The 121,896-nt window shown below is 39.5% G+C and overlaps 2 protein-coding genes across 3 annotated transcripts; one reads left to right on the top strand and one right to left on the bottom strand.

The window, feature by feature from the left end:
- Nucleotides 1-416: 416 nt before the first annotated feature.
- Nucleotides 417-24,793, bottom strand: DNAJC15 (DnaJ heat shock protein family (Hsp40) member C15). 2 transcript variants are annotated; one of them, XM_083854555.1, is made up of 7 exons: nt 24,681-24,793; nt 18,270-18,321; nt 16,827-16,900; nt 10,104-10,180; nt 8,178-8,248; nt 7,469-7,584; nt 417-5,102 (listed from the first exon to the last, which is right to left on the bottom strand). In XM_083854555.1, the coding sequence occupies exons 1-6, from the start codon at nt 24,780-24,782 to the stop codon at nt 7,517-7,519; spliced, it is 444 nt and encodes a 147-aa protein (XP_083710681.1). In that variant the 5' UTR covers nt 24,783-24,793; the 3' UTR covers nt 417-5,102; nt 7,469-7,516. The 2 variants fall into 2 exon arrangements, with proteins under 2 accessions (XP_083710681.1, XP_083710680.1); XM_083854554.1 differs by lacking the exon at nt 7,469-7,584.
- A 7,513-nt stretch (nt 24,794-32,306) lies between these two features.
- Nucleotides 32,307-82,309, top strand: EPSTI1 (epithelial stromal interaction 1). Its single transcript, XM_083855000.1, has 12 exons — nt 32,307-32,598; nt 42,940-42,998; nt 44,974-45,057; nt 48,819-48,892; nt 49,522-49,605; nt 55,181-55,254; nt 66,323-66,416; nt 69,582-69,665; nt 72,389-72,462; nt 74,381-74,478; nt 80,187-80,219; nt 81,717-82,309. Exons 1-9 carry the CDS (start codon nt 32,414-32,416, stop codon nt 72,452-72,454), a joined length of 804 nt encoding a protein of 267 aa, XP_083711126.1. The 5' UTR covers nt 32,307-32,413; the 3' UTR covers nt 72,455-72,462; nt 74,381-74,478; nt 80,187-80,219; nt 81,717-82,309.
- Nucleotides 82,310-121,896: the final 39,587 nt, after the last annotated feature.

Here is a 121,896-nt window from a genome sequence, read left to right as displayed (position 1 = left end):
ACTATTTAAAACCAGAGTACAGTAGATGCAATATTTGCTATATTTAAAAAATCCAGCTAATTAACCTCTTCTTGTATAAGCTAGTACATAAATAAGGAAATTGCAATAGCACAGTAGAGCTCTTTTAATGTCACATGAAGCTGTAGAGCAATTACTCTGCGTTCCATAACTACCTCTTGAAAAATCTTAAGAATGTTAATCTGATGATGTTACCATTGTCAAAATTGTAGCATTTCCCATTGTAAGTATAGTTTTGTGATTTCCTAATAATAAAAGAAGTAGGTGTATTGCTAACTAGGCTGACAATTCAAGCATTCACAAGTATCCATGGTTCATTGACCATTAACAATCAGTTATCAATGACAGAATTTCTCTCCCTCCTACTCCATGCCCCCAGAGTAAAATACAAAAGCACATTTTAAATGTAGCTTAAATTTTAATCATTTGCCAACAGAAAACTTTATATGGGCAACATCCCAAAAAGTTGTCAATTTTTATTTTTGCCTCATTTAAAAAAAGTTGGGTACAAGGATTTTGTGTTGATGATGTAATACAGTATGATGACAGAAGAAGACTATTTATTTAAAAGACTTCTAACTCCACTGTATGTATCCATACCAGAGCAACACTGAGAATAAACTCAATAAAACTTAAAAATTGGAGACATTTGGGTGGTGTGTGTTGATTTTTAAATTTGCTTCCTATTTATGTACATAATTAAATTAAGACCTCTAATTTACTTTGACATTATCTTTGCTGTCTTGATTTGATTTGGAAAATTTAGTAAATGAAAAAAAACCCAAAAAACAACAAAAACAAAACAAAACAAAAAATCCCACCAAAAAAATCAAGAAAAGTATTCTTTTTTAAAAGTGTGTCCCAGTACAGATGTAAAATTCTACAGGGATTCAGAAAAGCTCTGTGTATGTGTATAAACATGTGTATGCTTATTCATACATGTACATACAACCTGTTGCTTGAGAACAATTGCTGAAATTACAAAGTTCAAAAGTCCCAAGATTGTGCTGGTGATGACTCAAATTCATTAATATGGCTTTGCAATCTACACACAAAAACCTGCTGCTCATGACCCAAGGAAAACATTCATTTTGTCATAATTTAACTAAAAATTCTGGAAGGTTTAGCTGGCCATTTAGTGCCAGTTTATCATGCTGCTTGCCAAAGTCAGACTAGCATATAACAGCTCATAGAAGAGTCTGAATTAAAAGGAAAACCCTAAAGACAAACCTACAGGAAGTGAGTCTCCTAAGAAGCCAGTAATACCTCAGCTAGTGAATTACCTTAAGTTGTTCAGATGTTGTTACACACTTTGAAGCTGACCTGAGCTCAGTACTCAGGCTCAGCAATCTCACAGGCTTTATGAGCCTTACATTTTGCAGCACAGCACAGCTGCAGCAGGAAGCAGAGCAAGTGCTGTCACCTCCTCAGCCCAGCTTCATCACCAGTCTCACATAAGTAGCAGGTCAGATATTGTGATTTTCACACCCAGACTGATGAGGCACCCTACAACCACAGAGAGCAGACCAGGCTTTTTAGGGAACTGAAGATACCCAATCTGTTGGTTTAAGAATGAGGAAAGTGTTGAACTGACCAAAGACCTTGCAAGAGGGAAGTAATTTTACATCTATGCAGAAGCCAAAATCCAAGCACACAGGATAATAAATTTTTACCTTTAAAACTACCTAGAAGATCAGGCAAAGGTTTTGTAAACTGTATCTCCATTTTATCCCAGTCCCATCCTAAGCCAGAAGTTTTTCAAGTGGCACTCATGCATAGGCAGATAACCAGATTTCACTGGGTGTCTTTGTAGACCTATTCCTAACTCTGCTGTATGAAGGATAAAGAACGAAATATTGGGTAAAATTCCCACGGACTAAGAGCAAAAACCAGGCAGATGAGCAGGCTCCACTTCATTAAATAAACTGGGAATCACTCACAGCAATGTCATATAAATGCATTCAGTCCTGCCTGACTTCTGAAGCTGTAGAGGATATGTGGGACTGGTTATCATCCAAGTAGAAAAACACCTGGGAATTCCCAAGCTAAGAAGTTACAGATGAACATTTTCTGAACATTAAAGCAACACATGAAAAATGAATCTGCTCGTACTACAGATGGACAGAAATTGCACCAGAATAAATCAACCTCTATGCTCTTTTCTTACACAAAAAACACCTACCCATCTGACAAGTAAAGAAAATAGTCTCAAGAGGCTGAATATTTTTAAGATTAAATTACCAGGCTATGTTTTTAAAAATAGTAGCATCCTGTTATTCCTAGCCCAGTGGAGCATCAATCCAGGTGCTGTTTTACAAGGCAGTCTCCAAAGACATTCCTCAGCCTGCCATGTTGACTATCAGCAACAACAAATCGAGCAGCACTTTCATGATTTGCCTTTCCCTGTCCTGTATTTATCCTTCTAAACATCACTTAGTAGGTAAAGCAAGCTGTGCAAGTAAACAGACAAGAAAAAATATGCCATTGTATGTGTGAAGCTTTCACAACTGCTCCTCATTAGCTTATTTTCCAGCATTTTCCAGAGATAGGATGAACCAGTTAATCTGCTGAATTTTTTAATTTCTTAATTTACCAGATTTGTTAACTAGTCAATAGTCTGCTCTGAAAAAAATGGAGAAAGCAGAACTAGAACTCAGTTTTATTTCCTTCTGTTAAAGACAATCTCCCTCATAACTCAGAAAGGCAGAAAAAAGTGTCCAAAATAACCAGACATAAGTAATTTTATCAGGAAAGAAATTATCAACAAGAGAATCCCACAGATAAAAAAGCCCTCTACTTCTTAAAAAGACATGGGAAGTTCATTTTTAAGAACAGAGCAAGAAGCCACCTTTAATGCATTTGTTTTAACTGATACTTTAGAACAGCTCTCTGCAACTCATTTTACTGAGGGAAAAAAAGGCAGCTATGTGAAAACAACAGCTAGTCAGTTCAAAATCATTGAGCAGAATGTTTTTACCACCTATCATTCATATCATTTTTGATTTTGCACAATGATTCATATCACTTACAGATTCCACTTCAGAAAATTAGGAACATCACCATTTCACTTGTCTCCTCCCAAAACGAAAACTCATGGTTCTATTTTTTTTTTTGCCAATACAGACTGATATACCAGCGAAAAGAATTACTAACCCTAAATATGCATTAATTGATGGCTACTCCTTTAACAAGAACCAATTAAATTTACTGCATAGGAATAAACTGTTTTCATTCAAGTTTCTTGTATTAGAGCACTAGTTATATGATGCAACTCTAGTACTTGTACAGCATATGCTATTCCCAGGCAGGTTTCTCCTGGAGGCCTTTTTTGCTTTATCCAGTGAAATTGTGCCATATGTCTTGCCACTCAAATTGCAAAAAAGTCTCTAAAGTACTTAGAATTAGTATTTTCTTTTAGGGTCAACTTAAAATTTTTCATTTCTCTTCAATGAAAGTAAGTGAATTGTGACAAAGTGTGAGGAACCTGATAAAACAAAAGAAAGTATTTTTTCTTCCTTTCAAGGAAAAATCCACATAAACTGAACATCCACCACCGGATGAACTACAAATGCATGTTTTGGTGAATAAATAATTAAAGCATCCAACCTCATATTAACTGCTCTTAGCCACTTACCTCTGGCTAAATAACCTAGAAAATGGAGTATTTTGTATAAATTTTGTATTTGTAGCACTTCAGCAAGCTGTTTGTTGTACCTCTCATGACAGAGTTTGAATTGACACTACAAGTTTTTCAGTCTTGCACTGAATGCACTAGACTGTTTATGCTTAGAGTTTTAATTCAACTGCAGACAACCTACTGGTAGTAATATGCATCAGTCAAGTGCCCCAAACAGCACCTACCCTGAGCTGTCAATCAAAACTTGTTCTCCCTAAAGTCTGAGATCCCTGACTTCAGGATTCCCCCAAGCCAGCACTAGATTGCTAGGATGCTACATAAGGAGGGAGGTACGTATGCTCTAGGATATGAAGCATAATGCAGAAATGTGAGCATTACTGGAGAACTAACCCAGAACTGCTCCTGGAGCCATGTGCAAAGCAGGTACTCTCCTGTTTGTTCCCTGCTGTATCAGTCCTACACCAGGCTCACAGGACAGGGCTAGCCTAGACAAGCAGCAGCCTGGAAAATCCATCTAAACCATGCCACATGGACCTACCTTCTTCAATCCCACTGCCATGAAAACCCTTCCAGAAAACCCCATGTTTACCGCAACTGCTAGAGATTAAACACACTCTGTGACTTGAAGTAAAAGCATGTCTAAATAATTACTTGACGATTTCAGAGATCCTTTAATATGTAAAAGAAGCAACCAAACCCAAGAATCCTTCTTCATCGCTCCAAGCCCCATAAACACACTTAGTGGAAGCTGCAATCTGTAGTCCCATCAGGTATTTTGTCCTGAGTTGTAGCTCTCAAACTGCACCCATGAACAAACCCTACTACTTCACAAATGAACAGATTCAAGCATAAGATAACGCTGAAAACTTGATAATGGGGTCTGTCATATTTCCTGTGACTCAATGCACTGTCACAGATTTTATGGTGACCCTAAAGATAGGGTTGTTTCTTTACTAATGAAGAAACAACTCTATACTAAAGACTGTTTTTAAATTTTTACTTTAAAAGATTCAAAATTTAACAAAAGGAAAAACAATACTTCTGGAAAAACCACACTTGAAAGAACTTTTTCAAAGCTTGCAAGTGATTATAATTCAGTAAGAATACACTAAAATTGGGACAGAATCGTAGAACATCTTGAGTTGGAAGGAACCCGAACGCATCTTCATTCCGACATCCTGGTCCTTGACAGGGCATAACTGTACAGTACATTACATAACTGTAAAAGATTTCAGTTTGCTTTTAAATAATCTTAACATTTTAATTATGACAATAAAGATGAACAATCAATCTTAAGAAACTGTGCAGAGCAAGCAGACATGAAAGTTATTGCACAATGTATCTGCTGAATCTCCTGTGACCCAAGGCTTCGGGTTTCAGTTTTTGGCACTGGATTCCAGCAAGTCTTTTGCTTCATTTATTTTTGTTGCTAAGTAAGGTGATCCACCTGAGAAGAGAAAGGGGAAAGGAATACTGTTTACACATTAGTATTAAGTACCAAACTACCTCACTTGCAGTATCTCTTTATTACTCACTTTTATTAGCTTTTTCCTACAAACATCCTTTTGATATAAACGACATTGATAGGAACTAATTGATAGGGAAACATGAGAAATGTAAACAAAACTGAAATCACTGTAGAATAACACAGAGCAACTCATGTCAGAGAGAAGACTGAAATCTGAAATCACTTTACATTCTGTCATTTATATCTGCAGTGGGATGCTACTGCAAATATATGCAAGGTCAGCTGTCCTGAACAGTCACTTAAACCTAACTACTATTACTTCCACTCATCCTAAAAACTGAGAGGTACAATTTTAAAATAACTTTGACAGAGAAATACTGTGCAAGTATTTCCTGTGTGAGATGCCCAGTTACCAGCCAGAAACCATTAACATTAAACTTCTAGTACACTTCTAACTCCTAGTGCTGAACACTTCATTGCTCTACACTCCATGTAACAATCTAATTACAGTTCAGCAGTCTTTTTGTGTTTGGGTTTTTTTCACTCTCCCCTTGAGTGCCAACCATCTGCCCACAGTAACCAAAAACAACACTGCAAGGTGTTATCAGTCACTTACCACTTACTATAACACACCTATATTTTTATGTGAAAATGTGATTCCAGCAGTACTGTGCACTGCATAGCCTTTTCCAAGGCATTTGTTCAACTTTATTTTTTTTGTTCACCATATCATTCATTCTAATAATCAGAAAAGACAATGATAAAATAAATATGCAGAGCTAGTTGTAGACACATACAAATGAAAAGGTGAGACTTGCTTAAAGACTTCTTTAGGACATTGCTGCAGGAATCCAAATCAGTATAAAGTAATTTCATGGGGTAGTAAAACAACAGGAAAAAAATGAAGTTCTATTCCATGGTTTGGTCTTGTTTGAGTGTTTTAGTTCTAATAGATAAGCTACACTGGAGGAAACTGAGGCAGGGCAAGGGATGCATAATGAATTGGCTACTGAAAAAATAATTTATTTATTTATTTTTTTAAATCAAGTAGCTTTGTAGCAAGGAATAGGATTGACTACTGCTTATTTCACAGAGGAGATAAGAGGATCAAACAAATAGTAAAGACTAAAACCTGCAATAAACAATGTATTTCAAGTAATTTTTAAATGTGCATTGATTTCCCACATGTCTAAAATACAGGACCTTAAAGTAAACTCAAATCTGTTGGAAGTGTTTTCACTACATTTACATCCCTAAGTGCCATATTAATTTTGTAGCCCTCCAATGAGAGGAAATTCAATCTCATGATTGCCTAAGTGTTTGTTTATAATTAAGGCAAGTCCAAAGATTTCTCTCTTCCTTTTTTTTTCTGCAAGGAAATGTTCTTTCATAAAATTTGTAACTGATAACATATAATGTATCAATATAAAAACACTTTAAAACTGAACTGTAAAGATTAATAAGCAAACATTTCAGTAGTACTCTCTGGGGATGTTATCATGCAGATTTCTACATATTTCTTATTTATCTCTAATACTTCTCTCTCCAACAGTTTGGATCTCAAAACACATCTAACTTAAAATCTGCAATTACTGATCTCTTTTCTATCAACCCCAGGTGGTAAAATATTATTTTAAAATTACATTATACCACTGAATATTATTTTTAAATGAACATCTGTGCTACCCACAGCCAGAAGTGATCTATACACAAGCAAACAAGCCTCCCTGTCATGCCACATGTTCAAAATTACTCCAGGCCCTCGCTCTGCAGCTGAAGATATTACACAAGTTTTTTTTTCTACAGCCATACCAGAAGAGCTTCAGGGGCATCATGAGGCACAAATCCCTTCAACTGATGTTCCCACTGAGAAAATGCTCCGTGTCTCACTATCACACAGGAGGGCTCACTACATCCATCCAAACCTACACTGTGCCCAGCTGCAGGGGCATTAAAACTATGTGAGTGCAGCATTAAAATCTTTGTTAGGGTCATTAGGATTTTCCTGATAGGAACCATCTCTTCAGATCTTCTCAATATCCACATGGAGATTCTCAATTCTCTCTGGCTCACGTGTCCACATATTGCTACAAACTTAGAAGTTCATTATTAATAAAACTTCACCTAATAGGGATTCTAGTGGTTAAGAGACTTTTGACAACTGTAATATATTAGAAATGAAGAAGAGAATTTACTTTCTAGGTCTATGCAGCTTATAAATTATAAAAAGAGTAAAAAAATGAAAGTTTGAAATCAAACAAGCAGGACAGCTTTAAAACTACACCGAGGGGTGAAGAGAGAAAATCATCAACTAAACGCTTCCCATGGCCAGTGGACAGACTTACTTTTTCATTTTCTTAAAATGGGGTGCTGGTAGGGAGCCTGTAATTCTGTCAAAAAGATATAAAACCCCTCTGATTTCCCCTTTTGACTTCTGAAATACAGTGCAACTCTTCACCATCTGTTATTTTAAAGTAGAAACAGCAATGAACATATGGGCTTTCTTTCTCAACCAGCTGCAGTGTAGTTAAAGTTATAATAATAGCCTTTCTCTAAGATAAATTTACATTAAAAATCCGGCCAGTAAAGTAACAGTGCCCAGCTTTACATTCTTTCCAAGTGAATTTCATAAAGTCAGAAATTCATCAATGATGTACTTAGTAACTGCAAAACATTTCCCCACAGAAAGTTACTTGCATGCATGCAACTGGTCCATAACAGTTCAAAACAAGAATTCTAGTTTAATGTAAAATTTTTATAGCTTATTTTTCCTTATTTTTCAAGAAGTTTTTGAGAAGTGTGGAAAACTGGTCCCCCGAGCTCATAGTTTTAACTGAAGCAGCACAAATACAGAAAACAACTTCAAAGAAAAATGAGTAAAACCGGTTCATAAAGCTCAGTTTATCTGAGAGAAGACACACACAGAAGCTCGAGTCAATAAACAAACAACAAACGTTTGCACTTGATGTGGTTATTTACACAGTTAGAAAACTTAAAGCATCTCTTAAGTCTCTTCCTTTCCAGCCCTATTTAAGAAAAGTAGTAATTATTTACCTTTATCAGGATGATTCAAAATCATGATTTTCCTATGCGCTGTTCTGATTTTGTCCTTGCCAGCAGATGGACTGCAAAAACAAATTGAAGTGCTTACAAGAACTGCCAGAGCACTCAGGCTAAAAATTAACAGTTTATACTGCCTTCAAAAATAATTAAAACTTGAGATTTTCACCATCTTGTGGTCAAAACATAAAACTACATCTCTGAGGAAGCAACAACAACAAAGGCATGTAAGGCAAAGAGAATGACATTTTTCAAAAGCCTGTGTATTTGACACATAAAAATATCTTTTGTAAAATGCAATACATCCACTCATTTAAAATAAAAAATTTGAAGGGGGAAAAATAGGATAGCCCCAGCAGTTCTAGGGTATATCTGTTTGGTTATTCTAGCATTAAATGCAGAAAAAACAAATTTCCTCGAAGAAAATAAATATTTTTATGACAAGTGACAAAACAACAAATATTTAATATTACTACATTTTGTTCTACTGTAAATATTTTTATAGCAGCTATAAATATTTTTTTCTTTCTGTTGGGGCCTGAAAAAAATGCCTGCATGTGTTGTTTTTGCAAAGCTGTTTTAACATGTTACATTCAGGGACACATTGATTTACAGGTGCTGCCTACATAATGTTGTTTACTTCAATGACATACATAAAATATGTATTTGGCCTAAATTAAATACAGAATATGTACCTTGCTAAACAAATAACCACTTATGGATGCAGTATGCCAACACAGTAAGGCTCTTGTATGCAAAAGGGCAGTTTGAATGGTTCAGGTTTTTATGATTTGTTAGTATGCAGAAATGAATCAGTGTTTTCCACTTCAGGTGACTTCTTAATCAGTGATGATTCAATTAATTAATCTTTCTGTAGATACAGCCTGAATGCAAGGTATGAGCCCAACTAAATTCCCGAGGTAAACAACCTCTCTAATTATTATTCTGTCACAGTGAAATTAGGGTATGTTGCAAAAATAGTTCACAGAAAGGCATAAGAAAAGAACACTTCAATTGAACAGAAAGTAACCTAGAAAGTAAGAAACAAACAGAGGGTGAAAGGTCTCGGATTATACAAATACAAAACTTAAATGATTTATCACACAACTATAGAAAACAATCATCTAAATTTTGATTTGTAAAGATGTTTTTAATACTAAAAAGGAAAGCCGTTATACCACATTTAGAGCCTCAGATAGCCAATTCCACTTTTCCCCATAACTGAGTAGCACTTGCATATTACAGAAGATCATGCAGGTCTGCTCAAAAAAGCAACTGTGAAAAGAAGGTTTTACTTCAAATTTGCCTCGTTTATGAAATATTGCTTATCTTACAACGGGCTCTAAAGATTCTTTATCATTGGGAAAAAAATATATAATGTCAAAATCACATTTTCCTTGACTCACAATCTGAGTCACACCAACATCATGCTGCTTCTGACATCACCAACTGGCCAAGAAGTTTACCACTGTGGTGAGGACAGCTGATATGCTGCAGGGCAGGGCTGACATTCAGAGGCACCTCAAGAGGCTGCAAGAAGGGGCTGACTGGAACCCTTCACAAAATTCCACAAGGATGGATATAGAGCCTGCTACTTGGGATGAATCCTCCCTTGCCATGCTAGAGGCTGGGAAATGCCTGGCTGGGGAGTGGCTCTCCTGAAAGGGACCCAGGGGCACAGCATGAACAATTCTCCACTGCAGTTACCATGCCTTCAATCCAAACAAAAGTCACAAGTTATATGAGCAATTTTTTGTTTTCTGTTTAGTTTAGGCAGAGTATTAGAATAATTTATAAGCCATTAGAAGTCTTTTACAAAAAATGTTATGGTTTTGGCAAGAGTATTCCACAGTTTTGCAACATGCATCTGCTTCATTCAATACTTGCTAAAGTAAAAACATATTGATGCAACATACCTACCTTACACCTAAAATAAGACTTGCTTCTCGCCTACTCATTTTCTGTTCAAATCCTCCTTTATAGTAGGATGAAAGACTCTAAAAAGAAGAAAGTCAAAAAAAGCAATAATTAGTTCATGCACAAGGTGCCAGGAACTAAACTGTAGTTATATGACCTCATTCAGAGCATTACATTAATCTATAATTTATTTCGAAGGCATAGAATGACTGGAAAGCAGATAATATGAAAAGACTTTTCCCAAGTGATAACACATACAAAAACCAACTTAAAAATAACTACCTGTGTTTTCACAATCTTCTACTGTTAATAAGAGATATTAGTAGCTACAACCATTAAAATCCTGCCTCCAGGCAAAAATCCAGTCCAGAATCAAAGTACATACTAGCATAGGATGGTACAGTGCATGTGATGGGGAGCGCATGGGAGGGGAAGTAGGATAATTGTTGAGAACAGCACTGGTACCATCAGAGTGGAAAATGCCAAAAGTAACAATAGTTTGGCATCCATGGGTGTTATGGACAATCACTCCAGATATTTCTACAAAGAAAGTAGGTAAAAAACCCAGTGGAGATAGGAATAGATTTCCATGTGAAGGAAATTACTTAAAAAGTGTATCATGAGTTCTTTGAAGGAACCCTGAAACTAAACAAAACAAAACAAAAAAAAAAAAAAAAAAAAAAAAAAAAAAAAAAAAAAAAAAAGAAGGCGGCTTAGCATAAAGCCACAACCTCTCTTTCAAGAAAATACTGAGCTGGAGAACAGTGGTAAATAGTGAAGTATATGGGGAAATCCTAAGCCTTTACATCCTTCCTTCAGAACCAGTGACTGACAACTATTAGATACAGGATCTGGGGTTAATTTTAATTCATTGTCATATGAAACTTTATCCACTGTTTTTAGAAGAGAAGAAAAAACAGTAGGAAAAGAACACCAAAAAGGAGATGGAGATGAGAGCAAATCATTACAGCAATTATCATAGAGAATAGGTTGAAAGTGTATTTGTCCATATATTTATTTTAAATTATAAAAAAACCCCTACAGAACCACCACTGATGGTTAGCAGTGATCACAAAGTGAACGTTTCTGTAAGTCCCAGAGGCTGCAGATGTAGCTCCAAGCCTTGGGGAACTGGCACACAGAAATCACTTAACAAGACCGATTTTTTTTTCCTCGATGCAAAACCTATTAGCTGGGGGAAAATAAGCTTCTTTTGTTGCTATCAAAGGGAAGTCTGGCCCGAGAGCTGAGACTATTTTTAAGTATTCCCATTACCCCCAAGTAAAATGTGCCTGGCCCTTGAAAAAACACTCACTAAATATAGCCATTCATATTCAGTGAGAATTTTGCCTTATGTCTACACAAACTCTCTTATATAATTTCAAAACCATTATATAGCAGTTAAAGGTCTCTGTCTATGATATCTAAGCAAAGTGTTTAAGCTTAGGAGAGGTATCACCCAACAGTATGGTTCAGAAATACTTCACCTATTGCTACCATAAAGTTACATGCAACCACAGAAGAGATTTTTTTAGTGTGTTGTTGTGATCCAAGACTAATTTTATCTTCCTTTTTCCCACCTCAAATCATGAATAAAGTAACCACTACTGTAACACTACAGGTATCAAAGCTGAAGGAACTGTGGAGGTGCCATGCCAACAAGGAGAATATGTGGAGCTGCCACTTCTGTAACTACAGGGTAACACAAACCAGGTCTGCAATAGTGCACATGGACATGACAGGTTAGAGGGGGCAACACTAAGGGAACACACAGCTCTTCTCTGGTTCTCAGAAGGGAAGAGATGTCAATAATTTAATGGCCAACAGGCAACACCCTTGAAGAGCAGAACAGCACAGAAATTTGCAACAATGCCCATACTACAAGCAAAAGAGAAAAGCACACTTCAGTGTTCTCTGAGTTTTTCCAGACGCATTTGCTCCCAAAGCAGTCTAGCTGGACATTGCTTCCTGAATTCTTCTCTGCCCTTCAACTCTGCCATACAACTCTAATGCAGGAGAACACTACTTTGTTATAATGTAGAGAAGACCAACATTTGAATTTCCTTTAACACAGTTTGTCTCTGTTCTTGGTAGATTTCATCTAAAACACTATTGAAATTGAGAGACTAGGGAGGGATGGCTGCAGGCTTACATTCAGAAATATTTTTTCATATTTATAAAGCTTACTTCCTTGACACTGTTCTAACCTTAGGAAGCCTCAGTTCACCTCCAAGAGGAATGAAAGAAGAAATTCTGTTGCCTGTGTCCTTTCAAAAACAAACAAAAAGAGTTTGTTGAATTGGTCTCCAAGAAAAAATATTTTCTTCTTGTAAGTGAAGGATGTAGCAACAATAATCTATTCTTAAATTAATATCTCCATCCTAAGCAGGATTTAAAGCAAAAGGAAATTACACATAAAAGCATTTTTTCCTGTTGGTTAGAAAAAAGAGGAAGAAACATCGAGACTTCATTTTAGGCACCACTTTGGCAAATTTCAAGTTCCCTAATGAAAGTATTTTTGCATGCTACTCAAACTAAACCATTTTTTTCCTAGTTGTATATTCTAAGTAATGGCTGGAAAGATATTTTTCTGTTACAAGAACTCCTTGATGAGCAGGCAGTTCTAGACACTTGATTATTTATTAGCTCCAGCAATTGCAAAGAAAATTTTGTACTGGAAAAATCATTGAAATGAGCTCTTCATTCCTTTGTACTATTTGGGGGAAGGGAAGAAGGTATCAGTTAATTTACCTAATTTCCTTGCACATTATTACTGTTTAGCAATTTATGTAAGTCCTCCTTTCTGAACAAATGCTATTAATAGGTTTGGGGCACAGGGCAGAAAATGGCTGCACTTGCTTTGCAAACATCTATTCAGTCTTGCAAATCTTCACAAAAGCAACCAGATAAGAAAATCTAACGCACAGGGACCATGACATCTTCAAGATACTTTTTCTTACACAGCACAGGGAAAACATAATCACTGTCTCCATGCTAGTTAAGAGACTGAAAATACCAAAACTGAGACCATACATTACATTATATTACATGGATTAGTGAATTTTTCTGGAAACTGTATGTTGCTGTTCCAGGACCAATACAGTCCTCCACCAAAAAGGTAACAAACACCGGAGGAAAAAAAACAAACCAAACACTAAAAACAAACTACAGCCACAAACTATTTAGAAGCTGTGATATAATATAGACTTTTGCTAGTATCAACTTTAACTTCCTTAACTTTAGTTAGAAAAGAAATCTTATAAAATGGACTGCATTGTTCTTTGGAAACTTTATTTTCAATTAAGGACAGGAGAGATGGTTTCTACCCTTACCTCTCAACTCAGAACTATATGAGTCTGAGCAGAGTAAGATCCAATAAGGGAAATACAGTGAGAAAACATAATGATGTGCTACAGAAGACACCATTTTCTTATGGAACACAGAGTTTCATGACTGTGGGATTTGAGTATTTTGACAATTTATGGCTTAGAATTGCTGTTTCTGTCTTCAGTATCTTCTATCTGTCTTTCAATCCTCAATATCATTGATTCTACAAAGAAAGGTAATGAATGCTACTGAAATGCTTGCTTCTTTATTTCACACTTTAAAGAAATATTAGTAGTATAATTAATAGCATTAATTCTGAGGAAGAAAATCCAGATGACTACTCAGAGCTATGCACCTTCTAGTGGCAACAGATTCTTATCACTACACACAGAAACAGAACAGTATCACTAGCATTTGTGACACCAGTGACAAAACTACTCTCAAACTAAAAAAACACATTTCTGTGAGAGCAAGCACTATGACTTTTCGTAGAGTGGAAATGACAATGTTTCCTCTAGGGTCTTTCTCCATTGAAAGAAAGATGTTAGAAAACTTCAAGACTAAATTACAGAAGCATTTACAAATATATATTCTTAAATACGAAGTAACTATCTTAAATGAGAGGTAAAAATTCAGAATAAAGGTTTTGTTTGTATCTGCTTACTATTTCTGACTAAACAATGAGTGCAGTTGTTGACTGTACACGTTACTTATTTACGTAGGTAAATAGGAAGCGTAAAATCCTCAAGATACAGCAAGCAGTATGATGCTTAATAATTGGTAATAAAATGATCACTTAATAATTGCTCAGCTTGACCATTCCCAAGTCATTTATTAGTGAGCAGACAGAAAGAATAAACAGAATTACCTTGTGTGATTGGGAGGGACCAACATCACCTGTGACTTCGACCACAAACAGAGCAGGGGATGCATTGTAAATGTAGGAGGAAGAGTGGGGGCTTACAGAGGGAGGCAGATAGCTTTTAAATAGCAGCTGTTCACACCCTCAAGAAGAAGGAGGCCATGAGGGGCAAGGTTTCAGAATAAGTGCTGAAAATTATAGTGACCAAGTTAGGTGCCTTCAAACACCATAGAAACCCGGCTAAGTAACACTGAGGCAAGACACTAAAGGTCATGAGATACTTTTTCCATTAAACACAGGTAGAAGTACCAACTGCTTGATAATCTTTGTCAGTACAGTGTAAAGGGCAATAAGCTGTTAAGAAACATGATAAAATTGCTAATTCACAAGTTATACTCAGCAACTTTAAATTCCACAAAGTCATATAAAACTACTAAAATAAGCAGTTTGGAGAATAAGCACTTACATAGGATCTCTGCATTTAATCTTTTATCTATTGTTTCAAAGAAAGTAACTCATTGTTAAGGGAAGAAGAAAAAAATATTAAAAAATACAAACCAAGAAAGTAGTAGCTGTAGCATAGTAAAAATCTTGGCTAAGAATTATACAAGGATCTTTAATTTGGACCATGGTTGTAGAAGAAAGATATTATCACTATCCTTTCAGAAATATAAAGCCAGCAAATACACACAGTAAATGGCAAACAGGAGGAGTTTTTACTGTTTCCAGTAGATCTCATCTTACATTGAAAACCTGTATTTTCAAGTTCAGAAATAGAATAGCAGAAGAGATACCCTACTGGAAATCAACACACAATTCTGGGCAGAAAGGCAGGATGTGAAGGCAGACAGAGGACACTGCTCCAGGGACTAGGAACATTTAGAATGCAGAAGCTCTTCGTTTGCTCTTTATGGTTGTTCATGAATTCTGCAGGACTCAAAGTCACTGTGGTAAAAATGAGATAGGTTTGTAATGAGCTTGGCTCAGTCAGTATTGAGGGGTGCAGTTTCCTAGGAACAGACACCTCTCCATGCATAGCATGTCACATTTCAATGTGTTAAAAAGAGTCACTGCCTGCTTTCTTATGTGAATGTGTCTGAATTTAGATTCTCTAGCCCGTATCTACAAATGGATAGAAAAAGAATTGCTGGAGTAAAACTGCTAGGGAGGGAGGGAGGGAGGAAAGGAGGGTGAAGACTAAAGTACTCCATACTCTGAAGCCACATGTACTGTTAGCTACATCTAGTAAGCCTGCAAGTCAGCCTGTATCTGTATCATGTGAAAGCAATTTAATTCACAGTACCTAAAGTTGCATCTGAAGTTTTGGCAGACAACATGGGAATATCTCAAAATGTTTTTTTGAAATTGGAAAAAAAAATTGACATTGGTCTCACAACAGCAATGCAGTAAGAAGGAGAGAGAGAAAAAAAAAAGTTTTCCAGGAGCACTGTTTCTGGCTGAAACACATGGCAAGCAAACACAAATGTGGACCAGCCCCAAGAGGACAGCTGAATCTCCTCCCCAGGGAGCTTGCCTTGATCAAGCTTGCACCTTCAGCACAGGAACACCAAGCACAGATGGCAAATGAATTTGGACCACAGTGTCTGTTTAGACAGGTTCTGTGCTGCAACTGGCCTAACATTAGTAGGTACAATGTTAATATCATGTTTTTTAAAAACCTATCTTTAGTATATTTTTTAGGAAATAAAAATCTGCACAACTACTCCCTGAACATGCTCACCCATCAGCATTATGAAGGGAATAGCAGGGTTAAGTGTACACAGACTACAAACTCTGAAGGAACACACTATCTCTATCTCATTGGGAATTACTTCAATCAAACAGGAACGGAAGACATGTACTTATTTACCAGAGGAAAACACAGCCACTGAAGCAGTAAGTAAATGCTCTCAAATATTCCCTGCATACGTATCACACACAACACTCTACTTCTTCATTCTTTCCCTCATTATTGTATTTTTTTAACAAGCAAGGCAAAACCAAAGAACAGAAACCTGGTTAAAAGTTCAAATTAGCTGGAGAAGAAAAAAAAGACAACTCATGTGTTAACCAGCCCACAAGTTCTCCCATCTCCATGGCAACTCATCCTAGAAGTTCACCAATTTGTCTTCTTGATTTTTAACACTGTATCTAAAAGACTAAATTCTTTCACTTTTAGCTGCTGGAAATGAAACTGCATGTCATCACTTTGCAATATTTAGGAATTAGTGACTTTCTCACTGCGTACTTGAACAATTTATCTTTACACTTACTAGTAAACGGTTCCAAAACAAGGAACATCAGCAGAAAAAACTGCAACTGTTTCTCAAACTCATAAACACCTTTTGATACAGCTTCATCCATAGGGATTTAAAATATAGCAGACAACATGCCAGAACTTACACAGCAGGGAGCAGCCCTACCCTGAGAAAAAATTACTTATCTGGTACTTAACTGTATTTAACAGAAAATGTCTCCTTTCTGAATACTTGAAATACAAAATCATAAATTTAGCATAAAGTAGTATCTAAACTTACGGAAGTTGAAATCCTCTTTGCCGCCTCTGTAATTGTCTGTTCCAATGGTTTCCAAACGCGGAAAGCGTAACGGCCTGAAAAAGATGGAGCTTAAATGAAATATTCACTAAAATGCAAAAAGAACCCCCACAAGCAACCTCCAACTTACGTTCATCAGCTTACAGCAGAAAAAATTTTGGTTTAAAAAAAACCCCAAACTATTGGGAGAGGGAGAAGAATTTTAGTATACAGCATCTAAAATTCTAGTCATGTACTGCAAAGATCCATTGTGTTTACTCACTATTTAACTCACTAAATAAACAGATTTAAATACATTTCAATATGATAAATGAAGATATCTGCCTTGTGAACTTTAAGAAAAAGGGCAGTTTCAAACATTAGGTTTGGGTATACATTATTTATTAAATACTGTTCAAAGGTTATGTCTTCAAAGAAAGAAATCCATGTACTACACATTTCTTGTTGTGACGCTGTATGCTTAATTACACACCTTGTAAACACTGCATTTTTAATTTCGTTACAAAAAGATGATCTTCTGGGATTCAGAGCCATTCAACTCCCCACTAGCACTGAATGTCTATAGCTAGGAAAGACTAGAGGGATTCCTGTAAGGCTGTGTTCCCAGAAGTACAAAGCAGGTTTATCAACAACAAAATCAAGATTTATACCACGTCACTGGAGGATTTTCCATGTAAATCCTCTCTCTCCAGTTATTGTTTTAAGTATTCTTCAGCAATGTAGCTTACTATTACACGCAATGGAAAAACTATTTATAAAATGTGCCTCTGCTTAATTCAAATACCATCTTGCATTTATTCTTAAAACACATATCGTGTCCATAAGTTTTAGTGATCTAAGTGCGTACCTATGTTAACAGAGAAGTTAAAACCACATTAGAGTATCTCTGTTGAAATACTATGATGTACCATTACCTCACTCTCTTCTTAATGCTTTGTGTTAACCAATATTTCGTGCTAAACTCATGCCCTGTGTTCAAACTACAACCTACTTTTCAGAGTAACAAACAGTCCAGATGCAAAGAGCTCAGGTAATAAACAATGTAGTATGGAAACAGTTAGTATAATACATCATCATAGTCACTAAACCCTTTTATTTTTCTCTGTTTCAATTTGTTGAGCACCATCTTCACATCACAGCATCTTGTTGCACTCTTCTGTACTAAAGGGCCTCATACATTGCAATATGATAATAAGTAAATAAAATTTTCACCTTTCATTTTGCAGATGAAAAGCAGATGGAGCATTTTTCAAAAAGAATTTTGGAATTTATGACTTTGAAGGGACAGGAACTATAGGTGGACCCAAATTTCCATAGTACTCTCAAGCAACCTTTCCACTTTCCATTATTTATATTCACAAAAACTTCATTAACTCTTTTGGAAAACACAATTCACAACAGAGTTCTGCTAGTAATTCACCTTACCTGCAAATGAAACAGTTGCAATGCCAAGTCCAAGTGCTATCATAGTCTTGGCCTAAAGCAGAGAAACAGCAAATCAGAATAACATGCGAATTCTAATTTGATATATACACACCTTTTACTTTAATGAGCATTTCTGACGTCTGATGTGGACATTTCACTTACAACTTACTAAAGCAACGAAAGGAGGTTCTGTATTCCACAGATTACATTAGATTTTATAGTTCAGTCCCATTAACATACACCAATCAGGTTTAACCTGAACTACCCACTAGTGCACACACACTGAAATCAGCTCATAGTATGCATTGATAAAAACACAAGGCACACAACTATACAGGATTACTTGAAATTACTTGCAGACTAATTCAACACAGTACATAACAAAGTATCCATTTATTACAAAACCATGAAGAACTAACTCAAAACTCCCATATCAGGTCTATGTATTTTTCTACACAGTGCTTGAAAAAGTCGGGCATTTCAAGAAGGATAAGAAGTATCCCTGTGTTGATCAAGAAGCCGATGAAAGGTATGAAGTAAACCTTAAAAAAAGGACTGACTTCTCACACGTTCGCACAATTCAGGAAGAGTAACAAGCTCTCCACTTCTGAAAAGCCTCCATGTAATCTTTGAAACAAAGGAAACAGTCATCTGCAGTATCACCTGTCTTATCATATGACAGTTCAATAATGCCTTGAATTTTCCCCCAGGAAACCTGAAAAATCAGATTAGGTTTATCTTGAATTCAAAACATAATGACAGTGAAATGCTTTTATCACCAGACTGTCTCTTCTATGTATGACTTACTTTCACAATTATCCCATAACTGGCTTATAGGTTTTATACAAGCAATTCTGACAGAAAGACTTAAAGCTCCAACTTCAATGTGAATGTCCTAACAACTGCATCTGGAGCCAAGATGCCTTTGCCACTAAGATTTCTGGGGCCGAAATACTCTGTTTTTGATTGCACCCAACCTCATTTCTAGACTGTGGGAGCAGTGGAAGAGTTTGGAAATACTGTTTTCAAAGCCTTTCTAGAGCTGGCTTAGTAGGGCTGAGATAAGGGGTTGGCAACTTGCCCAGCAAACAGGCAGCTCTACAAGATGTAGGGGCTGCCCTCATGCCCAGTGGCTCCTACAGGTGAGCTCTGAGGGTGAGTGGCTGTGGCTGCTGCCTGGAGCACTGAGCTCAGGACAGAAGAAGTTGCAGCCTCCTCTGAGGTCCCTGAGAAGCAGCTGTATTCCTCTGGATCTAGCATTTGGATGCTGCAGATTTTAACTAAGTACCTACCTCCCACCTACCAGAGGGGGAATTTTTGCCTTAGAAATTTGCCTGTATATTACATTTTAGTAATCTAACTCTTCCATTTCAGTGCAGTCTTCAGTCTCAATATTAACATTCATTTCTGAATATAAAAAGAATGTAGTGGCTTTATGTCTGTTATTTTTTTCAGTTTCACAAAATTTCCTTTCATCTTTTTCCCATGAAAAAGCTTAAGCATGTTATCTTAAATGGTAGATGATGTAAAATTGTGACGCATACAGTTAATCTCTTCACTAAACTAAAACTCTTTCCATTTCTTCTCACGAATCAGTTTTCTCAGGCTCTCAACATTCAAACATCAAAAAAAATTCCCCCACTTACACACAAACCACAACCATCCACCTTTCTGGAAATATCATAACCCTATAGGAATTCTATATTATTCTGTCCTGTGGTTTGTGACCATGAATTAATATTCAAGAGTTTCCTTGACTTATTCAGACTGACAGCAAGAGTTTTTTACTAAGTGGTTACAGTCAATTAAGAGCTCAACAATGTGTGAAATAGATCATGTTGGCAAAAGAAAAAAAAATTAGCCTGTGATTATCCAAATTAAGTTATACTTGCTTTGCCACCAAAAAGGTGGTTTAAGTCAGCAGTTTACAAGACATGCAGGTTGCAACAAGGCATTAGCAACAGGCACCTCATCACAGGCAAGACCAAGCACAGAGACCAGACTAATAAATAATACCAGGATTCTGTCAGTTCAGTGCAGAAGTAGCTTAAGTGTTTTTGCACAGTAATCTGGGAGCACAGTGCTGAGACCCCTGGGGACCTCTGGCATAGTTGGCCATGTCCACTGGAATGCATTAGTCCAATCTCAGTGGAAAGCACCAGCAGTTAGTGGAAAGCAACTGCTGCTGGGAATTCAGCAGGTGAAAACAAACCACGGCAGCAGCCCTTGAACAGGAGCAGGATGCAGGATCAAGGGGAAAATGAAGACAAGACAGAGAACTTGGTAAAAGTGGTAAAAAGCTCAAGCCAGAAAGGAACAAAAGACTGTCCATACATTAAGTACAGGCAACAGAAAATCTGAGAAATACTGGTTTATGGTAACTCACCTTATTTGCATTACGAGCACATTAGAGAAGAGTCACTTGCCACATATTAGCAAAGAAGTGGTAACTTGACACATCAAAGCATCTTGAATGCTTGTTATGGTGTGAATGTATCCTAACTATACACATGATAAAAACTAAATTTCGATCAGTGTGAGATTGCAGGTTTGGCTTTTCCTAGACACAGACTCTCATAAAAGCAGTGGCAATTTCAAGTACTAACCAGCAAGTTTTTTAAGTCCAACTTGACTCAGTTTCCTTTCCCATGCTCACTCAATTCAGGTGAATATTTAGAAGAATCAGTCAAGGTTAGCCTGGTGCTTTGAAATGTAAAGTCCAAAGCTTGAATTAAATGCACTCCTTTCATGTCAATATTAAATGAAAGCAACCTGCTCTCCCTGTGGAAGGCAGCAGTTCATTTACAGCATGCTAATACAACTACCACCATGATCATTTTTTTCTCCTATTGCTTGAAATTGCATTTCATAAGGGATAAATAAATAAATACATATGAACTGACTTTCAATTATGACAGAATTGACCTTCCCCCACCCCCTCCAATAATGCTGTTAAGAAACTTCTAAGATGTGGATTTTAAATGAAATCATTATGTTAAGATCCAAGAGGGAAAAATAAAGAAATAAAGTATTAAAAACTAACATCTGTCCCTTTCTTTATTCAATGAATCAGCTCCCAAAGGTTAGTCATCAACCCTATGCTATTCTGCTGATCTCAGTATTCTAATTTTACTATGTAATTCAGTCTTCAGTAACAAACCCTGCTAAAGGAAACAAATGAAAAAGTTATGCTAAATCCGTAAAACCCGAGTTTTCTTAATCCTTTTCAGAAATGAGTATAAGAAACTACAAGCATTAGAAAGCCAATTGCAAGACCTGATTTACCTATGCATTTGGCAAAAGAGCATAAAGCATATTAATTAACACACAGTATGTTAGAAAACAGATATTTTCTGCCTTTTCCTTTAATATTTAATTCTCCAGTAGCCTCAATTTTTTAGCAGAAGAAACACAGGAAGACATTATTTTTGCAAATCTCCAATCCATGGCGCCCTTCTAACTTAAACATATTCAAAAACTAAAATTACATATATGGTTCTTAGCATTAGAGCTCCTCCTATGAAATAGAAAAAAAGGTTAAATTTTTAAACAAAAGGAGAATTTCAAATGCATCATTTTAAAACTTCAGCACAAGACTCTTACATCTGACAACGGACTGCAAATGCTAATGCTCTCCAAATGTTAAAACTTGTCTGTCTGCATAGGATTTGGATTTTATACTGGTTCTTCTACCATAACCGGAAGAACACCCTTTTCAGTAATTTGAAAAATATTTTGCTCTCCTCATACTAAGGTTCACACACACAGCAGGAGCCCTACAGTCTTTTGCCTTGGAAACCTACAGTGAGCAGAACAGAATAAAAAGCACAGAGAAAACAGTAATTTGTTTTCATGGGTTGAATGGCATTTTGCAATTAATCCATGCTTAATCATGGACCAGTAAAACAGGAAGTATGTACCCATATTCAAGTAAATACACAAGTATAAATTAACTAAATTTTTTTAGGGTTTGGTTTGGTTTGTTTGTTGTGGATGTTTTTATTTCTGTACACTTCTAAGAAGTAGGATACACAAGTATATTAACTAACTGTACAAAAATATTTCTGAAAATAGATATTCCCTTAAATAAAAATTCTTGACTTGAAATATAAATGATTGTTTGGTATGGAAGATAGAATAAGGCTTCCACTCCTCAGAAGAATAACTACAGTTTATTGGAATACTGCTCTAGAGCAAACCACCTTACCAACACTACATGGAGGCAGAACAATTTTTAAGTGGGATTATACTATAAACTCTGTGCAACTGATTTGATTTCATAATCTAGTGTTTTCCCTCTAGAATTAATCTTCCTATGAAATGTAATTTGTTTTCCAACAGTAAATTAAAAGTAATTTCAGAAAGATGCTGTTCTCCACACTGACACAATTCTCACATCATTTTGTGTGCTTTAATTTATAGCAACCTTTTTGGTTTTTATATTTTATGACTACAGTTCCAGATGGCTTTTCATAGGACATTGAACCAGAGCAAGGTTCAGTAATAGAACAATCACCATAAGGTATTCAAATCAATCTTTTTGAGTATGTATTCATTAACAAAGGCTCCTGTGGGTGATCTTTGAGCACACACTCCTCATGCTTCCACTGCTGCTCTTCCATTGCTCCATATGCTTTTGTAAAACAACCACAAGAGTAAATATGATCATGAGCAAGTGACTTTCAACTAATACCCTGGGCTAAAGAATAAATTCCAGTAGAAAACTGTAGACATCCAGATTTCAGTCCTCTAAAGAACCCCCTCAGTCTCCAGACCTTCCAGAAGAATGTGACAATACCCACAACAACAAAGCAAACGATGCTAACTCCAAATGCAGCTTTTATCCCAGATAGGTAAGAAGACCCAAAGACTCAATAAAATTCTAGGAATTCCCTGCTAGCATTCTGCAGGGAGAATGGCCATGACAATAATGAGTTTCAGAGCCAGCTTCTTAAGATTACACACTTGCTGTTAAATACACAGGAAGACTCTTCTGTGGGGAAAAAAAAAAAAAAAAGTCCTAGACTGTAGTAACAATGAATAAATAACTTAGAGAACTGTGATTTGTAAAACTGTGTTTGAAAAAAAGTAGAAATATTGTAGAGACAACTTCACACACACAATTAGGTTAGGCAAGTAAGACTTCAAAAGCCATTTAAAAAATGTGAAAACTTCACCATCTGGGGCTTTATGCCATGTGTTTTTCCCAATTCTCTCTTCCAATGGGAACTCACTGTTCCCTAACTATTTGAAGTGACAGGAATGAAGAAATGGGATAAAGTCCCAGCATCCTTTCCTCTAGAGCACGACACAGCATAGGAAACTGGAGACACTCTGCTTCCCCTCAGCCTTTCCACATTACAAAGTACCAGATGAGAATTACCCTTCTGAAACAAAACCTTCAACACTCAGACCTGCCTGTGGCAATAACACTTGCACAGTGCATGAAAACGTGTCGGGTATCACCTTTTCACGGCAGGGAATGAAATTTTCGGCCTTGTTTGCGAATGCCGGGGCTGAAGTGTTCCATGCACCCCGCTGTGGAGCCCCACAAGATAAGGGGCTAATGTGTGTGTTCCAAACGCCCACGGGCTGTGGAGCCAACCAAGGGCTCTGGGTAGTGACAGACAAGAATTGCTGGCAATAACCAATCGTTGGTATCAACACGCCGTGGGAAAGAACAACCTGTGGCTGGAGAAGGGGGGATGCAGAGGCAAGGCAGCGCTTTTCCCTGTCCTCCTTCCTGGAGGTAAATGCAGTCCAGCACAGGGCAGGGATGAGGCCAAGAAGTGGGCACACAATGCAGGGGGGTGATCAAGATCACCAAAGACCCCCCCAGGCCCTCCAGCCTGTTTCCAGAATTGCGCAAAAAAGTGAGAAATCTGTCTCCTTTGGCAGGAAAAACCTATCCATAAAAAAGTGTCCCCACGCACGCCCAGGACATTTCATCAGCTAGACTGAGGCTGGACCCAGCACTGGTGATCCCGTTTACTTTCTCTCTCACTTTTCCTCTCTTTCTTTTTCTATTCTCCTTTATTTCATATCTTCTTTTCTCTCTTCCCTCTCACCCTACTCCTTTATCCAATATGCTTACACAGTAGATCAGAGCCAACATTTCTCCGCCAACCGTGTAAAGCACTAATACACCTAATTGGGACCAGGAGCACTTAAGAACAGTGGGTTTGTCCTTCCCCTGACAGGTGGGACGCCACGCCCGCGGCACCGGGCCAAGGACCCTGTGCCCCCCAGCCTCCCTGCCCAGCCCGGAGGGGAGCGGAGAAGGCCTGTCCCCGCAGCCCGGCCCCCGCCCCGCTCACACACGTCACCCTTCACCCGTGTGAAGGCCCGGGGTGAGAACGGGGCGGTAGCGGCCTCACGGCTCCGGGGGCGGGGGTCCCGCCATGCGCTCACCAGCCCCCGGTCCAGCTCGGCTTGGCCCTTGCCGGCGCCCGTAGGGGTCCGGCTGTACTCGGCGTAGCGCAGGCCCTCGGAGGAGGCCGCAGTGCCCTCCATGACTGCGCGGGGAGGAGCGAACACTACGGGTCGGCCAGAGGGACAAACAGCGCGGCAGGAGGGAGCGCGAAGCGCCTCCCCCCGTGCGGCCGAGGCAAGCGCGTCGTGACGCGGGAGAAGCGGGAAACGGAGCGATAAGGGATAATCAATGTAGACATTAGGGATAGTCAGTGCGTTAGCAAATAGGAGCAGGAGGGGGAAAGACATTCAGGTCACACGGAAATTATTTGTGCTCATCTTCAGGATACAGGATTTTAGAAAGGTGGGGGGGGTACGTATGTCAAAGAAAGGATAAAGCGTAATTAAAATGCATTTTAAAATTTACATGCTTGCACCTCACTTGACGTCTGTACATGTTTCAATGTGTTTATACCTTGATTCCCTGCAGGAGCTGCCACTTTGGATCGCAGTTGTCCCCACTGAAGGGCCCATCTGATGCCGCCTGTGCAGGAGTTGTCCATCGCCTTTCAGTCAGTACCACAACCAGTAAAATGCTCAGCCCCGTGTCCGTACAGCAGTGAAGCAGCTCTTCCCTTGGGCTGCTTTTCCTTCCCTCCTGCCTGGCAGGGCTGGCGGTGGAGTTGGATCAGCTGCGGGTTGCTCAGCGGTGTGACGGGACAAAAAGGATTACTCCTCTTACCTCCTATTTCAAACGACGATTGCTCTTCTGAGCATCTCTTAAGTATCTTTTTAAAGTACCATTGAGGTGAGCTGACCACATAGAGCATTTCATTAACCTTAGGAAGAGGTGTAAATTTAACTTTCTACTGAACAGAAGTCATTGGAAATTTCATGATGATCCATTCGTCAAGAAATGCATTCATTTTTACTTCTTCATTGGACATATAAATACAATCATGTATGATTAATCTTTTAAACCTTCCGTGGAAGTGAATTTCTTAGAAACTTAAAACTTACCTTAGAATCACTGAAAGTTTCCTCAATAACTCTTTTTTTTTCTTTTTTAATTCATTATTTGCATAGAACTGATGCAGAATTGTATGTCACTTACTACTTTCTTAATTGGCAAACCTAGCTTGAAAAGCAATACATTTAAAGTTTTGGAATTTAGGGTCTCCTTCTTAGTTTTCCAAGCTGATCTCTGAGACTCCTTAACAGGTCAGATTCTGTTCTCATTAATCCAAAGCTGTGATTGGGCTATTTTACCCAAATGCTACTATCTCCTGGTCAAAGCAGCCAAGTTCTTCCCTCTTTATAAGTATCAAATCCAGAAAAGCATCTGCCTTTGTCAGGTGCTTGATCACCTTTGGAAGGAAATTATAATCTATGAACTCAGGAAATATTTTATGTTATTGTAAGGGGGTAGCAAAATTGGACTCTTAAAGACACTGGGTCATAATATGGTCCATACAAATACATCCAGACACACTCTGAGATGGAGAACAGTACTCAAAACATCTTTTTTATATCACCAGCCATGCTACTGCTGCTGCTTTCTGGACAGAAGCCACAGGAAGCATATCGATTACTCCCAGCAAACCAGATAATCAACAGGAGGAAAATGTATCTGCTGCCAGGAATGAAACAGTGTAGTTTGTGTTCCTTGGAAGCAAGGAGGGGAGGAATGAAAGCAGCTGGGTCTTTGGTTATGGTTCTCTCCCGAAGCTCCTCTCAGCGTGGCACAGCTGTGCTACGTTATGCACAGGATGGTGCTGGTAGAGACAATCTGTCCATTACTATTTAATTCAATCCTAAACGCTGGTGTGTTACAGCATATTGTCACTATTAATGTGACAATGTTGTCCAGATTTGTTATGCCATTGAAGTTAATTGTCTGCATGCTTTTCCTATAAATTTTTTTCCTAAACAGTCTGTGCTACAGTATTCCATGTTGCAGTAAGGATCCATGCTGGCAAGATTCTGTCAGGAATGAAGGAGAACCTAGAAATGGATACTAGGTTAAATCTTGTGAAATCGATGACAAGGAGCATGTGTGTGTTTTGGAATTTCCAAAGAACCTGTAAATGTAGGCCCCCACCAGTGAAACTAGAATGGCAGAGACCAAAGTTTCATCCTAAAGATTAAAGTTTCTGAGGTCAGGCAGAGAAGAGAGTATAATTGAAAGTTATCAAGGAAATCATGAGGCATATCATATAAAACTGGAAAAGTCAGTACTTGAGCCTTGCTGAATTGTCATGTGCATACAGATGAATGAAGAATAAATCTTACCAGCCAGGAACAGAAGTTGGAAGAGTTAATTCTCATACAAGCAGTTGTATATTTAATTACCACAATATACTATAAAAGTAAAAAGAGGCATGAGCTGTGGACTTCTACTAATTTCTTTAGGTAATGTATTTGGAAACATAACACAATAAAGAATGTAATGTTCTTTCTAGACACTATAATTGTCTGTATGACACCTTTGGTTGACTAGGTACCACAAGGTATCATATAATATTATATAAAATCCTAAGCTGGAACTAATCATGGCCTTTAGGAATTCAAAGAGTATAATTGTTCCTTGGAGAAGATAGTATATATGCCAAAAAGGTCACATTTTTTTGTGAATAAGTAAATCTATGCTTTAAAAGCTGTTAAGAAAAAGATCTATTCAGGAATATTGCAAATACTACTTTAATACTCCCAGACTTCTCAAGGACTTTTTCCTTCTAGACACACAGCTGGAGCAATAGCTCTTAGAGATCTTTGTTTCTGATACCATTTCTGCAGTTTACCAGTTAATTTTGCCTTTTCCAATAGATTTTTTGCAGGCATTTTTAATGGTATAAAACATTCATTTGTAGTCCTGATTGTTTTTATAACATCAGACCTTTAAAACAGCCCTGCTTTATTATTTAGTGTTATTTATATAGCAATATAGCTATGCATAGCACTCTCCAGGCTAAAGAGGTGCTCCTAAAATGTAGCAATAAACTTCAGGCACTGGACTTCAATACAGCAAATTCTGGACATCAGGTTAATTATATTTTCAATCCCCACTTCAGTTTGCTGAAGCAGTATTAGCTAAAGGAGAGGTGGACCTGCTGTAATGCTGAAGGATACTGTAGAGAAAGCAAGGGTCAATTTTCTCTAAGAGGGTGGAAGATGATAGTTTTTGACAGGTACCGTCAATTTCAGCTTTTTGCAATCATATGGGGAGTGTGTGCAGCATTTTACATCTCCTAAATAGATTACCCAACACATCCACAGACACACACTTGTCAAAGCTAATGGCGTTCTTTCTGCTGAACCTGACAAATTCAAGTCCTCAATCTAAACAAGAATAAATCTTAACCAAATGTTGACATTTTACCCTCTTCCTGGGGCTCCTCTCCAGGGAGCAGAGAAATTTCTCTTCTCCAGCACCTTCAGCTGTAACAATTAGTGCTATCAACCCTGCAGAAGGCGATCAACATAATTGTACAGCAAGGCAGAGTACTCAGCCAGGAAAACATTGGTAAAGTAAAATGCACCTCTAAAAATTCAATTCTTATTTTGCCATCGTGGTATAACAACTCTATAAGGATTGCTAATTACCAATATTCCTCTAGGGATATTTGCCATCATTTGCCATTGCTCTAAAATAGAGCAATATGTTCCCAATGAGCAATTACTCAATATGCTCTGTAGTATATTCAGCTGTGTGTCTTACCTACTTAACCAAAATATCCAGGGAAAAAAGCTTTGTATGTGAACCCTTGAGCATCATATTCAGCTGTTGGACTAAGTGTTTTAGTGCTGATGACAAAGGAAAAAGCATTTCTCCAGCAATCAAGGCCTTCTGATACCATTTCCTGGCTTCTGAGAAAAATAAAGAGTGGGTTGTACAAAAGCTTGCCTGTCCTGGCTGTCCTTTCAAAAGGTCTCCTTTGGTTTGATGCTTTTCTTCAGGCTTTAGGCTTCTAGTATTGTTGGAGTAAATAAAAAACTTTTAATGAAATATGTCTGTGGTTGTGGAAAAAACCCTTAGAAATGCAAAACTTTAAAATGCCATAAACCAACAGTGAAATAATGAAGAACAAATAGTTGTCTTCAGGGAAGGAAAGATAGAGAACATTATATTGGTTTAATTTTATGGGGTTTTTAATACTATTTATTTCATAGAAGAGCGTTTTATCCTATCTAACGTTCCCAAAGAAATTATGTCATGGCTGACCCAGATCCTTTATAGTGATACCTTTCATTTTTGGTATAGTTCACAGTGCTGCAGAGTTGGAAATAAAACTTCAGTACAAAATGTTCCTCCACAGAAGTTATTTTAGTTTATTATTGCAATTTCATGAGAAACACAGGTGAGGGAGGGAATATGAGGATTCTTAATATTTCACATGTCCACTGAGGAATTTTCTCAGAGAAAAATAAAGATCATTTTCTATCTTTCTGTCTCCCACAAAATAATAATAATAAAAAAAGGTTGTTAATAGCTGGAGGCAGCAGAGCTTTACAGTCAAAAAAAGCTTTATTTTGATAAATGAATTTTCTCACTCCTTTTCCTGTTTTCTCCCCTGTCCTACTGGTGGGGAGGGATCCACCAGATGTGTGAGTGCTCACTTGATAGCAATGGCCACTGCATCACAGCCTCAGATGCAGTTAGAGTTGTGCAACAACTATAAATATAGCCCCTCAGATAGAATTGACAGTCAGTACTTGGTTGGTCTAGAAAAGTACTGAATTAAAATCCTTATGGAGGATTTGGGAAGGGTTGAGATTTGGTGATGTTTGCATGTTTCAGGAGACTGAATTCATTGGCATTGACACTTTAACATTTTAACATCTGTTTAACATCTACCACAGTAAATAAACGGGGCTGGAGGCTGATCCTTTTTCCTAAATGCAGCTAGTACAGACATACATATGCTGCCCAAGACTAGCCTCCACTAGGGTGGAAGTAGCTAAGTGGCTGGCTTGACCATAGTGGAGGAAATATGAATGTCCTTACTAAACTCCAAGAGTCCTGAGAGCATTAGGTGGTACTGCCATGATGCTAGAACTTGATTATTGCTTTGGGGATATTTCAGCTCAATGCATCTGAAGCAATGTAAAAGCTGGGTTGCAACCTGTGAAATGTTGTGTTTAAGTAGCATGAAACTGAAGGGCTGAATTATATTGTGGGGCGAGTTTGAGATTGCTGGGATAGTGATGAAGAGATGTTTAGGGTGGACAAAATAAATCTGCTATACTTGTTAATATTGACTTTCTGGGGGTCATGTCTGGCATGAACCATCCTTAGAGCCAGGCCTGGATGTTGTCCTGGGTAGAGTTAGTTTGGATTGTCCACAAGAGAGCTATGAAATAAATGAGCAATGAAGCAACAAAAGTGATCAAGCTTCTAGTGGTTGGGTTCATTTCACATCTCTCTTTTTTGGGCAATATAGATATAAATATTTAGATTTTACAGTTACTGTTTTCAGCCAAAAGTTTCTAAATTTCAACAGGAAAATGACACTGGATCTGAATTTTATATAACATCATAGGATTGAAGACGCAGCAGCAGTGGCCACATTAATTATAATCAATTTTCATAATTAAATATGGGTTATTAAGACATCAATCTGCGCAGATAAGAACACTCCAGATGTCAAAGCTGGATTTTTACCAGATAGAGTGTCTGTAGGCACAGCTGCTATCCCACAAATCTTTGCAGTTCCTCAGACATGACTTTGCTATATTTCTGTGCTACTTCTAGTGCTTCTGCATCTCCTTTATTGACCCTCCACTTCTATGGAAGGGAGTAAGCTTCATGTTTGCTTTCATTTGCCAGCACCTTGTACATTAAACAGATATATATTTCTGAAGAGAAGTGATCCAAGGGACTGTGCACTAGTTCATCCCTTTACACCACACTGCCCTTGCACTCCAAAGTCTGCAGAATGATTGGTGTACAAATGAAGATCATCTCTGCTGCAGAGCATGTTAGGAGGAGTGGGGGGAGGAAGAGACCATTGGTGCTGCCTTCTTGGGGCAACCCTAAGAGATGTGTTCTTGTGGATATGGAAACTCTAGAAGGTGAGCTGCTGGTGGCAGGGTCCTAAGGAGCATTACAACCACCAGGAAGCCTGTGGCTTTCCATATGGCATTTTACTTTACGCCTTCCCCTGCATGTGTGGAGAGTGCTGTAAGACCTAGGCAGTCTGGGCAGTCAGGAAGCCTGGCCAGTGGTGTGTTATTAGTGTAGCTTGATCAGCTGAGGACAGAGTGATGAGATCTGCGTGTGTGGAGCTGGATCTCCTTAGTTCTGCTGCATTAACCTGGAGTAGCATTGTTAGTTCTTTTTCGCTTGGGTTAGAAGTTGCCAAACATTTTTATTTACTGATGATATTAAGAAGGTTGCTGGTTATCCCCAGCCCTGCAGATCCCATAGATACACTACCACTGGTTAGCTGTGATCACTCAAAGGATCTCCATTTTCAATAAGTGGATCATGTATTTGTCCTCTATTCAGGTAGAATTAGGAAAGTCAAAGTTCTCTGTGCAGAATTGAAAGGCTGAATTGGAACTTCTCAGGACCATTGCCTTAAGACTTATCTAAAAGTTAGTTTTTAGTTTCTCTTTCATCTTTCTTTGTACACTCATGCATAATAGAAACCAGAAAAATCCCTTGTGAGAGACTGGACTATGACTCAAAACAGTTGGTCATTTGTGAAGGCACCAGGGTGCTTTGCTGAGACCTGGTTTGCAACTCCCCAAGAAAGAGATGAGTTTTTGGGTGTAAAATGGCAAACCTCTGGTCTGCATAAGATAGAGGGGGTAAGTTTATAACTGCCAGAGTTTACAAGCTGGGCTTTGAGGCCAATAAGAGGCAGATCTTGTGGAGACAGGATGGTGCATTTTACCACACCAAGTTGCCCTCTCTTATGCACACCCCCTGCTGATGGATCAAGACCTTCAATCACCACTTCCACCAACAGCAACCCTCAAGTCTCATTGTAAATCCAGGGGTGGTAGTTATGTATCTTTCTACTCTCACCCTTTCTTTCTCTTTCTTCCTTTTTTCCTCTTGCACATTTTAAGTGATATGTTTATGCTTTCATATTGCCACATTACTATTGATAATAATACCCAAAATGGCCATACAGCTGCTTTCCATTGCAACCAAATTGTTCATATATATATACATATATATATGCAAACACTGATCATTCAGTGTTTTTTCACTCTAATCTGCCCCAAGAGGTCTATTAACAAGAACCAGGGTTACCTTCACCTTCAGGGGTGGGTCATAACACCCCCAAGGGTTATTCCCTCTGTCACAGGGAAATGCTGGGTTAAAAAAAAAAAAAGCCAGAAATATATCACAAAGACATCAGAAATATATGTCAGAAATATATCAGAAATATATGTCAGAAATATGTCAGAAATATATCAGAAAAATGTCAGACCTCCCCATGCTTCTGCACAAGCTGATGTCACCTGGTTTATTAGTGCAGATCAGCTTTTCCATCACCCTGTGACTCCTGTCTGCCTGATTGAGTTGATGAAACTTGAGCTTCAGCTGCAGGATGCCTCAGAAACCAGTACATGTATTGGAATGCCTGCCAGTCCAAAGTTCAGGAAGGGGAGGAGCTTACCAGGAATCGAAACTGATTTGTGGTAACTCCAAAATTTTGTGTTTCTCTAGCTATAGCAGCAATACTGGTTTCTCTCAAGGCAAGGTACTTGCAAAAACCATGTCTGGGGATGGAGGATGGAGACAAGGCAGTGGGTACAGGACAGCTACTCCATCTTCCTCTCAGGGTAACCCCTGGCATGGCAGCAATGAAACAGAGAAGGGTGAAAAGACCCAGAAGCTGACAGCATCTGAACAGAAACGAGGAGGCCAAGCATCAGCCCACCAACAACAGCAGGAGCAGCAGTAAGTAACCAGGAGCGTTACTAAGATGATTTATCTGTATTGGATGCCTGTTCTCCAGCTTACTTGAGGTGTACACCTGTAAGAGTGCAAATACTTTATAGAGAGCCTAAATGTGGCTGAGCACACAAGCAGCATATTGTCATCTTCTTGAAGCTTCCTGTGTGAGACCCGAGTTGTTCTGGCAGGCTTCTTGATAGCATGGCTTACACACTGTGCCATAGCAGTGGCCAGTCCTGTACCTTGGATATTGGCGTATGTGGTGTCTGTTTCTTGGCATCTTTTTTGCAAAGTGAAATTTCAAATCTGGTTCTAGGTCCCTGTTTTCTGTGTATCCTAATATTTCATCCTGGGAAGTCTAAAAATACTTACTTTGGCATAAGTGATGGATATAGGGTGCATTCTAGTACTGCTCTGAATGCAGTCAAGGACACAGAACAGCTTCCAGAAACTTGATGCTGACAAAACTAAAACCAAAGCTTCAGCTCTTGATTTTATTTTGTATTTTATTGGAATCTATGCTTAGCCCATCTCCAGCATTCCAGTGCAATCCTGCAATAGATAGCTTGCATAAGCTGTGTCTTGCAGATATAATACAGAATAGAAACTGAAAGCTCTCTGTCTGTATTTTATGCACATATGTTTAATATAAATATGCTTAGATGGCCATAGCTAAGTGTTTAGTCCTTTTTGCCTAACGTGCTTTTTCTGAGTTCTCAGTAACAGTGCATGTAACGCTAAGATTGTTATTATTGTCATGTGCTGATTTTGTTTAGCTTGCTTCTTTTTCATCCAGTTTTCAAAGCGCAGCTGGCAAAACTGCTAACTGTTTCAAGTTTACTTCCCCTTCTTTCTGGATGAAGAAGGTGGAGCCACCAGTGGAGGAGGTGGCGGGCAGCTGATGGCAAGCAGAGATCAGCAGCTTTCCACTGAAACCCATGAATGCTTATTATTAGGTAGTAATGGTACAGGGATTATTAAGAGCTGAGTCCCTTTAAAATGCATCAGCACTTTAATGACTGACTTTCAGGAGAGCAAACAACAATTCCTTAGTTACAGTCTGTTTATTTTCTGCCACTTCCAAATATGAAAAATTCTCTGTCTTGCCTGCTCTCACCGTGCCAGGTATCCACAACAGAGCAAGGAGAGCCCCAGTTTGTTTATGTAGTTGTGATGCGTGCATTTTGTTGCTTTCTTGTTTATTGGGTTGTTTTGGTTTTTTTTCAGGGGAAGGAGGGGGCAGCAGGGCTAGTGGGAGTTTTCCCATTGGCATGACTGCCTTTACCCAGTTTTTGTCTGGCATTCAAACCCCCTGGTAGAGGTTAGGTGAATAATTAATCAGTTGGTTTGCCAGAGCTCCCTGCAGAATTTAAGGCCGGGGCACGTATAATCACACAAATCCCTGTTCCCTCTTTCATCTTACATGATTCTTGCAGACATAAAACTGGTGTGCATCCACTGCAAAGACTGAGTAGTATTTTTTGCCTGTGATAATATTCTCTCAGTGTCTTCATAAAGTTCTAACAAAGAATTAATTCCTGAATCTTGGATGTACAAATTAAAGTCTGCATTTGTATTCAGTTAATGAGAAGAGGGATGAGGAAAAGGCAGGTTGAAACAGGAACCATGTTATATGAGTGGCAAACTAATACTCAAAAAATGAAGTGAACAAGAGTGGGGTTTGCATCCTTCCCTTGAGAAGGGGGATGTTACCAGGCAGTTTGAATGGGATGAAGCCACTTAAACTGCAATTTCCTTAACTAACACAGATTAAAGAAGAAGATAGCATCTGAAATACTGGAACAGAACAGTGGAGATATTTATTCTTTAAAAAAAAAAGTTTCATTCATTATTACTTTGTTCATTTTCTCAAGTTACATTTCGAGAAAGATTTCAAATTAAAATATCATTTTAGCAGTAATAAAGCTGACTCAGCCTTTTAGCCACCAACCTATTTTAATATGACCTTTAAAACTAAAATACTGGGACACCTTCAGAATAGTCCAGGTTTTCAGGCTCTGGTATAACAGAAGCAGCTGTTATACCAGAAGAAGCTATCTGAAGTAGGTGAAAAAAAACACAGACTACCATTACTAAAGGCTTTCTGGAATATGCTTAGCAGAGGGAACATGAGGTGCCCAAGTGGGATACCTCTGTGCCAAGCAGTGTCTCTATTCCAGCTTCTGCTTGCTGGGATATGATTCTGCTGCCAGCAGAGCAGGAGTTGGAGTCTCTTTGTGTGAATTGTTTCCATGCAAACTCTCTGTCTCAGGCTGTGAGAGAAATTGGGAGTGAGAAAAATCTCAGGACCATCTTAGGATCGGATCAGGGGACCTTTTGTTTAGATTGGACACATGAAATATGTGTGAGATGTAGCATGTTGCAGTTCTGTTCAGTAATCAATATTCAGACTGGACTATTAAAAACACAAGGTGAGCAGCTGGTATTAGAGAATAGTTTTGCTTTGGAAAAGCACTTATGTGATATGTCAAGGCTGAGAAGTGACAATAAAATGGTCCTAATTAAGAAAAATACTTGTTCAAATGCAAAATTGAAGTCATGTTTTGCACATCCCCATCCAGTTATATGTAGAATGTGGTTTCAGGCCATGGAGAAAAAAGTCTCCAAGCTGACAAGGGCTTGAAACTGCTTATAATAATAAGCTTGTGTTTAAGTGGCTTCACTTTGTCTGGTAAGTGCCATGAAATTAACTTGAAGAAAGCCAATTCCCAAATCACCCCTGTTCATACCTATTCAGAAACAAAAGTCTGTACAGAAGAAAGGTGGAGGAAAGTGGGGAAATTAGAGGGTGAACTATAGCTAGTGCCTGAAAAAGAAACTGCTGCCCCCATTCAGCAGTCTGCCTTTAATGCCTTTAAAGCTGCCAAGAATAATATTGGTTCTGGTAAAATCCATTAAAAACTGAAATTCAAAATAATAAAGCCTGAAGATATATTGCCACACAGCTGGTAACAGTCCCTCATCATTTTGTTTGAAGGGAGAGAGAACTTGCTAGAATGCTTCACTCAGGAGAAATTATATTCTTTGACTGTTGGAGCCAAATCTATCAGAGCTTTCTTTCTTTCCTTTTCCAGTCTTAATCCCAAATTTAAAAACAAACAAACAAACAACAAACCAAAATATCTATGGTGTTATAATACCCCTCATCCTATTGCTCACAGACTATACTTAGCAGTTCTGATCTTTTTTCTTTCATGAACTGATTTTTAAAATAATAATAATAAAAAAAGTTAGTCTACAAAACTGTAGGTCAATTTTTAGCAAAACACTTGTTTTGCTCATCGCCAAGCCACTGGTGGGAGTGCAAGACAGGTAATTTGAATAATGGAAAATCTGTTCAGAGTTTAGTTCTCCACTTGCTGCACAGGAGAAGTCTCCCAGCTCTCTGCCTTTCAGGCTGATGTACTAAATTTTACAACCCAGTGGAGCACTTCAGATATGCCTGGCTTCACAGTGGTCAGTAGCCAGCCTTTTCTCCAGCCACAGGATTTGTGGCAGGGTCTATGTAAGACAATAACAATATTAGTCTGGATTGTGGGGGTTGCTGTTCTATATAATACTTGGGAGGCGGGGAAGGAAATCCTTCCAAAATCTGTATTAGAAGGCTTTTTGGGAAGAGCTTGTTTTGCACAAGCCCTGACATGTTTTCTTGATGCACAGCTTGATGAGGAGCTATGGCAAGGTGATGAACAAGGAATGTACGGGAGGATGCTGCATTCGTTCAGGCAGGGGCCATGAAAGGACAAATTCTCTGGTGCAGAGACAGCGGAGGAGGAAATAAAGAAAAGAAAGGGGGAAGCAGAGATGAGCGTGCCACTAGCTCAAATCTCAATGTTCATGTGATACAGCATCTGACCTGCTGAGCTCTCCAGGCATGCTGGCAGGCCTGACATGCAACACATGCACGCCCCTGCAGGGGACAGCTCCGCTCAGCACTCACTGCTGCCAAGCCCAGCGCCTGGCCTGCCCACGTATGATGCTCCCTGCTCCTCAGGGCTAGTGATTACCAGGTGCTCCAGCTGGCTCTGGCATGCTCCCTACATCCCTGACACTGTGCTGCACTGAGGGAAATGAGCTGCTCTAGGACGTGGGTACAGAATGAGCATGGCCGTGTCTGACTTTTCTAGACTTTGCTGAGTCTGATGCTGATCTACAGCACTGCCACAGTGAACTCTGCCCCTATGGTATAGTCTCACTGCAAGCACAGGCTGACTAATGGCACGTTAGTGTTTTCAGAGGAGAGAAAGCTGTGCTGGAAGCCAAGTGTGGGCTGAGGGCTACCTCTTGGCTCCCTGATTTGATCCTTCAGGATGGCAATTTCCTTGGATCTTTAGAGATACAAGATGAGATTTTCCAAAACAGTACTGGCTGAAGCACCTGCCCTTCTTTCTGATGTGCTAAGACCACAACAAGCTGCTGAGTCTGAGCCTCATCTAAACTGGAAATTCAGTTCCAAGTTTCAATTTTAGTCTTCGGACCAAATTTTAACTTCAGGAATTTCTCCAAAAGCATGTGGGTAACAGAAGAACCTCAGGTCTGATTCTTTCCAGCAGATTTCTGACTCTTACTTTCTCCTGGGCTGCTTCTGCTGCTCTTTCCCTTCTCACTCTTCCCCCTTGCGAGTTCACTTCTTCAGAATTTAACTCTTTGCTTTAACTGAAAGCCTCACAATGGCAAAAATGTTGTCTGTTCTTAATGAAAGGGACCAGATACAGAAGTGAGTTACCCTGGTTTAATAATCTTTTAGGCATCATTTGAACTGTGGTAATTAAGTTCAATACTGGCCCGTGACAAACACAGGACAAAATCCATGGAGGTAGGTTTTTGGTGATAAACATTTTCTGCTAATGTAGTTCATTTTCTGCCTCTCGTGTTAAGAGCACACATACAGTGAGGATGAATCAGACAGTGTGTAATGCTAAGCCCCAGTAAATCACGTTCATCTCTGAGCTGCAAACTGGTAAGATGATGCCATTGATAAAGAGGGAAAGCCAGAGCCCCAGGGCTGCATGCAAGGTTTGTACACTCTCCTCCAGCTCTGTTTATGGCACTGCTGGGACACAGAGCATATTGCTCAGCTGAGGTCTAGAACTATGGTTGTCAATTATCATTAGCGTCTGGCTGTGTGTGCATTGCAAAATAGGGATACCTACAGGACAGTTGTCTGCTTGCTGGGATTTGGCATCTTGTAGCCCTTTAATTTGGCAGCTTCTGTGCTGCTCAGCAGCATATGGCTGCTCCATCAGGCATGGGAGCCTTGGTGAAAACAATACTTTATGGTGGTGTGGAGTTGACAGCTCCTAAAACAATTCTTGATAAAGGAACACGAAGTTCAAGTTAGTGTATCATGGAACGGAATTCAAGAGTTGACTTTGGCAGTTTGGTCTCTTTTCTCATTTAAATTCAGTCTCTTTTCTCTTTTGAATTCAGTCTTTTTATACTATCTAATGCAGTGTCTCACTCATGTCTTTCCCTAGGTCCCTCCTCAGATTGAATCTGTCCATGTCTCCTTCCCAAGTTTTAGTCCTTTGTGTTGCTCTCAACTTCATTCCCCTTAGTTTCTGTCTGTTATGCAGAGCACTCTGCCCAGCAGAGCAAGATATTTGGCTTTCAGCTCTGTGACATTCATGTACCAATGCACCCACGGTATAAAACCCAGTGGAACTGGAAATAGTTTATAACACCCATTCCTTTTGTAACTCTTTAAACTATTTCACGCTCCATTTGAAAATTTCTCCTGTGGTAGATGTCTGGAGTGGACTTGAGGAAAAACCAAAGAGCACAGCTCTGCAAAAACTATTACCAGTGAACAGCAGTCCTCATGTGTTTTTTCAGTTTTAGAAATGAACTATTTTATACAAACCTGAAAGAAAGTAGAACAAAAGTTGCTATGGTCAATGCCTTGAAAGCTCTGAAAAGTTGTCCTTGAGCTAGTTAGAAGAGTAGACTTACACATGTGATTCAGAATTTAAGTTTTCAGACATGCTGTTCCTAATGCTACTGATCACTCAAAATATAATCATTATATTATAATGTAATCATTACAGATTATCTATGATTGTATTGCATGTTCCTCCTGACCAAAATGTTTTACATCTCTCTGTATGTGCTGGTTTTGACTGGCGTAGAGCTTGTTTTCTTCATAGTAGCTGCTATGGGGCTACAGTTTGGATTTGTGACCAAAAGTGTTGATAACATAGATATGTTTTTGTTATTGCTGAGCAGGGCTGACACTGAGTCAGAGCCTTTCCTGACTCCCACCCCACTAATGACTGAGCTTGGGGTGCACAGGAAGTTGTGATAGTTGTAGGACAGCTGACCCCAGCTGGCAGAGGTCTGTCCCATAACACGTGGAATCAGGCTCAGCATACAAATCTGGGGGAAGAAGGAAGGCTGAGATGCACAAAGTGATGGAGTTTGTCTTCCCAAGTCATCATTACACATGGTGGAACCCTGCTTTCCTGGGGATGGTTGAACACCTGCCTGCCCATGGGAAGTGGTGATTCTATTCCCTGTGCTGCTTTGTTTGCGTGTGCAGCTTTTGCTTTGCCTGTTAAACTGTCTTCATCTCAATCCATGAGTTTTCTCACTTTAAACCTTCTAATTCTCCCTCCCATCCCATGAGGGGCAGAGTGAGTGAGCAGCCATGTGGTGCCTAGTTACTGACTGGGGTTAAACCACAATAATATATTGTTACATAGGTATTTATAATCCCACAACTGGGGTGTATTATGTGTATCTGCTTGAAAAATCATAAGAGGTTCCTTTTTTTAAATTTCAATATAGATACATTCTCCTATTGGGTTATAACTTTCTTACTCTCATTAATATCTGTTCAGTCTGTGTAATGAGTCAATACATTCCCATTTTCTGCAGAGAAAATAAAACAAAAAACAGTCATCAAGATTAATACTATCCATAAAGGCAGAAGATGATTTTTCTTTTTTAAATAGCTATAACTGGGGTAAGATGTTCTTTCTCCCCTTTCCAGTGACTTCTGTATTTGTATTTATGAAACAACCCTACCTCAAAGTTAGGATTAAGTCTTGTAACAATTAGAATCATTATTAGGGAAACTGTAAAGTTAAATTCTTTATCAGCTTTTCTGTCTGTGGATTTTGAAGCACTTCCTATATTGGTATAAAGCACAAAATTCTGCAAACCACTGATAGCCTCAAATCTTCACATTTCCTTAATTGTTCCTCAGGTAAGTAGGATAATTTGCTCCAGACTTATGGCTACTGTGGCAACCCAGAAACTGACTAGAATATTAAATTGACAGGCTGTAGTGGGTTTTATAGGCTTAACTGGATCAGAGGTTTTTCCTGAACAAAGAAATGACATACAATATCCTGCAAACTGGATGAAAACACGAGGTGAAAGCTGGTGGTGGGTTTTTGCATTAACTTTCTTTCCTTCAGAAAAAGAATCTCAAGAAAATAAGGGATACTAGGTGTGGATTTTAGAACTGGCAGGGCAGGTGGAGCTTCTCAGGCAACAGCTCATCTGGCTCCTCTCCTGTACTTTCACTTAAAGTACCCTGACTTTCACCCCTCCCACAAGAAGTTTACCATGTACTTACTCTTCCTTCGCCCCAGTCAGAGAATCCTGGAATGATGCTTTAATACACCTTAAAAGTCATCTAGTTCCAAGCCCCCTGCCAAGGGCAGGAATCCTTTCACTACACCAGGCTATTCAAAGCTGCATCCAGCCTGGTCTTTAACACCTCCAGAGATGAGGTATTCACAATATCTCTGGCAACATGTGCCAGTGCCTCACCACCCTCACACAAAAGACTTTCTTCCTAAACTTGCCCTGCTTCAGCTTAAGGCCAGTCCTGATACCAGTACCCAAACCCACACTCTTGATATATCTTTACAGAGACCAAGGTGAAATACTATAAAGTTAAATAAACTCAGTAATGCGCCCTCTGCCTTTTTTTTCCCCTTGCAATTTCTAATAATAACTAAAACAAAGCATTAGACCAAAGACAAAGAAAAGTTGGTCTCCTGTTCTCTCCTTCCCTCCCCCACTGGAGACTTGGCATCCTTACTTTCTTTGCCCCTATTTCAATAAAATGGGAACCAATTTGGCTTTTAAATAAGCAGTGTTTTAAACACAATGACTCTTAATCTGCTCTCTGGAAAACAGATGGTAAATGTACTGTCACCTCTACCTCTTTTGTAAACTGATTGATCTTTGCTCTATTTCATGTGCAGTCCTTCTCAGATGCTGCTGATGAGGCCATGGTCAGGTACCAGAAGAGTGGGCACCACCTGGCCTCCTGGGATCTGAGCCTTCCAGCCAAAAAGCAGACACAGATAAAGGAAATGATTCATGGTGAAAGGGCTAGATTTGATACCATTTTTTCTCATACATGTTCAGACAAGCAGAGGTATTTTTTAAAAAAATTGATTATAGCTTAAAACAAATCAACCAGACAAATGCTGTTTGAAGTCATCGAACTACATGGTATAAAAACTCTTCTGCCCTCTAGTGCTGTGAAGCAGTGCAATATCTTAGATGCACTGATCGATTTTTGGGAGGGGAAGATATGTAGCATTACAACCCACAATTTCAGCCACTTTTATCACTGCCAAAGAGAAGGGAGGGGAGTTTAAGAGGTATTTAATAATTTTGTGTATGAACTTGAGAGAAATATGATCTTAATATCTGAAACAAAACCAAAAGCTACTAAAAAAGTCTTGAAACAGATAAATTGTGAAGCAGCTTGTTAAAGGCACTTTGGGATAAATTGGAAATGCTACTACTCGATCAAATAGAGAAAAATCTGAAACAACATCACTGTTGGGGAATGTTATGCCATAAGTGAGATGTGTTGTCAAAGCTTCTTTTAAGTAATGTTTGCAGTTGTGTGGTGAATGCCAGTGGGGCATTGCTGCTCCCTTCACTCCTGCCTTTGAGGGTCTGGGATTCAGTGGAGACGTGCAGAACAGTCTCACCGTCTCGGGGGCACCAGAGTATGCTGGCAGAAAGGGAAAAGATCATATTAAATGGCACCATTAAAGCTCACGGCTCTATCTTTACTAGTTTAATCTCATAAATTAATCCACATCCTCCTAGAATAAGTCTTCAAAGAGAAAGAGGTAATTGGATATAAATACTCTCTTACCAACCCCTGAATTACAGTGATACAGCAGCAGGCAGCTTTGGGCACTTTGATCTCTTTGCATGATTTTCATTCCTCTTTTAAGTCTTAGTCTTGGGCCTTATTGTTTCATTACTTTTCCACTTTTCCATGTCAACCTCTCTCTCTGCTTTACGAGTTTGTCCGCTAGCCACTTCCTGTGGCCCTTCCTGAAGAGGCTTGGCCTTCACCCCTAATTATTTTTTGCTAGCTGTTCTTCTCCTCGTGCTTTCCCTGCAATGAAGCCATATGAAATATTTGTGACCACATGTGCATACAAAACCCTGACAAGACTCTGATGTGTGGGGCCAACTGCTGCTTAGTGCATTTCTGGTAAACCTGCACCCCCATGGCACAGCTTTTGCTGAGTGGGAGCCATGTAAACTTCTACTCACACAATACACTATGGAGATAAAACCCTTTGTCTTCTCCAAGTGGAACTGACATGTTTTCATCACTCTTTTGATCACTTCGAGTCTCTTAATACACTCTGAACCCTGTCTTGCCTCTTTGCTGTCACATTAGATTGATAGCTTCTTGAGACAGCAACTGCATTTTGAAATAAGTCTGGCAAAACAGGGCCCTTGCCCTGATTCAGTGAGTCACACCTTGGGCATGACAACAAGATGAATATGCCCAAGGAATTCCTGGTTCCTGAAAATGAAAGGCTGGCAAAGAAACTGAGGTTCAGGCTGAGAGTAAGTCATCACAAACAGTGTGACTTTGCACACTCCTTGGACAACTTTTGGGCAGACTGCTTAAGTCCACATGGTGCTTGGTGCCCACAAAGGAAGGGGTGGGACTGCCAGCACCAGGGCTCTTCCCAGTAGACAGTGGTCTTCCACATGGAACATTTTGATTCATGGAAGCAATTTGATTTGAAATGTATGAGATTTGAGGTTAGCAGTCCAGAGTAAGACTTGAATACGAATATAAAGGCTATGCTAAAAGTTCCTGAAAATATTTTCCTTGGTATCTGCTTCCAATTCCCAATATAACAAGTATTTCTAGAGTACTTACCAAAAATTCCTAAAGTGCTGAATCAGAATAAATACTAGTTTTTATATGAAGTTGTTTGCTACAACAGCAGAAAACTGACTTTGCTGATGAAGGAAATCTTTTTAGTCCTGATTTTGTGTAAACAGGAAAAATAAGAGTGTATTCTTTCATTTTAGTGTTGGCCCATATGTCTTGGTAACTCCAAATGAAACCAGAAGAAAAAAGTTGCAGCAAAGTAAGTTGAGTTGTCTAATATCATAATGCGTTATTTCTACTTGAATAACTTTAGGGTTTTAGCATTTTATTGCTCTTGCAATTTTTATCCTCATTTTTACAATGCTTTTTTATGTACAGCTATGACAGTAATGCTAGTGCTATGAACATTCTCCATGATAATGTAGCTTTTCTTAAGATTGACTCATTATCTGGTTTCACTTCATGAAGAATAAATCTTGTTCAGAAGGATTTGGTAATTTCAGTGCAGGAGCTATTCAAGGCAGCTTCTACAAGACTATGCTGGAACTAGCTTTATCCAGCTTCTACAGGATTGAATTCATATTGGGGAACTTTGAATAGTCTCAGGGTTAGGAGGAGGAAGAACAAAAAATATAAATAAGAAATATTTTTGAAAATACTCCCATGTGGAAACAAAGGCAACTGCAAATGCTGTTGGTTCTTGAACATGCATTTAAGGATTGTAGGTGGGTCTTTTACTGAAAGAAAGTCATTTTACATTAAAGTATTTGGGGCTATATAGTCACTTTTTCTTGGCTTTGAGTCTTGCTTGTGAAAGTAGCTAAGCAGGGACACCCTGAATCTCTACCAGAAAGATCAGGAATACATTGAAATCTTTTATTGGCAAAGTTACAGCAAGAGTCAGTTGTGAAGTAAATTCTGTATACAGAGGGGACTGATTGAGCACAGCAGTCCTATGCACCTGGGCATTGATTTATGCAAGCCATGAAAGCTGAAGGAGTGTGAGTCAGCATTTGTCATGTCTTGAGTCCTTGAGGAAACAGTGCAATTAAATCCTTTCTTCTCAAACATTGTGAATTTTGCTGAAATGCTTTACCAGCAGGCTGGTATGGGTTGGGTTTCCTTTGGTTGCAAGAAAGAAAATGGACTTTTCATGAATCAAACGATGATCTTTTTGAAGAAAGAATAGCAGCAGATCATCTTAGACCTGACTATGATGTTAACAGCACAGGTGCTGCTGCTCTAATAGAGATCTGTTTTCATTTTGTGGTGCCAACATAAAAGGTCTGAAGCGTGTCAAGTATTTCTGTCTTGGATGCTGGTCGAAATAGGACCTTACTGAATGCAGTCTCTACTTAAATGCTTGTTTTAAAGGTGAAATAAAAAGCTGTTCTCTGTCTTTTGGGTCTCTTTAGAAGCTTACCCAAATACTGGCTTTATCCTCTTAGAGGAGGGCTGGTGTTAGCCTCCTATAGCCATAGCCAGCCATTAGGATATATGGTTAGTAAGAGTGAAATAATCTCCTAGAGCAACTGAAGTGCTAGTGTAAAACACAGCTCCTCTTTCCATAGGCTTTGTTGGCCTTGCTATTGAAAGGAATTGTTGTGTTTTCTCCTCTGTCAGTCGACAAAGAGAGAAGTTAAATCAGCCATCCTAGAGCATATGGCTGCACCGTGGCCGTATTGACTTCCACTGACTACACTGGGAGCTTGCTGCCCATCTCACATGTGGGTGCCTGTGTTGAAGTGTCTTAATTCCAAGCTGATTCATTCATTCCTCCTGTTTTTATTTAGGGAGCATGTGGTTGGTAGGAAAAATTACTTTTCATTTCCCTGCTGGGGAGCATTACACCGCAAGGATTTCCCTCTATGCAGCAATAACATCTTCATCGTAACAACTTCTTCTTTACCTGCAGGAGTAAATTCTGTGGCACTTACCAATAGGTTCCCAGGGGTTAAAAAGCAGTCTATTAGCAGTCTCCTAGCTGGTTTTGGCTTTACTTTTGGGGTTGAGTCCTAGGGTTGCTTACCATTACAGCCTCAAGTTAAGGAAAATGTTTGCCTTATTATCTGATCATTCCAGCGACTGTGTAACCTCTTGTGGAGGTGTCTGCATCCCTTAAGAACAAGTTTGTTCCTGGATGGTCTTCAGGATTACATGCAATTAGCAATAATGGCTGCTTTTTAGTATTCCTCTAACTTCTGTATATTTTTTTTCTTTTTATACCTGCTCAGTTGCTAAGAAAGAGCTCAATGACCTGGAGCAATGGAAGAAAGAACACAAGCCAGGGCCGATTACGTTGGTGCCACAGAGACTGGGTAAGACATGTAAATCAGCAATTGAGGATAGCAAAATTTAATTTTCCAAGACATGAGACATTTTTCGCTTTTTCTCAATAATTATTAAAGAGATTCAGTGTCAATAAGGGCTGACATGAGCGTATTGTATATGCGCTGTGCTTTTTGATGATTATGGCAAGGAAGATGTTTCTGAAACAAAACAGCACATACTGTCACTCAAGAAATCTGTCAAGATCAGAGTACTAAATCTGTGCTAATATTTGGGGGAAACAGGTGGATTAACCCTCCTGCTGTTTACACTGTCTGTGGTCAATGTCTCTGGGGGGCGCACAGTTGTCATTAGTGTGCAGATAGACAGCATGTTGGAGACCCTCCAGTTACCCATAAGAAAACTCCTCTGTGTTACTATGTATGCTTTCCTGGCTGCTGGCTCTTGAAGAGGAGAGAAGTGATCCCTACAGATTCAGCATTTGCAGGCTAAATGTGTGTGAAGCCCTGTATTACCAATTATTTTAAGATAACAGCAGACAAGTAAATGAAACACAGGGTAAAAAGCTGCAAGAACTTAAGACACCCTGAACATAACTGATGTGTTTGCCAAGATAACCAAGATGTTTTCTAGACAAGTGAGGCAAAGTGTAGGAGATATCTTGAATTGCAACCACTATAAAGTATTGAATTTAGTGACATTTCAGACTAAGTTTAAAGAGGTTTTAGAAAAGAAGTGCTGCCCTTCCTTACCTTGGCTATTGTAGGAGAATTTGGGGTGCACAGTGCAGGATGTGGTCTGCTTTGGCCTGTAAATTAAGTTCTTTCTCTGCCAGGCTACACAGGATAAGTTTGCATACAGTACAGTGCATAAAAATAGACAGCAGGTGGGAGACAGAGAAATTTGAACTGACTCCAACCCAGAGCTGATTTTTGGCTCAAGGTGATCCTGGTCCCACATGTTCTGCCCTGCAGCTAAGTCACAGTTGTTTGCAGTGGTGACAATGTCCTGTACTCTCACCATCACGTGCAGTTGTGTGGCCAGACAAAGTCTTTGTGAGTTCACATGTAACATCTGCTTCATGCTTGGGAAGACATACTAGAAGACATACTTCTGCCACAAGAAGACATACTTCTGCCACAAGAAGACCATACTTCTGCTTTTTGCTGAAGAAAGTGAAATCTGGATAAAGAAATTTGGTGTGTGCGTGCTGGCTGCGTGACTGAGGGTGTCCCTTAAAGCTGCATGACTGAGTGTAAGGGTCTTAAATTCTGGCCCCACTGCATTTAAAATCTTTCTTGGCAAAGAAGCAACTTAAGAGGAAAAAAAAAATAAAGAAAATATGATGTTGCTAGCCACTCTCTAGCTGCCACATAGACTAGTGAGACACAGGCACTGTATTCAGTGCCTCTGAAAAGAACTGAGGTGCAAAGATTATTAGAACATACCATTCCCACAGGAACAAATTTGGAGCTGAAATGGCATCTCTAATTTCAACACTGTAGGTACCTGTTAAGGGAAAAAAGTATTATGTGTTATTTTCTTGAAGTGATTTTAAAGGACTACACATTCTGGATTCTGCACTACACTATTCTGGATTTCAGCTCTGTAATATTTGACTTACAAACTTTCAGGCATCATGGAAAGATGAGAGCAATGAAGGATGCAATTTCTACTTTCTTCTGTAAGCAGCAAGTGGAGCAACAAATCGTGCCTGATAAATGCAACAGTCTCTTTTCTGGTATTATAAATGATCACAACACCCCCTGACTTCAGTGAAGCATTTGACATGTTACAGCCAAGCCAATTTGAATGAATTAAACCTGGCTGAAAGGCTATAGGCAATTTCTAATAATGATCAGAAAAATGTTTCTTCCAAGTTGATGTCTACTAGTACCGGAAAAAAAACGCACAGTGCACAAAAGAAATTTTGCCAATAAAAGGCTAAAAAAAAAAGAGAAAGATTAGGCATCCAAGAGGTTTTGAAACTGTTTAGCAGCAGTTTTATTGTCTAGACCTGAGGAAGAGACACTCTACAAGGCCAGCTGTACGCTTATTGCTACTCTAAGCTAATTGGTCTTATACTGTATGGCCACTCTCTCTTGAGAACTTAGGGATTTATTTGTGTCCATAGAAATGTTGCCACACTTAGGGAATTGATCTCCCATTCACTGAATGTCACAAAAGTTCTAAAGATTAGTTACCTTCCATTAGCAAATGGAGAGAGCTACGTTTAGTCAAGGTCTTCTCCTGAAAGGTCTACTATCGTTGTCTACATTTCATAAAATGGTGTGGGTCTGAAGGGAACTTAAATATAATTTAGTTTTAACCATCTGCCAGGGGTAGGGATGCCTTCCACTAGACCCAGTTGCTCAAAGTTCAATCCAGCCTGGCCTTGAACACTTTCAGAGATGGGACATCCACAGCTTCTCTGGGCAATCTGTGCCAGTGTTTCAGCACCTCATAGTGAAACAGTTCTTTATTATACTCAATCTGAATCTCTCTTCTTTCAGTTTAAAGCCATTCCTCCTTGTCCTACTACTATATGCTCTTGCAAAAATTCCCTCTCCATCTCTCTTGTAGGCCCCTTCAGGTACTGAAAGGCTGCTAGGAGGCCTCCCTGGAACCTTCTCCTCTCCTGGGGGAACAATGCTGGCTCTCTCAGCCTGTCTGCTCAGGAGAGGTGCTCCAGCCCTCTGATCATCTTTGGGGCCATCCTATGGACTCAATCCAGCAGGTCGATGTCCTTTTTATATTAGGGACTCCAGACCTGGATACATCACAGCAGGTGGGGTCTCATCAGGGCAGAACAGAAGGGCAGAATCACATTCCCTCGACTGCCCATGCTGCTTTTGATACAGGCGAGGATATCAGGCACCTAAGGTAGAACGGATTAGTCCAGCTGCTTCTATAGAATTAGGAGTAACATAGAGGGGAATTTCTCATGAAAACAATAAATTGGGAAAATACGACCCCATCCTTAGAATGGAGTGAGGGCTGATGTTATTTTTTACAACTAAAGGGAATAAATTATTTTGTTTCCTGCAGCAAGAAAATACTTTGGAAAATAGAGCAGAGTAATAGAATCAAAGTCACTCCCTCCATCCCTTAAGACCTTATATCACTTTCTTTGTATGGCTGGGTTTATTTTTTGTGGAGGTTTTGCTTCTTTTTATTGAATGCTGAACATTATGGCCAGAGCTTTAGATGTTCACAAAAGAGAGTCCATGGCTTTGGGAAAGGACATGTGAGGTCTGTGGGAAAAGGCTTTTGCTTCCACTTCAGAAAGGGGATTCTTCATTCAGTCCTAAGATATTACTTAGAAATTATTAAAATAGCATCCCATTAGATCTGGCGGAGTCCAAGATCCTGAATTTGATAAAAAAGAAACTTTTTAGCAATAGAATTTCTGACTGTATGTGCATGACAAGCTGAGCAAAGGTGGGGATAGCTGGATGTGAAAATGAAAACTCACCTGCAAAGCATGACTGGTTTTCTGAAAATGGAATAGTTCCTCAGTAAACTGATCATATATTGTAGGGACATATTTGCTGGTAGAGTGGATGATACAGTGGGTGCTCTGTAAATAATAGACAAGTGCTTTTGATGGATGAAAAAAATGATCAAAAAGGTCTCCTATCTGTTCTCTTTAATGTCAGACAGCTACTGTAATTATGAAAAATTTCCTGTATCTGCATACCTCCAATCTCTTATATTGCTGTATATAACTGGCATTTGCAGTTAGAATGCTCATACAAAGTGCTATTTATATTTTTGGGGTTTTTTTAAGGTGGAAACGAATCCGAGGCTCAAGTAAGACAAAACCAGCAAATGATTCTCATGCAGTCTAAATACCAGAAAAAGGTCAGTAAGAAAAATTGTGTTTGTTTATTTTTAGAGCTCAAGAGAAAGCTTTTCCTGTAGTGCTTCATGTGACTATAAAATGAACTCACAGCTGTTAACAGGAGAAAGTCATGAAACCTGAAGGAAGCAGCAGAAAATCTGAATCTAATGTTCTGCACCAAAGAAAATGAGAAATCTTTCCATAAATATATAGCAATCTGTATCACAGATGATAACTCAAATAACAACCAGAACAGTTGTAAAGCCACTTAAATGCCATGCTATATCTTCTGGCATGTTGCTTATGCTTGGACTAATTGATCAATGTGCCACCCTGTCCTGTGCTTATGTGGAAATGTTCCTGTTACAAGAGGTATAAATGCTTGTAAGTTATCAATCAGTTGTGTGAGTCCTTGCATGGATGCCCATTTATCAGTCCCAGAATTCTCAGCCTTCTTAAAGCCAATATTGGAGTAGCTGCTGCACAGCCTGCATTATTCAGTGTCTTATTTTAAGGGAAAAAATAATCCAAGAACTTTCCCCTAACACACTTTATGCTTGAAAGATGTGCACTATAGGAGTCAAGTTACCTTATGTGTTCCGTGTATACATAAATATGTAAAATAACTTCCTATACTTATGTCACACAGCACAAGAGAGAAGAGTATGTAAAAGCAAAAAAGGCAGCTGAAGAAGCAGAAATCCTGAAAAAAAAAGCAATTCAAAGAGAAAAGGTAAATTTGGTTACTGCAGACTTGAAGCCATATAACAGTTCATATCTTGATGCTTGATTTTGCTGAACGACTTGGAGCTGGCTAATTAAATTAAGTGGTAGCCCTGGATGGTATCGAGGAATTAGGAAATGTAGTCCTCCTCCTCTTTGTAGCTGACTGAAGGATGTCTGCCTGGGGTTTTTGTGGGCTTGAGTGTTCCTTTGGCTCATCAGAAACTCCAGCCTTCCAATTGCATCCATCTGGCAGAGTTAGCAGAAAGGGAGAACACAAAGGTCAGGAGTAATGTTGTGTGCAGGTTATATGGTTCACTTTGACATGAGCTCCTCCTCTAAGATTGGATTGTAGCAGTTGGCACAGAGATCTTATAGAAATCCATAATTGCCTGTGTACATGGGAAGAATACTACAAAATCCAGCCTGTCAGGATGGAAAAGATATCCAAATCATGGAAAGGTCAGTGTAGTCTACCTGCATTATGCTTACAACACCCTGAAATTCAACTGCCCCTCCAGCCCTTCTACAGCCTGCACATACAAGTGTCTTGCTAATACATCAGATCACTCTTCCTTCTAGTATTCTCCATATATTGATACCAAGTGATAGTTCACTTTCAGAGTTTCTTTTATTATTTTGAATTTACTTGCTTTCTCACAAAAATCTCCTTGTCCTTTGTGCTGCACAACCCTTTGTAAACGTTCATTTGTGTCTCCTTGGTGGCAACCAAGTAGTACTTGCTTGAGAATGCAGTGTGGAATTTAAATGAAAAATGAAAGGAGAGGGAGCATGATACTGATGTGCTCATTAAAAAAGAGAGAAAGGGAGATTTCAGGTTTGCAAGTTTTGTCTTCATGACAGTAAAAATTATTTTCTGTGTGGAAGCTGAATGCTGAGAGTTAATTAAAAAGTCGTCGATAGTGGTTGGTGTACAAGGGCATGCATAAACAAAAATAACTGTAAATGCCTCTACATAAGGGTTAGTCTGTTCCTGGTCTCTCAGTGGTTTGTATTATACTTTGGGCACAAGCCCATACACAATATCTCACAGGGACAGTAAGTATTTTCACCTGAAAATGTTGTTGTTACTATCTCATATATAGCTCCAGATGCAGTGATGATAGCAATGCAAGAGAGTAGATTAATTATTTAATATATGTAGTTTGCCCATGGGCATTGGACAAGAAAAATGTTACAAGACTTCTATAATTTCTAGTTACATCTAAAATATATTGATACATCAGGGTTGTTTTCATGCTCTTTAATTTCCTTACCTTCACTCCCACAGATTATAAAATCTTTATACATGTTGTAGATAGTAAAACTGCAAGTATCTGTTTTTTCTGAAGGAGGATGAAACATCACAGCAAACATCTTTTCCAAACAGACTGTTTAATTTGACTAAATAAACATATACCCACAAAGCAATCAGACAAAACAGAGGTGTGTGAAAGTGAGCTCTTAGTTTGTATTTGTTTATTCAGATTGTCTTCCACAACAGTGATTGAGCTGATGGAAACTTCTTCTTGGAAGATGATTAGGTATTAAAAATTCAACTTTGTGTTTGAGGAGAGCATGCTGAAAAGCCACTGGAAGGTGTCAATTTGGCAATTTCACCCTGTCTACAGATGAAAGGCTCCCAAGACCTGAGAATAACATGGATCTTAGTGGTGCTGTACAATCAGCGTTGGGCTCTGTTTACCAAAGGAAAGGAGCTTTTAATTTGAAGTGATAGATTTGTATTCAACTGCACCTGTAGGGCATTGCCTGAGAGCATGTCTTTCTGCAAGTTCACAGGCCTTCTTTTCTTGCTGGCCAGCCCTTATTTTGCTCAAGGTTCTTATTCATTCAGTAAAAACCAAATTGTTTGACAGTCTGAGGGGAGATAATAGCTAGCCAGCTTTATCAGCAGGAGCCCTGGAACTTTCACAGCTGGAAAGCTTCTTTGCCAACAGACATGAATGGTGAAGCCCTACAGACTAATGTGCAATGACTAGAACGGGTGCTGATAGCTCAGTTCTTCCTTGTTAGGATGATGTACTGTAAGCCAGTGCTGCTTGTGAACTTAGGATCTGTTTATGTTACTGTTTTAATGCTGGTTTTGCAGAGAAAATCATCTCATTTCCCATTATCTTTGTGAAGAAGTGAAAACTGTGTGTCTGCCAAAGCAGTACCCAAATATGGAAGGTCTGCCTTACTATCTGTACAAGTCCACCTGCCTGTTTCTGTCACTCTTTAATTAACTGTGGGGTTATTAGCTGCTGGAAGACCAGCTTGGCATCTCCCTTGTGTCTCTCCAGCTTCCAGAGAGAGGGAAGATTCTTTATTCTGTGCTCCACAGGGCCACCTTGTGTGAACAAATACTCTGGTCTCCAGTGCACTTCATGACAGGCAGCTTGTCCTGGGACTGTTACTATTTGTTCATGGGGTAACCTGAGTTTGGGTATTCAAAGCTAATGATCTGTGAAATAATTCGGAAAAACTTTGTAACATGAGCAGGGAGTTCCCTTTTTCTGTATTTTTCCCTGATGCTGAGATGTGTATCTAATCCACAGAAAGTGTTGAAGTGCATGAGAGGTAGGGGTTTTTTTTATTATTTGCTCATTAGTAGTAGATGTCTGGAGTTGGTATCTTTTGTGCAGCCGTTCACATCACATGTTTGACCAGACTGGATTATAATTTCCTTTGTGTCTGTTGGGTGAAAGGACTGTCAAAGTTCCCCAAAAAATAAGCAAGTAGCTGATACTTGGCTTCTTGTTCTTTAAACTTTTCCCATTTGTGTTGTATGTAAAATTGGATTACTTCAGGGCAATGGATTCTGTTTCCTGTCACTGAATTTCTATTGCTCTTACCCTGCCTTTAGCCTTTCTTGTATAGTTTAGATCTTGACTAAATATTAGAAGAGTCAAACAATTTGAAGTGAAAAAGCTCAGTGTAATTCTACTGCATGCAACATTTTTTTCTCTTACATGATGTAGTTATCAGTCCTGCCATCTTCAGAAACTGTCTTATTTAGGATAAGCTGTAATTTCATTTTATTCTTTATCAAATCATGTGCTCTTTAATTTTACTGTGTTAATCAGCATGAGAGGCCTTTTTCAGGAATTTGTTAAAATCAGGCACTTTACAGACCTTCTGCTAACATTTTTCAACATGTTTACCTTCAATATCACAGCTGTTCCACTCTTGGCTTTTTGAACAGGGTGCCAAATGTGGAGTTCTTTGGCAATGTCTATTGATAGACTGTCATTAGTTAGAGAATGTCCCCGTCCTGTCGCCTGTCACTTGGATGCATCCTTAAGCAGGTGTCCTAGGGTAAACTTCCAGAGTAAAAAATAGTCATGCCAGACACAAGTGTGTAATTTCAAGATGCTGGAGTTTTCTTCAGGTACCAATCTGGTGGTAGAGTAGCTGCAGGATATTCCTTTATTTTTTCATCTAGTGGGAGACAGGGTTGATACTGAGGGTTTGTATTTATCAAAATTGATATCACTGTTCTGTAGATGTCACTAGCTAGGAGACAGACCACAACAAGTCCTGTGAGCTTTGGGGGTTTTTTGGAACTTTTTGAATTTCTTTTTTGGAACTTTCAGGAGCCTTGCAATTTGATGGTGGATCCCGCTTTTTTGGGGCTGAAGGCATCAGCCTGTGATATTGGGAAGTGTTGGGGAAAACTTGGGAGCTATGGCTGGTGTCTTGAGGCTATCAGCATCATCTTTGACAATAACACAGACCATAAGATTTCTTTTCTGCCTCTTTCCTTTCTTTTCCTGTAAACTGTGAAGCTGCACAAATGAGTGGAAGAATTTTTTACCCTAAAACATCATCTGTGTTTAGGTTAGGAGCAAACAATATATCCTCCAAATACTCTAAAATCACCCATACTGTGTAGTGATGCTCCTAACTACAATTTGGTTAAATTTTTAAATTGCATCAGTTTTATACGTTCTATCACTGACTCTGCATGTCAAATGACTGAGCAACAGGACAGCTTATTCAGAGGTTTGCCTTCCTCCTTTTGTTTATTTCTCACTGCCGTTTCCCAAATAACAACTTCTAAGTCTTGCCTTCCAGCAGTTTATATCATCACACAACACAGTGTCTCTTTCCCTATCTGCAGACATCTGAAAGGATTTTTTTCTTAATCCAATGCATGCAAAGGAGGAATTTGCACTTGTTTTGCAAATATCTTTCAGACAGTCATTCTTTATCCAATTAAAAAATATGCCTCCTGAAATTGCTAAAGGCAAAGTAATTGAGTACCTGCCAGTAGAATTGTAATTTTTCTGAAATGTTTTTCATTGCAGGACAGGAAGAAGATTATGGAACTGGGAGTTTCAGCTCTGTTCTTAATACCCCTTACCCCCTTACACATTTCCCTCTCCTTGTTCTCCCTGTCCTTGCACAGTACCTCTGGTCAGTGTTCTCTCCCTGATTTGGGGCTCTGGCCACAGGGGCCATTATCACCTACACCTCCTTTCTCATCTCTGCAAGGTATTGTCTGAAATTTCCAGGGCACCTTGTTCGGAGCAATGTCTGGTTGCTGGGTTACCAAGCAATTACCTTTTTTCATTTTGAGGGTGGGCAATGAGCAGAGTGACAGTTCGAGGCTGTATTTTGTTCCACATGCGAGTTGTTGTGATCATTTCCCAGGAGCTCTTACTGGAGCATCCCCCCACCAACTGCAGTGGGAGTTCAAAATATAGTGAGCTGAAATCTCAGGTTGGCACTTCTAATTTGAGCTTTTCATACACTGAACTGCCTTTTAACTGCTCTTCCCAATGGACCTAACTGCATCCTGTGAGCCAAAACAAAACTTTGGCTGGCCTCCTTTTCATTGGAATTTAGCTTAAACTGCATGTTGCTGCTGTTGCAGCAAGTTCTCTAGTTTTTGCTTTATTTTAATATTTTATTCTACTTGAATTTGGATTTGGGCAGCTTAGATGATACTTCCATTGGAAATTGTGCGATTTTATATTAAAGGACTTAATCATTTGTGCATATCCAGATTTGCAGAGGAGTTTTATGTGTCAAGGATTTAGTTGGCTCTTGCACCAGATACTGTGTGTGAGGCAGAAGAATGCTGATTAAGTACAAATGTCTCCTACTTTCATCTGTCTTACCATGTATTAATTACACTGGGCAGTACCTAATGCTCCTGCAGGTCAGGTCTGTGAGCTACATGTACTCATATCACTGCACTGTCAGTGCCACAGGACTATCATCTGCTTTGCTGCAGGGGTTTAGGTCTTCTACCTTCTTGCAAGGACCAAGGTTGCATCAGTTGCACCCCGAGATGTCCCCCAGCAGGGCTGTAACATGATGGCTGTGAAGGCTCACCAGGCTTTTTGGGTAGATGGATAGTAGGATCACTGTGTCATTTTCTATTTAAACAGGACTCTTGACTGGAGATGTTTGTTCATGAGTGAGGACCTTTTAATTTGAGATTGGTCACTTTTTTTGGTCAACTGCTATAGATCTTTTAAAAACCAAAATATTGAAATACTGTAATGGAAATAATTGATGTTTGGTTTTGTTCTTTTCAAAACCTCAAGTATTTTTTCCTGGTTTTAATCCTCTAGGCAGAGAGACTTGAAGTTAAAAAAAGACAAGAAGAAGAGCAAAGAAGAAAGATGCTTCTTGAAGATCAAAACTAGTAAGTAAAATTTGAAACCTATTACCTAAAATTCCTTATTTATTTCTCCTTCTGTTTTGTTTGTTTGGGGTTTAAATTATTATTTAGTATTACCTTATTTGTTTGCATTTTTTTCCCTGGTTTGGAGCTCAGGAAAGATTTGGCTTCTGTTGCTATTTTTTTCAATTTTTGACTTGAAACTTTTGACTTCAAGACAGTGGGCACAAACTGAACCACAGGAGGTTCCCACTGAACACTTTTTTACTCTGAGAGTAGCTGAACATGAGCACCGGTTACCCAGGCAGGTTGTGGATTCTCCATCCTTGACCATATCAAAAGTTCTGAGCAGTTGTCTCAAGGTAGCTCCACTTGAGCAGAGGGTAGGACAAGATTACATCCAGAGGTCCCTTCCAACCTCAATAATTTTATGATTCTGTGAAATATTCAGGCCCCCTCCATGCCTTATTCTGTGGGAAATTTTTGTTCTGTAGACCTCTTTTAGCCTCCTAAAAGATACACTTTCAAATGAAAGTTGTGAATTATAAAATGACTGTGCTTTCATTCTCTAACTGAATCAATATGTAATCATTCAAGACTAATTATCAAAAGCCATTTATTTTTGTTGGTTAGTAAAGAAGTCTAACCTACATGTAAATAAAGAGGACTTCCTCTATTTAGCATAGTCCTACTTAAATGTGGAGATCTGTTGTAAAGACGTATTTCCCAAGAATACCTCCTTAATGTCAAATTTAGATACTGCCTAAGTCCTGATATAATTAATTCCATTTGCAGTGAAAGCCCTGCCTTGCCCATTCACTCTACCCCATTCATTTGTTTTTAACTGATCCAAACTGATTCTATCACATAATTAACACACAATGCTGTTTAGTCACCTTTACCTTTTTTATCTTTGGCTTCTGAAATTACTCACCTGTATTCTTAGCCTGATTGATTGCTTTACCCTCCTCTGTGACCTTTAAAGAAGTCACTTCTGTCCCGTGCTAGTGGCTCCAGTTCCTTCATCATTTACCCGAAGTCTGTTCTCTAAGGTACAGACATTTTAGTGCTTTGCCACTGATTCCAGCTTTTCTTGTATTTTTTTCCTTTTATTTCTTCCCATTTGGCTTTAAGCATAGCTCTTTCCCTTAATATGTTGCCAGTATTTGTCTCTAGATATTGGTGCTTGGCTTGCTGTTTATCCTGATGTGGATGCCTGCACACACACACCTTGATTCCTCAGGAATTCTGAAGACTGCACAACTTTAGATCTCTGCCTGTTTCTGATAGACTAGACACTTTGATTCTCTTTGAGCCTAAATCAACAACAGACACATCAGAGCTTTGCAGTGCAAGGTCCTCAGTTATGGGCCTTGCTTTTCCTCAGGGGGTTGTCGGGTTCTTGTCTTCTCATTTAATCTGATTTTTTATCTTGAGACATGTACAGTTATGAATGACACAAATCTCTTCCCTTCCTTCACCTTCTCTCTCTGTACCTTTTTTTGCTTAGGGGGAAATGAGTTCTGCTGTTGAGAGCTCTTTTCCATTAAAAGTAAATTTGATTTTGCAAAAGCAGGCCCAAACCCTCTGAAACTTAGGAAAACAGGAAAGGGCCACAAGTGAAAAATTCCTTCACTGAAAGGGTTGCAGAGCATTGGAACAGGCAGTCCAGGGAAGTGGTTGAGTCACTATCCCTAGTGGTATTTAGAAACATGTACATGTGATGCTTAGGGAAATGGTTGTGTGCTGGACTTGGCAGTGCTGTGTTAATGGTTGGACTTGATGATCATAGAGGTCTTTTCCAACACAAATGATTCTGTGTGGACAGCCAGGTAGTCCCCAGGTGGTGCAGGAGCTCTGACTGCCTGGGCACTGCCTGGCAGCCATTCTGTCCACTGATTCAGGAAAGCCTTCTGGGCACTCAGCTGGTGTCATTTCTGATGCAAGTGAAAGTGAAGATAGACTCATCACTTGAGTCTCAAGCTCCATTGCTTGAGTTTAACTATCAGAACATTATTTGTATATTCTGTGTATTGAACATACACCAAGAGGGCCCTGTAGATACTTCACCTGGAGGAAATGAGCTGAAAACCTACCCTCAGTGAATGCAATTTTGGTTAAGCAAAGCCCTCACATGCTGCAGCGTTAAGGATACTTGCCTGTTCGACTGTCCAGGAGCCACTCTGCCAGTCACTCTCACACCACCTGAGCTGGGACTGAGGCCCCTTTGCAGCCCCACTCACACCAGGTTCACACCAGGTTTCCCTACAAGTTTAACCTCAGGTTTCCTATTGTAGAGTCTCAGACATCCAGATACTTAAAATAATTTAATCATGGTGCAGTAACTAAACAATAAAATAGCAGCCTGAGCTGGTGCCTCCAAGGAGACACCTTGAACAAAGGACCCCTTGGGCTTTTATCCCCTTGCAGTCTAGGCACAGGGAAGTCTGGGGGTTGTCAGCTCCTGTCCTTTCTCCCAGTGTCCATTCCCCTGGCCAAGTGACAGGTCCCCAGGCCCTTTGTTATGCAAAATGTTGGCAGTTCATGGCCTTTTGCCTGGGGCTCAGGTTCCAGCCCCCCACAGCTCAACCGGCATCTGGACACTGAGCTACCTGCACAGAACATATTCCTCAGCAGACAGTGACACAAGTGCCTTCCCTGGTCTGAAGGAATTCTTTGCTGGGCACATGAAGAGGAGGGTGTATCGCTGGAGGTTGTTGAGGATGCATTGCTAAGGAGCACAGCATCCAAGAGTAATGAAAAGCTTCTGTGTGACATTTCGGATTTTGTGAAGTAACTCCATTGAAGTGCTACTGGTTATTAGCGACAGGTTCACATAGAAGTGCTTGGTATTTAGAGATAGTGCTTTTGCCTAGCATGCAAAAACGAGCGACTCATTACTTCCCTCCTCTAAGACCCTTCATCTAGAGGTGAAGAGAACAAATATGAGGTTGTGCCCCTTTCCTCGCTGTCTCTGCTGGAGTATTTTGATCTCCTCTGCTTGCTGGGAATGGGGGGAAGGAAGGTCATGTGCTGCATATAAAGCACTGACCTCTGCAAAGTCATGGCCTATAGAGCCATTTCAAAAGATAAGCTCCCTTGTTAGTCTGTCCTCGGTAAGATCTGTAGCTGCAATATCACAATTTTCCTGAGGAGATCAATGCCTACCAGCAGACTCATTAACTGGGAAACCATTTAAAATTGATCACCACCTCCAGCTGTATCAGCCTCTAAGGGGTACAGTCCAATCAGTACCTCTCCTGCATGAAGTGACGCTTCTGTTTGATAAGGAAAGGCATTAAGATTCTCATGCCATTAACATGCTCTGACAATAAAGTATGATGCTGCCCAGAATTTCGTTTTTCTGATTAAATTCCTGTCACTATTAAAAACAAGAACTTCTCACTGAAATCCCATTTCAAAGGGTCTAACATGAAGTGAGTGCTAAAAAGAAAGATTGTCTGTAACCTTGTGTGCTGTCTACAGAATACAGTTATTTCCTATCTCTTGAAAGCCTTGTTAGTTTCTTTGTGTACAACAGGTCCTTGAAAGTCAGTTGTATCTGTTACCACAGTTGCTTGAATATGTGTTTGTGTCTTGTGAGAATGTAGTCTAGACAGGCATGTAGACTGCCGTGAAAAAGTCTGCAAGCCTCACAATTTTGGAATCAGTCCACCTCTGACCCTTGTGGACTCAGACTTTTTTCAGAGATAAAAATAGAAAAAGACAGACAAGGTGTCTCCTGAAGTAGCTGTGTATTAAAAGCCTTAAGAGCACACAGGAGCAGACTTTGGGGTGGAGAAGTTGCTGCCTAGCAGGATTACCATAGTTTTTGCTAACAGAGGAGAAGCACATGTGGTGACAGTGTTGCTGTGGTTCTGTACCTGCAGATGCCAGATACAGAAAATGGGGAGTATGTGTTGATTTTTTTACCAGAAACTCCTTACACATGAAATAGAGTTCTTCCTTCTAAGTCATGGTATCCTGGATGTATTTTGCATTATTGGCCTGATTGTGATTCTGTATGCCTTAAAAGGTAATGGGGGTGTGCATAGTCTATACTTTGCAATTGCTAATCCATGCAAAGGGAGACCTGAGTGCCCATCTTCCCAAAAGGAAACAAGGAACTGGACTTTTTGGGACATCTCTCTTTAGTTAGTTCACCACAGTTGTCATTTAAACAGTAACGAGGATGGATATGTCATGACTAGCTGTTTTCAGAGTCTTGCTGTGCGAGCTGCGTGAATCTATGTCTGAACTGTAGGGTGTCTTACACGTGGTTTTAGCCCAGATCTATAGTTAGATGCTTTTATTATATTTGTATTCGACTTTCCAGAAATTGTAGTGTTGGATGGGTTCCACTGTTTTTCTAATACCCATCTACACTGTTTTTCTAACAGCCATCTACCTATTTATGTAATGGAAAAAGCAGTCTAAAAAATAGGGTTATTTTCGATTAATACGCGATGCCTGTTATGTCACTTCATCTTTCACTTTGCTACATATTCATGCCTCTGTTTTTGTGAAGGTTGTATTCCTGTAAAAATTCCTGGCACTGCTGCACTTGGTACATGTGCTCACTCAATATATTCTGCTCAGAATTTGGAGCTGGAAGCAGAAATTGCCAGAGTGTCTCTGAGTGCATATTCCAAACACAATGCAGGAGGTTCACCAAACCAAGCTGATATACACTTGCCTGCCAAAGCAGTTTTCTCAAAAGTCATAAAATGCAGGAGAATAAAACCTGCAAATTTTTATTTGTTTATCAATTTTTACAGAATAAATGCTAGTGTCCTTGCCAGTTTTCAGTCCCCTATGATGTGTGGTTCAAACAGCAGGCTGGCAACAAATTTTCCCCACAGAAGTGCAAGTGTAAACCTGACCAGACTTTTAATACAAGTTGCTAAAGAGAATGAAAGAGGGCTCACACAAAAAGCATTTGCAGCCTTGAGAATCCTTTGTTTGCTTCTTTTCACCACAATTGTCTTCGTTTTGTTCATTTGCTCCTGATTATTTTAAGCGTTGTCAATTATTTAGCTAACAGGCAGAAAACTAGGCTTTTATAGACATCCAAAGGGACTCTCTTGAGTGTAATAATGAAAGCAGTTTATTGAACGCCTGTGAGGTTGCTTCCTAATTGTGCGCATTAATCTGCCCATGCAAGCTGGCTGAAAATATAGAAGCAGATTGCACATGCAGATGGAGCACGCAGAATGGAATGCAATAGACTTATACAAAACTGCATTTTCCTTAAAACTGGATTTATGCTTATTACTTCAGATAATAAATGAAGCCTACATCTAAAATAACATCCAGGAATACTGGATGACTTGGTGGGAGGAACAAATAGCTGAGCTGTGTTATTTCATCCTGTCAGGGAAACAAAAAAAGGAGGTGGGTTGAGAGGATAGATTAGTTTTGAGTGTGGGTAGGAAATGATGAAAATAATTCTGCTGAGAAAGTTGCTTTTTATTTTTCTTTAAACAACTTATTTTTATACTTTCTTGAAGCCTTATACCTAAGATGAACTAGTGCCACATTTTTTGTTCTTATCCTCAAACTCAAGAACAGATGCTCGAGAACTTGCAGACAAGAAATCCTCCTAGCCAAAGACAGCAGTGTTTGATAACTATCATTAGGTTTGTCCAAGTCATCTGCACTATGATCTTGTATTACTGCCAGTGAAGTCTGGGAATACTGTATTAAGCTTGGTATGTGGCTGCTGGGAGGATTTCTATTGGAAAGCAGGTGGACTAAATATCAGAGAAAGGCCTTTCTTCATGGTAAAGAAGAGCCATCAACATCATACATGGATTTGATGTGTTCATAATTCCATGTAATTTTTTTTACCATACAGCCTCCAACAAAAAACGAGTCCTCCACCTACACAGACTCCAGAAATGAACATTAGTTAATGCTGTCTATTTTGCACATGGCTGATGTTTGTTCGTTATTCTTACCCAAAAAGTGGACTCTGCCCTGCAGCTCAGGGTAAGAATTGAGGTACAAGAGAACCATGATCCCTGTGGAACTGAAGGCATGTTTGTTGCTGACAGACAGAGATGTTTTTACTACCTTGCCCCTTGTCATGGTTCAGCTGTGGGAAGCAGGGTAGTTGCTTGTAACTATTTGAATTTATTTAAACTGAGTAAACTGGCTGTGGTACATCTCTGCAAAGAGGACAGGGTGTGAGAGGAAGCATGTTTAACTGTGTACTAGCAAAAGCCATGTATCTTTGGTGGGATTATTTTCACAAATGGTATTATTGGTATATAGCCACCCAGCTTCACTCCCAGTTTACCAAAATATCTTCAGAAGTGAAAGTCTCAACTACACCTCTCTTTGGAGTCTCTTTCTCCATCTTCCAACCAAGAAAGTGTTGGAGGGCTTCTTCTATTCTAACATTTGGTTTTGTTAGGCCCCAGTACCAGGCACCCTTCTTTGTGGGTCACAGCAAATGCTTGACCAAGATGCACATGGCAATGCACAAGGCAGAGCTCCTGCTGGGGAAGGAACAAGGGCATCAGTGAAAACACACCCACCATGGACCTTACTGAAATGAAGGGCAGCATTTCTTCTGGGTAGGCCTTTGTAGGGTTATGCAACTGATCTCAATTTCTGAAAAAGTTGAGGAAGTTGTTATGCTTAGCCAATTAAGTATGTTGGAGTGGGAAGAAGTTGTAGATATACTGGCTGATGCTGCAAAAAAAGTCTTGAATGAAATTTGGGGTTGAGTTTTTTTGTTGTTGGATTGTTTTTCTTTTTTGAGAGGGTGAGTCCTGCTATTTTTAAAAATTATCATGAAACTTCTGGGTAGATGTGTGAAACTAACATTATATATGCATTATGCATGATTCTTAGTTTTCCAGCTGAATTGGAAGAAAATGGTGAAATGTCACTTTAGCATTGCTTACAGGCAATTAATTCAAAAGCTGATGAGTCCATGTCATTCAGCACAAAATGCTTCTTCTGTGGTCTTAGTGACTACTCGAGTGGTCTCCTCTTTGCAATGACTATGATGATTTACCTGCTTTAGGGTTCTTTTTTGATTTTTTTTATTACTGTTTTTGAATGACTCTTAGTATACTTGTGCATGTTCATTAGAGCAGAATTGCAATGGTGGAGATCCTGCAGCTTGAGAAACAAAAAGTTCATGAGCTGTCTTGTTTTCGGTAGCAGTAAGAATTTGCCATTATCTTTTACAAATTGTCAAGAGAAAAGAATAGATTTATGGTATATACAAAAGTATTGCGCTGCTTTTTTTTTTTTTTTTTTTTTTTTTTTTTTCCAAATGTACTGGCATAAAAGCTAGTGTATTTTTTGGTGTACTGGCATTTCAATATCCATCAATTAAAGCAAAAGAATTAACTGCCACTGGTTCCATTGGGAAGAACTAATGAAGATTACAAGAAGCCTTTTTAATTAATGCATTTTTAATGTTAGTCTGTAAAATAGACTTAAAGCTGATAACTTTATGTGTAGGCAGAAAAATTATTTTCTCTCGGCCTTTGTTCTGAGAGGAATACAGTTTCAAATGAAAAGCTTAGCAAATGGTGCTGTGCAACTCCTGGATGGAGAAAAATGCTGGGTCCTGAGTCCATATCCTCGTTCATGTCCCTAAAGATGAATCCTTTTTAAGACTTTTGTTATCCTTGTAGATGTGACAGTAGTTAAAAGCAAATGACACACAAAATTGAAGACCTTATTCTGCAGAGGATTTCAGGCCTTGGATCTTTCAATGAGATCATTGTGGATCTTCAGATCTTTTGCAGTTGCATTCTGGAGTCAGCTGTGGAGCTGTCTGCTTCTCAGCTGTCAGGGCTGGTGACCTATTGGAGCATGTGAACTCCTACACAGGCCAAAGGAAACTTGGGTCACTCTGGCTTTTATAACCATCCCCTCATCTCACTCTAGTGGGAATGGGGGCAGCATTTAGTCCCAAACAGTAAGAAATGCATGTGGGCTCACAAGTAACTTGTGAGTGCAGGCTGCCTGAATTACACCATTCTCAGTGGAACACCTAGCAAGTTCATGGTTCTGCACTTTGCACGTGCTTTTTGAGCTTCAAATAAATGGTTTTGCATAGCAGCCTTTAGAAAAGGACTCTGCCTGAAGAGTAGCTGTGGAATGTAAAGCCCCACAGAGAGCATCTGCAACAGGGACTGATTCCCATGTCATGCACCAGCCCCTTCTAGCACATCACTCAGTGATCCTGGGAGCAGAGTTAGTATTTTCTCATGACAGCTCTTAGGAGTTATTCAGACCCCAAATCCAGTACTGTGCTTCATTCTCCCACCTCTGCATCTGTACTGATAAATTGAAACTCTCACTTCTGAGGCCAACAGGCCTGAGAGTGCCCGCTTCCATTGCTAGAAAACTATTTTACTTCCCAAAATAGTGTGGTAGCATCTAAAATGCCTGTTGGGAGCTGTGATTGATATTTATTCCTGAACAGAAGCCAGGAGTTACTTGTGAAACTGCTGTTTGGGACAGATCAAAACTATTCCCAGAACAGTTACTGCACTATGGATGCTGAGTTCCCATGCTAAGAGTAGTTCTTGGTGCTTTTAAATACACCAGTATTGTAGAAAGCTGTTTTAATTAGCAGAGCAAAAGGTTTTTTTCCCAATGATGTAATGGGAGACAGAGCTACCAAGACAAATATCCGCATAAGATCACTTCAGCTTAACCAGAATATCAGTGGTTCTCTTCTCTTTAGACTGATGCTTAGGGGGTCAGAGCTCAGGACAGCAGCCTGGGTTAAAAGGGTGTCTTCTTGGTTGGTCTAAATCTTGTATCTCCTTTGCCTACCTGTGTTTGAAGAGTATTGGGATTCTGCTATATTCAAATCAATTTCTTCATTTCATGCTCTTCATTCCTTGATGTTACCAAGTTTGTAGGAACACATTTTAGCATTTTTGATTAGCCCTTGAAGTTTTAGCATGTGAATAAGATGGTTGCTCCAGCTGTCTGACTGTGCATTGATATGCTGATTTCCTTCTGGAGATACTACTTTCCAGAACATTAATTGAACAGTCATCTCCCTGAACTCTCTCTTTCTGTGCAGCCTGGTTTAAGCTATGCTCTGTATTGGTATGACTTCAAGTTTAGTATTACAAAAAATACCATTCAGACATTATCCAGCAACCCTAGGTGCATTGCTGGGTTTCCATAGAGATAACACACAACAGATTAAAATCTATAAGACCTGACTTGTCTTTCATCAGAAAACTCAGAAATGTGACTCCTTTTCTTGCTTCATTAATGTATTACTTAATTTGGTGAAGTCAGATGTTTCTCTATTCAAAGGCAATGCACAGTCTTGCTGAGGAACTTTATTTGCTTCCACTCTTGTAATCCTCTTTTCTGATACTAAAACTGAGTAAGCTTTTCACCTATCAGCATGCTGATCTGGGAAATTCAATAGCCTTCACCACATTTTCATGCAAATAATGAGAAATTCCACATACTCCATGTCATTTTCTTGCCTTGATAAGGAATTAGGGCATCTAGGTATAGCACCAATTTGCCACATATTTTTCTCAGAGCTTCAACCTTCTCAATTATACTTCAGATTTTCTGTAGGAGTTCTTAGTCTTCCTGGTGTAGAAATAAATTGTTACTTGATCAGTTTTAGCATAGGTAGAGAAACACAAAATCTGCAATTTAAATCTTTGCGTTCCCAAAATTGTTCTGTGCAATCTTACCACTTAATAACTCATCTTTTATGGAAAAAAATTGAGCGCTTAACACTTGTATAAGAAGGCTATTAATTTGTTCAACCTTTATATACAGGTACTTCATAGATCAGGGAAAACAGTGTTTCATCTGGTTCTTTCTTTATTGGGCATTGTCTGAGGTCTGTTAACTACCTAGGTAATGGAGGAAAGGGAGTGAATTGGGAATGGTGAGACCCTAAAAGCCTGACTTGCTAGAACTTTGTACCTGAAGTGGTAACATGGTTTTGTATTGTGTAGAGTAGCAGAGAACTTGTAGTTTCTTGTTCTTTTTCCCAGCTTCTCAATGCATCACTCCTCACTGACCAGGAGGACATTTTACCAATAAAGTATTTACTCACAGTTTTAGATCATTGAGTGAAATATAAAAACACACTTGGTAGTCTGTTTCAGCTCTTAATCAGAATCACTCTTCAGCAGCCAAGGCTTTTTCTCCAAGTCTTTGGTAGCGGCATCTTCTCCCACACAGAGCTAGCTGGTTGCCCTGTGAGAAGAGTAAATCATTGTGTTCAATATCTCTTGAAGCACTCTTTCTGCTCTCACTTCCGTGCTTTCATGTTTTCCAAAGCTGTACACAGAAACAAAATTGCCTCTTTCCTCTAACTCTGTTCCTTTGAGTGAGAAAAGACTTCAATATACGTGCCTGGGAGTGCAGGTTAAGAAACTGATTCCTCCCCACAGCACACAAACTCCCAATCTTTGTTTTTGTTTGTGACCTAGTTTAATTGTACTTGGCCAAAAGTCTGAGCAAAGTGATGCTACTTTGAAATTCTTGGTTTATTAGCCATTCAGCTGGAAAAAGAAAATTTCCCTTGCCAGAATAAGAAATGAAAATGCATTAACTAAAGGCAAGCTTTTTTTTTTCAATGGTAAAAAATGCTTGAAAGCCTTTCTGCTTGATCAAGTAATTTGTTGTAAGGCTGAATTGTATTAACTGTGAAGGAAAATTCCTGAAAATAATCTTTTAAAGTGCTTAGCTGAGATTTATAGATCTTGTAGAAGGATTTGCAACAATTCAGTGAAGCAGTTGCATCCTCATGAAGTCCAGTGGTATGTGAATCTGTTTTATAGGAGCTTTACAATGAGGAAAGCATAGCCACTGTACACCCCAAATATGCAAATTACCATATTTGTTTGCTTAAAAAATCATCCCAGAAAATGTCTTATCCATAGTATGGGGTTACGTATCCTCTGTCCCATTTGTCTGTTTCCATAACCTTTTTTTTCTACCTGTGATCTTTTTCAGCAGACACGTGATAAAATGTCTAGGCTAGATTCCAAGGGTAGAATAAAAAAAGCTGTGTTTATTTTTATGGAAGCACTAACAATTCTATTTGGATTGAATTTTTTCATAGCAAAACCAATGAATTACTGAACAGATTGGACGTGGGTTTGCCAAAGAGTGATTCCTGTCAGATTGCTAATCCTGGCCCAGAATCTACAGCATGGGTAAGCAAAACCATAGAGTGTGCTGTATTTTCTATCAGCTTTCCAGGTGCTGTCAATAGTGTAATGTTAGAATATCCTAATTGAGCTTAATTGCCGAGACAGAATTCAATGAGACTAAGGAGTCTTTCTGGGTGAATGAGACTGCCTACCTTGTCTCTTCCACACTGGCAGGGTATTCAGCATAGTAGAGGACTGCTTACAGATCTCCTTCTGATAAATGAGAACCAGATTTATATTCTAAGGTTAGATGAGAATCTTAAGTATGCCCTGTACCCATCCACTGGTGGTAAGCTTTTATGAAATCTCAATTAGTTCATGTCAGCTGATGCTTTACTGCATTAGAAATCCAGTCAAGAGAGAAGCTTGTTTCTCACTGCATCGTAAAAATGATTCCATACACTGCTTGGGGTCTTTGTCCCAGTTTGAACTACTCTGGTAAGTATCAATGTAATTAGGAAATAGATAAAGTATTGCTTCAATTTAATTATTCTAATTGACTCTAAGAGGCTTTTTCATATACAATTAGTCTCTTCATGTCTAAACCAAACCTTTCTACTAATGTAAAAAGCTTCAGTGAGGAGTATTAACCCTAAGACAGAGGTATTTCTCCTGTAGGGAGATTTGTAACTGGGGAAGGACAGAGAACAGGGAGCCAAGTTAACAGAAATTAACATTGGAAGCAACTCAGCAGAAGTTTGGAAGTATCTGATCTGGGCAGCCCTGTGTTGTATACAGTCCTGAGCACCAACTGTTGGGTAACAGGAAGATTTGCCTCCATATTTCCTCTGTTGCCTTAGAAATGGGAAAAATCCTCCCTTTATAGAAATTGCTGCCAACAGGATGTATGACACATCTGTCTTGCCTCTAGTATCTCTTCCTGGTTTTCATTGCATGAAAAGGGAAGGTGATATCAAAAATAGGTTCTATTCCCCTTTAATTCATTAGGATATCTTGTATGTCTGAAAACCCTAAAGACATTTTAGCAAATGTTGGCAGATAGATAGCTAGAAAGTGCCAATTTCTGCCCAGCAATGCTGGACAGAAGGTCAGTTGCAGGAGTTTGGCTTTCAGACTGTATTTTGTAGTCCTGGATGAACAACCAAGAGGAAGAGATATGGAAAGGGAGAAAAGATGTCTTGAAACCACTTCTACCTCCCTCTTGAGGCATCCAACACTTCAGTGGGGAGTTTGCTCTTTGGGAGGGAAGGCCTAGCTCTGCAGCCTTCATATGGTGTGAGCATTGAACTGAGCAGTCAAGTGAGCTCACGTCACCACAACTGACTTGGATTTCAGCATTTTGGTGTGCTGTCTTCATATCCATACAGAAGTGGGTGGATGGCTGAAGGAACATTGAACTCTTTCAGTTGTACAGGTCCTACTTTTAGCCTTGGCCTTCTGCTTCACCTACCTTTGTGTGGCTTTCTCATTCTGTGTTTTGACAGGTTTCTCAAAAAGTTGTGCCAAATTACATCCCATAGTTCATCTTTCACTCTGCTAGTGTCCAGGCAGATAAAATACGTCATTTATCTGTACTGTTCTCTAGTACTAGCTGACATTATACTTGTCTTCTGTGTGGCTGCATTTCTGTAGCTTTGTGAATCAAATAATCACTTGTTTGTAATGCAGCAATGCAATTAGCAAAGTCTTCCCAACCAGCTTGGATGAGGTCCAGTCTATAGGCATAGACACAGCCTCTGATCTGGGAATCCAAAGCACATAACCAGTGACTTCTTATCTAAATAAACTTGGCACAGCACCAAAATGCTAAACCAGTAGGAAAACAAGGACTCTAATTTGGATGTTACCTTGAATGTGTCCTTTGTCTGGAGTAATTAAAAGATTTAGGAACAATGTATTTGAAATAGTCAAGTGTGATAAGCTTAGGACCTGCTTAACATGCATGCTAAAATGGGGAATATACACACATGTATGTGATTTTTTAAAATTTGAAAATCTTGTTCTAAAAACAGTCTAGGACAATGTGATGCAGATCAAAGTTTTTCCATCACATCATTTCTTGGATAGTGATATTAATTTAGCACACCTAGCTCAACTATCCTTGCCAAATGTTATTTCACCTCCATGAATGAATTTGACTTCTTTTGAGTGACTCTGTCATTGATGACTTTTTAGGCCTGCTTATTTAATCAAGCTCATAATTAATTTTAATCCTGTCTTTCAAAGTGTGACCAATCCCGTGTAGATTTTTATTGTCTTTCAACTTGGTTAACATACTCTCCACACAATTCTCCAAGCCATTACAGAGAGTAATGAATAATATCAGACCCAGAATGAGTCTCCCTGGACACATGTAGCAACTTCTCCCAGCTCAAAATTGAGCTATTAATAATTGCTTTCTCTATTCAGTCTTTTTAGGAAATTATGTGCCTGTTGTTTTAATGGTGTCATTCTGCACACATATATCAAGTTTTGGGAATATTCTGAAGACCTGTGACAAATTCCTCGCTAAAGTCAAACCTGCACAATTCTTGTATTAAATTATACTGGCTCATTTTTAGTGTTCTACACTAGTCCCTGCTCAAAGACCTTACAGTAGAAGTTCCAGTGTATAATATCCTAAGGATCCTCTAATTGAAGGTTGGCTTTTTGCCAACAATTACAACTTGTGAAGGACCATGGCTAGTTATTATAATGAAAACCTATTGCACACGTATTACATTATTCATGATGTGTGGTTCAGATTTTCAATTTTCTTGATGCCTCAAAAATAATAGCAGATTTGATCTCTCCTGTTGCCCCACCTCCACAAAAAATTCTGTGTTGCCCTCTGTTACAAGGCCTCCATTCTGCTTTTTTATCTTGGCAATATTTTAATTACTTTTCTTTCTTCCCAGAATACCCCATCTCACTGTCATATATTCCAACCGTGTTCTCTGACTTCTCAGAATATGTATATGGTTGTCACTGGGACACAATTGCATTTGCTGTGGTTGCCTGAGATGCACAGGTGGACATTCAACCAAACTGAATGACTGAGAAGCTTAAGGCCACTTCTTGTTGAAATTCTAGTCTTGAGACTTAAATAACTGGAATCATTCAACCTTTGTGTTTGTTAATTACCCATATAGCAATTTGAGAATAAGGTTTGGGAGTTTGCCCCCCTCTCACCACACCAATGTATTTTTATTTTCTGCTGAACAATAGAAAAGAAGCCATGCTTATAAGCAAGCTCTTAGAGAGGATGAAAACAGAAGATTGGAGGAAATGAAGCAAGAACAACAGAGGAAGGTAATTATACATTAACAGTTTGCATATTGTATCATTTTTGCATGCTGTGAAACCAATTAAATACATTGATTACTTGTAGCCTATGCACAGAACTTCTCTTTAGCAGAAGTGTTTCAGTCACTGTTTTCAAATATTGTGAGAGAGATGAGTCAAGCTGTAAAATTTAAACAGGGACAAGACAATTATCTTCTGAGTTCAAGGCTGTTTGCATCTGGAAAATGAGCTCCTTTTCACCTCTCCACTTGAATAATTGTGCAGAGGGTTTTTTGACCATGGCAACTGATTTCATAGGCTAAGGAAAGCAGTTTACTGTCTTGCAGGCAGAAGTCGTCTTACTGAGAAATTAAGGATGATCTCTCTGAATTGTCTCTTTCTAGACAATTAAGGGCCATGGGCCCTGCTTTTTCCAATGGGGATGTGGAAATGTTCAGATTTGCTGTTAATTATAGTACACCTCTCTGTGCCCTTGCTGACTACCTAAATAAAGGGTTTTGAATTGTCTGAAAAGCAGGCATGCCATAACTGCAACTTTGAACTCCACATCCAGCATATGCGTCTTACATTTCCTGAAATGTGTCGTCCCTCTGGTATAGATTTAGGTACCATATCCACATAAAGTTCTTCTACCAAAGGTGATGACACTGTGCAAAGTCACCTGTCTTGGCTTCAGGTCTGACTATGAAGATACAGGGAGGGCAGCACTTGAAAATCTAGTAAATAATTTGGAAACAAGTGATCAAGTGCTGAGCCACTTGCTGTGCCTCTGCTGTTACTAACATCCAAATTAATGTTAAGCTACTTCCCCAGTAGGAGAATTTTAGCACAACAAATTCCATGCACTGAGTTTTTTCTAGAGCTGGAGAAGTTACTCATCTTGCCTCACAGATATCTTTCTTTACATGTTGGGGATGTATCCTCATTTCATAATATTCTAACAACTATGTTACTGGGACAAAAAGGTGGGGCGAAAGAGATTCTCTTAATTGCTATCCCATCAGGTGTATACTTATTCCCAGAACCTATACAAAGGAAGAATTTTTGAAACCCAGCCTGGATGAGTTCCTGTTGTAGTCTGTACATGGATCCTTCCAAAGAGAAAATATCTACAAATGTAAATTAGCATGCCCCTAATTCATGGGGTTGGTTTAAGGGACTTGTGTAGAGCTGTAGACTCTTTAGTGATTTCCATGGGTTGCTAAGGAGGTGTTGGCTGCTTCTAAGGCTGCTCTTGTTTGCTGTGTGGTTCCAAGGTCTCCTTGCCTTCACAGTTGCTGCTACGTATTGTACCGGGTAATGCACTACTTACAAACCCACTGTAAATAATATGTATTTTAAGGGCTCCAATAATTGTCCCTCAGATATATGTGTTGGCTCATTTCTACTTCAGACTAATATTTATTAGTGTAATTGTGAATTCTGCCTTGTGTGTACCTCCTAGCACAGTGCAGCTATAAAATGTGTAGGTATTGTCAGTTCCCTTTTTTTCTTCAGAACAGGTTTTAGTATGTATTGCTTGATTTAGAAATTTTCAGTACACTTTGAACACCACATCATATACACACAATATATTTCAGAACATTACTCCAAGAGAGGAGTCGGCATATTGGAAAGTCAGATACTGAGTTTTAATTTTCAGGTTGAATAGTTATTTAAAATAGTGAAAATTGAGGTTGGCTTTTTTATTTCTTAATCCTGTTTCTTCTTTTAGAGCTAGACAAATATTGATACACAACACATTCTCAGTTATTGATTTTCTCCATACGTTTATTGCATAGTTTTTACTTAATGTTCCACTTAAATTGATTCAGGGAAAAAAAAAAAAAGTCTTGTGGTTCCATTCAGTTATTGAAGCTTTTATCTAACCACATCATTTTATTTTAGTTTCTATTCCTACTGCTGTGCAGTTGCTATGGAAAACATGAAAGATGGGTCTGTTCCTATGCCTTCTCTCTTGCCCTGCAAGCCAAATCTCCTTTGCAGAAAGATCTTGGGTGTGTTGCAGGCAGAAAGAGCTGGACAAACAAGCACACATACAGACCAGAGTCATACCAACTGTGTTTTCTTCACAGTTCTGGCTAAAATTGTATGAGCAGGCTCTCCTCTGAAAAGAATTCTCTTTAACACTGTTTATATACCTTAATACTACGTGAGGCTGGGAGTCTGTTGCAATGCTGGGAGCTTGTATATGTTTCCACGATACCATTTTCAACAAGTACCATTTTCTCTCCTCACCATGAAGGGAGCCCCAGGAAGCTGGAGGTGACACACCACATCACATATCCCAGATCTCATCTTCTGCTTGCACTCTGTAGAGGCAGGAGGTGAAGGACATGTCTCCTTCTTATCCTGTAGGCATGGCAGCTGCCTCTGCTCCTGACTTTGGCTATTGACTCCCTTGGACACACCAGGAAATTCAAATCTGTGTTTTGGGACAAAAGAAAGCAGACTGCTGTCTGGCATACCCCCTTAAATCTAGGACCGTAAATGTCTGAATCCTGTAACTTCCCACTTTTTAAGGCACAAACAAAAATCATCCACATGCTGAACAGAAAAACCAGCTCAGTTTTTAACATAGTGCAGTCACATAAGTAAAATGCTGCTGAGAGGAGTTCTGACTCTGAGGTTAACATTGTGTGGAATTAATAAGATTTGCAGCATAAGTATGTTAATTAAAAGTAAGTTTGTTTATTTGTTTGTTTGATTTTCACTTTTATCATTGCCAGGCTGAATTAATGGAATTGAAACAAAAGCAGGAAGATGAATCCAGGACAAGAGCACTTAAAAATTAACAGAGGAGGTATGGTGCAAAAAATGCAGAATGCACTCAAATTGAATTCCCACCTGGAAAGGGCCTCAAAATTTCAAGCACTCATGCTTTAGAAGACTATTGCCATGAGGATCCCTGACCTCACCTCTGGTTTAGCTTTGCTTTCAAATGAGCCACTAATATCCATTATTACAACTGCTCACTGTATGCAGTATGACCCAGAGTGACTTTCTCACTTCATTTATCCTATCAGCATAGGATACAACATAGGGTAGAAACTATTAATAGTTTCATGGATGACTACTGTACAGTAGCTTCAGCTAGGACGTGCTTTATCTGTGTATCTGTATATGAACCTAGGTGTCTATAATTTTCATTTTTATATCAATACTTTTATTTATTTTAGAATGGTCTACTTTTCCATGTTGCATCTTTTGGTTGACTGTCTCTAAGGTTAGCAGACAGAGCTAAACCTGGGATTTGATATCGATTCAGATGGAACCTGCAGTGCAACAAGACCTTCTGCAGCTGCATTTCTTTGCACCCCCTACTGTGACCTCTCTGTGCTCAACAGTTCTCATCTTCCACTTCTGTCACTTAACTGACTTTTCATTATCCTGAAGCACAGCTTTATTCTCAGCTTTGTTTTCAGCTGGTAAAAAGAAACAGTGCTCAAGCTCAAAAGTAAAGATACCATTTGTTTCCTTTTTTTTTTTCCTAATCATTATGTAAATATTAAAAAAAAAAACCCAAAACCTTTAGTAGGCAACCACTGCTTTAATTTCTACTTTTTTTCTCTAGCAAAGACATTGAAATAATAACCCACAGAAGTCAATGAAGGATTTTTGATTCAGACCATCTGATATTGCTAGACAGAAATAACCCAGTATTTTGTTTTTTATCTCATTCTTACCAACACCATTGTAAAACATTAAAGCAGCAGTCATGTCTAAGCACGTATGTCAGTCCTAAGCAGTAATCAAGGGGAAAAATAAACAGTTTTTGAACAATCATAGAATGATTTGGGTTGGAATGGACCTTAAAGGCCATCTAGTTCCAACGTCCCTCACATAGACATGGACGGCTCCCAGCAGGCCAGGTTGCTCAAAGCCCCATCCAGCCTGGCCTGGAACACTTCCAAGGATGGGGCATCCACAACTTCTTTGGGCAATTTGTGCCAGTGCCTCAGCACTTCATAGTGAAAAAATTCTTCCTAATATCCAATCTAAATCTACCTCATTTCAGTCTAAAGGCATTCTCCCTTCCCCATTATCACATGCCCTTGTAAAAAGTCTGTTTCCATCTCTCTTGTAGCCCACTTTAGGTACTGAAAGGCTGCTGTAAGGTCACCCCACAGGCTTCTCTTCTCCATGCTGAACAATCCAAATGTGAAAATATTTTAAACAGATTGAGGAAAACTGTGTCTGTATTTGTCCATGCTTTCCAGATTGATAGAGCAGTGCAAGAAAATGCTAGAATTTAAGAGCTGGATAGCAGAAAAAGTTGTCAGCTGCATAAATTGTCTCTATTAGTAACAAGCTTAAGTGGGTTTTCCCATTTTTATTATTCTAGAAACTTTCCTTGTGCACTGAAGGCTGAAAGATTATCTAAGATGAATTGTCAAAATAGGTAACCTCCCTAAAAAGGTGGGTAGTGGTACACAGGTCATCTTTCTATGGAGAATTTTGGTGCATTATGCACAGCAGCCAAGATGTGCCTTTTAATCCCAACAGGCTGATCCCAGGATAAGGATGCATCTGGTGAATTGGAAATTAAATCCACCTGATCTCATGCCTGTCCATGGTTATGCAGCACAGGCTTGAAAAATATGGGAAGGCAGGCACGGAACAGATGGGAAGGGAAAGCCACTCACAGAATGTTAAATTTCAATAGTTTGTGAACTTCTCAGCTGCCTTCAGTCATTATTCATTTTTTATTGTACTTTAAGGGTAAATAATGCTTTCCTGGACCGGCTCCAGAACAAAATACAGCCTAATAATATCTACCACCCTGGATGTACTGGACTACCTCAATAATGGCACCTTGGTAAGTTTTTTGATACTGAATGTAGAAGCAATGGGATTGTTTAAATGTTGAATTTTTCTCCACACACTATTGTGTGTCTCTGTGTGTTTAGCCTGCCAGACAGAACTTAGAGCCCTGGCTGGCTGTCCTCAATACCTTTCAAGAAGAAATTCTGTCTAAAATATGACCTGTTCAAATGGGAGGATGGAGGGACAGCTGCTCTTGCAGCAGAACTCAGTGGCCTTGCATGTGAGGTACTCACTGAAAGGAGCCACATCCAAGATACTTCCTTAAGTTCAGATAGTGAAATCATTAGGGGTTTTTTAAAGTCTTTAAATGAAAGATGCTTGAATATGCTGTAAATATTTTAATATTATATTGAAGTTGGAGGGGAAAAATCCCATATCTGTACTGTATCAACTATCTATCTATATATTTCTTTCCATGTATAGCTGTTCATTTTTACCTATATAAAATAACAACAAAGAAGAGTCAACTATATTTGATTTTAAAGTATTTGTAAGGATTCTTTGAAGAAAAGACATCTTGACCATAATCTATTAAACATCCATTCATTATTTTAACTGTTTTCTAACATTAATGTGACTGTTGTTTAGAATTGCACTTTTCAGTGTAAAAAAAAAAAAAATGTATTCCCCATCATGGAGTTTTCCATTAGGTTGAAATTCTATTGAGGAAAGGACCCTAGTACAGAAATAGAAGAGTTAGGAAGACTAGGAAGCAAAATGATGAGAGTCTAAGAGAATTTAGTGTGTGTGACAGTATAGAGAAAGGTGTTTAGTTGATAAAATGTAAAAGCTTGAATTGGATTAGTTGATGTGTATGTACACATTAGAGGATATATATGTTGGCCAGTGAATTCCAGGAAGAGTTTGATTCAACATCTCCAAAGTCAAGGCATATTTAAAAAGCATATATTCTTCCTACTGGGATTTTCTATGTACTGGAAGTGGGAAAAGGGTGTCTTCATCACTACAAGCTTTGGGCAAGCCCTGGGCTTGTGCTGGTTCTTGGTCTTTGTGAGAGGAGACAGGACATGCTGGCTCAACCTCCCATAAGGTCTGTGAGCAGACATTAGCAGCTCTACTGATCTGATACACATCAGGCAGTGCAGAAGCGGATGGAAGCTTCTGGAAGTTACAAATGTCCAGGCTAGTTAAAGAGTGTGAGTAAGAGAGCACAGTGTATGGCAGACCTGAGCCATCTCCTGAAGGACAGCATGTCTGCAGATAGCAGAATTAGAGACTGCAGGCAGGACACAGCCACCTGATACGTAGTGAAGGTACAAAAGGTAAAGTCTGCTGGATGTTGCCTGGTTAACAAAGGCAATGAGGGTATTTTGTGTCTTTTATCCCCATTTGTGTACTGTTTCCTGATAAACTCCAAGGGAAGCATGTGACACAGCCAAGATCCCCAATATCTTACTCAAGCATCTCCATCAGAGCACCTGTCTTCAACCCCTGGAAACCTTGCCATTGTCTGCAGAGATGGCAGAGGTTTGCCTTTAGCCAGATGCACATGCTCTTTTTCACAGAGTGGGGGTTGGTACCACAAATGATTGGTGCTCAGCCCAGGCACAGTTTTAACAACAGATGACTGTGATGTATGCAGCCAATCCATGTGAGGGGGTATTTTATATATATTCAAAGAATGCATCAACACAAATGCAATAAAACCCCATGTATAGAAGTGATAAATCTCCTACTCTGTTATTTACTTAATGACTCCCAAGGAGCCTGCCTTCTGTTGGGTAATGCTAGATCTATTTTTCCTTTATGATATAACATGAGATTTGAAGACTAAATATAGCAGGAAAAAAATTAAATTATGAAAGAATATGTCATAATGGATAGGAATTAAAAAATGAGCATTGGTAACAGGTACAAGAAAGAAAAATAATCTTTCAAAAGGTAGGCTGGAGGCAACAATCTTAGTGTCTTTGATTATACCAAGATTCTTCTCCTTTCCTTTGGGATTTTAAACAAAAAAGATCTGAACTCCAGACCGGGCTTACAAGTCATGTAGTCTGCAGCCTGGCATTTTATATTACAAGGGAACTAACTGAAACAGGTCATACTATATACTAAGATTAAAAGAAGTTTTAAAAGTTCTCAAAGTAAAGACCTGAAGGTATTTTTTGAGCTTATTCCATCTGTGCAGTGGCACCAAAGAAGAAATATTTGTTCTTTTTCCCTCTTGTGTTTTTTTTTTCCTGTTTGAACTCTTTACAGTCATGACAACTTCACACTTAACAGAAACTGAATGTTTGCTCTATTGTTGATGTACTTACTCTATTTTTCACTGTTAGTTCTATTAGCCTGGTTTCCTAAAGAAATGAAGTTTGTACGATCACGCTGTCTGTCTGCATGTAATAAGGTTTTCCAGCTGCTGGCCAATCTTAGCCAAATTTGAGAGGGATTATAAGTCTCAGAGATAATTAAATTTCTGTGTGTTTTGTGAAAAGCAGTGACTAGCATAGGAGACAGACTAAAACAGTGCCCACTCTGAGAAGTGGTGCATATTCTGCATTGTTTGACTGCAGCCCTCTGGCAGATCAGCAAGGGCAGAGCTCTAGAGCAGCTGCAGCGAGGCCCTGATTTCCTGGGGGCTAGGGTATTCAGAAAGGGACATGAATATCACAGAAGACATGGAGAAAAGGGGAGGAGGCTGAAAATATTGTGTCTGAGCACAGGGCAGGAGAGCGGTTACATTGTCCATTGTCCCCCTAAGCAATAGGAAATGAGTTTTCATTAATTCAAATGCCCTCCAGACATCTTGTGTTTTATTAGGAATATTTATAAGCTCTTATATTGAGAAGGATCTTAACGAATGTAATTTTTTCTGCCTTTTTGGTTATGGATAGCAGGGCACTCTCTGGGTGGCTGAAGTGGTGTGTTTTTAGTTTTATTAGTTCCATGTATGCATTTGTTCCATGCTTTCATGCTGTTTTATGTAAGTTGTAGTGGTTTGTTCCTTGTACTCCCATTTTTACCCCATCATGGTTTACCCTGATTGCTGTTATCTGTCAGTCACCTGTTATGTAACCCCTGGGTCCTATCAGTCACTTCGAGGCCTCTCCCTGTGTCTGGAAAGTTCCAGGGAGAGCATTGAGTGATTGGGCAGGATCCCTGTTATTCCCTCCTTTGCCTTCTTGATTTGTTCTACTGTCTGTCCAGAGTCACTTCTTCCATTCCCCTGGTTGGTCCTACACTGTGCCCTTCCCCTTGCCCCTCCCCGGCATTTAAGATGCTGCACAGCGATGATCTGTGCTCTGTTGGGCAGACTCTCTGGTGTGAGGCGGTCCCGCATGGACCACAAAAACCCCAGCAGCTCTTCACCCATCAGAGTCCTTCCTTCATTTCTCGTCATCGCTCATGCTGGAGTCGCAGCAAAGACCCCACAGGATTGGGAAGGTATCCCTGGATACTGGACCGTACTGCTCATTGCAGCCGGTGTCAAGGCTAGCCAGGCAAATCCCGAGACACCGCGGCTACCACAGGTGGCTATGTAGTTTCCTTTTTCAATGGGATACAACATAATAAAGTTCCATTCTATCTGTGAGCTACTGCACCCTTGAGAAAGCCCTGAGTCTTGCTGTATGCTATCAAGAAAGTTTTAATGCCCTTTGCACTGCCTTTGACATAAGGATAAACATGTTAGGATAGGAGGATAACCACTGTCCTTTCAATATTGAGGTTTAATGGATAAGATCATATCATGGAATCACAGAATTGTTTGGGTTGGAAGGAACCTTAAAGATCACCTGCTTTCAACCCGCCTGCCACAGGTAGGAACACCTTTCACGAGACCAGGTTGCCCAAAGCTCCAGCCAACTTGGCCTTTAGCATTTCCAGGAATGGAGCATCCACAGGTCTCTGGGCAACCTGCTCCAGTGCTTCACCACCCTCACATTAAAGAATTTCTTCCTAATTTAATCATTACTCAGCCGGGACTTAGAACTGAGATAGTATTTGTTCACTGTTACAGCACAAATGTAAAACACTTCTGTTGTTATAAAAGAATAACTTTAAAACAGTTGCACATTTTGTTATTCACTGCCTTGTGAGATTCGCCCATATCCAAGTATGTAGGGATTTGCAGAGACCAAAAGCTAATGCATGGCAAGCCTGTAACAGAGACTTTTTAATTTTTTGCATGAAAAAGGGGCACTATCAAGTATCCTTTTGTTTATTCTGTAATGGAGAGAGGTCACAGCGTGAACATATGAAATTTATAGTTATGCTCTTCTTTAATGAAATACTAGTTGTCTTGCTGAAATTCTCTGTGCCATAGCAAACCCAGAATCTAGAAGTCAAGGTGACATATTGCATCTTCCTGTCTCATGTCTCCATTATATCCAGTGTGGTGCATAAGAAAGAAATATTCCCTCGAATGCTGAGTCTGCTCTTTCAGTGGATGCATAATTCTAGATATTTGCTGTGGAAAGCAACTGTGCCCTACATACACAGGTGTGTATGGGACAGGAAACCCCATTCTATTCCTTTCCCATGTGCAGAACAGGAACTCAGTAAGATGCTGTATAAATTTGTTTTGAGGAAATATGATTTACAGATAAAACTATTTTAAATAAACATGGTTTGTGGGTTTGCACTTTGTTTAGTCTTGCAGCATGACCCATGGGAAAGTTTCTTTGGAGTCTCATCCAGCACTTGATTTATGCTATTTGTGACTAGTTGAAGAAAGAACAAGTCATGAAGTTTACTGTTGCACAGCAAAAAGAGCTCAAAGGGTCCTGAAGTCACAAGGCCAGCATGCATACCACAGGTTTCTGTAAACAATCTGTCTTTAATATATTTTCAGAAGGATCAAGTTGTGCTAAAAAATGCTGGTTTCCCAAAACAAAGAAAAAGTGTTTACTTAACATGGGAGGGAATACTGAGAAGAGAATATTTGTAAAAGAAGGTTCCAGTATGCAGTCTACAATGGTTACATTTGTTTAAATGAGTAATGTGATGTGCTAACTGAGTTTTAACTTCATTAGACTATGTACAATCTGAGTTGAAAAGGTTATTAATTTGTTTCCTAAGACTGGTTCTTTTTTTATTTGTTGGGTTGTGGTTTTTTTTGTTTTTTTGTTTGTTTTTTTTTTTACTGAGAGTAGTATGTTTGTCCTTCCTGGCAGAAAATACAGAAACGACTTAGCAGAAGTATCAGCGTCAATAAAAGGATCTCAGATGAGTAGGTCCAGGCAGGCTATAGCTCAGTTTTGTGATTTACCTCTGGCAAGGCTGTCAAACATCATATGCAGATAAGTTTCACCTGCCTTGATCTTGAGCTCAATCGTTCTTTGCTTTGAGAATCTCATCCTAAATGAAAACAGTGGCAATCTGGGCAGGAACAGAAGAAACTTCTCACTCTTTCAAATTGTGTGAGGTTAAGAATTGAAGTATCTGAAAATATTTTAAATATTTCTAGATTTTTTTTTTCCCAAGAGAAGCAAGATATGTTTATCTTTTGAGTCAATACATCCTGCTATTTATTTAGAGTTCAAATCAGAGATATTTCTTGCTAGGACTGGAATCTTACAGAAGGGTTTGCTTGTTATTTTAAGTGGAGTTTCAAAAAGGCTTCAAATAATCAAAAAACCTCCACACAACTAGATAACCATAATTCCTTGCATAAATATGTGATTGTATTGCACATTGTACATTGTATTGTACTAATGCATTTTTTTTCCTTTTATCTAGGAGTCAAACTACTTGGAATAAAGGAAGAGCAAGGTAAGAATAATGAATTTGTTTGTTCTTTTTAGGGCCAATGTCAGTATTAATTTAGCTTTGAATTTGATACTTCATTATGACAACTTATGTAGTTTAATTTTGAAACAATATGAGAAGGGATCTTAAGGTAAATGCATTCCAACTCTCTGTTTGGGTGCCATGTAATGGCACATACCTAATCTGAAACATGATTTTTGTAAAGGATCACAGAACATGTATTGCAGGCAAGAAGAATTGACGATGGCATTGAAGGCATCTTCTGGAACTGCCTTGATATTCAGGCTAAAACTTCACTACAGCCATATTCTGTGCATCATAGACTGTGCCTGGATAAACCTGAACAGCTGAGGAATGTGGCTGGAAGTGCAGGAACACTCAGTAAACTTTCAGGGTTCTTAAGTGGAAGGTGATATTGTCATGGGCTGTGTTCTTCCAACTATTTTTCATGAACAAAAAGGGAGACTGTTCCTATCAGTGGAGGCTGTCAGTAAAACACCACTACCGAATCAGAGAAATCAGGACCTCTGGTTTAAAACATGTCCTTTTCTTAAGGCTTACTGTACCTGTGTTCCTTTCTGAAAGGGGTTCTCTGTTCTAATTGTCAGTTCTGATATAAGTATGTCTGCAGAGCCTTTACTTCTAGGCTTGGAGACTTGGAGACATTTGAAGCATGCTCATGTACTGACAAAGATCATTTGTTCCTTAGGAGATGGCTTTGACACAACTCAATTTTTTTTTTTTTTTTTTTTTTGGAGAGCTGGCATTTTATAAAAAGGAAATTAAAATAATCAAACTTTTAAAAGCCCATTGCTTCCAACCCTTCTCCCATAAATCTAGATATTCTTATGTGACTTTCTTCATAATTTGCTCCTCCAACAGTTATGCTAATATTTTTGCAGTAGGGCTTTATTCTGAAGACAGTATCTAACTAATCTTGTTGGCTTCTCATGAGTTGTCTTTTCAGTTTTATGAGAATTAAAATTGTTATTTAAAATTTGCTCGAATTCACTAAGGAAATGACAATGTGTAGATAAAGGCAATTCCCAGAAGGGGCAGAAATGTCTGTATTTTGCAGTCTGCAGTACTAGTAGGTTTTATAACCTGAGGACAGCTGAAAGAGATCAATGCTTTGTTGTTTTTCACCACATTTACAATACCAATAATGTATTTACTTATGAACTGTACAAGAAACTTGGAAGGGTGTATTTTTAAGCCTTGTTTAACTGTTGTTCTGAAAACACATTTCAGCCTGCTATGTTAATATATTGTTCAAAGAGTTATTAATATGTCTGCAGGTAATTAGGACATTTTGTGAATTAAATTTACAAAAAGATAGAAATCCCTTCATGAGGGCTTTACATAATTAAAAGCTAAAACCTGTTGGAAGAAAATGAAGACTTTATTTTCCAGTGGACTTAATCCCTGAGAAGCTGACTTTGAATTTTGTTTTTGCTGTAAAAGATAAACTTTAATTCTGTTTTCTCCCTCTTGTTACAGGGTATTGCAGAAATACTTGCTTTTATCTGGCCTAGGCCAAATGACCTCATAAAAGCTCCAAGAAACTGCTCTTTATTGTGATTCTTTTCTTACCCTGGCTTCAGCTGCACATCCTCTTCATGAGCAATCTGCAGAGACTGGTTTCTAGCTGTCATTATTCATGCATACGTATTTGATACAGCTGATTATGAAAGTCCTTTTTAATTTTTAATAAGAATATGTGTAATTTTTTTTCATAAATTGTTTTGCCTCTTGGAGAATGTAATTATCCCAGTCTTCATGATCTCTGGAAAAGCAGACGTAAGTGACTGCAGAAACTGCAGTAATATATGTGTTTACTTGCTGCTCTATACACAGAAAAGAACATTTCAGAGACAATCTGAAAAAACAGGTATAGAGTTTTCTTTTGGGAAGGGAAGGAGAAATGTTACTGGGGTTCTATTTGTTTGTTTGGTTGGTTTGTGTTTGTTTTTGTAGAAGTTCTGTGAAATTATTTTACTGTTGTACTCAACAGCAGACACTCAAGAAGAAAAATGTGCATTGTAGACAGTATCTTTTAAGTAAGTTCTTACAAAAATACAACATATGAAAGAAAAAAATAAAGCTTGAAATAACACTGAAATGTATTTGATCTCTCCATATCTTTTGTGATATGAGGTAGTGTCTTTTCTCTTTGCTTGTTTTACCATGGTAACTTCTGTTACAGGAGTGGAGAGCACTACTCCAACATTTGTTTTAGTTTCCTGCTTTGCTTTGTCCTTCTAGTCCAGTGCAATTTAATTTGTTTCCCTGTCTCTGAGACAGATGACAACATTTTAATGCTTTCTGTAAGTCAGCTACATGACCAAGATATTTCTAATGTAAAAGAAGGGTTCACAGTACATGTTACATAAACCAGGCAGAGAAGAAATATCTGTGGCATTTGCAAGTGTGTCTTAGGCTGATTTAAAGGTCTCCTGAGCAATTTTGTTCAGCATGCAGGCATACCATGATATTTTTCCATCAACCTTGCAATATGGAAACTTCATAAAAAATGAGTCACCTGAAGGTTTTTTTTGAACCACGGACATTGCAATGTTTGCTTTCCCTTATGGAACACTCTGTAGTTGTATTTCGTTCCAAGTATTACTCAAATCTCTCATACTGCTACCTAGCTGATGTTCATAGGAAATGCTGGAGATCTTGACAATATTTTATGGCTTAGCCTTTTTTAGGTAAAAAATCCTGGGAAAATTCCTTGGGAAGACTTTTCCATGGTGGTACTGTATTGCAAGTGGTATTTGGCTGTGCCAATTGGACACCTTTGAAAATTAAATTTACCTCTCCCTCCAAGAAATCCCTCACCCAGCCTCCTTTGGCAGATATTAGTGCTGGGGCTAAATATCTGCAGTGTGGGCAATTTATACATGTGTGTATATATATATATATATGTATGTATATGTATATATGTATGTATATAAAATCTTTTTTTAGGAAATGTTTTTGCAGTAGTTAGCCCTTGGTATTGTACTCTAATGGGACTCACACTTGTAGGTGGTCTTCTTGAAGCAGTGAACCCAAAGGCTGAGTGGGAGGGGAAGTCACCACTGCCCCCAACAGCTTGAAATTCAGTCTGTGTTGCTATGTTTCTGGATCCAAAGAAAAAGAACTTTTTATGAAGCTGCTCCTTTTACATTCAGGAACAGTGATGGCAGGTCACCTTGAGTAACCTCTTCCATTAAGCTTTTCTGCTTTCTTTTGGCTGTCTTCAAAGATGAAACTTGATCACAGTCTTCAAAGTGCTTCCCCTTATCCAGCATTTCAATCTCTTATTTGAAATGCTGTCTACAAACTATTTTAGACATTAACTATTCCAGCCCTTTTAATGGAGGAGTATCTGAATTTTTCCTCCCCTATCTTTCTGAACAGAACAAACAAATCTATATGAACAGTGGCCCAGGAACTGTCTTTGACAGCCATGCCCTGCAATGGAGATGATAAGAAGTTACATCCATCCACAAATTGATGTTAGCAGGATGTCTGGAAAAAGCAGTTCTTATCCTGTTGGAAAGCTTCCAGTATCTCAGAATTACCACCTCCATACACACATACCCTCCCCAAACTGTAAAATTGAGAGCAAAGGGCTGTTATAACATCTCTTAAAAGGCATTATAATGAAATAAACTGGTGGTAGTCCAGGAAAACAGCTTCAGGTTTGTTGAGAGTTAGGAACTGATAGTTGGACATCTTTTTCTGTCTAGCCATTAGGGTGAACTTTTGATAAAGATTTTCAAACTCAAATAGTTCCTCTAGTTGCAACTTAATCCAACCAAACTAATTATCTTTGTGCTGTGACATAAAACCAGATTTTATTACTGCATAACAGTAAGTGGAGGATTTGGGGCTTTTGTTTTTTGTTGTTTTTAAATTGTTGTCACAGTACAATTTGTGCTGATGATCTCCTTGAAATTTCAGAAAAACCTTCCAGCAGGGAGTTGTATGGGTCTGGAAGTTACAAGAGGAAACCCACTTTCTTTTTCATTTCTGGGTGAAATTAATTTTAACAAACTGACCTGAACCATTATAATCAGCTATTCTGAAATCCAGTATAACTTGACAGCAAGAGTCCTTATGTTTAGATTTATGGTCTGCCTAAATCAGAAACTACCTTCCTATGAAGAAATGTAGTATTCATTTAAGGCCTTACGAGACTGATTCTCTGTTATCCAAAAGTTGTTCCAATGGTTTATCTATCCCTACTTTTAAAAATATCTTCCTGACTCCTAGTACAAACCGACCAAGTTTCATAATACTGTGAATGAATTTTCTTAAGCATTTACTTGGTAAATGACAGAGTTTTCTGCTCCTGAGACTCTTCTTTTTCTTAATGTGCATAATTTGGACTGCTTCATTCAATTTACAGGTTTTGTTCAGCTTTTATTTTAAAAAAATTCCCAGATTTACAGAAAGCCTTTGATGCAATGGGATTTGGAGTAACTGCATCTTCTCTTTGGTATGTGCCCCACTAGTCAGACACTAAGGCAGAATATTATTAGCTACTAGAAAGGGAGTTAATCCATAGCTTACATTTTATGGTACTCATCCGTGTTCAGTTCATGCCTCTGCATCAAGAAATTCAAATCCTTGTCTCCTGTCTTGGAGAACATTTTAACCACTGGGCTCTTTAGAGTAGTTCTCAGCACCCAGGCTGTAGTGACTGTTCTTTATGCAAAAGAATTCTTTGTTCAAAAAAAATTCATGTGAAAATAAATATGAAAGGAGAAGGCAACATGGCTTTACTTATTCCATGAGCTGGATGTTACTGCTGTGGCCCATGCCACAACTCTGCTCCCCATGATAGTCTTTGGAGCTCTGAGCAGCATGGTCTAGTGGAAGGTGTCCCTGCCCGTGGTAGGGGGTTTGGAACTGATGATCTTTAGGGTCCAAACCATTCTATGATTCTGTGATTCTAATGGCTTCCTCACACTAACTCCTCCACACTTCCAGATATTTGTTTTCTCTACTTTTGCTCCTGAAGTACAAACTGACTGGCAGAAATCAATTCTACTTCCTCTGTAAGCACTCCTCGTCATTGCCTTCAGTCTTTCCTTGTAATCCATGGGTTCTTTAGTACTCTTGACTACTTCAACAGACTCCTTTTCTGCTATATCCTGTGGAATTAAAAATGGAAACAATACTATTGCTATTTGCTGCTTCAGTATAACATTTTTTTCTTTTGAAATAATTTCTCTTTCCTTTCTGACACACCAATATGTTTTCTTGACTTCTCTCTATGTCCCCTATTTATCCCATCCTTTTCCATCTTGGCATGGGGCTGCATTAGGAAGAGCATTCCCACTGGGTCAAGGGATGTGATCATTCCCTTCTAGTCAGCACAGTGAGACACATCAGGAGTGCTGGGTCCAGTGCTTGGCTCCCCAGTACGAGAAAGACATGGACATATTGGAGTGAGTTCAGCAAAGGGCCATGAAGGTGGTGAAGGGACAGGAGCATCTTTGACATGAGAACAGACTGAGAGAGCTGTGACTGCAGAATGTAAGGCTCAGAAGGATCTTATACACGAGAGTAAATATTGGAAAGGGGGGGAGTGAAGGACATAAATTCAGGTGCCTAACATCAGGACAATGGGCACAAGTTAAAATACAGAAAATTCTATTTAAACGCACAAGCTTTTTTTTTTTTTTGTTTTTTTTAATAGCTTATCAGGCAGTGTCACAGGTTGCCCAGAGAGGCTGCTGAGTTCACATCCTTGGACTGTTTTCAGCAACCTGCTGTCAGTGACCCTGCTCTGAGCAGGACTGGATGCTGTAGCAGCCCTGGGCAGGCACTCAGCAGATGCTGACACTGTTAGTAGAGGTGAGAGCTTTCACTGTCACTGTGACTGTCACTGGGTGGAAATGGAAGCTTGAAATGAGAAAATTCACCTGATCTTCTTCAGTCTCTCATTAAAGACTTCCCAAATTTCAAACCATTCTAGGGATTTCATCTGAACTCTCTCTGATCTGCTCTCAGTAAAAAGAGTGGGTTTATTTCTTGCCAACATTAATTCATTTTTTTTTATTTCACTTTGGGCCCCCATTCCCTGTTCCTAATAACTGTTTGATCTTTGCACTTAGCTCTTTAATTAAAAGAAGGCAAGCCAGCTTTTCCTGCTGCCTGGACCTCTCTCTAGGAGCTATCTTTATCTCTCATTCAGTTAGTGCCAACCACAGTCTTTACCACCAATTTATCTTGCCTTCCCTCCCAATCCATGAACTCCCTTGAACTACATTTGGGTAAGAAAACCCTAACAGAAATGCTGTTTTTGAAAGATGATTCCCATTTAATATTTTCTTTTCAAGTCTCTCTAGCAAATTCTCAATTTTCGTATCCAGACTTTGAAGTTTGAGTAGTTCTTTATTTTTATATGAGAAAGTCATATGGCCCTGTATTACTCTGCTCTTTAACAAATGCGCATTTTGTCAGACTAGAAATCCCACCATAAATGCAACTCCTACATATTTAAACTTTTATCTTTCATTAAGCTGTGTTGTCTGGTATTAATTATGCTGTTCACCCTTAATTCTTTATTCAGCACATCCTCTTTTGCTTTCCTAAGATTTTGCCCTGGGTAAGCATTAAATTGACAGACCTAAAGTTAGTTTTTCAGCACATCATCCTTTGGAAACATTGAAAAATTTGTTTCCTGTCTTCTCTGTTCAATCTTTTGGACAGTGACCATATCAGAGGATTTATCCAGTATCCTACTTTGAAAACAGCATTTTTACAAGCTCATCAGTTGATAAGATACATCTACAGCCAGTGGTCCAAGTCTTCTGCTTTGTTGATAATTAGTAACTCACTGCTTTACTAAAGGAATAAAAAATATATGTATTTCCCTATTCCCATCTGAAATAGTCATCTGTCTGTTTCCCAGAAATAAATATGTATGTATATTATTATCAGAAGGGAGGATTTTGCTTTTTTGCCTCTTCCGTGGCACAGTGATGGCTATGGAGCAAATCTGTGAGGGTGGCAGAGTTTCTTTGCAGGTGTTGATCTCTGCCTGGAGTGGGGTGTTTTCACAAGCCATGGTACATGACTGGTGGCCACTGGAGGAGCAGGGTATTTCATTAGTGTAAAATTTCATCCTCAGAGAAAATAAGCTTTTAGTAGCCACCTTCCATATTTACTCCCCCAAGGTAAAAGTTAAGTCTTTGATTACAAAGGTAAAAATAAAGTTATGAGAAGAAGAAAGTAACAAATGCAGTCTTGGCATAGCTCTGATAATAAACGTCTTATCCAACTAACTTCAAAGGTGTGAGTAATACCATGGCTCAGCAGCCAAGAGCAGAACAGCCAGGTTGAATCTTTGCAACTAATTTCTTAGCTGGCTGGTTCAATTGATTATGATCAATAAAACCTGGGGGAAAAAAAAGCATTTCTCACCTTAAGAACCTACAATTTCCTCCTTAATGTAAACTATCCTATACTATTTCTTGCTCTGTTTTTGTGGTGAAACTCCACTGCTATTGACACTCTCTCTTTTCTGATTTTTTTTTTCAAGGTGCTGAAAACTTGTTGGCATGCTTGATTTGTATTTGATTTGTTGATCTTCACAACTGAAATGCTTCCTCCATCTTCATGGAGAGCCTGGTAAACAGATGTGCTGTTTTAGCACATCTTGAAGATCAGCAATTGCTTGCACAGCAGAGACCAGAGCCTTCAATCCTAGAAATTGGCCCACTTGTCATTATTCACTTACCTGATCCAACCACATTTAAATAAAACAAAGACACTCGTCACAATGAGCTAATCTGGACCTTTTACTGGAGGTTAACGTAAGTGCAAACTTTGCAAAGGTAAAACTCGTAATACACGTGGGGGTTTCTCAGGTAAATTTCGTCAGTGTGCCCAATTTCTTTTCAATCTGAATAAAATGGAAAACAAATAAACGGGAAAAAAAATCAGAAAAAGACCCCAAAACCCCAGACTACAAAACCAAATCAATATAAAAACCCCCAACCAAACTTTTTTGTTGTTGTTCATTTCTTCCAGAGGCAAGAAATGTTTTTGTTTGACAGACTCAAATTCTTTTGGATTAACCTTTATTTTACATGGCTTTTCGAAAGTTCTGCTGTACCTTCTTACTCTGGATCAATTTTGATGAATTTTCTGTTCTCTTGAACTTTTTTTCCTGTATGTGAGATCGAAACTCAAAGTGTCAATTACTTAACTCTTTAAATCAATTTCTCTCTTGGCTCTCCTTAAAAAAAAAAAAAAAAAAAAAAAAAAAAAAAAAAAAGACTGTTTGAAGCAGTGATTCGTTCCACTTTCTCTCTTTAATCTAAGAAAATGCATTGCTTGCTCTTTACACACTGATAATTGTGTCCAGCAGAAGGCAATAGAAAATATTTTAACCAAAATAGGCTAAACTTATAATAAAAAACCACAGCCATAAAGATTTTAGGACTTTTAAGACTTCAGAGTGGGTCTGTGGGCTAACAAACAAGTACAAAAACAAATGCTATTGTGTTAGCATTTTTCAAAATCTATGATTCATAGAGGATGTCTTTCTTACTGCTTTTATTTCAATTCTAGCACAGGTAGCAGTAAGTTTTACAGCAGTCTTCTAATGGTGTGAGACAGAATAAAGTGCAAAGGAATGTGGAATACAGATATGGAGGTGATAGGAGTAGACGTCACATTGGTTTGTAGTTTGCGTGTAGAGAGGGGAAGTGAACACAAATTGTTCTTGAAAGAGAAGTTTATTTTCTCTTCCAAGGAGTGGTTTTAGTGAAGAGAGAATTCAGTTTTCTGAACTGTCTGGAGAGGAGATCTGTGGAGCCATCTGTTCGGGAATCTTTGACACCTAAGAAGAATCAGCCTCTGAGAATGTCTGTCTTTGCTTTCTATGGAGAGAATAAAAATTATCACCACAGACTATGTTCCTAATTTTTTTGATTATATGAATCCCAACTGGAACAGCTAGCAAAAGTTACTTACTTGAAGCGTATTCTCATAGCTGCAACTCTGTGTGTAGTCCTGGAGCATTTCTAAAAAATTGCTTTCACAAATAAACACAAGGGTTTTCCAGGAGGTTACAGCACTCCACACTTCAATCTGTCCGTTATCACAAATTGGTCTTTCAGGCAAGTAAAGGGTTCAGAGTTAAAAATTGAGGCCTTGGCACTAATTGATATCTATTAGCTGAAGTCAAATGTTGATATTTGTGGTAGTTTAAGCTTAAGGGCCAGCTGAGATTAGAAATCTATTGTGCGAGTACACAGTATGGTGCTTGGCTGTTTGCTGAGAGCCCTGGACCCAACAAGGCTGCATTTAAACAGACAAGGCTGTGGGCAGGGGAGTGGAAAATGGAATACAGTGTATGAACAGTGACACCAGCTCATGTATATATATCTATATGTGTGTATATATATATTTTAAATGAATTCTGTGATCCTACATTTGTGCTAGAGCTGGCACTACTGAGTAGCCCTGGAGTGGGATTGTGAGGAGGAGGTTCTGACTATGGCTCACTGGCATCTTCCCCTTTTTTCCCTTCCTGCAGCTTGCAGAGGCACCTCTGCCATTGATAGGCTTTCATTCACACCCCAACTTGAAGACAGCTAGGCAGGGTCAGGCCTTGAGAAGATTATGTGTTACAATTTTATGGTTGCTAAAAAAGTTTTTCATCCCTGAGCCACCTTGATACTCTCAGCTGCTGTTTGCCAGGTGTCCATTTGAAGGGGTCAACACCTCACATAAATATGTGTACCAGTACTGAGGTTTGTGTCACTTGATACACTATTTCATCCTAAAGGCAATATAGGCCACACAGGCATATAAGATACCTTGAATCTGACAGCATTTTAAATAAATATGTGTGGTCAGATCATAAAGAGGATGAATCAGTAGAACCTTGCTGAAATTGGGTCCCTCAAGCTGCACCAGTTATGTATGTCAGTGTGAGTAACTCTGAGCAGCTGAGTTTCATGCCTGCAAGGAGTCACACAGCTGCCTCCAGCCACATTTGAGGGATTTGCAGACATCCCCTATGCCAGATTGGGTTGGCAACAGAGTTAATCCTGGCAATCCTTTTAGCAAGTTACAGCCTATTGCTACCACACCTGCTCACACCTCCTGGACCCATCAACTGTGCACACACCATGGGAGCCAAAGCAGTGGGATAATGCCAAACAGTAAAGGAGATGCTGGTGATGCCCATGAGGGTCAGTGATTTGCCAAGCCACAGCCTGATCTCAGTTATATCTAAAGCCCACAGACAATGGCAGAATCAGCTCGTGTGTTTAATTGTGAAAAGACATTGACTGCAGAGCTGTGAGACCAAGGATTTGGCTATTATGTTCAACCCTTCCACATGTCAGAGGAAAAGGCCAGTAGTGTTACGTGCTAATAGCTCCCAGAAGTGAGGAGTTAGTCTTTTCCTTGAACACTTCCTTACTAATGGATCTACAAAGTGTTTTCCTATTTTAATAAGGTATAGTTAGCCTGTCAGAGGTGGCCAAAGCCTACTCATGCAGGTTCTACAAATAATTTGTTCAATTTCCCCAAGCTCCTGGCAAATGGTTAATCATTCATTCAACAAGGGTTGCATTTCTCAAGTGCTAAGGGGCCAGTAAAAGTCTACCATAAACCTTTGCAATGAGCTTCTGCACTGAGCATCCAGAAGTGTCACTTTATTATCTGGCCTTGTGTATGTATTGATCAGATACAGCTGGTTCTGGAGTGACCATGTCTGTTGCTAGGAATAGATCATGCTGGAATTTATTAACCCACTTTGCTGAGCTCTGCCACCCCAGTCAGCAATGCAGCATAAGTTGCGTTCACTCAGGACTTCCACTCCTTATTGAATGAGGATTACAACTGAGTGAGCAGGGACTGGTGAGTCATCAATGGGTATAAATTCCAGTCTCTGTTAAAATGTTAAAAAGGTGGTAAATGCATGATATATGAACAGTTGAAGTCGTCTACAGCTGGGAAAGCAGTGTGCTATAAACAGGATTTATTTTCAATATATTAAAAATTTCTTGAGAATTCTGCTGATAAATATCACAAGGGGCTTCATTCTTATTGTGCTGTAATTAAAATGAATGCTTCAAAAATGCCTGCCCCAAGGCTGACAGTAATGACAGTGGAAGCAGGTGAAGAAAATAAAAGCTAATGAAACTGGACCAGAGTTAAAAGATGCCACAAAACTGACTTTGTTCCATATGTGCACATTCCATTTAGAAATATTTAATAGTAAGCGTTTAACTATTATTACACTTATAAATTAATCTTTGCTGACAGCAAATACTTTATTATTGGTTACTCAGAGTCAGAGTTTAACACTGAGCACATAGCTTGCCAAAACCTCTCAGCTTAGGGACAAAAATCTACAGAAGATGACAGTGACAAATATGCCACCCATTTAATCTTCTGGACGCTGCTCTGTGATCTTCTGGAGGGCACCTCAAGACAGCTTTTTGTTGGAAGTGCTGCCCTGGGTACCCCACAGGGCTCCCCCCTTAGCACAGGGGTGTCAGTGCCAATGCCATAGGCACACTTGAATGCACAAAGTCTGTTCCCAGCCCACTCTGCCATTGGGGTGGCTGGAAGGCATCCATATGTCTAGGAACTGAGCAAGTCAGGGAGCACCATATGTTCCTCCTTGCTCTTTAAAAAAAAACAACCAAAATCACCCTCAACAACAACAAAAAATGTTGACTCATTCTTTGGGCACAGATTAGCCTTTAGTATTAATTCCTGGTTTGATCATCAGCAAAAGAAAAGGGATGAGTTGTCTTTGTTGTAGGACTGCAAAACATGCAAGAGTGCAGCAGAATGCAGAGTACAGAATGCTTCACCTAAGCTGGCACAAGGAGCAATTCTGTCTTAAAACTGTTAAGGGGAGTCACTGGATGCATGACCAAAGAAACCTGTCTCAAAACCATAGTTTTCTTGAAGTAAAATGCCAGCTTGGAACAATACCAGATGGGATATGAAAAATAATTTTTAAAAACTCTTAACCAAACATAAAAACTGATTTGTTTAATTACAGTAATCAGAATGTAAAAGCACCTGAAATAATGAAAGAAGAATATTTTTATGTTCTGTGGTCTAAATAAAATGCTTATAAGAAAGAAATAATATAATGATAATATCATGAGAAGTGGATCAGGAAGGAAGTCCTGAAAGGAAACAAAGGACTGAAAGACATAAGAAATAAAGGAAAGAGAAAAGAGCCAGGGGGAACAGCTAGATAGAGATGGAAATTAAGTGCCAGTCAAGCCTTTAATATCAAGATGTATGAGCAGGATTTAGGTGTAATGCATGGCTCAGAGCTATTACAAGCCTTTCTTCCATATGCCCAGGAGATAAAACTTCATTCTGAGGCCCATCTTTGGAAGAAGTCTTGTAAAAACAATTGCACTAAAAAGAAGTTGGTCAAAAAGCCTATATACTTTCTTTCACAAGGCCTTTATTCATCTTGTTCTAGTGATCCATAGCACCAACCAGAAACAGCACAGTTGTTTGGTAAGTGCAGTGATATGGTTTTAAAATGCTATAGGCAACTTTACAAACACTACTGACTTCTATATGACTTACAGGAGGACAAAAGTCAAAGAATCAAGGAAGAAGGAAACACGTAGAAGAGAGAGACCTAAAATTTGTACTGGTTGCAAAGGACTGATACTTAAGTACTGTATGGAAAGCATGTCACTCAGCTGGGACAATAAAGCAGAGGGATGTTTGTCTATGGAGAAAACTTAAATGTTCTCATCTAATTTCAGTAGTGTGTCAATTCATATACCAACTGTATTGTAGAATAATAGGGAGCAAGTGACAGGACTTAGCAATTTTAATGATTTGTGATGATATCCACAAATCCCAGTCTGCTGACACGAATTATCCTCATTTCTTTACTCCATAATGGAAATAAATGAATAAAAGAAAGGGGATGGAGGTACTTTTCTATTTCCAAGTAAGGCAGCAGTAAAGGCAAAAGTAAGAACTATAAGGTGTGAAACAGATGATTTACCACCATGAAAACTAATGACAAATGCCTTATTATCACCATGAAAGGTAAAAAGGTAAAAGAATTCACTGATATTACATGACTCCAGCAGGGTGAAACTTAGCTTAAGACAATGATTCTGAGCAGCAGAACTAGATACACTTTTTTTCTACAAAAAGCCTGGAGAGTGGAGTTCTTAACTGATAATTGCTCATTGTATGCATATTATTCTGACTGTGGACAATACTTTTATCTCAGTTAAATTCTTCCGTGTATCAGCAAACTCTGTCACTGTCCTTTCCCTTGAGGAAATTTTTATAATTGTGGGCATTTTTATTCTGTTATGCTGAAACTTATAATTACTTCAGTACAAAATGTAAATCTCAATTTTTTACTCCTTAAAAAATCTTCATTTTCCATCTCTTTCTAAGCAGCTCACAGATAGGATTGATCTACATTGAAAACCAAAATGCATGAATCCAACATAGTTACCTTTGGGTCCTTTTTGTGTAGTAAAAAAGATATCTCAGCTGGGGGACAAATCCTATCCTAAGATAAGTTTTTAATGTATGTCATTTAAAATGATTTTTAGAGGCCCATCTCTCTTCATTGGCTACAGAAGGAGCCTCTTGGGAATAGCTGAGCTTTAGATGTCCACTGCTAGATAATGAAAGCAGGTTGATCTGGATCCCTTGAAAATAATGAGACTTTCATATTCCTCTGTGGGTTGTGGGTCAATGGGGCATGATGAAACTGTGTCATAGATCAATGAGCAATATCTAGGAATCCAGATTCTCCAACTTCTATGAGGTCCTCTGATTTGTTCTTAGAGAGCCCAAGATGATGACTCTAAGTTAATATCTGTAAAGGTTAGATCAGACTGCAGGGAGCCTGCCTCTGTGAAAACTAAGAACCCTGCCTGGGGCTGGCAACAGAATGGATGGAAAAAAGTTTATATAGTAAGTAATTGCAATGAAGGCTAGCAAGGATGTTGCTTGAGAAATTGTATGTATTTAAATATGTACCTTTGTTAGGTTAGCTATGTCATATTGTAAAGCAATTTGTTCAATATGATCAGATTTGTAGAGAAAAACTGTTGTTGCTGATGAACCCACACTATCCTTATTTTCAGTGGTTTGACTATGGACTAGCTGCAGATAAAAGGCCCATTAGTGACTGGATCACCGCAGGAGTCCTTCCAATACTTAAGCTTTGTCGATAAAGAACATGATCCAAGACTATTTTGAAACAGGAGTCCAAGTGGGGTGACTGGCACATCAAGGAAATTTGCTTCAAATGTATGCTGTTGATCTGAATTGAAATACTGATGTACACACACAAAAAAAATTGATTCCACATAAAATCTCAAGACTTTGAAGGAAACATTCATGCAGAGTCCAAATGAAACAAATGAACCAAAGCATTTCCTTTCTTTTCTCCTTTCTAAAGTATTTTATTTCAGAAACACTGGAAACAATTTTTCCTTCTTATAATGATGTATGAGTTCCCTGTATCTATGAGACAATAAAAGCAAGGCTTGTCTGCCTGCAATGCACAGAGGACTCCTTAGGAGAGTATGAGAACTCTTAAGGCATCTTGCATGGGAATACAGCCGAGATGTCAGACAAGTCTCAGATGAAAGTTTCATTATATGCAATATATGTGTCCCTATCATGTCCCTCTGAATTTATTGAATCAGCATTTTTGTGTATGTGCTGAAAGTTCTCAAATGGTTTGTTGAGGCCAAATGTAAAGTCATCCCTCTAGAAATAAAGAACATAGACCAAATGGACTAGATGATTGTCCTGCAAAGGGATGACTTGGAGGAGATCTTGGATATCTTATTAGATAAACAACTTATTTTTATCTCTTAGCAGTTACTCCTAACTCCTGTGGGGCTGTTTGCTTGTGAGGACACTGATACATTTCTTACATATTGGTGTAGGAAACTTCCCCTTTCTCTATCATTGGGAAAAAATGTCATGGCTATCTGGTCTAATCTTGTTGTCACTGTTTATGAAAAAAAATTACTTTTAAAAAAAGTCAGAGTTCAGAGAAAACAAAGATCAATATGAAGCCTGGAAAACGCATTTCAGCATGACAGACTGAAGGTGTGCCATATTAGGTCTTTGTTGAGAAGTTTGTAGACTTACGCAAAAGAGAAAGTATAGAAGAGCCATCTAGTTAAGTGTAGAGAAGAACCAAGGACTGAATGTTAAGTGTATGGGATAAAAGCACACTGGAGGCTAAGTTAAGGGTCAAGAAAAGGAAATCCATCTGGAAAAATGAGAAAGAGGCACCAAATTTTGCAAGTCAAGAAGTTTTGCCCTATTTCCAAGATAAGACCTCCACGAGGACAGGTGTTCTCAGGGAAGTGATTTCTCTCTGTACTACTCTTCCAAGGTTTTAGGCGTTGTGCCTCTAAATCGCTGTCTCAGAGTGACGCCTGTTGGAGTAATGCTGAAGAAGCAAGTGACCAGACAAATCAGTTACTTCTCCATCATTCTAAATCATTAAGCAAGTCTAGATGGCTTGCTAAAATATTAGTTTCTATTCCCACAAGGAAGTTTGACTTAACAGTCAAAAAATATTACAGGACTAATGTTAACCATTTTCTTTTCTCATTGTGACCATCTACTTGAAATTATGACACCACAGGTTAAAAAATGTGACCCCTAGTTCAACAACAAATGTGCAATACTGATGCAAGAGCACGTTATTCAATGTAATTCTATGGTCTTTGTTGGCATGTAGGAATATAATCAATTCTGGCTCCTTTAAAATTAGCATGTATTCAAGTAAACTGCATGGAGAACCTAGCCATGTTTGTCATTTTTCTAAATGAGTGCTAGTGCGGAAAGGAGTCTCATATGAATTGGAAAAGGCAAGTGAACTAAACCATAGCTATTGTTTGACTTATGATGCTCAGCTTCCAAATCTCTGTGTTCTTATAACATAACCATGGAATGGAGATGCTGATGTGATCCCAAATTCACGTTATTTTAATGTATTCCTGAGTATCAGCTTAAGGACTGGGGATACCTCTCCTTTTCCGCTGAAGTTAGCACAGGCATATGCACCATGAACAGTACAATAGAAATAATAAACAACATTAATAAGCTCTGGACACAGTCAGATACTCTATTGTTTTCAGTCTTGTTAAAAGGTAAGGCATTCCTGCGCTGGTACTGTGCAGCTAAGTAACATTAACATGTGCAATCTGCACCCAAAAATTAATTGGGTCTCAGGTTTGAACTCCCACATTTTCACATCCCAATACAAGACTGAAAGACTTGGCAATATGGTTTTCTTTCTAAGCTTTTTTTCTTTTAAATTGAATTAATTTCTTTTCCTTACTTTGTATGTGCACAGATCAATTCCACCTGCTCTCCTCATGTCAATAAATCTATTGACACAATGAGGCCACTTTTGAGGGAGAGCATTGCCTGCCCCGGGATTCCTGGTGCACAGCAGAGCAAATTTGACACAATTTCTAGAATTTTATGATGTTACAGCTGCTTTCCTCCATGCTGCTTTTGTGTCCCCACAAGCTCATGTCTCCCTTTCTCGATTATCCTTGCTGGAGAGCTGACTGCCCTCTAGTGATCCCTGAACCTCCTTGTTCCCTATTGTCGCTTTACAATATGCTTGTCTTACAGCTCCAATCTCTTAGTTTATAGCCTGCTCTCCTTCTCTTTTCCCCTAGTGTTATGAGCAATATCAATTATAAAGCTTTGAAACACAGCCTACCAATCCAAGCAAAGGACAAACTAAATGTGATATGAAGCCATAATTCTAGTCCACATAATTTTTTTCTCCATCTGTATTTTATAGAAAGGATATTGGATTTCTGTGTTTCACTATAACCTTGCTGTCAAATAAAATCCTTCAGCAAGGAGGCGGGTTGTTTAACCCACCAGCAGTGAACCATTGATTATGGCTGGATGTATTTACCACATTAATATGCCCATCTTACCCTGGTACATGCTGTCTGTGCTTTTTGGCTGTTCCTCTGAGTGATTTGGTGCAGCTGCCTGTGTGTTGGAGGAGAGGGAGAGCCCAACTGTTTCCAGCACCATGGCAAGAAAACCCATTTGGAGCAAACCCTAATGACTCCATGCTGCAAAAGTGAGCATCCTCACTGCACAAGTCCTTAAACCTCAGCCATCCCCCAGCAGGTAGTTCCCCTGGCAGTGACAAAATGAGACACTATATATAGAAATGCCTTTTCTTGAGTTGTTTAGTCACCTAATCCAAATTAGAGAGAAACTATCCTTAATTCATTAACATCTGAGCAAGGCTCAGAGGAGGTAAAGCTGTCTCTAACTGCTGATAATTAATTTCCACCTCTAATCCAATTAAAATGAACTTCAAAGGGATTTTAAGCAGGAAATTCAAAATGTAAGGTATTTGAAATATGAAATATCACACTCTTTTCCCAAAGAGTCTTACGTATTTCCACTTTAGCAAGTAAAGGTCTTCCTGCCTATTTGTCTGTATGTCCATTTGGAAATGGAGGAAGGATGAGAAGGAGGATAGTAAATTAAATATTTCACAGTGGCAGGCAAATAGTGTACTCTCCAGATTGACATGTAGCTAGTCTGATTTGAAAGGAAAAAAAAAAACAAACAACTACCGTGAGACTAATGTTGAGCTGGCAGATTTTTCCATGCATCAGAAAAGCAATCATATTAAAAAGACAGGTGCTCAAAAACACTAGAGAAATCAGTGTGATTTATTCAGTGCGTTCGGGGAATCCGAGCCACATGTTGATCCTGGGAGAAGAGCTAAAAGCTTCATTTTCCAGTAAGCAAGAAGGAAGGGGTAGTTTGTCCAAAGACCATGAAGACCCTAGAAAATGTAATATATCAAAGCATTACAAATACAGTTGCTACAGGCAGGAGAACCACTTATGTCCTAGAACAAACTAGCCAAAAACTGAAGTGCAATGTGCCTGGAGTAGCCTCACTGATCAGTGAGCTTTGTAGCTCTAGAGACGGTGTAAACAACATAACTAGCTTTAAAAATTATTCCGGTGTCATGTCTTTTCTCTTAGAACAAATGACTTTCCAGAAAAATTGAAGCAGCAAGCACACAGAGATACTAGGGAAAAGTGCATGGAGGAGGGATTTTGCAAATGACCTGGGTCCATTTTCAGCCTCTACCACTGCTTTCTTGATGAACAAAAGTAGCTGCTACTGTGTCCCTACTTCAGTCTTCCCATTTGGAAAAGGTGACAATCGTGGCAATCTTTGTCAAGCATCTCACAACCTACAAGATTCAAAACTAGTTTCCTGCAACAGAGCACATACTGAAGCTATATCTGTATAGCAAGATCAGTGTTGGCACTGCAGGTCACAGTCATGTCTCCAGCTCAGTTTCAAAACTGCCTTCAAAACTGCTGCCTAAAAGCCAGGCAAATGAGGTGAGCTATACACCTCCTATCCTGCTAGCAGCACCTGGACTGATATTTCGAGGCCAGTTTATCTACAAAAGCTCAAGTCATAGGATATGCTATGGAGAAGGCACCCTTCTGTGCCAGGCATTTGCACTGCTGGCAGAAAGCCTTCACACCTAACAATCAGCTGCTAAACTTAGCAGCAAACAGTGGGGATGTTCCAATCCGGCTGTGGCAGCAGGTGGCTTAGCAATAATTAGTCACATTCTTCTCTCCTCACAGGCATCAATTCATTTCCACATTATGTCTCTGTGTCTGTCTTATTGATTAGTGATACACAGTGCAACCCAGGGAAGCCATTCCTGGTCAAACAAAACTCTCGACAAACATGCCGGAAAATAAGCCATGAAGATCGTCTACCCAAATGAAATACTCAATAAAAACAGAAAACAAAGTCCCCAGCAGACAACTCGTGTTGTCTGTGACCCTGTCCACTCATAAAATGCTGTAGCCAAACTGCAAACCTAAGTGCTGCAGGCATCTTCCCAAGGAAAGCTTTCATATGGAGGTACAAACTCTGGGAACTCAAAGGGTTATGTCCTCATGAGCTGAGATCTCTGGCTTGTGAGACTCAAAGTTCACTGAAAGAGAAATCTTGTCCCAAGGCAGCCTGAAAGGTTGGTGTGTTTTTGCAAACAACAAGCCGTCCTTGAGAGATGAAACCAGGCTCGGCAGAAGTCATTAGCAGCATTGAGTTCAGCACGAGCAATGCTTCCCACGGCAGCAAACAGTGTCACAGAGCACCATCCACTTTGCAGGTTGGACTAATTAAAGAGCAGCTACTCTGCCAGCTGGACAATCAATGTCTTTTGTATCTGATTACGGAAAGTATTCATTTGCTGGATACCTTTATGAAGTAAAATAGCTTTCAAGGCCCTTGGATTAAAAAGAGGACAAACACCATCACCTTTGATGGATACAGAGAATATTTTCTGTTTTCTTGGGTTTGTACAACATCAGAATTTCAGGAGTCTTGAAAATGCTGGTTTCCGCACTCTCAAATGGAGGAATTCCTTCCTTCCAAATAATATACAATATTCCATGGGACTGCTGAGAAAGCACCAGGAATTGAATTGTAACATTGGTTATTTCATGTTGCTTCCAGTGATAATGGAGCACTTTTTCCTATTGTAAAAGATCATTCTGTAACTCATTCTGTTATTTGGGCTGTAAAAGGTTTGCTTCAAGATGTTTATTATTTACTCAATACTTAATTGACACGATAGAATGCATTCACAGAAAAGCACATACTGGTTTTTATTAGAAATTGGGTGGTTCTGTTTTTCCTTAAGAAGCAAACAAAATATTTCCTGTTGTGTTTCAGTTATCCATTGATCCTTAAGCAAAACCAGCAAAAATTCAGAATAATATGGCTGTGATATAATACACATACAGTTTTATTGTGGAATTGGTTTTGTCCATTTATGTTTCTGATTGGCTGCTTGGGCAGAAGGAAATTAAGCCATAAAGAATAAGTTGTTGTACATGATATTTCAATTTTGGAGGAATGGCAATAAAAATGAGAATGCTGGGGGCTCATATGCATTCATCTCTCTTGGTATCCAGAAGTAAAATGAGATGTCACATAGAGCTGCCCCAGCTCTTCACAGCTTTTTTCACTGTAACATTTCAGTTAAAAAAGGCATTAAAAGGAAAACCAGACCCTCAACCAGTGTTGCTGTAAACAGTTTGAATGTGACTCTGTTCTTACTACACAGCTCTCTATCTCTCCAGCCATTCCTTTTAAGTCTGTTTGACTATCATAACATTTCACCCAGCACCAAATGAGCAGCAGTGTGGATATACTCCTATTGCTTATGAACAGGTCTGAAAGGTTCCCTTCAGCCAGTATGTATTTAAATAGTCCTTGCATGCCTTTGGGCAGGTGGATAAATAACCACAGCATGACCATGGTATGAGAAATCAAATCTATTCTCCCATCAGCACTTTGCCTTTCTTTTACTTAGTTTTCCTTTTTTTTTTCCTTTTTGGTACCTGAACAACCAATTAGCAAGAGAGAATAAAAGAAAAATAAGTCACTTAAAATACCCTGCCACATTAAAAGTACAAATTTAAAATGTAGTTTGATAAGTAGATCATTTATTCTTTTGCAGACACCTTTGCTTTTTTCTGCAGTGAAAGAGAACATTTTCTTTTCATGGCCACTGGCATGCCAGCAGGGGGTCGACTTCAATGAGAGGTACACTTAGCCACAAATTTTGATATGGTGTCAAACTGTCATGATTAAGGAATTACATTACATTAGGTCATGAAAAGTGAACAGAAGTATTATAAAGAAAAGATGGCTTCACGCTACATAGCAGGGCAAAACCTCCTCATATGTATTGTAAGCAGACACTTCAATCAGTTTTTCTGAAATATAAATTTTTCTCACATGATGGGTTCATTGTACTGCTGGTCCATTGCTGCTCTCCTGCATGGGGCCAGCCCAAAGGCTCCTGTAGTCCCCAGGACTCCATCGCTTCTCATCAACGGGTTCTGGACAGGACTGGCCATGAACTCTCCCATGGTTCCCAAGCCAGGGAATCAGAAGAAATGGTGACTGCTGAAGAGTAAAACCTATTGATAGAAACAGGGAAAGACTTTTTCCCCCCTGATATTAATAAAAACAATTTTAAAGCACCTTCTTGGTTTTCTTTTCTCTAGGAGAACACATGTATGTATATAGAAAAACATATTTAATAAAAAATTTGATTTTTTAAAAAAGAAACAAACAATAATCCTCCATCAAATTTCAGGAGTCTGTCAAGCTTTTGTTAAGATAGACTTAAAGTTCAAAATTATCTGAATTTTAATGGAGAAAGCTATTGTCTATCAAAGATGCAGACTGGTTGGCTGAGCAGTGGTATATTAACCCATAAAGTATATGGCTTAATATTTTGATTGTTTATGATATGTTATATTTTATCTAGTATATATGTATAATACATATGGATTAGATTATTTTTATGTGCACTGTTTCAAAGTTGTATGTAAAATTTATGTATAAAAATGATAATATATAATAAACTAATGAAATATAATATATAATAAACTAATGAAAAAAATTATATATAAAATTATTATATATACATATATATTTTCGAAGACACCCATTTGTTCATGTATACATACATAAATATATCTTTCTATATTTGAAATGGTATGAGATGAATAAATAAATAAGTAATGTTTATTGAAATTTAAGGGAAATGGATAGGTTTTATCCTACTGCGTGTCCTTCATTCTGCCTTGATTATTCTGAATCCAGAATCTGTTTCAGTGTTGTCATTATCCTTACTATTATCCACTTGGTTTTACTTTCGATACCACTGACAACCCTACAGTGAGATGCAGTAAGGGTATTTACCATGGGCAGAAAAGTCTTACTTTGGAGAATCATACTTTAGGTTATTTCTTGCCAATCAGCAAAAAAACCTGCTAACTTCTCTGTGTATTAATGAAAAGAAGACAAATACTAGATTTTTAAAGACGTCAGAAACACCTCTCTCCCCTCTCCCCCAACCACATTGCCACCTACAGTCACAGTCCCTCTAGATGTTCTTGTCCTGGCACGGTTTGCTCATGGCTGCAGTCCCTCGGGGGTGTCCCTGCCTCAACATTGATCATCCATGGCCACATTCCTCATGGATGTTACTACCCTTTTTGGCATCGTCTTCTCACAGAATTGGATAGGTTGGAAATTACCTCAATGATCATCAAGTCCAATCCTTAACCTCGAAAAATGGCTACTGCTAGTTTCTTTCTTAATTTTTTCTGAGCAAGGGCACTGTGTTTTTTACTGACTGGGTAGTGGTGGAGATTTGTCACACCATAGTTTCTCCATCATTACTTTCACATGTCCTAGGGCCTGATTTCAGCTGGCATTCAGTGGCCTGTGACCCTTCCCAGCACAGCCCCCTTTGATAGGAGAGCCTGCAGTATGTGCCCCAGCCTCTAAGGTATGACATTGCAAAACTTCATCCATCACCCCTTAAAAACAGATATTTGAAGATCACTTTCTGAGTTTTACAAGTTAACCTTATCAGTCAAAAAGTGAACAACAGTCATTGCTCCAGTGCCTTCAGCCCAGGCTGTGTGCTCTGCATAGAGGCTGAGGAACCCCCGACCTGCACTTCTGCACAGACTGGTTTGTGTGAAGTGCATGAAGTGGGGCAGTGGCTGAAGTTTTCCTGTGGGACTAAAGTATTTATCTTAAATCTTCAATTACTCAGTGAACTATCAAGAAATGTCCTGTAGGAGGTTGGCAGTGAACTCAACTGAATTGGAAGGAGAGCAGGAGTCTGTGTAACCAGTGCTGGCCTGGTACCCATGAAAAGTGGGAAGGCAATGTCCATGTAGAATAAACGTAGGAAATGTTGCCCCTGGGCCACAATGCGAAGCCACTAGCTGTGAAGGCTTAGGAGAGAGGACCTAAGGGCAGGGCTTATTGCAATCCAGTGCAGCTCCTGATCTAACTACAAAACTGAAGGAAATCTGACAGAGCAGAGCACTGGGAACAGGATGGAGACAACCTTTTCATCCATGCTGCACACCACGTGGAGATATCTTGAGTGAAAGATGACTCAGTCCTTCGAAAAAAAAAGTATATTCATTGTGCTCCAGTGGATTTTTTTTTCCATGGGCACTAACCCAGAAATTCATGTAGGCTAAGCTTCTATATCGTTTACCTTGCTGTGACTGACACAGATTCTTATTAAAAGTTCCAGTGACTTTGCTCCTCTGCCATAATAACATTCTGATTGTGAAATGAACTGAGTTTCTTTCCTGCAAATGCCAGACTCCTGAACTACTCATTCAGGGTGAAGCAGGTATCATAGAATCATAGAATCATAGAATGGTTCAGGTAGGAAGAGACCTTAAAGGCCATCTAGATCCAAACCCCTGCCATGTGCAGGGACATCTTTCAATAAACCAGGCTGCTCAATGCCCCATCCAAGCTGGCCTTTAACACTTAGTGTGTTGGGGCATCCGCAGCTAGGGATAGGGAATTCACAATTATGCATAGCTCCTTAAGAAAGGAAAATGGAAAAATAATGTGCTGAGGTGATATTTTCTCAGGTTTCTGGGTTTTCTGATGACACAGGGTAGGAACCTAACACTATGTTCAAGCCAGGGTCTCGCTGCAAGTGCCCCGCAGAGTAGAAGACAATGAACAGGACTCTTCAGAGTTTTACCCATCAGGTTGTTTTTAAACTTTTCCAACTGGAAATGCTCCTTTCTTATTACAGGTCCTGTCTAAATATGATCCCAATGGTCTGTAAAAGTAAAGAAGGGTTTCTCATTTGGTATGTGAGTGGAGACAATATGCTGAGACTGCACTGTGCTTCTGACATTCCTTTCTGTTGTCTGTATACCCCTTCCACTCTTTCCTGCCCACTCACAACCAGTAATTCATTCCATATACTTCTGTCTGGTTTCAGTACCAGTCCATCTTGTGACAGCAGGAATAACTGCACTAAACAACATCCTTTCTTGCACATATGCAGCCTATCCTTTACAAGGCAGTGTCTCCTGCCATTACATCTTTGAAAACTGGCCAGTCCTGGACAAGAATGGTTTCTCTGCCTTCATGCTGCTCCATGCCTCCTTTGACTGCATGGGCCCTCTGGAGCCATTTGCAAGCAACATACACTTTGAGGAACTTTTTCCCATTTATGGCAAAAGTCCTAGGAAGGCTTTGGCCCATGGCCCACTAATGACACAGCTCTTAGAAGCACTTGGCAATGGCTTCTTTGACATCTTTTCTGATGGCTAGTGATCACACTCTGTATCCATCTCATACCTGGAACTGTCATACTGGCATCATTCTTTCCCAAGGAGTAAAGCCATCAATCTCTTTTTTTATTTTTTTGTTCCTGAGGAAATAATTTGCATGTGCCTCCTGGGCATCTTTTGGCAAATGTGCTGATCAGTGGTTTTGCATCACTGATGTTTTGCAGTGGAGTTCCAGACTTCAGCTGTAGCTGATCCACAGAACTGTAACACTGCAGAACTGCTGTTGACTTGGAACTGCCTTTAATCTTCCACAAGCTGCTCCTTTGGTCTTCCCCACTCATTATGTGGTGACTGTATTAATAGCTCTTGGCCTTCTGACACAATGTGCTCATCCATGGATGGCAAATCTTTTAGATATTGGCAGCAAATTTAGCTTAAAAAGCACCCCAACTCTCTCATTACTGATGGTGCCAAGACTAATCTCTGTCAATGTCAAGTCTGGTAACAGGGCCAAGGACTTAGCATTGCTTCCCTGATTTGAATTTCAGATCTATTCTCTTCCTTTCAATCCAATCTTGTCTGTTTAGTCCTTTTCCCTTGGTGTTTAACCATATGCTGAGGAATCCAATTCTTTTTACTGCTCTGAATCAAGATGGGGAGACCTATTGTCTCTCTAAATCCTCATGCTAGGTTGGTTAAATTTCTTCTTTTCAAACTGAACCTGATGATGTGAACTTCTCTGCTGTCTATTCCCTGCTGAGAGAAGACAGAGTGTGCATTTGCTTATGTACTCCAAGGATACATGGTTTCTGCCACTGTTCAGTGGGTCCTCATGCATGTGCAGGGAGCTATACAGACTTCCAGGAAAATGAGTCTATGGGTAAACACTCCTGAACTCCTTTTATTGTAGAGAAGCGATTTTCTTCTTTTTGCTCTGTGCCACAGATTTTTTACTGTTATTTCCTGCCTATTTTGCAATAATTATATGAAAATGAATCAGTAAATGTTTACAAAATACTCTAGACATAAAACTGCTAGATAAGTACTAAGTATTATTTTAATTAGAATTAATAGCAATACTAGAACTAGATTGAGAGCCTTTCCAAGACTGTAATACTTGTTTTCAGAGAGAGACCTTAAACTGACCTGATTATTTAGCAAGTTACAGCTACATAGTGTAGATAATTAAAAATAAATTACTATCAGGGCTCTAAAAGTAATTGAAAATCATGTTAATAAATTTAGATGGAAGAGAAAAAAGAGCCCAGTGCAAAAAACAAACCAGCTCATCTAGCCATCTCAGGAGTTTCTGAACAAGTGCAAAGGATTGGAGCCTACAGGATATAGAACAAGCCTATAAATCTCTGGACACCACTGGCAATTATTAGTGCTTGCCTAAAGACCTGACCTCTTAAGAAGTAGAGCAGAATCAACATGGCCAAGTGTGTCTAGCAGGGAGCTAGATGTAAACATCCCTTGAGGCAAAACAGAATGCAGAATATGATGACAATGGTTTGCAGGTAGATCAGGTCATGCTCTGTTTGGATTAAGTGCTGTTGGAAGCTGAAAAGGGCCTTCACTGTCTTATTTATCACAGAATCAAAAGCACTCCCTTGGCTGATTGCAATAACTTCCCCATGCAATATGCACAGCCAGTGGTTCTCCAGCTCCAGATAGGGCCTTCCGTCTGGAAAGTGCAGTATTTACCATTTGGGCTTAAATAGACATAGCTGAAAAAGCATATGTAGACAAATGGATAGGGTGGACAGACCCAGGGAGCTGTGACCAGGAGCATGCAGTCCTGCTGGAGCTCAGACTCTAGTGGTGTGTCTGAGGGATTGATACAGAGCCAAGTGCTGGTCAACATCTTCATTGAGGACCAGATGATAAGAGAGAGGGAGAGAACTCAGGAAGTTCACAGATGCTACAAAACTGGGGGAAGTGGCTGATACACCAGAGGTTCGTGTTTCCATCCAGAGGGACCTTGACAGGATGGAGTAATGGGCTGATAGGAGCCTCATGGAGCTCAACAAGGGAAAATGTCAAGGCAATTGAACAATAGGAAATAATCCCAGGCACCAGTACACACTGGTGACCAGCTGACTGGAAAGCAGCTCTGCAGAGAAGGACTTGGGAGTCTTGGTGGATAGTAAGACAACTATGAGGTGTAACGTGCCCTCATGGCTAAGAAAGCCAACAACCTCCTTGCATGAGCAAAAGCATTGCCAGAGGGTCAAGGGAGGTGACCTCTGCCCCACTGCACAGCCCTGGTGAGATCACATCTGGAGTACTGTGTCCAGTGCTGGGCTCCTCAGTAGAAGAGAGACATGAACATGCTGGAGGGACTCCATGAAGTGACTATGAAGATGGTTAAGCAGCTGGAGCATTTTGAGACAAGGAGAGGCTGAGAGAGCTGGGGCTGTTAATCCTCTGCAGAAGAGAAGGCTAAGGAGAATCTTATCCAAGTGCATAAACCTTGATGGGGAGAGTAAAGAAGATGGAGCCAGGCTTTTTTTTTTTTTTTTGGGGGGGGGGCGGGTTTGAGCAACAGATAGAGGTTGTCACAGTGCAACGGCTTTACCAAGACCTGCTCTACAATCACTGTTAGGTAGAGGAGCAGAGCAGAAGTTCTGTCCCTGAAGAGCTCAGATTCAGTCTACAATTTACAAGTAAGAGGACAGCAAATTTTCAGGATGAGCATAATGTAGCATTTTGCAATTCAAAAGCCTACTGGTGCTACTCACTGCCCTTAGGGGAATCCCTCAAAGTCAGCAGGAACCTTATCATTCAGGAAGAAGGAGCACAGAACAGTAAGAATTCAATCCTATGCACTATCTTTGGATATTCAGTGGCTTTGTTGGGTCAAATTTCCCTGTTCACATGGTAGAATAGAAAGTAGAAAGACTGAGAGACAAAACTTAGAGTCCCTCAAGAAATCAATTGTGGGGGGAAAAAATAGAAGCCAACATGTTAAGAAAGAAAGTCTGTTACTTTGGACTAGGTGCTGAGGGAGACAAACAAAATCAAAGCATCACTTTCTGATGAAGCAGAGCTGCCTGTGCCTCTGTAGATGTGCATCAGCCACTACAAGGATGAGAAAGAGAGCTGCAGTAGGAAGTAAAAGGAGATGTTGTGGTTACTAGTACTCAAGAGATCAGTTACTCACTTACAAGGAGTTTATGACACTTGTGTATTTGTGCTACCTCCAGTGCTGCCACAGATTATTTTATTCTGTGATTTTAGTATCTGTGCAAATGGCCTCAGCAGTGCATGAGCTAATATTAATAACGACCATATGGTTGGACTTTGTCTGCATATACTTTGTTATCCAGCTCTTTTCTCTAATTCCTGCTAGGTTGCTCACTCCCTAAGCAGCCAAGAGCTGCTAGGTTGCTCACTCCCTTGGCAGCCAAGAGCTGCTGCACTAAACGTGAGTGAAATGAGAGTCTTGACTGTTCAGGGTTTAATCAATAATAGATTTAGGAGATGAAGTCGCCCGTGCTCTTCATTTTTGAATCTCAAGCCCCATCTGCTGCTCACTCACTGATTTGGTCTCATCCTGTGAATGCCTCTCTGATGATCTTGTTTACTACAAGTAAAATACTTGCCACTCAAGAGTTCAGTCAAGTACGTACTTTTGCGGTTTTACCAATTATGGAAAATATCTGTATTGTCAAAATACAGTCTCTTTTGCATCATAAATGCTGCCTGATATCACATGAATGCTTATTTTTGAGCATTTTTTCACCTGAAAAAATCTCTATAAAGACTGCAATATCAGGCAGAGGAGATCTGGATGAGGAGATCCTTCCTCCATCTTGTGTTTAACTTTCTGCTGATGAATACGATATAAGCTAATCTGTACTTCCAGAAAGCATATTTGCATAACAGACCCACCTACATTTTGTTCACTCTCTTTTGCTACTTCAGGGCCACAGTTGCACATAGAGAGCAGGTATGAATATGTAAGGCAACTCTCATGGATTTTCTTAGGAACCGTTGGCAGCAGGCTATTAATATGGATGCTCCAGTGCTGACAATTAGGAATAGGGAAGGACACACACTGGTGTGCACTAAGCACCCCATCAGCAGAACATCTGCCTTCTTCCTCTCTCCAAAGCCAGCTATAACTGGCCCAGCTGCACCAGTTGCTCTCTGCTGACTGCTCCTCTTGTAAACAAGCCTCAAAACTTCTGCACACAGAGTATTTCCACACATACAGTGATATTGTAGGAATTGTGCAAGTAAAAGTAGGAGCAGTCTGTTCCTAGCTACCACTTCCTGCTGTCCACTGACCTGTGGTTTCTGCTCCAGCAATGCATCCTGGCAGATCCAAACAACAAAATAAACTGCTAAGGGCAAGGCAGGAAGATTTGAAGAGTTGGTTCCAGGAGTTTTACCCCAACCTTCCAGTAATGTTTCAGAGTGTTATTATCTCCAGGACACAGCAAACAGAATCTGCAAAATCTGTTGTGTCGCTGAATCAATACACTCTCTCTTCCCCAAAATCAGACCAGTAAATAAAGAAAATTTCCTACTAGCCTTGAGTTCAAAAAATAACTTTGGTCAGCTGTAATGTAATTAGGTGCAAATCCCTCAAAGTGTGTGAAATTTCACCCTTTTACACCAAGATTAAGTCCTTCTTAGAACAACCAACTCTTTTCTACAAGGCCACTGACGCTGAAATACTGAGAATCTCCATGCGAAGTGAGGGCGGGTCACCTACACTCTACAAACTTAGCATGTACTATCACTTCTGGACACGCCAGCTCTGGGTGCATCATTTGATTTCTAATGGCATTCATGTGAGATAACCAATTCATAATAGGTTGATTTGTGGCTCACCAATAACCATGGAAAACCACAGTATTTCAATCATCAGAGAAAGACACACACACATTTCCATGTGTAGTTATAGAGAATGTAGATAATAGAGTAACTATGAAGTGATATTTTAAAAGCAATTATACTGGTTCAGGTTCTAATACATAGGACAATCTATTACCTCAAAAGCTGCCCATTTCAGCTACATTCATCCTGGAGAAAGTTTGTTTTGCTTTAGCAATATCAGTCCTCTCAAGAGAAAACATTGGTCTGTACTTGAAAATTTAACTTCGTATCCTAATTGAAATTGATGCACTCAGGAGAAGACCTTCTTTTTGCACTTGTGAAGAGAAGTTTTCTGCAGAAGTGTCTGCAGTTTTTGCTCCCTCGATACAGTCTGTGTATTGCTACTTAGTCATGTCTCTAATTGCAGCATATTGGCATGAATATTGGATGATGATATGGAGATGCTTAGTACCTCAGGAAAAATAATTGCAGCATGACCTCAGGTTTAACCCATCACCTTATTCTTATGCATGGCAGCAACCTTATTCTGTATTTTTAATAGGGATAACTCCTAATTTCCTGCATCTTATTTATTGGAGATTGCTTTATGAATGAGATTTGGGCATTTTTCCCCCAAAGCTGAGTAAATTGTTCATCCACTTCTTTAAAAACTCATGTCTTCCTCTTACAGCATTTTAGATTCTACCAAACTTGACTGTCTGGGGAAAGTGTTAAGGAAGCTTTGCTCCCATTAACAGGTTTAAGATTCCTGTGACAAGACAGACAATGATTTAACATTGTGTTCTACTGCATCTGAATTTTATGGTGCCTGCTGGTGTAAGAGAAGAGTTAGAGTCAGGTCCTTAGCTTTGCATTCCCCAGTCACCTCTTTTCAGCTTGCAGAATCATAGACATGGCAGCTGCTGGGTGTGCGCAGAATTACCCACTATCACTTTTCTTTTGGTTTAACTGTCTTGTCATATTGTCAGACACTCGACACAAGACAGATTTTCAAAAAGCCAACAGAAGTGGAAAGCAGCATAGTACAGTGATGGCACAAGAACAGGTGAGTACAGAGCATAAAAAATATAAACTGCCATTTGCCATTTCCTGCTACGTGTCCCCACTACACAAAAGGCGAAGTAGAAGCATTTGAACTAACTTTGAGTATAATATAAACTTCTAGTATAATTTTCTGTGAGAGGTCTGTCCTAATTTCTTTTTTGTTTTCTTTTATGTATTAGATCCATTGTAAATTGAAAGCAAACAATTTTATTTATAATGCACACCTGAAATAGAAGATGTGATTAAAATGAGATGTATTTTTTCGCTTGCATCATTTGTTCACTAAGGAAAAAGATTATTTGGACTGACAATATTTGATGATTTTTTTGGCAAAATGCACAAATATTTACAGATGAAAACAAATAGATTTTGTGAGTGTGTTTGTGTGTGTGTAAGGAAATTCTAATATATTATTTTTTAATACTGGAACAATCAAAATATTTCAAAATTTGGAAGCAGTTGTATACTATATATACACAGAATTCTTCTAACGATATTTCAAGAATAACTTTAGCTACATTTTATTTTTTAAAGCATGAGGGAAATGCACAAAATGAAACCAAAATATCTCATTTGAGATTGAACTAAAAGATTTCTGTCAGTTGAAATGCATTTTCTTCATTATTTTTTTGGTTTAGTTGTAGATTAAATCATACTCAATCCACAGCATTACTGGAATAGGCTGGCATGTAAAGACAGGATGCTTTGTAATACATATTGTCAAAGACAAGTGAAACACTGGAGAGAGAAAAGTACCTTAGCACAGATATGAAACTGGGAAGAAGGACTTTGTGTCACTCTTGAAAGCACCTCTTACCTAATAGAAAACAATGCATACACACTCTGTAACTCACTCTTCTGGAGAAAACTATCTGCCACTGCAATCAGCCAAGTTGGTAAGAAGAAAAATAGGCAGACAGAGGAGTCTAATAACAATCCCTGTGTTGGCATAAAGGAGAGAGTCAGATTAAATATGTGATGGGTCCTGAGACCACCAAGATACCTGCCAGTAATTTCACACTAAATGAGAAGGGTCCCCAGATCCCTGAACTCTATTTCTGGTCCTTAGGAGATAAGGTAGAGGCTGAAGAAGGTGGTAGCAGTGACAAAACAGAGAAATCTTAAATATGCTATGGTAATTTTAGCCTGCCATCCCCTTGGTAGGTATTAGACGTGACAGTAGCAGAAGTCTGTAGCAGAATATTGACCTCCTTCAGGCTGCAAGTCTTTATTACAGCATTTCCAGGAAAATACTAGGATACCCTAACGACTGTTCTACACATGGATATCATTTTGTGACAGGCTACGGAGCAAGGGCTGCAATGCCCACTGCTGCTGTTACAGTAAAGGGAGAAGAAATGAAGGAAATTATTTAAGACTTCATTGTCAGATTTGGCCTGGGTACAAGGATCCAAAAGATTTACACTGCAGAAAGATGCAGAGACTAAGGTTTGGAGTTTTTTTCATGATACTTCCACTTTATTTGCACAAAATCCTTTTAGTGTTTTCAAGGAAATAGTTAACCTACAGAGATTGCCTAAATGATGTTCAGCACAGCAGGTCAGTACCACTGGGTGGATATGTAATTTCCAGACTAATTAGTTCACCTTTCTGTATGGTTAAGCTTCCTTCTTATTTGTTGATGCTTTGGCCAGTGCAGGTAATACATAGAATTTACAGTTCACTGAAGATGAGTGATATATCATTTAAAGTATTCCTTTGCTAGACAAGAACAACACACAGATTCTGTGCTGTCAGCCCGTAAATCTCCAAGACCACGGTAGCAGTCCCGTTGGATCTAGATGATGGCACACATATTTGTTTGAATGTTCTTCTCTAAATCGTGAAGATCATGCACTGTAGATTTGCAGGCCCTGGAGAATTTTGTACTGCTTCTCTGACATTGCAAATGGCGAGGCCCAGAGTTAACACCCATACTCCAGTTCTGTATAACCATGGTATGCTTTATTTCTTGGGTTTTTTCCTCTTATTTTTGTCTGTGTTTTATTTTCCCTTTTTTTATTTTTTTTTAACAGCTGTAGACTTCATTGACCTTAAAATCCTTTCCAAATAAATTGGGAAATAAAGATATACATTTCTTAAAGAAAAAGTAGACAGCCATTTCTGAGTACTGCTTCTAATTATCTTCTCCATTTGCTACTGATCATTTCTCAGAAACCCAATTCTGGCCAGGGTCTGAATGTCACCTGCTATTTCTCTCTCCTTCTTTCAACTCCATGCCTGACCTAACATGACATCAGTTTGTCCAAAAGGTGGCACTGCATCTTTGAGCATTTTGTGGACTAAAATTAGTCTGGTGCAGAAGAGGTCTTCTGTATAAGTAAGTAGAGCTGCTTTGCAGATGTGCTAAATATTTTCCACTAGCTTTCCAACCATGGATCCTTCCTAAAATGTGTCCTTAAAGTTTTAATAATTTAAAGATTTGATAAAAACAAAAGCTTAACCTTGACTTTTCTGACATCTAATTTTAATGATGCGGCTAAAAGCAAGCTCTCCAGCTAAGCACATCAGGGTAAGAGATAGCTCATCTTTGTGGGGCTCTTTGAGGAGAGTTGTGTTTCTGAGCTTGCAGAAAAGCCCAATATCTTCCACCAGTACAGGGAAATTGTTGTCCTTTTTGATCATTTGCTCTCTCTCTCTCAAAATTTTTGTCATGCAAAAAATACAGTTTAGGTATAAAAAGTAAAAACTCTTGCTTAAGACACCTCTTTCTCCTCAAATCAGCAGGCACAAGTCACAGTCAGATTTCAGGCCCTGGATGGTCTTAAGAGCATACAGTTTGGTAAGGGAAATACAAAACTGCTCTTTCCACAACACTCCCCACAAGGCAGCTGGACTCACATCAAGATATGTCCCAAATTAGCTCCTCTGCTGGGCTGCAGTCTTTCTCACAGTTGTCTGGTACCACACAGATGTTAAGACCAGCACTAATCCATCTTCCTGACTTTTTTCAGCTTTCCCACAAAGACTTTTTTGACCTCTCCTTCCTTGCCTCTTGTGTTTCTGAATCTTGCTGAGCCCTGGCTCATGACACCTGTTATCTGATTCCCAAAGCTGCTGCAGAGATGCCAGACTCCCACTCTTACTGCCTTCTGCTCACAAGTCCATCTCTATTTCCTTTTTATCTTCCTTGTCTTTGGAAATCCAATTACTTGTCCCCTTTCTATCTTCTGATGAGTTTGTCTTCTTTTTTCCTGAGCTCCCATCCCCCTCCTTCATTTCCCTTCTTTGGGAAACCAGATGTCAATTTTCATGTTGACAGTCAGCCTGGCTCTAGTCTTCCACTCCTTGAATTAAAATTCTTGGATTGCTGGCAGCTTTCAGCTTTCCTGTTGATTGCTAAATTTGCTCTCTACAGTTTCTACTCAGCCTTTTCACACCCTTCAGTCAATTCCTGCTTTTCTTCCCTGTAATCTAATCTTTCCTTTGTTTTACAAGCCCTCTGATGAATTTCAGTCTCCTAGCACATCCTTTAACCTGTCTTTTCCTCTCCCGAACAGCATTCCACCCCACTTCCCCTGATTCCTTTCCTGTGATGTTTTTCATTGATTTACATCCTACTGTAATCAGCAGGAATGCTTCAAATTTTTTACTTTTCTTTTCTGGCCTTGCTGCTACAGTTGCATTGCCCTAATTTACACTTAGAGCCCGGTAGAGCAAGAAATCCCATGCAGGGCCAGTTGAATTTCAGGAAGCTGTGATCTGCAATTTGGAAGGAAAAGAAAGACCTGAAAAGCTTGAAGAAACTGTTTTGGTGGCTGAGGTTGATCAATGCCTCAAAGCCTTAATGAGAGTTTTACCATCAAACTCTTATCTAACTTTTAAAAACTGCACACCATTATATACTGCTGGTGTGTAAGATGTGCTTCAATAGCACTTATGAGCCATAGGACAGATGTTGTAGCTGTCCATGGCATTGTGAAACTTTTATAATGATCTCATGCTCCTTTCAGAGTGGCCAAATGAATAAATGAATGCCATGATGATGAGAACTGCCTAACTACTTACATAGATGTGGGAGCTATCCATGGGGTAATTAGCAGGCATTACAAATGGAAGCTTAATCCTTAAGAATCTATTGTAGCCAGAAAGTCTTTTTTCAATTTTTTTTTCTCATTAATCCAATCATCTTCATGTTTAATTCACTTGTTCTCCAGTGAGAGCTAACAGCATGGCATAAAAATATCTTTTGCAGTAAAATGCATCTTTAACAACTTGGACAGGATGCAAAACCAGATTCCCACCAGAAAAGATTTTTTTTATCTCTAAGCATATTGCAGCCAGTTTCCTTCCTAATTAATACCATATCTACCTCCAAATTCCATTTCAGTTCCCAAATGAAAATTGATGAGGCAGTCAACTGCAAATAAGTGCAATATACCACCAATAGTTTGGTCAACGCCATTTCTGGGGTAGCATGTTGCTGAAGCACAACCAGCCTTCATGGTTTCAGGTCCCTTGGACATTCCCTGCATCTACCATGCTTCTTTAATAGCTTCAAGTCATAGTCACAGAGGGTTCCTTTAGCATGAAGTTTGATCAAAGAGTCAGCTATGTACATGTCACGATGAAACAGGATGGATAAAGCTCCTCTTTTCTGGGGAGCAAAGGCAGGGCCTGAGTGTCAGCATTCTTAAGTGGGAGAGAACATGGTTTGGAGCAAAGTAGGGATGTATGGACCACATAAGCTCCACTGAACATTTTGCAGTATCATTCCCACAGCATGTCATGCAACTGCAAGGCAACGAAGCTGCAAACAGCCAAACAGCCCTGCAGAAGAGGACTAAAATGACTTTTCCCAAGGTGAATGGTGTCCCTGGTCAGCTGTGGTATGGATTTGTCTCACCTCAGTGCTACCAGTCAGAGCAATCACTGCTGATGATGGTGCCAGTATTTGTATTGTGTTCAGCTTCCTTGAGAATGAAATTATGGCTTGTTCTTGTTGGCCTCCTTGTCAGAATCTTCTTGGGAACTGACATCAGGGAATGAAGTGAAAATTAATGTTTAAATGTGATAGCTATCATCTTCCAAAGTACATACAAAGCTTAAAAATCTACAGTGCAATCATTCTCCTTCCTCAGCAAAACCTATGTGAAATTCCATATTGCCTTCCAGGAAAGAAAGTGTGTTTAGCAAAAGAACTCAGGCCACCAAAGTCTTTGATTTTTCGAATATGAGGACACTCCACATCCATACAAACGAAAACGCTATTGGTTTAGAGTATCTCTGTGTTTGCTGACCTTGCCTCTGTACAGAAAATTAGGGAGAAAATCCTGAAGGGTATGTTTTGCAGCTCAGAGGATATTTAGAAAAAAAATATATTTTGCAGTAATAAAATTTTATTTTGAAGTTCCAAAACACTGAGGAGAATGTGGCAAAGCTAGGTATTGGCAATAGCCTTTTAAAGTAGCTCTAACAGCTCTGGACATGTTTTCTTCTGCTGGAGCTTATCCCTGAAGCACAGCTGTTGGTTGTTTAAAAAAAAAAGGAATCTTTTAATGCAGATAAAAATGCTCTGGCTCTAATGTTTCTAAATCTATTTGCCGAGGTCTAGTAAAGTTTATTTTAAAGGGCAGGTTTTTTCTTTAGGAATTTCTTAGTAAATAACATATTATGCATATCTCAGTAGAGGTATTCTCAAAGCTGCTGCAAAAGCTACTTTGAGGTAATACTCCAGAAACTGGAGAAGTCTCAGCCAGGGGAACTACACAACAGAAAATCTGCCTTAAACATTAGCTCTAGCTGTGGCCAAACAGATTAATGAAATAACAAAACAGATTAATAAGAACAGTAATAGGGGCAATTAGTGTGATGGAGCTAGAAGACCTCATACTCCCGACATACCTTCTTTTTCTATGCCCAAATGGTAACAACTCCCTTGGAAAAGGGCAGTTAGGTAATTTGTTATAACAATTTGTTATTATTACTACTACTACTGCAACTATGTCTGTTTCTATTACAACTGCTACTGCTGCTACATCACAAATAAATGAGGCACCTGTAATGGACAGGACCTAAAACTCTCTAGACTTATGCTCCACGCACAGCACATGACAGGTTTTATCCTCCTCAGCAGCCTTAACCCTGACCCAGAGGAAAGAGAGTACCAGTACCCTCTGTCCCCTTCTAGCCCTTTGCTGGAAGGCTTCACCTTCAGACTCTCCACAGAACAGGAAGCTAATGCCAATAGTGATCTTTCTTTCTCATCATTAATATTACTAATGCCATCTGTCAGAGGGCACTGCCCAGGGACACCAGCCAAGCCAGGGTAATAATGTGCTGAATAAGCACATAGGAGCAGATGTATTATCACCCTGAACGAAATAAAACTCCAGAAATATGAATTAGCTGTCTTTTTTGTAGGACTGGCAAGTTAGACAGAATGCTTTGCTCTAAAAAAGCCTTGAGCTACATTCTTTCCATATTCTTCCCCAACATATAGCTAAAATTGAAATTCAGCTAACCATTTACAGCAGGTGGCCACTACACATGGAATAAAACCATCATCAGCTTCAGCAAGAGCTGGATACAACCCATAGATTGTGAAAAAGCAACCACATTTCATTACATTTTCTCTTCATTTTCATTCAGATGGAAAACAACTTTATGAAAGTTTGCAAGGCTGTTCAGGCCATCTGCCATTCCTGTAATGATGTTTGGTCCTGTAGTGTTTCTACTGATTGACTATTCATCTTTTAGTGATCAAGTTTCCAACTAATAAGAATTTACCCTATGGACTGTTTACATGTGAATTTAAAAAAAAAAAATCAATTTCTAAGGTATATCAACTACTACATAAAGATGTACTGCTTTTGTGTGTTATCTTTCAGTCAATTATATTTGCAGTCCCCTAGTTGTCTAGAAATCAGCATTCATTCTTATCCCTGCATTTCCATTTTTATTCATTCAGTTTACAGAAGCAAAACTTTGCCTGATGGAAAACCACTGTGTCTGTTTTCCAGATACTTAGGGGATATGCCCTATTTTCATGGAATAGAGGAATTTCCAGCCCCTCATACATTGTGAATACATGAATCATGCCACAGCTACAGGTTCTCAATATATTTTCCCTGGGGAGAAAATAAAGTGTTCAGACCACTAAAATTTCTGGAGTTTCTCCTCTAAGGACAAGTCAAATCTTGCCTTCAGCAGAAGTTGATTTCAGTCAGGCTTCAGTGTTTGGATCACAGAGTTAAACTGCAGAGTCCTGGAGGCCAGGAGACAGTTTCCCCACCTCTCCAATTCATTGCATTCAGGCTTCACTAACACCTACAGCTTCACAATTTATTTCACTGTGTATAAAAAATTAACAGCACTGACAAAATAAAACTTGGCTGTATGTTCTTCTTGCCTATAGAGCTTTTTGGCTGCTAAAAAAAAAATGTTATAGCTTGGGAAAGCTAAATTCTCCATGTTATTGCTGCCACACTGTCTAGACTGCCTAAAAAGAAATTGTTTTGGAATGGCCTCATATTCTTTTTAACACTGACTATTTGTTTCAGTGGTTACTTTGTTGGTAGATTTTGCCAGTGTTATGTTCATTTCAGACTTGGGGGGTTTCTTGAGGGGTGAAAGAGACTGAGGTTTTCCCTTCTGGAAGAATTTCTTTATAAATATTAGTTTTCTTAGTTCAGTAAAACTCAGAGTATGAAAAAGCTTTGAATGTTTCTGCCTAAACAAAACAATATGAAACCAGCTGTAGCAGCAACATCAGGAATGACAAGTGATTATTTAATATTCAGGGTTTGACCTGGCAAGTCCTTCATATACACAGGTCAATGTGAATTCTGTGCATGGAGGCTTTAAAGAATCTGGTTTGGAGTTTGTGGAACACTAAATAGCCAGTGCTCATTTTTTAAATGTCACTGCACATCTAGTCATCAACACAGTAATACAGCACTGCTTTGGCCATTGTGTTTCTCTTGACTTAGTACTAAATGTCACATTTTTCCTGAAGAGCAACTACCCTCTGTGTTGCTTCGCGTATCTGTCTCTCAGGTCAGCTCAGCGCCAGCTGGGCCGCCCTGCTAGATGTGATACACCCAACAGTACCTTCGCGTGGGTTTTTGGTTCCGCAGTCCCTTTGCCTTAGCTGTCTCGGCCGTGGTTAGAAAGAGGGGACACTCCAGGCTCAGGGAGAAAAGGTTTTATTCGGGTAACTCAGGGAGCAGCCCCTGGTTCCAGGCCTGTGCCTCTGGGGAGTGACTCTGGGCCTCGGTTACAGGGGGTTTTTGTTCCCCCAAATCTCAGGGGTGGACACCAGTTACAGAGACCAATCACACAAAACCAGGTGGGTAAGGTCAAAATGCAATACACAACATTAACAAATCGGGTGGATTTGGGATGTGGCCCTGGGAGGCTCACCAATCCCTGTCAGACACCTCTCCTGAAGGTCTGGGGTCTGGGGGGTGGTGGACATGTGGGGGAGAAGTACAATGGGATGGGGGAAAACACAATAGGACGATCGAAACCCAGGGCAGAGGATTAGAGTTGTCTTGGCAACTCTTATCAACCTCTGATAAGCACATTCCAAGACAGTAGCTTTACCTGGCTAGGGTTAAAGTCCAATTCACATCAAACCTACAACTAAGAAACTTATGATACTATTCCAGCACCCCCACACCTCCCCCTTTTTCTTTTATTTGTGTCACTGGTCTGGAGTGTATATATCTGATTCACACTCGCTGCTGGAGTCAGAGTCCGGTGGGAATTCGATGGCAGGTGTCACTGAATGCACTGAGGGGGCAGTAGTGGGGAAAATTGCATTCATGATCAGGCTTTTGACCAAACCAGAAGCAATGGCTACAATTAAGATGATGAACAGAAACAACAGTCCGGTTTTGATCCACGAGCTGGCGATGTTAGAGAGTCCAACACCTTTAAAGAGGTTGTCAAACCAGTCCCCTGTTTCTTGTTTGATGGACTCGACCATTCCTCGCAGCTGCTGGATTGATGTTTTGATGATCTCAGCCTTAGATGATAAAACTCAGCAAAAAAGGGTTAGTTAAACAACCATCGAAAACACTCCTCTGGGGGAAACAGCTCTTCTGCTTCCACTTCATGACAGAAAACCCAGGAGGGAAGAGTAATTGGGCTGGGAGGACTTGCCTCTGGGCCCGCATCCTCCTCCTCCTTTTTCCTCCTTCTCCAGGAGGCCACAGTGACCTGGGGTACTTTCATTTCTGAACCCTTGGGAACATAGGGTCTCACATTTCTGGAGGGGATCCACCGCAAACCGGTGGGAGTGGAGACGCAGGCGTATCCGCGTCCCCAGGTTACTAAATCATGGGGACCCTGTATCCTCAAAGTCTCTGGATCCTTGACAAGGACCTTTGGCCTTTCCCGGGGCTCCAACTGTGAGCTCCCACGGAAATGCCTTGTCACCGGCGGGTTCATGGTTTCAAAGGAACAGTTAAGAAAATTTAACGTGAACAAGGCACGGGCTAATCTTACAGACGGTGGCTCAATCTTGAGAATCGGTTGCTGCTGGCTGAGGACTCTTTTGAGGTTCTGGTGAGTCCTTTCTACAATCGCCTGGCCTGTCGGAGAGTGGGGGATCCCAGTTTTGTGTTCCACTCCCCATTGTTGCAGAAAACTGCAGAATTCTTTGGACCTGTATGCTGGACCATTGTCTGTTTTCAGGGACTTTGGGATGCCCAGGACAGAGAAAGCCTGGATGAGATGCTTGATAGCATCCCCAGCCTTCTCCCCTGTGTGGGCAGAAGCAAAAACCGCTCCTGAGAATGTGTCCACAGAGACGTGCACGTATTTCTGCCTCCCAAAGGGGGCAAAGTGCGTGACGTCTGTCTGCCACACTTCACAACTGGACAAACCACGGGGATTCACGCCTGTGGGCATGGATGGGATGGCATACCTGTGACATTGCGGACAGCCAGTCACAATCGCTTTGGCCTGGTCACGGGTTAAGTTAAACTGCCTGACCAGACCTGGCGCGTTTTGATGGTGAAGCTGATGACTGATTCTGGCTTGCTCAAAACGGTTTGGCAGAGGGGCTACCTCCACAGGGGCAGCGAGAGCATCGGCTCTCCTGTTCCCCTCTGCTATGAAACCTGGGAGCTCTGTATGCGACCTGGTGTGCATCACATAAAAGGGTTGCTTTCTGTGGGAAATCAGTTTGACTAGCTTGGAAAGCAACTTAAATAGAGTGACATTGGAAACCTCCTGCAGCACAGAATGTTCTGCTCTAGAAACTATCCCTGCAACATAACTTGAATCTGTTACCAAATTGAAAGGTCCAGGGAACGTCTCAAATGCTCTAACGACTGCGGCCAGCTCGGCAACCTGAGGTGATCCTTCCACCTCAACCACCTCTGATTCCCACCTCTGGGTGAGGGGGTCCCGCCAAGTCATAACTGATTTGTGGGACTTTCCGGACGCGTCAGTGAAGACGGTTAGAGCCTTAAGAGGCTCCTTGCTTTGGACACTTTTTAATTCCAATCGAAATTGGGCATCCGAATTGAAAATTTTGTGGGCAGGCCGATGAATAGAAATTTGACCAGGGTAGTTATCTAGGGCAAACTGCAGCGCTTCGTTCTCTTGAAGCAGATGCTCTAGCATAGCTTTTGTAATTTGACCAGATTTCAATTTGATTGGCATGTGAATGCACTCGAAGTCACAACCAGCCAGTTCCCTAAGGCGCATTCTGGCTTTCCTAATCAGGTCAGCCATCAATTCTTGTGGCTTTGTCATTCTTTTGGTCCTGTGGTGGCTCAGAAAGACCCACTCTATAATAGAGAGAGGATCTTCTTTGCCTTGGACCTCCCTTGATTTTTTGAGGGTTTTGTTGTTCCACTGAAAAATCATCCCATGGAGATGTGGCAGCTTTCCTAAGATGATGAAACGAAAAGGCAGGTCAGGTTTGCATCTGTTGGCCTGTCTGGTGGACAATGCATGTTGAATGTTATCCAGTGCAATTTTTGCCTCTGGGGTGAGGGCCCTGGGTGAACTCAGTTCAGCTCCCCCTTTTAATAAATTGAAAAGGGGGGCCAGGTCTTCGGTAGAAAGGCCTAGCCAAGGTCTCACCCAATTCAGAGCTCCACACAGCTGATGGACATCTGCAAGGGTCTGAATTTGGGTTTTGATTTCCAATTTTTGAGGAACAATAGTCCTCTTCCCAATTTCCAGCCCTAGGTATTTCCAGGGTGGCATCTTTTGAATTTTGGATTCCTGTAGTTCAAAACCTGCATCAACTAGTGCAGCCACGGTGAGGTCAAGGGCATGTGCCAACAGGTCATCTGTTGGTGCAGAGATCAACACGTCATCGAAGTAATGTTGGATTATCACTTGGGGCACCGCTGCACGCACAGGTGCAAGCAGGGAAGCAACATACCTTTGACAGATCACTGGCGAAACTTTTAGACCCTGCGGAAGGACTCTCCACTGATACCTCTTTCGTGGAGCCTCTCGGTTCAAGGTGGGCACCGAAAATGCAAACCTTGGGGCATCATCAGGATGGAGGGGAATGTGAAAGAAACAGTCCTTTATGTCAATTACAGTCAAACTCCAGTTTTCGGGGAGCATGCTTGGGGCAGGCATCCCTGGTTGCA

The sequence above is a fragment of the Zosterops lateralis genome (genome assembly GCF_965231275.1).
Source record: "Zosterops lateralis genome assembly, chromosome: 2".
Lineage (NCBI taxonomy): Eukaryota > Metazoa > Chordata > Aves > Passeriformes > Zosteropidae > Zosterops > Zosterops lateralis.
Note: the sequence above shows the minus strand (reverse complement) of the source record. Positions and strands in the feature narration are given on the sequence as shown.

What these genes read in the sequence shown, in the direction of transcription:
- EPSTI1 (XM_083855000.1), top strand. Translation starts at nt 32,414, where the DNA reads ATGTCTGGGGATGGAGGATGGAGACAAGGCAGTGGGTACAGGACAGCT. An exon ending in CAACAACAGCAGGAGCAGCA is followed by an intron (nt 32,599 to 42,939) that starts GTAAGTAACCAG and finishes CTTTCATTTTAG; the next exon opens with TGTTGGCCCATATGTCTTGG. An exon ending in AGTCTAAATACCAGAAAAAG is followed by an intron (nt 48,893 to 49,521) that starts GTCAGTAAGAAA and finishes TATGTCACACAG; the next exon opens with CACAAGAGAGAAGAGTATGT.
- DNAJC15 (XM_083854554.1), bottom strand. Translation starts at nt 24,782, where the DNA reads ATGGAGGGCACTGCGGCCTCCTCCGAGGGCCTGCGCTACGCCGAGTAC. An exon ending in CCGAGCTGGACCGGGGGCTG is followed by an intron (nt 18,322 to 24,680) that starts GTGAGCGCATGG and finishes TCTCTGCTTTAG; the next exon opens with GCCAAGACTATGATAGCACT. An exon ending in AGTCTTATTTTAGGTGTAAG is followed by an intron (nt 8,249 to 10,103) that starts GTAGGTATGTTG and finishes TTGTTTTTGCAG; the next exon opens with TCCATCTGCTGGCAAGGACA.